At 49.4% G+C, this 143143-nt stretch overlaps 1 protein-coding gene and 1 pseudogene across 3 annotated transcripts; one reads left to right on the forward strand and one right to left on the reverse strand.

Annotated features, from left to right (window-relative positions):
* Positions 1–26892: 26892 nt before the first annotated feature.
* FGF1 (fibroblast growth factor 1) lies at positions 26893–118678 on the reverse strand. Of its 3 annotated transcripts, XM_012748784.3 has the most exons (5): positions 118303–118678; positions 107800–107973; positions 47145–47350; positions 35652–35755; positions 26893–30258 (listed from the first exon to the last, which is right to left on the reverse strand). In XM_012748784.3, exons 3-5 carry the CDS (start codon positions 47311–47313, stop codon positions 30064–30066), a joined length of 468 nt encoding a protein of 155 aa, XP_012604238.1. In that variant the 5' UTR covers positions 47314–47350; positions 107800–107973; positions 118303–118678; the 3' UTR covers positions 26893–30063. The 3 variants fall into 3 exon arrangements, with proteins under 3 accessions (XP_012604238.1, XP_075852280.1, XP_012604244.1); XM_075996165.1 differs by lacking the exons at positions 107800–107973; positions 118303–118678 and adding an exon at positions 98931–100175; XM_012748790.3 differs by lacking the exons at positions 107800–107973; positions 118303–118678 and adding an exon at positions 58446–59731.
* LOC105862502 (cytochrome b-c1 complex subunit 7 pseudogene) lies at positions 68060–68580 on the forward strand (annotated as a pseudogene).
* Positions 118679–143143: the final 24465 nt, after the last annotated feature.

Raw genomic sequence — 143143 nt, forward strand, 5'->3', positions numbered from 1 at the left:
CAAAATGCTGCACAACTGTCAGTCATCGATGTGAATAATTTGTAGAAAAAGTCAGTGCTTGACTAAAGATTTTTCTTTTTCTCAAAGTATTAATAAGTCAACTTCAATGTGAAAAAATTCTAAGAAAGTATCACTCTTGGGCTGTACTAGGGTTACATGGTATTACATATTGCTAGAAGTAAGTGGGCCCTGGTAGGAGTTTGGGATTTTTTTTGTTGTTGTTGCAATTATATTCCTTCCCTACATTGGAATTTGATCTGTCTGGAACCAGAAGTTCCTACCAACAGCTTTGCTAAAAAAATTCATCTATTGTAGATTTTAACTCCCGCTTAAAGTTATTCTTGGGAACAACAGAAAACGTTGCCTAGTTCTCATTTCAGAGGTGAAGGACACAGATTGAGGGTCTTGTGAAGTCATGTAGCCAAGGGGTCCGGAGGATGAGCCATGATTGCTTCTGGAATAAACAGTCTGAGGGCGGGAGTGGTGTGCAGAGGTAGCGCAGGGCCTTGTGTAGAGGTGGGCGGCCTGGAGTCATGGCCTGACGTTGATGTGACCCCCTCACCACCCACGTCCCCCCACCAGGTGCCAGGTGAGCGTGTCAGAGAGTCCCCACCTTTAGCTTCCTTCCCTCTGTACCTCACAGTCTTGCTTTCCTGCAGCTTCCTCACGCCTTTCACCGTGATTCTAACTCCCACCCTAGCAACATACTGTCTCCGAGAGTGGCTGAAAAGGCAGCACCTTTGGAGAATGTGCCAGGGAGGGCGAGGGTGGCCCCACCTCCCGTCCCACTCCTGGTGGCTCCTTTCCCTGAATAAGCCTGTTGAATGAGTCAAGAATATTCCATTCACCAAATGGGTGCAGCCGCCAATAGGAGTGTTCCAAAGAAAATAAATGAAAACTTGTCTACTTTGCACTGTTTTCATGGGCAGCCTCTTTTTAAAGTAGTGGTGCCTGATCTGTCCCTTCTCAGGTTGTAGCTTATTAGAACGAACTTATACAGAGAGGCCTGGAAATGTTTTCCTGCAGTGATAATTCGCAGCTCAAAATCTGCAGTACTTGACTCCCCTCTCCCCAGTGCCTGAGACACTGCTTGGGAAGAAGGGAAACATTTAAGGAGGCACAGGGATGCTTTGGAGCCGTTGGCTCGCCAATCTAAACACTGAATGTGATTACAACAAAGCAACATTATTATTTTAAAATGTGATCCTTTGAGCCAACCTCATGTAAATGCTCTTACATCCCTTTAAGTGACAAGTCCATGTCAAGTGAGTTTGAGAAGTAAAGAAAACTCCAACAACATCAAATGACCAAGGTCGATCTTTTTTTCCACGTAAGCAAATATGGTATATTCTTTTGGGAGAAACTGAGGGCTCAGCAGGACAGAAGTCCGACCTACAGCTGGCTCCTTGGTTCTGGGTCTCACAGACTGAAATCAAGGTGTTGGCAAGGCTGAGTTCCTTTCTGCAGGCTCCGGGGAAGAATCCGCTTCCAAGCTCATTCAGGCTCCTGGCAGAATTCAGTTCCTTGTGGTTGCAGGACTGAGGTCTCCATTTCCTTGCTGGCTGTCACCAGGGAGCCATGCTTAGCTCTTAATGACTTCTTGTGAGAAAGTCTTGCCAAGGGGGAAAAAAAAGGCCATTAGGACTGGAAGAAGAGACCTTAACCCTTATAAGCCTTGAAGCCTGAGCTCTCGGGGACCATCAAGGGACATCAAGCTCATGGGTTTTTGATACAATGTCCTCTGGTTAGTTATGGATATTCAGGGTTCTCATGGTCTGGATTAAATTATTTTATGCTGTTCTTACTATTGTCACCTTCCTCCCAAGATTCCTCTGTGGCCACTTCCTGAGAATCCTTGGTGTCAGATGCAAATTTTCATCTGGGTGATTAGAATTCTTTGGGCCAACTCCACTGACTACTGTGGCCTTTTAAAGATTAGGGCCCCCCCATTAGTCAAGCTTGGTTTCAGATTTTTTTAAAAATCAATTTTGTTGAGCTGTAGTTTACTTGCAATAAATTGTACCCATTTAAAGTTCCATTTTTGGCCGGGCGCGGTGGCTCACGCCTGTAATCCTAGCACTTTGGGAGGCCGAGGCGGGCGGATCGCTCAAGGTCAGGAGTTCGAAACCAGCCTGAGCGAGACCCCATCTCTACCAAAAATAGAAAGAAATTAATTGACCAACTAAAAATATATATACAAAAAAATTAGCCGGGCATGGTGGCGCATGCCTGTAGTCCCAGCTACTCGGGAGGCTGAGGCAGTAGGATCGCTGAGCCCAGGAGTTTGAGGTTGCTGTGAGCTAGGCTGATGCCACGGCACTCACTCTAGCCTGGGCAACAAAGTGAGACTCTGTCTCAAAAAAAAAAAAAAATAAATAAATAAATAAATAAAGTTCCATTTTTGATACATTTTGAAAAAGTTATTTATCTGTGTAACTGCCATCACAATCAAGATATACATTTCCATTGCCGGGCGTGGTGGCTCACGCCTGTAATCCCAGTTCTCTGGGAGGCCCAGGCAGGAGGATCGCTCAATGTCAGGAGTTTGAAACCAGCCTGAGAAAGAGCGAGACCCTGTCTCTACTAAAAATAGAAAGAAATTAATTGGCCAACTAAAAATATATAGAAAAAATTAGCCGGGCATGGTCACACGTGCCTGTAGTCCCAGATACTAGGGAGGCTGAGGCAGCAGGATCACTTGAGCCCAGGAGTTTGAGGTTGCTGTGAGCTAGGCTGATGCCATGGCACTCTAGCCCAGGAAACAGAGCAAGACTCTGTCTCAAAAAAAAAAAAAAAAAAAAGATATACATTTCCATCACCCCAAAAAGGTTTCCCATCCCAGTCAGTCCTCACCCCTCATTCCTTCCCACCTCTCCCCCCGGCAACCTCTGATCTGCTTTCTGTCACTATACATTTGATTTGTTTTGTCTAGAGTTTCACATAAATGGAATCCTATCTATCTATACACACATACTTTTTTTGACTGTTTTTTTTTTTTTTACACAGCGTAATGCTTTTGAATTTCATCCATGTTGCTATGGAGTTCTAAAGTTTGTTCTTCTTTATGGCTGAGTAGTTTTCTATTATGTGCACATGCCACAATTGTTTATTTATTTTCCCTGTATTGCAAGAATAAATTTGCTAGTATTTGGTTAAGGATTTTTGCATTTATGTTCACGAACAGCATTGGTCTGTAGGTTTCTTTTAAGGTCTTTGTCTGGTTTTGCTATCAGAGTGGTACTAGCCACACAAATTGAGCTGGGAAGTATTTTGGGTATTTATTGCTATTTCCAGGTGGTTTTCCTTGGCCACCTGTTGGGCACTACTGCCCCAAGAGGCCCAGAGATGTCCTTCAAAGAGCTTTTTTTTAAAGGTCCAGGGAGGGTGCAGAAGGCCCTGGCACTGCTCTCAACGTTTTGTGGCTTAACAGCTATTCTCCATCCTGTTCGGTGTGTGGCGTGCCAATAGGGCACAGATGTTCAAACACTATACACACAAACTCCAAAACCCTGACCTTCCAACGTGTTCCAGCCACTCTCTTGAGTCTGGCTGCTTCTGCTTCTTTGGCACAAGGCAGCGGCCTCCATCCTTCCCTCTGGGATGATCCAATATAATCCCCCTAAACCAAAAACGCAGTTACTTCTGAGAGTAGGGGTGAGGGAGAGAGGGAGGGGAAGAAGAGTGGGTAGCGAGAGGGGGCAGGTGCTCAGACCTTTAAAAAATAAATTCAGGCCTTGCCTGGGGAAAGGAAACACTTTACTATTCCCTGGTAAGTATGCAGATGCAAAAATTCAAGAAAAATCTTAATGTTTTTACCTTGCACACACTTTGTAAGGCAAGCCAAGGAAATTTTAGATCTATACATAAACTTCTAGAAAAGGAATCTTACCCATCATATAATGTCTCCCTCAACCATTTATTTATCTTTTACAAATGTGGAGACTGTCCACTATCTCCACCCCTCAGAAATAGCCAAAGATGTTGGAAAACCGCTATTTTATAAGGTTTTGGGGGCCTCAGGCAAATAAAATTCCTGCCGATCTAGGCTGATTCCCCAGCTACCCCGAGTCTGCATTCGGATCGGGCTCTCAGAGTTCTGGCTACCAAAGTGAGGACGAAGAAACATGTGATGATGACTTGCAGCCCAGGACGCAGTCTGCCGCATCGTGCTATGCAAGTTGCCATGATGTTCAAGCGCCTTTTTTAAACTGGTGTTTTCTGGTAGATATTACAGCAAAAATAACCATCATCAATACATATGCCCCGATTCTTACCGTGTGAATGCGTGTGTGTATACACACACACATATCAGGTACAGGTGTATGATTTAGGCATTAGTGTATTGGGGGTGTGATAAATGACACTTTGCCAGCCTGCTTCCCTGTGTTGTTTGGGAGACTCACCACAGGCTTCCAAAGGGGCCAGAACCGGGTACTTGAGCCATGGCCACTCGCAGACACTCAAAGACGTCAGTCCCCGGTACCAAATAACTTCATGGTAAACTGGGTGTGTGGCTCAGATAGGGAATCAGAACTCAGCAGAACATTGGCAAGAAAGAAGTGTTTGGTTTGTTGGGAGGACTTGGGGTTTGACCTTGAATACAGCAAAGTATTTGGAGGAAAGGACCAGAGATGGTGCTGGCGGGCCGAGCAGTTGGCAGCCAATGAGGAGTAAAACTTAAGATGCAGGGACGCTCTCAGGGCCTCATTTTTTTTTTTTGAGACAGAGTCTCACTTTTTTGCCCAGGCTAGAGTGAGTGCCGTGGCATCAGCCTAGATCACAGCAACCTCAAACTCCTGGGCTCAAAGCAATCCTTCTGCCTCAGCCTCCCAAGTAGCTGGGACTACAGGCATGCGCCACCATGCTCAGCTAATTTTTTCTATATATATTAGTTGGCCAATTAATTTCTTTCTATTTATAGTAGAGACGGGGTCTCACCCTTGCTCAGGCTGGTTTCGAACTCCTGACCTCGAGCAATCCGCCCGCCTCTGCCTCCCAGAGGGCTAGGATTACAGGCGTGAGCCACCGTGCCCAGCCGGGGCCTCATTTTTAAGAGTGGTAGATTGGGAAACTGAAAAGGATGTAAGATGCGCTGTCAAGTCACCAAGTTCAGGTTCAGCCTCTGCCACAAAATAGTTTTGTGGCCTTGGGCCGTTTATTTACTCTCTCTGGACCCTGGGGTCTTCATTTGTAGGAGGAAAGTTAGGGAGGTTGGTGACTGTCCCTTTCCTGCTGCCTCCGAGTCACACAGAGAGGCAGGCGCAGGTGCATTCAGGTTTTGGCTTCACGGGTAACCCACTGCCATGGCCGAGGAAGACACTGCTGCCGGAAGCGTGACGGACATTAATGCTGCTTTACAAGAGGCGCCGAAGGCTGCCCTCCTCCACGACAGCCTGGCAAAGCCTTAGACCAGCACCAAGTTCGTCTTTGTGAGCTTGCATCCAACTGTGGCGAGCCTGTGTGTGTCATTTGTCGGGACACCCTTTGTGCTCAACACCAAGTCAACCTACTGAAGGTCAGTGACAAGGAACTAGAACGCGTAGGCCTCTGTAAAACTGGCAGAGGGAAAACCCGGTAAAGTGGTTGGTTGCTGCTGTGTATTAGCTAAGGACAGTGGCAAAGAATCTCAGGCCAAGGACGTCATCGAAGACTATTTTAATTGTGCGGAAATGAACAAATAAAAAGTTTGGCTTGCAAGGGAAGGAAAAAAGTTGGTGATTAAGTTATGTCTAGGTTTCAAGTCCTAAAACTGTATTTGAGGAGATAGTTGTTCTTTATTTCCGTTTGCTTATTTGTTTTATAATGTTCTCTATGAAACCGCCAGCTGGTCTGAGACGTCGTAAGTGGAAACAGAGAAAGGGAATTTTGTCTGTGCTTCTACTAGAGGCAGTGGTCAGGCTCGGCTGAGAACCTCAAAGAAGGGAGCAGAAACTCAGGGGGGAAGAATCCAAGACTGCCGAACATTCATGTCTTCTAGGAGAGTGTTCTCTCATTCTCTAGAAGATTTCAAGTTGTATTTAACTACATAGAGACTTTGCGAAAGGAAGCTATAGAACTCCCGAAATCCTGAAGACTTAAGCAAACTCTACATGTGTTTCCTAGCTTTATCTTGTAAACAATGATAGGTCTTATAAACCATCATAGTGAGCGTGAATACTGAACGCTCTTGGAGTCCATGACGAATTGTTTGACCACCCCCCAACTTGCAAAGAAACACTTCCTGTCTTCTGGAAGCAGCTCCCCATCACCCCCAGCCTCCCCTCCCCGCACCTGTCTACCTAGCCTCGGGGGTGAGCAGACACATTTATACACATTGCCATCTTCGACCTCCTTTCTGGAAATCTCTTCATCCTGAGGCTGAGACAGGATCAAAGGAACCATTCTGGAATCATTTTTGCTACAGAGCTCAGGGTTTTCATGAGTACATACGGGAGGAGGGTCAGATTCGGGGCTGAGGGAGGAAAGCAGATGGCTTTCTGCGGCTGATGCACGCGTCCATGCCCAGCGGGTGTGGAACACACGGACCCAGGGCTCCCAAAGGAATCTGCAGGCACGGGCTGGGAGTAACTAGGGAATAGACTCCCCTTGAAGAAATGAGAACAGCTATTGCTACCCAAGGAGAGCAGAGAGGCCCAAAACATACCCTTACATGAAAGAAGAGGAGCAAAAGCCAACCAAAATTATGGCAAAAGATGGTGGGGATCACGAGTCAGGCCGATATTACTGCCCTCCTCTCTGAGAAAATAGCCCTTGCTTTATAGACATGCTCTCTGTTTCGCAAATCACTGGCTTTCAGCATGTTTTTTCTAGGATGTCAATATTTCCAGGATACATTAGAGTTCCTGCTTATCTGGTGGTTTGTCCAGAGGCACCGTCAATTCCTAACCCGGTGAGATAAAATATCTGGCTCTGCTGTGTCTGCCATGTTTAGCGTCTCTTCCATTCTGTTCCAGAAATAACCTGTGAGGACCTTTTGGAAGGGATTTAAGTGACTGGGTAGAAATGTCATAGCCTTAGTAACTTGTTCTAGGCCAAAGAAAATAGGTAAGAGTTAGAATCCATCTTTTGCCTTCTTGATTTCTTATTTTGATTGAAAAAAAAATGGGCTCCGTAGCTGCCTTCTTATAGGAGACCCAGAAAAGAAGGAATTCTGGTTCTATGGGGCAGTGAGAATGTCACAGACTCATATAAAACCCAGGGTTGTGGATCCTGCTGCGTGAAGCCACTTGAGACCATCTCCTGCAAGTCATTTTCACCAGGAGTGAGATTCAGTTAGATTTCTTCTGGCTCTGATATCAGCCCAGTTTCTTCTTCTCATTTTCCTGGTAGCAGAGACAGAGTCAAAAAATAGAAATAACGGCTTTGGTTGGGTGAATATTTTTATGTTTCAGTTCAGCAGTCCTAGAAAATAAGCGGACATGGTTTCAGTTTGAACTGTATCCCTAAGGTTTATTTATGTATTTAAAGCATCAGTTTAGTTTTGTAGTTGAGTAAAAAAAGAAAAGGAATACTTGGGCTGTGTTCAACATGCACAAAAGGTGCAGCTTTTGGTTCACAGTGTGGTTCGGATCCCTAGCTATTTATTCTTCACCGTGCCGTCTTCAGAGAGAAGTTGAGGAAACATCTTCCCCTTTACTAGAAAGGCCTATGAAAAATGGGTTCCTTATTATCCCTCCTCTATATTCCTCTGGGGAAAAGGCTTGAACATTCCTAAATTTAGTAAAGTCTAAGTAGCTCTTCCTCTCCTCGTCGCGTCCTTCCTGTTTTGTTCGTGATCTGGCGTGACTCTCGCGGTCATGCGGGGGGTTATGTTTCAGGCGGGGTGTTGCTGTTTCTTTCTCTGCTTGAGCATGGAGGTAGATCCTTACACAGTAATTCCCGAGCCTTCTGCCCTCCGCAGAGGACCAGCATTGAGGTTAATGAGGTGCGGGAGGACGGCAACCCCAGCTCCAGTGTTACGCTCTCCAGCTTTCTAATTAGGAGCCCTGATGAATGGCGTGCTTGTAAAATGCGCTCCGGCTGGGCGACACCCCGCCCCGCAAGGAGGGGCGAGGAAGCGCATGGTGAGATAAAACAGGGCAATCAACCTCTGCTTTCTCCCAGGTTTGTCCCGCTCACACCCAGGGCCATAAATAACGTCCCAGGGGCTTCCAGAGGCTTCCAAAGGCCAGAGCTGTCGGTGTAGCATGAATTACCACGGAAACATGAGATAGCTGGGAGCTTTCTCTGACCATTTTTCTCCTGCAGACCACTGGGTTGGATCCAGAGTCTTCCACAGTTTTTTTTTTTTGTGTGTGTGTGTGTATGTGTGTTAGTTAGAGGGAGCCTATCTGGGCTCCCATGGGCCTGGCTGCTTCCAGGTGCTCATAGTTGTGAAAACACAAGGTTTTCAGGGGCTATCAAAACGTGCCCTTCAAGAACACACATTTCGCCAAGGTTGTGCCTCAGAAGAAGGACTCTGGGTGCTCCCTTACCGTGTCGTGGTAGACGTGTGCTCGGACATTTCCCAGGAATCCGTGGGCCTTGTCACTGGGGCACAGTCACATTTCTTTTTCCCAAGTGAAAACCGTTTTGTCCAGGAAAGACATCAAGGCTGGAGAGACAAACGGTGTCACTCTCTGGGGATGGATGAGGTGCAGGGAAAAGAAGCCCTTTTAGGAATAGGAATATGAGCCTTCATTATAATTCTGCAAGACGTGTTTTTCAGACTGATCTTTGGACGATTTTAAGAGAGAAACCAATTTTAAGAGAGGGACCTCGGGGGACTTGAGAGAGGAAGCAGTTATCAGAGGTTACAAGAACAGTGATAGCAATTAGTTCTATTTCTCCTTCTATCCAACTTTTAAAAAAAACATTTTGACTTTAAAAATTTTTGGTGAATATTTCTATGAATTTTAACATTTGTATAGATTCATGTAACCACTAGCACGATCAGGGTTCAGAACGTTCCATCGCCCACCCCAAAACCTCCCTTGTGCTGTTTCATTATAGGCACATTTTCCCTCTACCCCCAACCCCCTGGAGACCACTGATCTGTTTCTACCCCTATGGTTTTGTCTTTTAGAGAATGTCGTATAAATGAAATCATATAGTATGTCACCTTTTTGAGACCAGCTTCTTTCACTCACCATAATGTCCTTGCAATTAATCCAAGTTGTGTGCACCAATAGTTTGTTCCATTTTGTTCTAACATACAGATGTACCACAGTTCGAACTGAAACCATGTCCGCTTATTTTCTAGGACTGCTGAACTGAAACATAAAAATATTCTTTTTGGATGGATTTGAGCCTATCATTAAGAAAATAATTGTGGTAAAAAAAAACATATAATGTAAAGCTTGCCCCCTTTATTTTGAAGTGTACAATTCAGCGGTATTAATTACATTCACACTGTTGTGCAACCGTCCCCATCTGTTTCCAAACCTTTTTCATCACCCCAGCCAGAAGCTGTGCAACAGCTCTCCATCCCCTTCGGCCCCCGGCAACCTCTGATCGACTTTCTGTCTCTATGACTTTGCCTGTTCTGGCTATCTCTTATAAATGGCATCGCACAGTATTTGTCCCTCTGTGTCTGGCTTATTTGTCTTCGTGTGATGTTTTCAGGGTTCATCCATGGCGTAGCATGTGTGAGTGCTTCATTCCTTTCCATGGCTACATGGTATTCCGTCATGTGTATACGGCACAAATCTTCATCCGCTCATCTGTTGGTGGACACTTGCGTTGTTTTCACCTTTTGCCTGTTGTGGATAAGCTGCTATGCACATTGGCATGTAAGTATTTGTGTGAGTCCCTGCTTTCAATTCTTTTGAATTGGGGGGAGGGGAAGGCAGATTCCTAGTTCTCAGAATCTGGTGTTTTGTCTGAATCTAGTCATTGTTCTTCCCATTTAGTGTTCTTAAGGGATTTGAGGAATTTAACCAAACTTTTTCTTCATTAGTGTTCTCACTGTCTTGAGAGGAGGAGGAAGGTGGTCGCAGTCTGGTTAGGGGGAAGGTGCACTTGCTCAGGTTGTGGTGTGAAGGTCTGCTTGGGTCTGGAAGTGGTCTTTTTTTTTTGAAACAGAGTCTCACTCTGTTGCCCGGGCTAGAGTGCCGTGGTGTCAGCCTAGCTCACAGCAACCTCAAACTCCTGGGCTCAAGTGATCCTCCTGCCTCAGCCTCCCGAGTGGCTAGGACTACAGGCATGTGCCACCATCCCCGGCTATGGAAGTGGTCTTCGATGAGTATCTCACATGATCCTCTTTATCTGAGGTTTGCTTTATTTCACCGCAGAGTTTGTCAGGCCATTAGGAGAGGGCTTGAGAATGGGGGCAAAAGTCCCAAATGGGAAGTAACTTTCATATTCTTTGGGATCTTCTTTTATTTGTAGGCTATGTCTGAATATACTCAGATGCAGAGCGTTCAGCTAATTCCTTGCCCGTTTAGAATAATTGGCAGTAGGGTCCATTTGAACTATAAAACATTTGGAGAATAGATTATGATTACCTTCAGGATGTACCTTTGTGACCAAGAACTTAATAGATTTTTCTTTAATTAAGCAATAGCTAGAATTTATTCTTAAATAGCTGCACTTGTATACAGTAGGGGCTAAAGTCATTACAAAGTGGTTGTATTTTTAAGTAGTGCAAAGTTTCTCCTCCAAAGTTGCTAGTTGGCCTATTAAATTTCCCTTGACATGCGTCGTAAAGATAGCAGTTCAGCCCAGCCTTTCTTATCATAAATTTCCATCCCATAAAGACTAAAATTGTAAGGTTATTATTCTGCACAGCTAGGCTTGCCCTCTTTGTAGACTAATATATAGTGGGCTTTTAAACAATGTTTGTAAGTATTCTTTTGCCCCTACAGTGTAACAAACCATCCTTTTTACCCACTCCCTGCCATAGGCTTCCACCAAGCCTAAGAGTCTCACCCTGAGTCATTCCTTTGCCTTAAAACCCTTCATTTCTAGGAAGCTGTTAAATCTAAGTGTGGTGTATGTGTGTGTGTGTGTGTGTGTATGTAATACCAGGATTTCTCAAACTAGAGTCCACAGACACACAGAGTTCTGAAGTGTGTGTATTTCTGTTTCAGGGAGGATCTTTCAAAAAGACTGTAAATCTATTCTGAAGCACGTGGGAGATTACCTGGTGACTCAGTCTGGCCATGCTCTCTTGGTTCCCAGGTTTGCGTGGAAATTTATGCTCATGTGGGGACCAGGGGGAGGCCACTGATGTCCTATTGTAGAGTGGACCGAAGAGAAGACGTAGTGTGAGAACTAAGTCCTCACCGGCTCACTCTAACAGGGGCATTCCAAACTCAAAGCCTGGTGGCTGTGGCTTTTTCATTGCAGGTGAAGGTACAAAGCACAGCCAGCTTTGTGGCTTCTAAGTTCATTAGGATTTTTCCTTGAATGGAAATTCTGGGATATTATGTTTTGAGGTGTCTCATTAAATTGACTAGCCTTGCAAAATAATGTAACAGGGCGCTAAAATAGGTTTATCATCAAGAAGGACAGATGACAACAATGATAATAATAACTTGTAAAGTCCCCGGCGTGTGCTGGGCGCGGGGCTAAGTGCTTGCCTTGTGTTGTTGCATTTAATCTCACAGCGGCCCCGTGAGTGGGCTTTCTCATGCTCGCCATTTTGCAGAGCAGCAGGTAGAAACTAAGGAGGTTCAGTCACTGGCCCAAATCACACAGTGGGATTTCAACCCGGGCAGTCTGACTCCAGACCTAGCATTCCGAGCCACTGTGCTAGTCTCCCCAGTAAAACAGGGAACATACAACTACGTGGTATGATTCCAGTTCCTAAGAATCTGGTGTTTTGTCTGTGGGAACAACGCAAGTGTCCATTAGCAGATAAATGGAAAGTGTGTTCTGTCACATTTATGTCAAATATTTTGGATTTTATTGGTACTATAATTTTGTCTTTAATTTATATAATTTATATAAATTATATATGTATAATATATATACATATATTTATACATTTGTCTGGGTTTAATAGTTGTATAAGAACTATAAGCATAAGAGGTTTATACCTAGTGTTATATATTTGTGCATAGTTTAGTAACATTATCGTAAAAATGACTTACGTCAACACTGGCAGGCCACAGCATTATGTCATTAACACCCTGAACACATTAACACTGTTTACTTTAAATGAAAGCCCTTAATAGCCCGAGAGACTGAACATATTTTGAGGGACTGGGAGTGGAGAGGTAATGAGAAGGTTCAAAACAGAAGTTCAGAAACGGCTCCGTGGTTGGTCATGACGGACCGGCAGGGAGTGTTGATGGTTATCTTCTGTCAGCTCTTTGAAGACCAGATTCTGCTCTCCTATGTCCACCACTGTTGTGTTGAAAAGTCTGCTGCCACTGTAAGGGCCACTTCATAGGTAATCACTCTGTCTCCGGTACAGGTCCACGGTGTTAGGGACCGTAACGGGTGGGCGGTGAGGGGGTGAACAGAGCTTCATCTGTATCTACAGCCGCTCCTCATCAGTCGCTGAATCATCACCTGAGCTGCGCCTCTCCCCACCCCCCTTCCATGGAAAAATCATCTTCCGTGAAACTGGTCCCTGGTCCCGGAAAGGTTGGGGACCACTGGTCTGTGGCATTCTTCATCCTCACAACTGTGTGTCTAGATGCGGACGTGGTTTTATTTATACTGCAGAGGACTCTGTGTGATTCCTGAACCTTAGGAATCTTGTCTGTCATCAAAGCTGGGAAATTATCAGGGATAATCTCTTCACGGACCATCTCTCCACATTTCCACTCCTCTCCCACACTGCAATTGCGCCTCTCATTCTATCCTGTGTGCCTCTGCTCCTCTCTTTTTCCTCACCAGGTAACATTCTGGTTAATTTCTGTAGCTCTGTTTTTCTGTTTACCCATATTCTCTTCAGATATGTCCAATATTTAAGCCATACATTAGGGATTTTTTTTAATGGAGGAAACAAGTGTATTTTATCATTTACTTTATTTTTCTATTTTTAATTTTAAAATATTTCTATTTTCTTTCTTTCTTTCTTTCTTTTTTTCAACTCCACTTATTTCCTCTATGGCAGATATCATTTACTTTTTTCAAACAACTTTCTTTTTTTTTGAGACAGAGTCTCGCTTTGTTGCCCAGGCTAGAGTGAGTGCCGTGGCCTCAGCCTAGATCACAGCAACCTCAGACTCCTGGGCTCAAGTAATCCTTCTGTCTCAGCCTCCCGAGTAGCTGAGACTACAGGCATGCGCCACCATGCCCGGCTAATTTTTTCTATATATATTTTAGTTGGCCAATTAATTTCTTTCTTTTTATAGTAGAGATGGGGTCTCGCTCTTGCTCAGGCTGGTTTTGAACTCCTGACCTTGAGCAATCCACCCGCCTCGGCCTCCCAGAGTGCTAGGATTACAGGTGTGAGCTACCGAGCCCGGCCTTAAAACAACTTTCTTAAGATACAATTTATGTTTGGTAAAGCACACCCATTTACATTGTATAATTAGATGAGTTTTGATGAATGTGTTACACCCATGAAATCACCACCACATTCGAAATGCAGAACATTTATATCACCCCTAAGAGTTTCCTTATGCCCCTTTGGGAAATTTTCAGCAATTATTTCATCATATATTTTTTCCTACCTCCTTCTCTCTCTGTCCTCTTCCTCTGGAATTCCCATTATATGTATATTGAACATTTGGATATTGTTCCCCCAGGTCTCTGAAGTTCTCCTTATTTTTCTTCAACCTTTATTCTTTCTGTTGTTTGGATCTGGCATCTCTATTGCTTTATCTTCATGTGTCCTGGTTCTTCTGCCATCCCCAATATTTATTTAAGCCCATCTAGTGAACTTTTAAAATTTCAGTTTTTATACTTCTGAGCTCTAGAATTTCCTTTTCTTGTTGTTTTGCATGTTTTTTAGTTTCCATCTCTCCACTGAGAGTTTCTAGATGTTCATTCAAAATGATACCACATTTTCCTTTAGTTCTTTGAACATATTTATAATAACTGCCTTAAAGATTTCATCTGCTAAATCCAACATCTGGAGCCACTCAGAATCAGTTTCTACTGGCTGCCTCTTCTTCCGAGTATCAAACACATTTTAATGTTTCTTTGCATGCCTAATAATTTCTGGTTGAGAATCGGACCTTACAGATGATGCATTATGGCAACTCCAGGTTCTGTTGTACTCTTCTGAGGACTATCGGGCTTTTGTTCTAGCAGGCAGTTAACTTATCTGGTCTCCACCTGTACACTTTGTCACTCTGTGGTACACAGCGGCCATTATCTCTTTCTGATGGCTTCCCCCTGCTGTTCTTTCCACCTGGACCTTTGGGAGTTTCCCCTGTTTCTGTGTGATTTGGTGGTTAGCCAAGGATTTCAACAGAGATGGAAGTCACTCTCTTTGTGACTGTCATGCTAGTAGGGGCCTCCCTCTCCATCATTGCCACCTATTGGCTGATAGGGGCTCTGCCTCTGACATTTCAAGCCTGCAAGATTCAATTTCCTGCCACCTGACCTGTGCATGCTTGGGAAATTCACTCAGTTAAACAAATAAGGGCAGCAAATTCACATAACCGTTATTCAAGAGTAGATTTCTGCCTACTTTTTCACCAGGTCCCTTAAGGTTTTTTTGTTTTGTTTTGTTTTTACCACACATGCATAGTTTAGCTTTTGGCCAGAGATTTGGGCTGAGTGTGGGCTGAGTATAAAACCCTGAGTTTTATACTCAGAGTTTTATACTCCTTCTGTGGTTTTTCTGCAGCCAGTACTTTTCCTGTAGATTTCTAGCTACTTTTTCAGCCTTGAACTCTGATCTCTGGCACCTTTAGCTCATAAGGCTGTGGTTTTCCGTGGCTATTTTTCACGGCTATAGCTGGGAGGGCTGGGCATCACCCTCAGGCCAGGAAGACATAAACTCAAAATTCTCACCCTTTCCTGTGGCAGTTTTTGAGATGAAACGCTCCTCCCACTACTGTCTGCTTTTGGATATTCTCCAGGGTCTTTAAATAGCTGTTCTTAAAAATAATTTTTTTTCAATCCTGTTTTTTTTTTCATTGTTATCTGTGGGAATATTTCAAAACCACTTCAATCTTCTGCCTTTTCTGGAAGTAGACCATCCATTTGGTTTTAAATTTCAACATTTCTATTTTTTATTTGAAGTTTTATTTGGTTCCTTTCTTGATGAAATCTGCCTAGTGTTTGTAATAGCCTTTTTATTTCTCACATTTTAGGTCCATTTTGAAAAACATATTTGATCATTTTAAAGATACTTATTTTATAGTCTATATGTAGCCAATATCTAATAGTTTAAGTATCTGAAAGTTCCTGGGTGTTCAGAAGTGCCATTCGTTGTGTCTGCTGACTCTCATTCAGTGTTTTGTAAGGAATTCTTGGAGCATGAGCTAGTGATCAGGGGGGCAGTAAACATGGAAAAATCATGCATCTGATTAGGAGGTTTGAAGCTACAGAGAGATTTTGTTTGCTTCTACCTGGTGTCCCAGGAATATTATGGGCCATCTTCTTCTTCTTTTTTTTTTTTTAAGACAGAGTCTCACTCTGTTGCCCAGGCTAGAGTGAGTGCCGTGGCGTCAGCCTAGCTCACAGCAACCTCGAACTCCTGTGCTCAAGTGATCCTGCTGCCTCAGCCTCCCAAGTAGCTGGGACTACAGGCATGTGCCACCATGCCCCGCTAATTTTTTCTATATATATTAGTTGGCTAGTTAATTTCTTTCTATTTATAGTAGAGACAGGGTCTCGCTCTTGCTCAGGCTGGTTTCGAATTCATGACCTCGAGCAATCCACCTGCCTCGGCCTCCCAGAGTGCTAGGATTACAGGCGTGAGCCACCGCGCCCAGCCGGGGCCATCTTCGTATATTAATTTCTAAGGCTAGGGGTTTCTAGACCAGGCCGGTAGTATAGATTTGTGGCCCAGAGACCTTTCTTCCTCATGATCAAGGGCCGAGGACAGACATATCCCTAGGCCAGTGAGTGGACTATTTTTCTTGTCCATGTCTTCACGGACTCCAGCAGAGCTCTCTGAAACTCCTGGGTAGCTGATGTCTCGCTTACAGTCCCGCCTACCTCCTGCTCAGGACCTACTCCTGCTGCCTCCCTCCCTCCCTTCCCAGGGGGTTTAAAAGCCTCATCTACTTGATTAATGAAACTCCAACACTGCCAGTTCCTACTTACTGCTCAGATTTTACATTTTCTTCTTTGATTTGACTTTCTACTTCGGGAATTTTTAAACAGAAAAGCAAAAAGAGTAGTATAATAAACACCCATACACCCACTGCCTAAAAAATTGTATTAGGCTACTCCAGAGAACCAGAACAAGTGTGTGTGTGTGTGTGTGAGAGAGAGAGAGAGAGAGAGAGAGAGTTTAATATTTATTTTAAGAAATTGACTCACATAATTTTGGAGGCTGGCAAGTCCAAAATGTGTAGGGTACAATGGCAGGCTGAAAACTCAAGGAAGAGTGGATAGTGTAGTTTGAGTCTGAAGGATGTCTGTTGGTGTCATTCTCTATCGCTCAGGGGAGATGAGTCTTTTTTCTATTAAGGCCTTCAACTGGTTGGGTGAGGCCTACACATATTATGGAGGATAATCTGCTTTACTCAAAGCCTGATGATTTAAGTATTCATTTCCTCTAGAAAATAACCTCACAGAAACATCTAGAATAATGTTTGACCAAATGTCTGGGAACTGTGGCCTAGCCAAGTTGCCACATAAAATTAACCATCACACAAGTTAACAATAATTCCCTAATATCATCCCTAATAAATCCATAATAATTCCCTAATATCACCTAATACCCAGTTTATATTCAGATTTCTCCAATTTTTTTCAAAACTCTATTTAATGGTTGTTTTTTTCTAAGCTAGGTTCCAAAGACTAAGCATTTCATTTAATTATTATGTCTTTTAATTCTTCCTTAATCTTCAACAAATTGAAGAAATCTTCTAGAGAATAGGACAAAAAGACCAAATGATGGAAAATAGGAGAGAAAAAAATAAAAACATTAAAGGGTGAAATCAGGAAGTCATGCTTCTACTAATCACATATCCAGGAAAAAGAAAAGAACTGAGTGGAAAGGAGAAAATTATCCAAACAATTTTGCCAGAAAATTCTCTAGAAGCGAAGGACATACATTTCTAGATTGAAAGGATCCACCACAAACCTAACACAATGACTAAAAAGATCCACACTGGGCACATTATTAAAACCTTTCAAGCACTGGAAGCAAAAAAGACACTGAAAATTTCCAGAGAGGAAAAAAAGAGGTACCGTGCCACTGATTAGGAATCAGAATGGCATCACACTTCTTCACATCAATTATTGTAATCTTAAGGGACAAAAGAGCAATGTTACCATGTTTTCGAGGGAGAATAATTTCCAGTCAAAAATTTCATACCCAGCTAGACTGTCATCCAAGTAAGAGGTTAGCATGAAGACATTTTTCAAGCACAAAGGCCTTTCCAAAAGGGACTTTCCATGTACCATTTACTAAAAAGCTAATGAAGGATATTGTAAAAGGTAGGTGGATGGGTGGGGACTAAAGAAAGAGGATTCCATGGGATCCTAGAACAGCAGGTCTAAAACAGGAGAGAAGCCACAGGAGGCCCGGGAGCAGCCTCATGAACTGGAGAAAGAGACTGGACACCTCCAGGAGGGTTACTGCCATGCAAAGTTGATAAACAATGTGCTTGACTGTGCTGAGAGGCTTTTTAGAATTGTGTCAGAAAGTTTGGGGCTGCATTAGTGATAAGTTGAACATGGAGGATACGAAAACCAGACATTTACATAAGAAAAAAGATGCAATGTGGCTAAAGAAAGAACTGTTTCAGTGCCATTAAGAATTCTGCATCAGATTTAGATGTAAGCCTTACCAACAGTTACAGAGACATTAAACACTGACATGTGTTACCTTTTTAGCTATTTTTAAAAGTCTTCTGTTTTAACTTTTGATAAATAAGCTTACGAAATTGTGATTGAGCCATAAAAATAAAAAGATGCAATCATCCACCTGTCTTTTATGTACCTGTTAGTTACAGTAAATATTAAATGTTGATCTAACCAATGATGTCACTGCATGGGGAGGATGAAAGTGGCACTGGGACGGGGTGTGGAGTCTGTGTATATATCGGGCTGGTAGAGAAGGCAAAAAGCTAGATTCTTATCTTCCATAGAGTTAAACCCATAGACACTTTTCAATAGTGAAGAAAAGTTAAGAAATGCAATATCAACATGATGTCTAGAAATACAAAGTTATCAGAAGTGTCTACAGGAAATGAAAGTGCTTGCCTCTGGAGAGCAGGAATTAGGGGCGCAGTGGGTAGAAGGACTGCTGGTTTTTGTTATAAACCTACATGACCTTTAAACTATCCACATTAGTTTGATAAATTTATAAAATACAAAAATTAAAATTCATTAATTTCAGATTTTTCAATACTCTCGGTAACTAGCTAACTGTGGCGCATGGCACAGTGAATTACAACATCGTCATGTTGGTAAAGTTCTAAGGCATCTTTCCCCTCTTCGGGGGAGGATATCCCACCTCCTGCATTTGCACCATCCAGGATGGCAGCCATGCATTGCCTTTTACATTAAAATTAAATAAAATTCAAACTTCCATTCTTCAGTCACAGTAGTCACATCCCTAAGTGCTCACTAGCCACCTGTGGCTAATGGCCACCATACTCGACAGCACCGATGTTTCTATCGTCACAGAAAATCCTTTTGGGCAGGACTGTCCTAAATCATTCTCAGATTCATCCCTTCCTGCAAGGTTGCTGCCGTTCTCTCTGAGCAGCGGTGCAAGGTCTGGCCTCTGGAGTCAGCACGCACGAACCCAGGGACGGGCGTCTTCACTTTCTAGCTGTTCGACTGGGCGTCTCACGCAACCTCTTGGTGCTTCGATTTCCCCATTTATAAAATCGCCTTCCAGGGGTTGTAAGGGTGGACTGTGATCATGCATTTCCTCAAAGTGCTTAGCACCATGCCCGGCCCATGGTAGGCATTCAGTAAAGGTTGCCTGCTGCAGTTATGTCATCATCCTCCTCCTCCTCATTTTCATCATCACTGTCATCCTCTGCCCTTATACCTTCAGCCACTTCTGAGCTCCCCTGCAGGCCTGATGGGCAGTTCCCTTGGGTGCTACAGGAGCTTGCTCATGCCAGAGGCAAAGCAGCCCAGAAGTGCTGGGATTCAGACCTCTGATAGAAACCCTCACGCGGAGAAGGACAGAAGTCAGTGGATAAAGGACCCCAGCTTCCCTTGTTGGGCAGTTCTGAGGTGTCTCCTCCACTGAAAACCAGAAATTTATGTATTCCTCACAGTTCTGGAGGCTGGGAAGTCCAAGGTCAAGGCACTAGCAGATTCGATATCTGGTGAGGGTCCAGTTTCTGGCACACGCATGGCACCTTCCATCCGTGTCCTCACATCGTAGAAGGGGCAAGGCAGCTCTCTGGGCCTGTGTTACAAGACCGCTAATCCCACTGACCCAACACCTCCCAAAGGCCCCATCTCCCAACACCGTAACACCTAGCGATCCAGCTTTAACACATGGATTCAAATCACAGCACCCGTTCACCTCTTCTGACACAGACGTTGCTCTTATCGGAAGCTTTCCCTAACTCTCCTGGGAAGAATTCTCCCTCCCACCTGTGTTCCTGTAACATCCTGTCCACTTTTCCTGTGGCATTCTCTTATGTTGCTTTCTAACGATCTGCTTATATGCCACATTCTCCAGCTAAACTGTGGACCCCTCAGGAGCATCCTGTTGTTTAGTTTTGTTTTTCCTCTTGATTCTCTGGTGTCTATTACAGTCTGTCCTCCAGAGCAGAGATTCGGGAACTGTCTTCTTTGGTTGTCAGGAAGGCAGATCTCCATGTCTTTTACAAAAAAGGGATGAGATCAACTCAGAGTGTTTCTTACAGAATCTGGAGTACCCGAAATATTCCATCTCTCTTCACTTCTGTCTCTTTGCCTTCTTTGTTCTCTCCGTGAGGTCACTATTTGACTGTAGGACATTAAGGAGCTAGTCTCTGAATGGTAATGTGGGCTGTTGGCGGTTCCTCTTTAGAGCCACAGAAACATGTTTATGTTATCTATCTTCATACCCAGATCCAGACACCTGCTCCAGCTAGCAGATTCCTCCCCAGACCCTGAAATTGGCACCATCTCTGAAGAGCTGCCAAGTTGTCTTCTGTTTTTTGATCTTGTGAAGAATGTAGTTTTGGGTTGTATGATTCCTGTTAAGTTGCTTCATTTGTTTTTGGACTGACTAATAGCATAGCTACCCAAACTTGGAAGGAAACACGGACTTCAGAATCTCTGGGAGCACAGCAGTCAGAAGCTGTTCACTTCATGTTTTCAGTATGAATGCGGCTCAAATCCGGGACATAATCGCGCTTCCCTGTTCTAACCCTCTCCCTTGGCTGTGCTAGCAAACCTTGCTTTTTTCCTTTTGGGTACAAGGGAATTTGGTGGGAACCAAAAAGCATTTGGCTGTACTCCACCTGCTGGATGGAATGAATAAATGCAGCAGTGAAAGATCTAAATATTTAGCAAATAGGACTTCGGCTTCCAGAGTTTCCAGTCTGGAATACATTTCGCAGAGCCTCAGATATGAACCCAGGCCAGAAACACGCATGCCGATACTGATGATTTGTGTCCTTTGGCAGAGGGTCTAGAGGAGTGTTAGAATTCATCGGAGTGGGAAGAGGGAATGATGATGTGTATACAGCCTCCACTTGTGTATCTGCAGATGCTGGGGAATGGAGTCCAGCCGCCTTCCCTCTTCTACCACTGGCCTCTGCCTCCCTGGCTGGCCTCCGCCTCCCTGGCTGGCCTCCCTTCACACCATGCCCTGCTACCCCTTGCTTTTCACACTTGGGCCTCCCTGGCATTGTGCTCCCTCCTGCCACAGGGCCTTGGCACATGTGGCTGCCTCTATCTGGAATGTTCTTTGCAAACCTTGCCACATCCCTTCACCCAGCCAACGCTTACTGTTCCTTTAGATACCAGCTCACTTCTTCAGGGAAGCTCTTGCTTAAGTTAAAGCCCCTGCTGTGGTCTGAGAACACCGGATACTTCTTTGTAAGCAGCCGTTACAGTTGCAATTTAACATTTCTCTGTGTGAGCCTTTGTGGTATCTCCTTTTAGATCTTGTCTCAACAAATCTAGTTTCTCTAGCTTTTCTTTTCATATGGTTTTCTGGCCTTCTGCTATTCATCTGTTATCCTCCACATAACTTTTTTTTTTTTTAATTTGTAAAACTTTATTTAATATGCAGCATCTAGAATGAGATGCCATAGCCCCGGTGTGAAGTGACCAGTTGAAACCACAATAGGGAAATAACCATAATCAGGGCCTTATTAAGTCGAGTCAGCTAAGATTCTCATCTTTTCCATAGGGATGGCTGTGCAGCGAGATGTCTCCAAATATGGATTCATGAAAATGATCCCTGGGAACCTAAATGGAGAATCTAAAAGATCATTTTTAGTCATATCTTATTATATACTATGTATAATTATATTTCTTATAAAAATAATAGCAAAGGTTTATTTAATCCTTCTGCAAGAAATTATGTTCAAAACACACGCCTCCCTCTCATTTAATCTTCCCAACTGCTCCGTGAGGCTGATACTGTTTGTATCCTTATTTTGCAGCGAAGGAAATGGAGGCACAGACAGATGAAGTAATTTGCCCAAGCTTACAGAGTCAGGATATGGAGGAGCCAGGATTCCAGCTCTTAACAGTCTGGCCTCAAAGTGATCTTCTTCTGTGTATATTTTAATATATTACCTTGATGTGGGTTGTTTTAAATTGAGGACTGATTTAACAGTATGGGAAGACAGTACCTGGCACATACATGCTCTTCTGAGATGCACAGAGGGCTTGGAAAGATAGTAGCATATTTTTTAAAGGGAATAAAGCCAGAAAAATGTAACACTTTCATCTAGGAACTTTCTCCTCTACTATAATAATCTTTTTAAGAGAAAGGACGACAAAAGTTCTAGTCTTTGAAATTTATTGTCTTTCTGCCCCAAATCCACTCTTTGCTTTGTTTTATGATGCTGGAGCTGGACCCTGAAAATTTGTCTTCTATCTCAGCTGGTGTAAAGTCAGGTTTGTCAGTAGAGGGTGCTGGAGGAAGGGGCTTTTCTTTTGGGTTCTTGTGCCTTTTCCTTCTTGCTCCTATAGCCCGGGGGCCACTGGGCAGCTTCCTGTGGGAGACCTGGTGGTGCACAGCCCCTGGCGAGTTTTGCTAGCACCCCAGCCAGCTGCTTCCAGAGAGTCCCACCAGCATTCCAGTGGAACACCCCAGTGAAATTCTTCACCATCCAGTGAGCCACGGCACGTCTGCTCCAGTGCAGTCTGAATCTCAGCCTTGAGAAGACATCCTCTTGCAGATTTGTTCCTTCCTTGAGTACGCTTCTCAGCCTTAAAGATAGTGGCTGCTCCCTGTATCTGTTATTCCAATATTCTTCAGAGATCTCTCTACCTTTCTTAGCAGTTGATCTCTTTTGCCAGTTGACATTCCTTTCCATCAAAATTTTCCTCTAGAAATTATTGCTGGTTGCTCTCTCCTGGCTGGACCCTGCCTAACATGATGGTAGGCAATACATGATTAATGAATGGGTGAGTTAGGGAGTTGAGGAAAGATGCTTTGTTTTCAACTTATTGCTGCTAATTTATTCTTTTTTTTTTTTTTTTGAGACAGAGTCTCACTCTGTTGCCTGGGCCAGAGTGCGTGGCGTCAGCCTAGCTCACAGCAACCTCAAACTCCTGTGCTCAAGCGATCCTCCTGCCTCGGCTTCCCAAGTAGCTGGGACTACAGGCATACGCCACTATGCCCGGCTAATTTTTTCTATATATTTTTAGTTGGCCAATTAATTTCTTTCTATTTTTAGTAGAGACGGGGTCTCGCTCTTGCTCAGGCTGGTTTTGAACTCCTGACCTTGAGCAATCCGCCTGCCTTGGCCTCCCAGAGTGCTAGGATTGCAGGTGTGAGCCACCGCGCACAACCTAATTTATTCTAGATGACTGGACTGGACTGTGTAGCCCTCTTCGCTATCTGACTCTTGTCAGATGTTCAGATTTCTTAGGAGTTACACATTTGCAAGTATTCTAGCAAACCCATCTTTCTTCTTCAAATCAGTTAACTATATGACAGATTCTAGTCGCACCAAGGATATAGAAACCAGTTTCCCTCTCATTTGCTCCATCTGCACAACCATCCTGGATTTTCAATTCTTATTTTATTTTATTTTATTTTGTTTTTGGAGACAGAGTCTTGCTTGGTTACCCTGGGTAGAGTACAGTGGTATCATCATAACTCATGGCAACCTCAAACTCCTGGGCTCAAGCCATCCTCCTGCCTCAGCCTCCTGAGCAGCTGGGAGTACAGATGTGTGCCAAAGGGCCAACCAATTTTTCTATTTTTAGTAGAGATGGAGTCTCACTCTTGCTCAGGCTGGTCTCGAACTCCTGAGCTCAAGCAATTCTCCCGCCTCGGCCTCCCAGAGTGCTAGGGTTACAGGCATGAGCCCCACCGCGCCCAGCCTCTGGATTTGCAATCTGTCCTGTTATTATCAGAAACGATGTGGCCAGTTCTAAACCCTGCACCATTTCCCAGGTCACCAGCACTGTTCCTGATGCAGGTGTTCTATTTTGAGAGTGCCATAGATTTTACTATTCATTTCCACAGGAAATTACTAAACCCTTAATACAGTTGATATTCCCAGGCTCTGAACAGTGCTGTTTTTTCAATCCACAGAAAGCAAGTTAGTATATAATACATTCCTATAATTTATTTTGGATCATAAATCATGTCAGTAAAATAATCCAACATCTTGTTCTTATGTATCTCTGGGTCAGACTGAGAGAATTTTTCTCCTAAGACAGGAAGACGTGAAATGTGAAGATCACAGTGAAGTGTGTTTCTGTGACAGTTTGTACAAATTGCCTGTTTACATCCACCCCAAACACTCTGGCTGAGTGAACCAAATCCTTAAATTGAACACAGTTCCAAGCGGGGAGTGCCCAGCCCTCCATTAAGGCTGATAGAAAAGCACATCAAGGACATGGTGCGGTTTTTCTTGTTTATGTCGTGGAACAGACACCGATGCTTAACTGCTGACTGTGTAAATTTAGCCTGTGCGACAGTGGGGGCTCAGAGGGAAGGGACCAATTTGGGAAATAACCTCCTGCCCACATCACGACATTCGGAGACCCAACAGAAGACCCCAAAGCTCCGGTCCCACAATATGTGCATTTTATAAAGCACACCCGCCCTTTGGCTTCAGGCTGTGTATGACCTGGATTCTTTTTATAATTTTATAACTGGGTTGGAAAGCTAACAGTGTAGTATGTCATGGTCAGTATGTCAACCGCGAAGTGGGTTCAACGTTGCAGAAAGATCCCAGTAGTCCTTTAGTGCATTTCCCTTGTAACTTGCGTCAGTGGGATCTGCTGAGCCGGGTCTCAGATCCCCACGCCTGAAGCTCTGAGTTCTCCGAGTGGGTTTCAGGGTAAATTGTATGCACAATAGCAAAGGGAGTTTCTTTCTGGGGTGGAGGGCAGGTTTAGGGAGTAGAGTAGGAAGGGGAGAGGGTGCCACTTTTTACTAGCCATTATCTCAATTTTAACAGTTGTCCAACAAAGCATCTCTAGTCATTTTCAAATGGACAACCTACAAGCCCCACTGCTCAGTTGGGCTTAAATATTCCCACATTGGCCAGGCGCGGTGGCTCACGCCTGTAATCCTAGCACTCTGGGAGGCCTAGGCGGGTGGATCACTCAAGGTCAGGAGTTCAAAACCAGCCTGAGCAAGAGCGAGACCCCGTCTCTACTAAAAATAGAAAGAAATTAATTGACCAACTAAAAATACATAGAAAAAATTAGCCGGGCATGGTGGCGCAGGCCTGTAGTCCCAGCTACTTGGGAGGCTAAAGCAGGAGGATTGCTTGAGCCCAGGAGTTTGAGGTTGCTGTGAGCTAGGCTGACGCCACGGCACTCTGGCCGAGGCAACAGAGGGAGACTCTGCCTCAAAAAAAAAAAAAAAAAAAAAATTTCCTACATTGTCACTACTGCTCCTGAAAATAATTTTTGTTAGTTTGTGAAAGTACAGTTGAAGGCACATTTTTGTTTGATATGCCACTATCACCAGCCAATGCAACAGCAACCCCAAAGTGCTTAGGATGTGAGATTCCTCTTCTATTCCCACTCCATGACAAACAGAACATCCCTCAGATAAACATGAAAAGTGATGACTTTATTTATGTTTTTCTCTTTGCAGTCAAGTTCACCCACAAGAAGCCCATTCTCCACCACCCAAACCCTGTCAAATATTTAGGGCATAGAATTACTGTTTTGTTTTTTAGTTGGCCCAGCAAAGACGAGAATTTTTAGATCTCTGTAAAAGCTGCATTCCAGTAGCAATGGTGTTTATCTTATGACTGAGTCATGAATTGCAAACTTTTTTTTTTAAGGTAGATAAGAGATGAAAGAGGATAATTTCCAGAAAGTGATGGGCATTGGGAAGAATGCTCAGAGGCCCTAGGTTTATAGCCCTTTCCTCGTTCAGTCTACTTTTTATGTCATTCTTAGAAGTGGTTAAGAAATAGGAATTTGGGGGGCAAGAGGGAGGAATGAAGACTGTGGGCGTTAGGGAGGGAATGACCTCAAGACCCAAAGTGAGGAGAATTCCAAAGGAGGGGGTGGGCGTGAACATCTCCAGGGTTTCCAAGAGCAAAAAAATCTGCTAAGACCAGCTCTGGAGGCAGCGGCAGGAGCCTGCAGAATCCGCCTCAGTACATTCATTTTGCATGATGAGTAGCAAACCAGGCTAAAAGAATTAACTGAACCTTTAGAACAGATGGTTCCTGGGTAACAGGATGTCCCCTTGTCTTGTTTATTCCAGAACAAACCATGTCTTTGAAAACATTAAAGTCATAACACAGTATCCTAATTGGGTCTCACCCATCTTTGGGAAGAACAGTTGCTTTTGAGTCAGTGTTTTTCAAACTGTGCTTGTGTCCCATTTGTATTGTAACTTAATTTAAGTGATGTCTGACCAGTATGTTTTAGTCGAATGTATTACTAATACAAAAATCAAAGTGCATCTCCTATAGTTTTGTGAAATGTTTTGTTTCAGTCGTGCGTACATATAAGGGTATGTATGTGCCTGGTTGTAATGGAAAATGTAGTTCTTACTGTGGATTAAGATGCAAAAAGTAGAAAAATACTGCCTTGGGCAAGCTTAGAAGGCAAAGAAGGAATTGATTGTGGTATGTAATTAGCAAAGGGAGCACACACTGCCCAACTCTTCTTATAGGTGGTGCGTGCGGGAGTGAGCGAGTGAAAGTGTGCGGGCCGTGGCGGGCTAGGCCTTGGCATACTTTCTCCTGAGAATCAGAAGTCATCACAGGCAGAGATTTATTTATGGAAATGTCACTTAGTGTGACAACTCAGAATACCTGATGTGCAAAGCTACAGCTTCATATCAGGGCTCTCGAGATGAAGAGATGTCCCTCTTGCTATTGACTTTAAATTATGATGAGTTCTTAAATATATATATTTTTTCAGGTCTCAGTATCTTTGCCCAGCTATAGTAGCATAATTTCACATGGTTTCTGTTATGAAGAAAAAGTTTCAACTGACTTATTTACAGTGCCTGGCTCCTCAGGCAGCAGATTTCCTGAATACACGTATTTCCTTCACAGAAATCTTAGAAAACCACCCAAACAGACTGAAAAATAGGTCTACTTTGGTGTTTCCGGTCAGCCTTTCAAGTCTCTCCTATGTGGTAAGGAGATTAGTGTAGACAGCTAAGCAGACACCCCGTAGGGATGCCAGAGCGAGCTCTTCAGTAGAAGGATGAGGCACCATGATGCTCAGAAACTGAGAGACACCATCACCGATTAGTGGAGCATTTATTAATATTTGTAAGGCGCAGACTGTGACACACACACACACAAGAAGACAGTGATGTAAAATGGCAGGCGTCTTCCCCAGAAGTCTGCTCGCAGCCGGTGAGCTTGGTTGCAGGCAGTACACTCTATGTGGCAGAGGACTTGGGCTCCATTGCCTCTGACACAATGCAAGGACCTTGTTCTTCAGCAGTAGCTGATGCTCCAAGCAGCTTTCTCTGCACACACACGGTCGGCCATATAGCGTTCAGTATCATCACGCCGGCTGAGGAAACAGGTAACCACCTCCTCCACCACGGCATTGCAAACAGCCAAAAGCACACTTGCTGCCCAGGCTTTGTACAGAGCTGGCCTGAAAATGAGTCCACATCACAGGCAGGTGACAGGCAGATGGCTACAAGACTTACTTAAGGTGGAGGAGAGCAATGGGAATGTTCCCATGTTTCATGAACTAGAGCGTGTTCCAAACCAAGCAGGGAACTACCCACTGCTCTCTTCTTAGGAGATCTGGCAGGTTCTTTTCCTCATTTGAGGCCAGTGCCCCTAACCAGGTTCTAAAGTTGACAATGTCACGTTTCCCTTGCCATGTCCCCTGATGCTTAGATAGGGGTTTATCTTAGGCTGGGGGTTGCTAATTCTTACAAAACCTGGATTTCTGGGACGTACTGTTTTTTTCTTAGCGAGAACCTACAAAGTCTGTGTTTATACTTGACTGAAAGAAATGAACCCACAGCCTCTTTCGTCATAAATATAATGCCCTGGGAGAGGATACAGCAGCAAACCAGACAGACAAGGTCCCCAGGGGTCCCAGTACCCAGTGCAGTGCCTGGCAGGCGGTAGGCACTTAACATTCATCGAAGAGACACGCGAATGATGGCTGGGCTGAGACCGTTGATGTCACAATGGTGTTTCCACTACAGTGCTTCACATCTGTGAAACCACACACTTCCATCTCATTGTTAGCAATGGTATTTGCTTTTACTTGTCCAGTGTTATGTTGGAATTCGATTTATACAAATGGACCATTACAGATAAATACCTTAGATTTCCTCTCTGGGTACCTTTTTTCTGGCCAAATCTTCATACTGAAGAGACATGAAGCCACACTGCATTATCCCCAATTTGCCTGCAAAGGTTTACTAAAATGATATAGATTCATCTTAGTTACAAAAACAAAGAATTATGAAATCATTTTGCTGTACAATTGTAGAATGCTATTATTGACCATAATGTTAGCTTACTTAGTTCAGTTGTCCTATTGCTTTGAACTTTCACAGATTGTCAATTTTTCTTTCATTCTAAATATGACAGTTCAATTACTAAGGAATTAGTTTTCAATTAATAATTACTTCAATTCCTTATAAAACTTGAGCAAACACTCTTACTGGTTTTTTTCTACAGTTATCATAACACTACTTAAGAGTCCCCATTTTCCAAAGAAGATTTGTAATAGCACAGTGGAAAACAAAGGAAAATCTCATTTTATAGGCGAATGTAGTATTAGATAATTAGATAAAAGTATTAGATAATTGAGTAACTTATACATTGTATCCTATTATTCTCAGTGGCTGATGCTAATCAGTTTAACTGCTTTTGAGCTATATATTTCCAAATATGATTAAAACACACAGTCTCACAGTAAATTTAAATGGCTTATTAAAGGCATTTACATGGATGGCATCAGTATCTCATGTCAGAGATGAACGGTGTTTCTAATTTGCCAGCCACTTGGGTCAAGTTTCCTTTAAGCAGGAAGCGCATTTATACAAGTAATGGTAACACAAATGGTCTCTTGGGAAAAGCGGTTTGTGAGGGCTTGACATTTTTGAAGTATGCTTTTGTATATCTTGTAAGTGGGCATCTTATAGGCATTGGGCCAAAGCGCCTTCAAGCCATGCTCCTTAACACAGGTGTGACCGTGGTCCATGCTGCGGGAAGGCTGGGACAGACTCCCGGGTGTGCGTTTGCAAGGGCGAGGCTGAGTGAGCCAGGGCCGGGGATTTGAGCTGCCTTCACTTGTATAACTTGCTTCAGGACCTGCACCGTGCTCCTTAGAGTATGGTTGGGAAAGGCAGCAGCATCTTCCGCACCTGGGAGCCTGTTGGAAACGCAGCAACTCCACCCCAGACCCACTGACTCAGAACCTGCATTCAAAGCCGACGCCTGGACCATTTGCAAGCACATCAGAGTTGGGGAAGCACCTTGCTAGGACCCCAAAGCCTCTGCTTATGGGTGGCCGCGCTCAACTCACGGCGTCACTTTCTCTCTCCATCTCGCTTCCAAAATCACCCTCTGTAGAGGACAACATCCCTCAGCCATTGCTCCCCTTTCCTCCCCATCACTCCCATCCCCAGTCTCCAGACCCAGATGAATTTCCCGACGCCCGATGTCCTCGCCTTTATCAAGAAACCACTTCTCGTGCTCTCCACCTGACGTCATGGGGGGGCTTCCTGCTGCTGCATAACCTTAGGAAGGTCAGGCATGGGAATGACTGCTCCCAGGGCTGCGGAGTTATCCTGCTTTTCTGTGGCTGAGCCTCCCCTCCTTCATGGATTCTGCATTGGGATCCTACCCTCCTTAGTTGTCCGCCAGAATCCAGTCTCCCCTTTCTGCCCTAAATCCCCTCTGTTCTTGAGGAGGAATTTTTTGGCCCGGTTTCTGCTAGTGGGATGCTGCCTTCCTCTAACCTAGCTGTAGTCTGCTTTGCTAGGACTTGTTGGGTACTGAAAGGGCAAAAGGGAGTCATGCCAGATGTTTGGGGGAATTGCAGACGGGGTCTACTCAGTGGAAGGGAATGGCGTGCAGTTGCTAATGACCCACTGGGCAGTCCCCTTAACACGCTGCCTTTGGCCCCACCTTTGCACCGAGGGGCTCAGCCTGTACCTGGTGCCCAGAGGCAACTGGACATCCAAACCCAGACCCAGACTGCCCAGCCAATTGGCCCCTAGAAGCAATTTGGTCCCTCTGTTCCAAACTGTGCTGGGGTAAAGGGCTGTGCAAAAAGGAGGACTGGGCATTTAGAAGCGCGTTGCTTACAAGTTCAGGCTCTGTGGGCTGGGGGTTAGTGCAGCCAATGGTCAAGGGAACATTTTTGGGTCAGCCAGGTGAGGACCTCTTGAGGCTCCTCTGGAGCAATCAGCACCCAGAAGAGACTTTTTTAATCAGAGGAGACTGGCAGGGGCAGAAACAAGATTGCTTTCTGGCCATAGTGAGTCCGGGGGCCGCGTTTGCAACTTCCATTCTTCTTGAGGCCAACAAACCAATTCTTCTCTGCGTGCTTCTTGGATACGTAGGTGTTGTAATGGTTTTCCTCCAGCCTTTCCAGGAACAAACATTCCTCATTTGGTGTTTGCTAAAAAGATAAGAGAGTAGAACTATTAGTGAATGAGTTTAAATGGGGTTTCCCTATTTACTAGCTGTGTGATCTTGGGCAAATTACTAAAGTTCTCTGTCTCTTAAGGTAAATCGGGTCAGTGATGGAAGCTATCTCAGATGGTAGACATGAGGACTTAGAACAGTGTCCAGCACATAATGACCCTTTAGTCTGCATTTGCTGTTATGCTAAGCTGCCCTCCTTTTGCAGTCCTCAGGACTCTAGACTCTCCCACTGGAGAGATCCTGCCAGACCATAAGCATTTTGAGGGCAGGGCCGGATCTTTTGTCTCTATAGTGATCAGGTACATAGGCATGACCATGTAAATACATGCAAAACAGGTAAAAACCAGACTATGATGTAGTGGGTTTTTTTTTTTAAGTTTGGACTTGAAGAATAAATGGAAAGTTACTAAAATTCCTTTTCATTCTGGTGATTTTCACTAACAATACCAGTATTTTACCTTAGTATTGTTATGAACAAAATGCTTGTGCAAAATTCACCCTAAGCATAAAATACATCCTGGAATTTAAATAAGTTTAAAAAAAATGAAAATAACTTATTTTTTGCTGCTTATAAAAATGTACTTCAGGCTGAGGGCAGTGGCTCACGCCTGTAATCCTAGCACTCTGGGAGACTAAGGTGGGAGGTCACTCAAGGTCAGGAGTTAGAGACCAGCCTGAGCAAGATCGAGACCCCGTCTCCACTAAAAATAGAAACAAATTAATTGGCCAACTAAAAATATATAGAAAAAATTAGCTGGGCATGCTGGGGTGCATGCCTATAGTTCCAGCTACTTGGGAGGCTGAGGCAGCAGGATTGCTTGAGCCCAGGAGTTTGAGGTTGCTATGAGCTAGGCTGATGCCATGGCACTGTAGCCCGGGCAGCAGAGTGAGACTCTGTCATGAATGAATAAATGAACTTTTAAAAAGTCATCACTTTAAAGAAGTAAAACTACTCCAAATCCCACCACTCAAATAGAGGCAACTGTTAACAGTTGATGAACGTCCTTCCCTACATCTTTTTATGGACAGACATAATAGATAAGGCTATATGGATATAGATTTGTGATAGTACCAAAATGGCATTTTGTATCGCTGTTTTAAAAAATGGGCAATAAACCTATGAAAACATATTAAATATCTCTAGCAAGAAAAATGCAAATTAAAATATTTCTCATATGTTAACTATACTGTGTACAAAGATCAAAAACATATACAAGTCTTTGTCATGGTGAAAGTATGAGACATAAGCATTTTCATGTACTGTTGGTGAGATAAATTGGTGGAAACTTCCTGAGGGCAGTTTGGCAACATATATCAAAATTTTAAACACGCATTACCTTTGACTCGGCAATTTCACTTCTAGGAATTTACTCTTAGCGGGTAGTTAAGCAAGTGTAAAACCATATTTTTGAAGATAGTCCTTGAAGCACTGCATATAAGGGCAACAAATTAGAAGCAACCTATATGTCCATGCAAAGGTGATTGGCTAAGTAGATAAAAGTACTGTCTAGTGGAATTTAGGACAGCTGTAAGTTTATTATGCTGAAAGGTATCTCAACAGGTTAAGTAGTGAAATTACTTGAAAAAATATCTACCAGCCATTATTCTGTTTACTTGTAGTTCATCTGTTAGAGAGTGGGGGGCAAGTCAGGTTTTGAATTTTTCTCTTTGTCAGGATTTTAGAGCACGTCGTTTATTTTAATTTGGATTTAGGTCTATTAGAACGCTCAGGCTGTATGTTCAGGGCACGGACACATCTCACTGTCCTCCTTGTCCAAGTCGTGTCACCTATACATTCTCCCTTTGCCCACCGTGGTCAGTGATTTCCTTTCTGGTGGTTTCCAATCATATTGTTCATTGCTCTCTACCTGTGGGCATGTCAGTCTCATCTGATTATAAGCCCTCTTGAGGAAAGAGATGGGATCTTGTCGGCCTTGTGTCCGTCCTCCAGACACAGAGCCTTGCAACGATAGGTGCTCACCAGCCAGGTCATGAATTTTAACTTGATTCTCGAGTTAAGAGAAAAGCAGTCAATGAAGTGAGCTTTTATTAGCGAGCAGTGATGTAACAGGAAGTATCCTGCCTCTTATTTGTGTACAGTCTAGTGAAATGACAACTGGGTGAGACACTTTAGATCATTTTAGAACAAGAAGAGAGGTAAATATAATATGTAATTGGATGACTCCGCTGCCCCTAGAGGAACTGAGTCCAGACACTAGTGTTCGATGCGCGTCGTCAGGGGTGGGAGGAAGTGTAGGCGGTTTTGGATCTGCCTGTGGGTTGCCCACTCTCCCGTGGAGAGGACTCACTCCCCGATGCCCCTCAGTGGGCGTCAGGCCAGGGTGCTGTGACGAAGATGAGGATGGCCACGTTCCCCACCTGAGGTCTCTCTCTTACGCTGGAGCAGTTGACACACAAAATAGCTGAGTCACAGGCTGAGTCAGCAGGCCGACTCGGGGTGCTCTGTCTCTCTGCTGGGATTTGTCAGCCCTTGTCATGCACTGGGTACAGTGCTAAGGGCATACGGATTATCTACTGATTCATGCCTATTATTTTAATCATTTCTTTATATATATATATATATATATATATATATATTTAGCATGTTTTTGTTTTTTTCCAATTACATAGGCGACCTATACTCACTGTAAAAAATTTGGAAAACATGGGAAGGCATTCACATGCTATAAAATCACCCCTTTACTATCCCCAGAGATAAATATATTACTATTTTGCTATATAGCCTTTCAAACTTACTTCTTCTAAAACAAATATGTTCTTTCCCCACCTGCGCAAATCTGAATCAGGATGGATTAGTACCTAAAGTTTATTAGGAGCATGAGGTAGAGATTTGAGATATTTTAGAACTTCCCTATATCAAGGGGGAAACTTTAAACAATCTTAGGGATCATGTACTATGGTCATGTTACAGGTGAATTACAGTGACAACCAGGGCTATGGCAGGAGGAGGGAGTGCCTGGGGCCTGGAGGAAATTGGATTCAGGGAGTTCCCTCTCAATATTTTCTTTTTCTTTTCTTTCTTTCTTTTTTTTTTTTTTTTTTTTTTTTGAGGCAGTCTCACTCTGTTGCCCCAGCTAGAGTGCCGTGGCATCAGCCTAGCTTACAGCAACCTCAAACTCCTGGGCTCAGGCAATCCTCCTGCCTCAGCCTCCTGAGTAGCTAGGACTACAGGCATGCGCCACCATGCCCAGCTAATTTTTTCAATATATTTTTTAGTTGGCCAATTAGTTTCTTTCTATTTTGAGTAGAGACAGGGTCTCACTCTTGCTCAGGCTGGTCTTGAACTCATGAGGTCAAACGATCCTCCCTCCTCGGCCTCCCAGAGTGCTAGGATTATAGGCGTGAGCCACCGCGCCCGGCCTCAATATTTTTATGTAAGTGTAAAAGCAGGTTATAACAAACATCAAAATTGATTTAAAGGGGAAGGAGCCATAAAACTGCAACATATAACATAAGGCACAGGCGGGGTGAGGGACTCATGAGCAGGTAATCTGTCTTAGAGCCACCACTGATGGAGTGCCTCTGTCGCACCTGCTGCCCTGAGGGTGTGTTCTGGGTGCTGTCTCACTGAGCCCTCGTACGCCCTGTGTGATGCAGTGACTCCGTCACTAGCCCCCGTTCAGACAAGGCTCAGAGTGGTGAGGTAAGTTGACCAAGCGGTAGAGGCATGAGCTTCAACTATGAGTCTGAGATTGAGTGATGGGTGGGTTGATTTTAGTACCAATCGGAAAATCTACCTTAAAAAAAAAATCTCTCTATGTAGTAGTCACTGCTTGTGCTCCAAAGCCTTTAAAGCTGTCCCAGCTGATCCGTATTTTAGATGCTATTAATACCGTGTTTCCCTGAAAATAAGACAGGGTCTTATATTTATTTTTCCTTAAGAAGACACCCTAGTGCTTATTTTCAGGGGATGTGTTTTTTCCCCTCAAAGCCTCAGCTTGCAGCATGCACAGGATGGCCGGGACCTGACAGGGGGGGCCGACCTTGTTGGTGGGGCTGCCCACACCTTTGCGGTCACCTCTGGGATAGCAGCTGTCACGATGGGGCAGATGAGAAGGGCTGCTCGTCTTCTTTACCGCTCCGCATACGAAATGCACAGGTTGTGCAGACGCGCTGCATAGCCACGCCCATCACTAGGTCTTATTTTCGGGGTAGGGCTTCTATTGCGCACATGCTCAGAGATCCTGCTAGGGCTTATTTTATGGGTAGGTCTTATTTTCGGGGAAACACGATAATGCCTGTCACTCTGATGATTCTAACGTCTGACCCCCAGCGGGCGGGGAGAGAAAAAGGAACCGTGTTCACATCTGGAAGCTTGGCTGGGATGGCAGATGACAGCTTCCAGGGAGGGAGTCCCGTGCCCACTGTCACTTCGCCATTTGACATAAGTGAAAGAAAGCCCCGGACGAGAATCCCGCCTCTTGGCTGCCTTTTTGTAGACATCTTCATAAAAGGCAAGAAAAGGGTCTGGGTTGGGTATGAATTACAGCCACACCTTAATTATCAGATGTTAGGATACAGAAAGTGGATCATTAGAATCTAGAGATAATTTCACAACTTATAGTTGTGAGTTTCAGTTAAATTCTTCATTCTCCAGTTAAAACTTTTAGCAGAGATACGGTAGGAGCAAAAGCAGATTGGCTCTATTTCTATTTTTTTCTCACAAAGACCGACATAGACTGGGTCAAACTCGTGTAAAGGCATCAACTGTGAGAGGGGGAAAAAGCAGGCCATGTGGGGGATTTTAGCTACTGAATAAATAATTTGACTCTATCTCTCAACGTGGCTCATTCACCACTACACCCCTCTTTCAGTACCTAACATGGTACTTAGACACAGGAAGCATTTGATAAGTGTTGAATTAAGTTATTAAACTTGTCATCCTTTTCAGAGATCCTTCCAGCACAAAAGGGGCTATTTTCAAAGTTTTATGCATGACACATAAACCATTGCAGCCCAGGTCCTGCAGTTTCTGTAAAAAGCCTTAGGAGACACACCTATAGCACGTAGTAGGCACTCAAGAAACACTTCTGGAATGAATGAATGAATGAATGAATGAAGTGGGATTAGGTCTTCTAAAATGAGTGACCGAGGAGTTACGAAAACATCAACCAATGTTTCCTCTGTGTTTATATGATAACACGTGTGAGTATTTTGAGAGAATACCGCAAGAAACTCTTTTATGTTTGTGCCGAAAATAGGGCAGGGTGAGGGTAGGAATCCTCCTGGAAAAAATAACAAACACAGACTAATTGTTGCTTTGGAGTTTGCATCACTGCATGTAACAAGGTTTCTGGAAGCCTCAACCCTTGGCGGCGTCTGGAAGCGTGTCAGCCTCATACTTACTGAGCCGTATAAAAGCCCGTCGGCGTCCATGGCCAAGTACCGGCCAGTCTGGGTGCTCTTTATATACACCTCCCCCGCGCTTTCCGCACTGAGCTGCAGCTGAACTGGAATAAAAACAACACGAGCAAAAGTAAATAAACACCACGCTTCTGCCGATAGGGCCCGGCGGCCAGGACAGTTGGCCATGGAAAGTTCTGTTTCGTTCACTGCACACAGCCCTCAACGATGAGCCTCAAATTAATCAAAACATAGAAATAAGGTTCCTTTTCCTTTGCCCTCCAAAGGAAGCTGTCCGCTGGGGATTATATTCTTAAGAGAGGGAGGAGGGACGATGGCCGGATCGCCGACCTGTCCACCCCGTTGGACACGACGCTTTGGCGTGCACCGTCACAGTGCCTTGCACCTCTCCTCCCTCTCTCTGTCTCTCTCTGTCTCTTTCTGTCTCTCTCTGTCTCTGCCACCTGGAGGAAAAGATACAATGAAGGTTCAGTCGGCCCGCCGGCCTCAGCGGCTACCCGAACTGGAGTGCAGGCAGAGGGGAAGCCCCCAGCTTCTGCCTGGGAGGAGGAAGCAGCTACCTGGCAATGCAGGGGTGAGAACAGTGGTTCTCAGCTGGGGGTGATTTGGTTCCAGAGGGGACGTTTGACAGTGCCCGGAGACGGTGTTGGTTGTCGTCACGGGAGGTGGTGTGCTACCGGCATCTACGTGGTAGAGGCCAGGGATGCAGCTAAACGTCCCCCAGAGCACAGGACAGCTGTCACGGCAAAGAACTATTCAGCCCAAAGAGTCCATAGTGCCCAGGCTGAGAGACCTTGGAGGTGGAGGGATGGAGGGCAGGCACTGTGAGTCACACTGAGTCACGATCTCCCCGTTTACACCCATCCATACCCCCTAAGACGCTTTGCCCAGTGCTGGGTATGTAATGGGAGTCCAACATCTATTTGACGGTTATTAATTTGTTCATGCACCCCAGGGTGCCTCTCGAGGAAGGTGCTTTGATGGTTTACATTTGGCAGTTGGAATTAACTCTGGACTCTTGTGGACAATTCCTTTGTTGACCAGGCTGTTACAACCATCATGATGATTAGGAATGACATCTAGACCCAGTAGCTCTCCAAGAGGAGGAGGGGACATCCCCAAGGGTCAGCTTGTCAGAGGCCAAGGGGCAGGAGCGGCCGGAACACCGGGCTTTGGTTGGCAGATCTAAACCCCTCATTGCCTTTTCTTTGTTTTCATTTAATTTCTTCGAATAGGAAATATACTTACATGCTTCAAACTTGAAAACAATATCAGAGAAGACAGTGAAAAGTCTTCCCTTCCCACCTTTCCTGTCTCCCACTATGAAGGGGGCAGATAAGATCCTTGCCCTTGCGCCAGAGCGTACCTGGGGGTAAGGGGGGTGGGGACACAAAACAAGGAAAGCCCTCCTGGATACTGTACCTGGAGAGACTGTGTGCATACATTGCCAAACACATATTATCTTTCCAACATGTTCCACACGAATGGTAACATAGTATACACACAGCTCTGCACCTTGCTTTTTTTGCTTAACAACTAATTGGAGATCTTTCTACATCCCTAGTACTGAGAGAGTTAACCTCATTCTTTCAGCCGGTTGAATTGTGTTCCGTTATGTGGCTATACCACAATCGTTTAACCGCTTCCCTATTAACGTGCCTGTATTTTCTCAATCTCTCCTTGCTTTCCTTCTCTCCTGATTCATCATAGGGGTGATCCATCGTTACGTCACCCTTACTGAAGATGCAGTTCCCTTGTCCCCAGAAGTCTTTGCTAGACTCAGGACTTCTCTGGCTTCCTGTGGTAAATGGAGTTTCATTCCCAGGAAGGAAACTGGAAGCCACAGATCCACTTTCCCACAGGTCCTGCTGTTTTTGGTTAGCTCTGGGAGTGCAGGCACGAAAGAACAGGCTAAAGGGGCCTCCAGCCTGACCTGGGCCCTGCCTTCTCTAGCCTGAAGTCGCAACGCTTGCTCACTTAGTGGCTCTGCCCTCCCTGTTGAACTCCTTCAGGACGCCACGCGCTCTCCCACCCCAGGATATTTGCACGTGCTGTGCCCTCAGTCTGGCACCTTTTCCCTCCGGGTATTTGCAAGGTTGACCCTCCTCCTCCCCCAGACCTCAGCCACGATGTCCCACCTCACAGAGACACCCCCCTAATGCCCTGGGACACGCTGTGCATGGTCGTTTCACCCTCACCCCACTGTCCCTGCCAGTGCCACCCAGTCCCCACATCATTCTCTTTTTCTGCCCCTTGTTTCTTTCGTGGCACTTAACATACAATTATTTTATCATTTAGGGGTTTACTCGTTTATTCCTGCCTCCCAGAGAGAATGCACACTCTGAGCGGAAAGGCAGGGATCTTGTCTGTCCCCCTTGGGTCCCAGCACCTCACACCGTGCCCTCCACACAGGGGACAGTCGATATGTATTTGTCGGATGAATGATGTTAGGCTGCTATTGGCAGAGGTGATTCTGCTGGCCAGTAATCAATGAGCTGCGCGCTCGGAACTGTGTTTCCAGTACTGCTCTGTGAGTGCCGCGAGACGGGGCCGAGGGGAGAGGGTAGGGCTCAAGGCTGGGCTCCGCCACCAGCCAGCTGGCTGACCCTGGCCCGGCTGCTGGACCTCTCTGGGCCACGGTCTCCTCATCAGTGCAACGGGGGATGTTTGGGTTCAGTCTCTATAAAGCGCTTTCCAGGTCTACCAGGCTATGAAGCACGTAGATGCCTTTAATGACAAGGCTGCACACACTAGAACATTATTTGGCAATAAAAGGGAACAAAGTGCTGCTGATGGGTGCCACGACACGGACGAATCTTGAACACACAGTGCTAAGTGCAAAAATAGCAGCGGCACAAAAGACCACCTGTTTTTATGATTCCATTTAAATGAAATGTCTAGAACAGGCAAATCCGTAAAGGCAGCAGGTAGATTAGTGGTCGCCAGGGCCTGGGTGGGGCGGGGATGGGGGCGTTACGGCTGAAGCGTGCAGGGTTTCTCTTTGAAAATGTTCTAACATCGCCTGGGAAGGAGGTTGCACAACTCTGTTAAGAAAAGTTGTCAGAAAAACCACTGCATTGTGCACTTTAAATAGGTGCATTGTATGGTACGTTACTTAAATCTCAATAACGTTTTTTTTTTTTTTAAATGTGCTATATCTTCACTGGGCTTTATGGTTTTCAGAGAACTTTCACATACGTTTTTCTATCAGTGCATAGAAAAACACCATTGTGTATATTTAAGAGAGACTAAAGGAAGCGGGTACACTTTTCTTGATCACCCACCGTGTGCTAGGTATCATGCCAGTTTCCATGCTGGTATAAGTTGTGTAAAACAGAAGCAGGGTGGGCTCCAGAATGAGACGGCATGAATTCCAACTCTGCGTGGCTGCGTGTTAGCTGTGTGATCACTGGGCAAATTATCTACGTCTGTGTCCTTGTCTGTAACGACAGTTGTCGTGAGGTCTAATGCAAGGAAGGTGGCCAGTGCTGCTATCATCAATTTCCTCTGCTTTTCTGACCTCATCTGCTCCCTGGAGGCAGGCGGCACCTGCCCCATCCCATAGATGCGGCGCCGGAGCTTGGCGAGAGCATGTTTCACGCAAGGTTGTGCTTGTCAGACAGGGCAGACCATGGCCAGGACCCAGGCTTGAGTATCCCATGTATCCTGCTTTTCCCTATTTGTCACGCAACCTCCGGGCCCCAAGTATGAGATAGCTTGGTCCCACTCCAGCCACACTCCCCTGCTGGGACCCCCTTGTGTTCAGATCAGACACGCGCAGCATGGCAGGGGTCGTCCAGGGTCCCATGGGGAGCCATGCAATGGGGTGAGGTTCGTTGCCTGGGACTTTCTCCACCGACCACCTGTACAGATAGGTATTTAGTCAAGCACATCATAGGCGCTGCAGAAATCCCAAAGGGCAGGTCTTTTAGGGCATCAAAAGCTTTTTTTTTTTTAAACAAAAGAGCCTTTCATTTCCTGATTGTTTCTGTTCTGCTGCCTTAGCCTAGTACCCACTCGCCTTGCCAGGGGGGTAGGTCGAGTTGATTTTGCATCTGCGGAGTCCCAACAGGGCCAGGCGGCCCCGCGGAGGGGGCCGGGGCCGGTGGCCCACCTAGCGCTGACTCCAGCCCTCAAACACCAGCCCAGCACCGGGGCTGCCGCGCTGGGGAGAGCTCGTCTCGAGAGTTTCCTCTGTAAATATTATTTCTCCAGGATGTCCAAGTTTCATAGCTCATTTTCACTGGATTTCTTTCTGGCTACGTTTCCTAAACCTATATCCTCTGCAAGCGGGGCTGGCAGGAAGGAGCAACACCCAGCCGGGGCCGCTCGCATAGTGGACTGGGTGTGCGGCTCTCGAGTGTGACTTCACCCCAGCGTTGCAGACCTGCACCCTCCTGCGGCTGCCGCCCGGGACGGGCGAGGAAGGAGGGGGCGTGGGAGAGGGGCCGCAGAAAGGGGCTGGCCACGCAGCAGCAGCAGCAGCGCCTTCCTCTTGTGGCAGCGCAGGGAGGGGCGGGGGGGGGGCTATTCATCGCCACCTGTTCGTCTGCCGGGTCTGGGAACTGTGCTCAGTGACACACCGGTCCCTGCATTCAGTGCTTCCCCAGTGATGAGGGACACGGACAAATGAGCCTATGAATGAGCACACAGCACGGTAACAACAGCTCCGCTTGATTCTGAGCTAAAAGCAAACAGAAGTGCAAAAACTACAACAAAAATCCTCCCTCCCCCATATAGATGTGGAAAAACAAATTGTGGCAGAATATAGTAAATTCTTGATGGAAGTTTTGGGGGAAAAAACCACACGCACAACCAACCATGTGCATAGCTCATGAATATAGATGTGATAAAAAATACATACAACTGTGCACTAAATACAGACCAAATTCACACAAGTAAGGGCTCTGGGGAGCAGAAAAGGAGTAAGACTGGGGAGAGCAAATGCTTCCTTCATCCTAACACTTTATTTCTTTAAAAACAATTCTCGGGCAAGAACGGCCGGCTGGTAGCACTGGCCCACCCTGCGATGGAGTTGCTGCTGTCTGCTGGCGTTCCGCCTGTGTCTAGCGCACAATTTTACATTTTACTACATACATATTCATGAGCTGTGCACATTGTGCTTTTTACAAAACTTTTATCAAAGATTTACTATATTCTCCCCCAATTCTCCTTCCTACCTTTCGGGGATGGTAGTTAGAGTATTGTAAAACTCCATTCTCAGTCAACAGGCAAACATTCAGAACTGGCCAAGACTTGCTTTTTGTTCCTGGTGACCCCCGAGATGTGGCGTCACCCCACGTTGCGTCTAGACCTGAGCGCAGGTACCCACAAAGGGTGGGTCTTCGTGGGGGGCAGACAGGGACCCCGGAGAACTGGAGAGACGGGACGGGGGAGGGGCCACTAGAGCTGCAACTCCCGCATCCATCCCACTCTCCGCACTCTCCCCCAGGCTAGCACCCACGCAAAGGAGGGTCTCCTCCTCCTTGTCTCATGCAGGGACTTCAGGACTTGCTATGGAGGAACAGGAAGGTCAGTGGCTCTAAAGTAGGGGCCCTCAAACTACCACCGGCGGGCCACATGCGGAGGACATTTATCTGGCCTGCAGGGTGTTTTTGCCGCCGCTGCCTGTCCTGCTTAGCAGCCGACTCTTCGGGGCCCACAGTGCGCACGTGTGGGATGTGCCCACACTCTCCCCCGGCCCTCCAACGGTCCAAGGGACAGTGAACTGGCCCTCTGTTTAAAAGGTTTGAGGGCCCCTGCAAGGCATCCCAAGGCTGAAGGGGCAAGTACGTTTTTGAAAAAGTGAGAAAAGTCCACAGTCTGTAGGGTCCTTCTTTTCCCCCAGTTCTGCAACTGGGACAGCAGCCATCCACTTAGCTGACGCAATGGAAAGCAGCTTTGTAACAGGTCCTCCAGTGACAGACACACAATTCTTAGAGAAATTCAAGCTGGTGAAGCACTGTAAAGGTGTACTGGAAAAGGGTTGGAAGTATTTGCTCGGAGGATTTGTGACCATAACTATCCCTGGTAGAATCTAGAGTCCTGCTCCTTTGTTAGGAAATGCATTAGGAAGTGTTGGTTTGGGAATGGCCTGTTTATCAAAAATAAATGTCAATCTGAAATTTTAATATGAAAAAGCCACTTTTGTGGATCGTTCCCCCATCTGGTCCCATGCTCATTGTTTAGACCCTTTCGTGGCTCTCTGCATACTTAGGGAAACTAACGGGGAAGCCAGGGCTTTTGAGCAGATACACCAGCCCCCAGCGAGGCAGCCTCGCCTTCCGAGGAATTGTGAGTCTGCACCCCTGGCCTTCTCCTTAGCCGTAGTTTGAGGGAAAGGAGTTTCGAGCCTGCCGATGCAAGTGAAGTGAGGTTTGGGCTGCTGCACCCCATTTCCGAGCAGCAAGCCATCCCGTCCTGCCAGAGGAATTTTTAAAGATAAGATGACAGCTGGTGCATTCGGCAGGAAAATGCCTGGACAGGGAGGTTCTGCTTCCCTGGCGTGTCCGCCCGTGGTCTCTCAGCCGCTCTCCGCCCCTGCTCCCCGAAGAGAGGCCGGGAGAGATGACGTGCCTGGTTTATTCTGGGCTAGAGACTTCCCGTCCTTTGCTGTGTTTACCCAAAGTGAGGTCAGCCTCATTCAGAACTTGGTGAGGTTGTTTTATGTCAGGGGCGTTTATAATTAAAACGTAGCCACAAGCTGGCCTCTGTAAAACACTAGAGAAAGAGAAGGGGGAAAAATCAGTTTTGGGAAAAAAGTTCCAGTGCTTTGGAATATATATATGTACACACACATAAAAAAAAGAGACTTTTTTCTTAAAACTTACAAAGGTATCTGCTCCTTTAGGGTCTGAAAAGGGTACCTAGAAAATTTTGGTATAGTACAGAGACAGTGATATATACATATATATGTGTGTGTGTGTGTGTGTTTTAAGTTTATCTAGAAAGATCCCTGTGTCTAATCAGGCAAGGGGTGCCGGGGAGGAGGGGCAGAGTCCTTTCCATCCCACACGACCAAGGCTGGAGCACCCTGTCAGGGAGCACACCCTGGCCTGGACACCCTCCCCTGGCCCCGCCCGTCGCGGCCACTGGAAATCGGCTTTGACCTTGGGTCCGGGCCGCCGCCCGTGCTGATCACATCAACCGGAGGACAGAAACCTGGACTCCCCCAAAACAGCAGGGCCAGAGGGCTTTCACTGAAGAGCAGCCTGCCCTTCATAAAAGACTGCCAAGTAGGGTTCTCTTGACTAGCGAGCTCCGCGAGTGCCCGTAGGATGTGGCTTGGTGTATGCATATTGGATTGGCGCACACGTTGCTCAGGAACATCTCCATCTGCGCGGCGAGTGATGCCGGTGATCCTGCTCCCCGCGTAGCCTCTTACGTGCTCGGGGGCAGGGAGGGGAGGCCGAGGGCTGCAGGTTTGGGATGCGCATGTGCATGTTATTCTCCCAGTTCTTTTTTTTTTTTTTTTTTTTTAAGACAGAGTCTCACTTTGTTGCCCAGGTGACAGCGAGTGCCCTGGCATCAGCCTAGCTCACAGCAACCTCAAACTCCTGGGCTCAAGCGATCCTCTTGCCTCAGCCTCCCGAGTAGCTGGGACTACAGGCATGCACCACTATGCCCGGCTAATTTTTTTCTATATATATTAGTTGGCCAGTTAATTTCTTTCTATTTATAGTAGAGATAGGGTCTTGCTCTTGCTCAGGCTGGTCTCGAACTCCTGACCTCGAGCAATCTGCCCACCTCGGCCTCCCACAGAGTGCTAGGATTACAGGCGTGAGCCACCATGCCTGGCCTGGACTATATTGTTGTATTTGAATTTATCTGCCACCAATACAATTCAGTCACTCGCCAAATTAATGTTTCCGGGGTATTATGCCAAGTGTCAGGCAATGTGTTAGACACAGGAATTGTAGTATCGAGCAGTAAGAGACAAAGTCCTTGTCCTCAGGGAGTCCACTGGGAGAGAAAGGCATTAAATAATCGCACACGTAAATGTAGAAATTATAACCCCAAGGAGAGCTGCGTGAGGTGCGAGACTCTCTCCAAAAGTTCTGTGTCCAAAATGGAACTGGGCCGTCTTCCCCTGCACCTGTTCCTCTTCCAGGACCCTCCCTCTGTGGTGACAGCCTTTTCCCGTCTCCCAGAGCTGAAGTTCCAGGAGTCAACACGAGCCTTCTCACAAACTGTGCCCATTGTCCCCGGAATCTGCAGCTCTCCCTGGCTGGTTCTGCCTGGCAGTGTTCCACATGCTCACAGCCTGTGCGGGCGGTTGCCTAGAGCTGGGATCTGAGGCATGGCCAGGGCACAAACCAAAACCATCTTCCCTGCAGGCCAGAAATCCCCACCAGTGGTGACTTTGTACTCAGGTTTATATGAGAATGGCCTGCAGGCAAGCACTCGTTGCAGGTTTGTACCACCATAAGAAAGGTTAGGTACTTGGAAACTTATTCTCCTAGAGGAAGGCAAATTTTGAAAATTTGCCCACAGCAAATTTGGGGAAAAAGAAAAGCTGTGAAATGGAGTTAATTTTGCCTCGTGGAGCTCAAAGGCAATGACACAGTTCCAGGTTGTGTGACTTATTTAAATATTTGGCGTGTAGAAGTGCTCTTCCTGAAGGAGGTCTTAAAGTGTGACTCTACCTGTCTGCACAGTCTCTAGTCATGCCCAAAGTAATGATCAAGAAATGAAACCAGCCCCTCGCCCAGCTGTGCTGAGCACTTTATCCAGGGAGCCCTGGAAATTCAGAAGGGCGCTGGTAGTACCACCACTGAGCAGAAGAGGGCGACAGAACCGCATTCAGAGAGCGCAGCCGCTGCCAGGACTCACCTGCAGGATGTCAGTAAACAGAGCGGCCAGCCCTGTGTGCAGCACACACTGCAGTGTTACCACTCCCAGTCCACAGGTGAGGAAACTGAGTCTCAGTGGCATTAAAAGATTTTACCCAAAATCGGACAGCTGAGAACACTGGAGACATTTACATTTCTAGACCAGAGAGGATGATCGGAAGAGTCACAGGGCTGGGGGCTGGGAGCTGCTTTTGCAGAGTGCGTCATGCACGATGGAGAGAAAGTCAGTCGCCCAGCGCTGCTCGAGTTGGAACGTGGCGGGGCAGGGATGTGGACCCAAACCCTCTGACTCCGAATCTAGGCCCCTGCGGAGGGTCTGTGGGTTATCCAGTGCCCCTGGCATTGGCAGGGATAGACCTCTGCCCACCCCCCACCTCGGTTACTCTGATTCCTGTCCTCTTGGTCGTTTGTTCTTAGTTCCAGAATAAGCAAATAATAGGCCAATGCAACAACTCAGTGTTGGCGAAGATGCCGGAATCCCAGCCCGAATCTAGACACCTGGCCGGGCTGGGAGGTGACATTATAGAACAGAGACTGGAAGGTGCTTCCTGATGCTGGGTGGAATATGCGGGCAGCTTGGTGACAACAGCAGTATTAACCAGAACATGCTGTGCTGTTGCTCTGGGCCAGGCACTGTGCCAGGAACCCTCACTGTATTATCTCATTTAATCCTCCCAAGAAAACTGTGAGGTTTCTTACTTTATACGTGAGAAAACTGAGGATGGGAAGGTTGAGTAACTTGCCCAGGCTCACTTGGCAAATAACCTGGCATTACTTGGGTGCAGACGTACACACACACACACACACACACACACACACACACACACACACGCCTACAGCCACAGTGCGCTGCGTTCCAAGGTTTCGTGACATCTTAGGGCAGGCCGCCAAATCCACAGCAGCCTCCAGAAGTTGTCCCAGGGTCACATGCCAAGAGTGCAGCCTATATTGTTAATGATGGAATGACAGCAATGCAGTCACATGCTGTTGGTGCAGAAATTCCAGTATTGCAGCCTCTTGGTACTCCAGAATTCAAGCTTGCCTGGAAGAGCCGGCTGAACCCCGAGGAACACCTCACGAGGTTGTCTTTCCTGTGGGGTTCTGAGCACCAGAGAGCATTCCCCACTGATTCACAAAACTGGCTAAGACGTATCAGACACATTTAAAACCCAGAGAAATTAAAGCTTGTCCCCTTGTGTCGTGTGGGGCAGATCACACAAATTGTATGTCGTGCCTGACACCAGGCGCTACAATCTAAGTCCATTTATCTGCAGTAAACATTGCTCATGCATGTTTTTCTAATAAACAGAGTCTTTTTTGCCTTATTCTAGTGCTCGTGTTTCACTGAGCGTGAGGCATGCGGCAGGCTCATTTGCGGACGAGCCATGGAGACAAAGCCTCAGACCCTCACCCCACAGCTGCAGGCCCCAGCCTCAGTCCTCCTGCTCCTCATGTCAAGGGGCTGGGTGGTGGGTAGGAAGGAAGGGACAGTGTCACCTGGTCTGGGAATGCCAGCATCCCTCGCCATGGCCTTGCACCCGAGGGTAGAGAGTGAGCACGTTGACGTGGCCGTGTGTGCTTACAGCCTGCAGCCTGCGGTCAGAGTCCGTGAATCATTGAGACCACCTGACACACAGGCCATAACGTCAAAGCCACAGTTTTGCATTCCATTTCAAAGCCAGTCCTGCAGGACCTTCCTTCCTGCCTGTCCTACCCTCGTCTCCCGATCCCACCCACACCTTCCTTCCCCTGACGTGCGGCACGTTTGGCTCTCGCGATGGCTGACCCTCTAAGCGGGGGCCGGACCTGCCTTTCGGCTGCTCCATAACATCTGACCCAGGGCATCTCCAGTGACATCCCCGCCGGGCCCCGACGTCCGACACCAAACACACACACCAGCACCCGCAGCACCGAGGCAGAAGGAAGAGATGTTCGCACTTGGATAGCCAAGAAGGTTCTTCCCTCCAAAGCCAGCCCTTCATTTGTCACCACCCCCCGAGAGCAGGGCTGCCAGGGAGGCCTGGGCGAGACACTCGGCATTTGTCTGGAGTCGCTCCCGCGCTCCGCCTTCCACGAGGTCTGGAGAACGGCTTCACCCCTCCCCGTTACCACAGCCGCATCTGCGTGACCGCACGGGGAAAGCCGCGCGATTTACGACGTGCAGGACCACGACTGGGAACTAGGGTTTCACGAATCCAGGCCCGTGCGAACCTCACCTGGAGAGTCAGCCAGCCTGAAACCGAGCGCGGGCTCGCCGCCACGCCCACCTGCCTCGTCCCAGCGTGGGGCAGGCAGCCCCCACCCGCCACGGGGCCAGATCTTTCACCGCTGCAGGGACATGGGAAAGCTACAGCGATGGGGCCCTGGCAGCCAGCTGCATTAGGTCAGCAGAGAGCCCTTTGAAAAAACTTGCCACGGGAAGTGGGGGCCCCCACGACTCCCTATTTCACAAACCCCGACCTTGGTGCGCGCATGCATGCATGTCACCCCTGCCTCTGGATGCGCCACGCCCGAGCGGGACCTTGGAGAAGTGGGTTCCAGTTCCTAGGTGTCCTCCTTCCTCCCCTCCCTGACCCAGGGAGACAGCAGAGAGGCGAGGGGGGACCACGGGAAAGGTGCTTACTGTGCTGGTCGCTCCTGTCTCTCGTGCCATCCACGGTGCCGTCGGGAAGGATGCGCAGGAAGTGGCCGCCGTTGCTGCAGTAGAGGAGCTTGGGCTTCTTGTAGTTCCCCGGAGGCAGGTTAAACTTCTCGGTGAGGGCCGTGAAGGTTGTGATCTCCCCTTCGGCCATGGCTCAGCGGCGGCTGCCTGCCGCGGCGCTTTCAGGACTGCAGGAAACGAAACAGACCTGTAGGACGCCCTTGCAGCAGAGGCAGGACGCGCGCGGTGAAGCAGGGAAAGCCAGCTCCAGGGCTGGGGCTGGTGGCCACCGGTCAGCAGCCGGGTGATGCCGCGCGGACGGGGCTGCCAGGCGGCCGGAGGTTCAGGACGGCTGGTCCCCGGCCTGGGAAGGATTTTCAAGGCATTTCTCTCTTTCCCAATTGGACGGAGCTTTGAACCAAGCTGTGCGTTTTATAGAACTTCAAATTTAATCATTTGACCAGCGGAAAAAAAAATCATGTTTTGGTCCCTCCTTCTGGTCCACACATCCTCAAATTAAACCCTGAAGTTGCACTAAAATAACACCCTGGGTCTGGCCGAAACCCACACGAGCCGGGAGGCCGGGACTGAGGTTCTGTCCTCCACCCTCGCGCTGTCCCGACTCGGTGCTGCAAGCAGCACGCGGTACAGGTGGCCCGGACACCTGGGGGCCGGTGAGCAAGGGCGTGGGAGGCCTTTCGGGGGCATACTAGGGACAGGATAGGGTTAACAGGTAAAGGAAACGGCCTGGGTTTGCTGGGAGGAACAGAACTAGAACCAGGGGATAAGGCCCAGAGTGGGAGTAAGTGAGGTTTTTAAAGCACAAACACTGTAGCAAAAGAAATTTTAAGAGACAGACCATCAGGGAGGCCCCGCCTGGTTCCCGCTCATTCCGCAGCTTTGATATTTTGCCGTGTCGCACACGGAAGGTGGGTCTGCCCTGTACACAGGCCCTCTGCGTCCTAATTGTTTTCTAATATGACACGTACTTATAACACAGAGACCACCCTGTCATATGTTATAATCCTCTAACGTGGTGGATAGCCACAACATACGGATTTATATTATTAGCGGAAAGACGCATTAATCACACCTAAGGATTAAAAAACAAACCAGTGAGCATTAGAATTTTAAAAGCACATGCTTGCCTCACCATTTAAGAGATGGAAGGTGCTGGTGACTACAGAAACTATAAAAAGAAAAAGGCCAAAAAGGAGACCAGGAAACTAACGTGGGAACTGCAGCTGGTAAGGCTGAGGGTAAGTGCCATACCAGCTCACCGAGTAGCAGGTGGTCTTAGGCACATGATAGCAATCAGCAGCATTAACACATGCTGGGCCACAAGTTAACTCCTTTAACCTCAGCACAACCGTTGTTAGTGGACACAAGTATTACCCCCATGTTTTATAAAATAAAACTAAAGCTTAGAGATGTTCAGTGGCCTGCCCACGGTCAACGGCTGGCGAGTGCTGGAGCTGAACCTCACAAGGACTCTGAATGCAAAGTCCCCATTTTGCCCCCAATCCCCTTGGAAAGGCTAAGTGACCTCACTCAGACGGCAGCATTTTTACCAGAAGTGGGGTTTTTACTCATTCCCTGGCTTGTGTATCTGCCCCTGTAAGCTTGTCATTCTTTAGGCTATTCGTTTGTGACCCAAACGTTGGCCATCTCCACCAGTAACTTCCACTTGCGCCCCCATGCCAACCCTGAAGTGGGCCCCCACGCGTGCCCTCGCTCCCCGGGAGAAACCCGACCCACCGGCACCGGGACCGCGTCCCGCACGGCCGGCCTCAGAAAGGCAGCTGCTCCCGGGGAAAGCAGCTCCGTCGTAAATCAGGGCACCAGTTGCAATAATTGTCCTCGTGACTTTGAAATTAGGGTTCGTGTTGGAAGCTTCCATTTGTCTGCTCTGCTCCTGGCATTCGAATGTTCCTGGTGCGTCTCGCCCAGTCTGCAGCCACACACATTGTCCCCAGGTCCAGCCACTGCTGCAGGTGCCTCCAAGGACCCCCAAAGAGAATTCCGCACGCACCGTAAAAACTATATTCAAAGTCAGACCATCCCACACATCCCCTGCCCACGTGGAGACACTCTGACCAGTTTTTTTTCCACATAATACAATAACAGACGGAAAATTAATTTCATTCACGTCAATTTCACGGGGAGAAAGTGCAGCATTGACCTTGCACACCACATTGCATCTCCCTCCCAAACCCCTCTCCTTCATCCACAAGCCACGGAGTCTCTGTGCCCGCCTCTGTCGCTGCCTCTCGCTGCCATTCCTCGCTCCACTCCCGTCCGGGCCCCTCCTCACGTAAAGCAATGGAGCTCTCCCACACGCGGCTCTCTGCACCCCTCGCCTCTCCATTCGCACACAGCCGTCACCAGAGTCCCCTTCCTTCAAATACAACTAAGAGACCATAAATTTTTGCATTAATTTTTTTCCCAAGCACTTCCTAAGTTATGCACCTAATTTAGTACAGGGAGACAATAATTATGGACCAGTGGTTGCCATTTAACTGTAGAAACAGCCACTTGTATGGTCCATCTTAGGTGGGCAGAATTTTGTTTCTCAGTGGCTCTGGCTTTCCTGCAATGGAGGTCCCCCTTTGTCCCTGTTATGTGGCAATTGCGTGTTAAGGGTGGCCTTCCTCCTAGATCCAGCCCCAGCGAGGCGTCTTACATTGCTTTCTAAGTGTTGGTCATGGATTTGGCTCTGTCTTTTGGCATCCTTGCCTCCATCCCATTGGGATGAGGGGGGACAGATGTCCCGAAAGGCTGGCTGAGGTTGGAGGCGCCAGTTCTGGCTGAGGACCGTACAGGCACGCTCATGTGCGTGTATACGCCGTGCAGCCTGGACTTCATCACCGTGCGGCTCTCGCTGGCTAAATGGCCTCAGCCGGAGCCCAGCAGATCCTCAGGGGTCCCCTCCCTGAGACCACGGTGCAACCTGCAGTTCTACAAGGCCACAACTCTGCTGTCTCCCTGCTCCCCGCGGTGAGAGGGACAGTCGTGGGGATGGCTGCGCTGACAGCAGGTGGCTCCCAGGACCCTTCAGTTCAGATCCATACCTGGAAACACTGGCGAGACATGTTGCCTCCTGAAAATAGGCCTGGAGTCTACACGAAGCCTACAGGCCGTGGCAGTGGGGATTAGGAATCAGCTTGAACACACAAAAAAATGAAATCCCTTTTTGTTTCCGGAGGAAACCCCAGGGGCATGAAAAGCCGCCTTTTTTTTTTTTTAACTTTATTTACAATTTGCCTGTATTTTGATCAGTGGTTGGTCCCAAGTTCCTTCCCAATCCACTATTTGTCGAAGGACAGGAATACAGGAAGTAAACGAAGTGATAAAACCATAAGGCAGCAACCTTAGCAGGCCCTGGGGCATTTGCACAAATTGCTCTAATAAATGAATCCATTAACTGAGTGAAATCGGGCATTAAGTGTAATGGAAATTTATCAGCTCTGCTTCTCGTTACTATTTTCTTTTTATTGGCTGTCAGGGGAGGGGATTATCTGTGTTGTGCTAGGAAACGGAGAAGATCAAGTGCGATGAGCTCCCTGTCGTCACTGCGCGCTGAGCCCAGCCCTTTGAGATTGCAGGCGGCCCTGCTGAGATTTTAGGAAAGCCAGATGACTTCTTTTTGGACTTATCAGCGACACCAAAGTGAGAGGAACGCCAAGCCTGCTGGAACATCCGTGTTAAGGCTGACATACTTAGTGAGCTGCGGCCCCTGGGAGGGAACCTGAACCCTGACACGTGGGCAGGATGTGAAGCACACGCTCTTGCCCGGGAATGCGACAGGCAGTCTCCGATTTGGGGTGGTGAGCGACCACCGCACAGCCACGGCTGTGCGCACATTCGCTCTGGGAGCCTGCGTGCGTCACGTATTCCTTCCGAAACGTTTTCTCACGTAATCTCCACCCTGCCCATCGCCAAGAGTGGTCTGAAAGATTGAACGGGCACAACAGTCACAGTAGCACTTGAAAAGCATTAAAATGTGACCTGACCTGTAGGAGCTAACGAGTAACTGGTTAGTTATATGGAACTAGTTGAAGCCTGGTGTGGTCGAAGTCAGCTGTGATTAAATGCTTAATTTAAAATAATTGTTCAATTTGGCTTGAAAAGTAGAGTTTTTCATTCCCTCTCATATTGGACAGATATGAGCTAAGCCCTCCTGCCCCCACCCCCATTATTTAAGTCACAAACATAGCAGGGGAGATGAAGGAGACCAAGGTAAGCCACAGTTATGGAGCATTGCAGGCTCAGTTTACCAATGGGTATTACAAGGACATTTGTGAAGCCCGTTATTGCTAGAAGACATCTGTGCTCAGCTTGGCCCTGGTGACTGAGCTAGAAGGAAGGACTTATGGTTCTAAGAATCTAAGATAAATGTTGACATGCATTTTCTCGTTTTGTTTTTAACTCCATCACTGTTTAAGCAATGCAGAATACCCATGAAAGAAGACACACTTTTGCAAAGTGTATAAAGCCACTGGAAGTAGATGGAGAGGCATCTGCTGAGATAATTGGATGCATACTCAAACCCAGCACCTACAAAATAGAATTCGGTTTTGGTTCCAAATAGGCTCTAAGTCCTCACTCCCTGTCTCTATGAATGACATCATCCAAAAGCCTTAACTCTTCCTTAGAGATACGAAGTTTAGATTTTGTTAAGTCCCATATGCATTTTAAATATTAAGGGTAACTACTAAAAGAAAAGAAGCAGAATGTATTAACTCCAACTAGCAACTGTTAAGGGTAAGGGGGATGAGGTGGAATAAATAAAACTGTACTTATCCAAAATAATCTAGAAAAAGAATAGAAAATTTAAAAAATCATTCAAAATTAGATGGCAGAAATATATCTAAATATATTTATCATCACAATAAATGTAAATGGGCTAAATTTACTAGCTGTTGGATTTCTTTAAAAATCCATCTACACTCATTATAAGAGACGCACTTAAAGCCTAAGGACACAGAAAGGTTAAAAAGGATAAAAAGGATAAAAAATAGGTACCAGACAAATGTCAACAGAAACTAAAAGTTGCTGTGGCTATATTAATACAAGATAAAATAGGTCCAAGGCAAAAACAATGATTAAGGATAAAAGGAATCACCGCATAATGATAAATGGAATAATTCAACAGAAAGATATGAAAATTTCAAAGAGCCTCAAAATACATAAAAGAAATAAAAGTAGACAAATATATGAAGAGAAATGGACAAATGCACAATGATGGTGGGAGACTTCAGCACATTTCTGTCATAAATAATAGAGCCAATACACAATATTAATAAGAATGTAGAAAATGAAAATACATAATTTCCAAGCTTTGTCGAATGAATATATATAAGAGAACGCTATACCCAACAACGAAGGGAACACCATTCTTGATTCTTATCAAGGACACATGGAACACTTACAAAAGGCGACCATGTACCAGGTCACAAGACAAGACTCAACGCAAATGGGAGAATTCGTTTCATTCAGACTGTTCTTTGGGTAGAATAGAAATCTCTCCCATCCATCCAGTTGGTGACAATGCCCTTTCAATTTTACCTTTTTTACTGCCTCCTAAAACCACCCTCTCTTCTCCGTCCTCACTGCTGCTGGCAGAGTGTAGACCCAACACCTTCCCTCACCTGCTGGGCTGCTGTGGCCCGCAGCGCCGGTCTCTCTCCTCCAGCACTGCCAGTCCCCTTGCAGTCTCGCCGAGAGTGACTGTGCCAGCTCATGAACCCGATCCCCGTTGGAGATCTTTGACTGGGTCACGGCTTCCCCGCTGCCTTCAGGATAAGCCCAGACTGCTGCCGGGACCTATGAGGCTTTCATCATTGGGTCCCTGCCTAACCCCATTACCTTTCCTCTTATTGGCCTCTTCTCGGAGTCCCCCACAGCCTCACGCTGGGCCAGGCCTTAACCCAAACACCCTGCTGTTGCCAACAGCGCTCGCTCTCCCTCCTTTCCCCCACCCGGCCTGGCTAAGTCGCACTCACCCTTCAAAAATTTAGCTCAACTATCTCCTCCTCCAGAAAGCCGGACTTGGACACACCCCCCGCGCCTAGCCTCCCTGCTCTTCCTCCACTCCCCACACATGGGTTTGGATTAGTGGATCCCCCTGTGCTCCCAGAGCAGAACCTCCTACACTTCATTCGCAGCACATGGTGTGACCGTCGTCTATACTGCCCTGCTCACACCTGCCATGGTTTCCCCTCTGGGACAGAGACCACAGCCTTGGCACGGCCTACAGGACTCTTGGGGGGTCCAGCCCGGCCTTCCTCCTCCACTGCCCCTCCCACCGTGCTCTCTCTAAATTGGCCTCCCTCCTTCCCTCCCTCCCTCCCAACCACCCACCCACCCCAGGACCTTTGCCCATGCCATAGGTGGGCTCTGTTTGCAGCACCATCCTCTCCTCCTCCTCTCTGTCCCACTCACCTGCTTAACTCCTAATTTTTCTGCAAATCTTAATTCAATTGTCAATTCCCAAAGAAAGCCTTACCCTGGCTTTCCTTAACTGGGCCAGGCTCCTCCAGGTCTCACGGGACCATTTAAAATTCCTTCAGCGCTCTTTCTTCAGTTGTTAATTACACGTGTGTTCTCGTGATGATTTATTGATGTCTCTTGTCACTACTCTTTCTTGTTCACTGGGGTACCCCACGGCCTGGTAAGATGCCTGGCACCGGATGGGCACTTGACAAGCATCTGTTGAATGGGCAAACGAACGTAATTTAACTATGTTTACCAGACTGTCTCCTTCGTTAGTCTCTGAAGCCCTGGGACAGACACTCCGCCATTCCTTTCTATATCTAGCACTTAGCAAACACCTACAGGTAATTGGTGTTTTGTGCATTCTTCTTGATCGAAGGGTTGGTCCCTTCTCAGGAGCCTCTCATGGAAACATCTTATCAGCAGACCTAATTAGCAGGTGGTGTCCTACAGGTATTGACCAAGAAGCTAAGCCAAGAGCCTAAGTGTATTTTAATTGGGTTCAAATTAAACTGGAATACCCTACCCTTGGTTAAGAGCAGGTCTAAACCCTGTTCCCATCTTGCAGCAAATACTTTTTTAGTTCTTCTGGGGAAATATTAATGTGATGGAAATTAAAGAGCTCAGCAAAGGAAGAGGTCAAATACTTTGGTCTCAAGTCTGACCTCCTTATCTGACAAAAAAAAAAAAAAATCATTTGTAAGGCCTGGAAAAGAAAATTGCAAGTTTTGTGATTTCTGCCAGGGCATGTCGGGCTAGCAGGGCCCCACCTCACACACCCTGGCAGGGAAAGTTTGCCTGAAGAAAGAGGAGCAGTGTGCACTGTCCTCTGTCTGTACCCCTGCCCCACCTTCGAGGATCTGTACCGGGTCTGAGGAGCAGAGTGGCCAGCACTGACCGGCCTGGCTAGCAAAGGCATGCTCCCCCCAGCCAGTTCTGTTCCCTGAGCTGACCGCTCATCTCCCAAAGTTGACAGTGAACTGTGGACCCGACTATGGGATGGACTTGCCAATGGTGAGTAGGAGGGAGCTCCCACAGGGTCGTGAAAGGCAATTATTAAATAAATAGGAATTTTGCTAGTTGATTGTTAAACCATGAGCAGTTTGACATCAGCCCTGGTGAGAATAGTTATACCACAGACATGGGCAAATGCTATAAATCAAGGCTTTTAAAATTCTTTCTTTTCTTCTCCCTCTGATAGCTGGCTTACTGGCATCCGACTAGCTTGCGTTTGAATGGAGACTGGACACTTGCGAGCACATGACTCTGTCTCACAGAGCCTCCGTGTCCCCTCTGCAGGTGGGACTCCGTGACAATAGCCACTGCACACAGTCACTATGGGTATTAAGTGATAAAGCCTATAGAGTGCTAAGCCCAGCTTTCGATAGATATTAGTTGATTGCCGCCATCTGTTTACCCTGTTGTTACTTTTGCAATCATCTGTGCTGTGGATTTAGGAACAAATTTGATTTTTCCCATTTAGCAATATGTCAGTAATACCTGGAAAATACCATTTTCTAAGTGATAGGTTAGAATTTTTCATTGTCACTTATGTGCAGTGACACTATCATTTGTTTAGATGCTGATATGATAGGCTAGTGACGAGTTCTCAGTGTATTTCCTGGGTTTGCACTTCTTACTACCATCCACAATGGTACCATCCCATGGGTTTAACAGTCTTTCTCTCTTGGCTTTTAGTTTAAGATCCTTCTAATCCTACAGAATCCCCAAGTCACTAAGAATAAACTGTCCTCTGGCTTCAGGATCAAATATCATTGGAGGGAAATCAGAATGTCTCATTCTAGATGTCAGCAACTTCTCCTCGGCGCCTGCCATGGGCAGAACGCTGTAGCTGTCCTGGGAAATTTAAAAGAGAAAAGAAAAACCTGAAATCCCTAATTCACAGCTCTGAAATCCACAAAGCTCTGAAAACTAGAAGTTTCTTCATAACTTAGATTGTGGCAAAACCTGGCCCCAACTATCCTAAAACGTAAAGTCTTCATTTATCCCACTTTGTGTTAACATTTATACGATCTGGTACAGAGTTACTATCGTGTTTGATTCTAGGGGACTGTCCCAGGCCCCACTGGAATGGTTCCATAGTATATGATATGTTTGTGCCATACTGTCTTTCTAAAATCTCCCAAATTCTGGATCAGGAAACATATCCAGACCAAGGCTTTTCAAGTAAGGGATTAAGGTCTGGTAGTAGAAATCAGGTTGTGCCTTGAAGGAGTTTACGGTCTAGCCAGACGCATGGAGCTATGCTTCAGATGGGGGGGCGTGGGTGCTTGGCCCCAGGTGGCAGGAAGCGGGGGCTGTTCATCTGGCCCAGCTCACGCCCGGCCTGGGCTCACAGGCTGCTTAGCGAAGCGTCGGGAAGGGTAAGAGACACAGGCACGCACCCCCGAGCATCCCCTCCAGCCTTCTTGATTTCTTCCCTTGATTCTGGATCATTTTTTCCCCTGCGGTCTGGTTTATCCACCCACAAAACTCTTCCCTGCCGTAGGGCATCGTTCACTCGGAGGTTAGGAATTTTTCTAAGTGCTTAGAGAAAACAGCCTCCGCTCCAGGAGGAAAAACGGAGTGCTCCCGGTGCATCAGAGTGCTCGCTGGCCCCGCTCCTGCCTGAGCTTTAATGGCACGTCCCGGTCCCCAGCGGGCGTCCTGCAGGCTCTGGGCCACGCTGATGACCTGAGCGCGTCTCAAACGGGAACATCCTTCCTGCAGGCTGACGCACTAAAGCCCCGGGGCTTCCAGCCAAACGCAAAGTGATTCTGCAGGGGCTCTGGCAGCCCTCCGCCCCTTCCCTCAACCTTCTCTTACTGATGTGTCTCCAAAAATCTTTTGAATCTCTTGTGCAAGTTACAGTTTCCAGAACCAGCCCAGCGAGGACATTCCTTTCTCAAAGTCAGCCAAGCTTCCAACTCACAGGAAGGTGGTCTGTTTGCTGGGCTTTTTTTTTTTTTTCCCTTCCTGACCTAGAAAATTGAGCTTCTCCGAACTCAGCCTTTTGAAGTATGTGCTTGTTATCTGTTTGGAGTCGCCGAGGGCTTGCCCTGCCATAGGTTACCCAATAGCCTGCTCTTGGCGTGCTCATAAATAATAAAACTTATCCATAAATAATGATACGTACTTACACTCCTAAGCACATTGCATGTATTAATCCTCAAAGAAATTCTGTTAGCAAGGCATTTTGGGGGGAGGCAATTGAGTAATAGAGTAACACTTTCTATGCGATCACCTACCCTAGCCTGTGTGGACGTCCCAAAGTTCCAAAGCTTCATTAACAGAGAAGGGACGCTGCCCGGCACTGCACTCAAGGCATTGCTTTTTTATCCCCTGCTGTGGAGCTGAGGGCACTGAGGCTCAGAGAGTTTCAGTAATTTGTCTTAAGGTCATGTAGCTAAATATATGTTAGAGCTGAGATCCGAACGTAGGGTTTTCTGACTCCAGAGTCGACGATTTTTTTTTTTTTTTTTTGAGACACAGTCTCACTCTGTTGCCTGGGCTAGAGTGCCTTGGTGTCAACCTAGCTCACCGCAACCTCAAACTCCTGGGCTTAAGCAATCCTCCTGCCTCAGCCTCCCAAGTAGCTGGGACTACAGCGTGCGCCACCATGCCCGGGTAATTTCTATATATATGTATAACTTTAGTTGTCCAGCCAATTTCTTTCTATTTTTTTGGTAGAGATGGGGTCTCACTCTTGCTCAGGCTGGTCTCGAACTCCTGAGCTCAAATGATCCTCCCTCCTTGGCCTCCCAGAGTGCTAGGATTATAGGCATAAGCCACTGTGCCCCGCCTGAGAGTCCACGATTTTAAATGCTGAAGAAGCAAGGATAAGGGAATAAGATGCCCCTCGCACCAAGTGACTGGAGCTGCTCTGTTCTGTTTACCCCCCAGGCTCTACGATATGCGTGGGCCATTCCCCCGTGTTCCAAAGGAAACACTAGTTTGCAGTGAATGGCACCTTTGCATGTTCCTCCCCTGACAGCCTGTCCTCTCCCACAGCGGTTCCGTGGCCTGCCATCCCTGCTTTCCTGATTGTCACCCCTGTGCCCCTGCAAGGTGACCCAGCAGCACGTGAAGCCACCTTGGCCCTTGTCAGGGCAGCCACGTGGCTTTGCGGATACAGGGCTGGGGCGAGGCCCAAGACCTCTTCAGGCTGGGTTGCAAACGCCAAGAAAGAGGGAAGTTCTCAAAACCCGAGAGTCGTACGCCTGGACTCTGGCTTCTGCTGTGTTAGTAGCTACTTGAAAACCGAGCGGGTAACCTGACCTTCCTGGTCCCGGTGGCTCATCCGTCAAATGAAGCTGTTAAGAGTGCCGGTCTCGTCACGTCTCGGGGCCAGGAGGAAGGAAGGGGACCTTGCCTAGAGTGAGTGCTGGGAAACGCCAGCTGTCATCATCATTGCTACTAAGAGCCTGTGTTGAGTGGGTTGATTATCTGAATTTTTATAGCACTTGGGGTTGCACAGAGCTTTTTATGTGCGTGAACGAGCTTCTCTGGGGGGCTGTTGTTGTAGACACCGCGCCAGGCACTGTACAATCATTTTGCATTTGCTGCTCCTCCGTCAAACGGGCTGTGTGGACGCCTCCCCTTCTTCTCCAGCCAGAAGCGTGACGCAGGGAGGGGGAACGGCTTAGCGAAGCAAAGCCGCGGCTCAGCCAAGAACAAAACCCCCGGTGCCACTCGTCAGTCTGTGATGTCGCCCCTTGTTGGCCGGCCTCATCTCCAGGGGGCCCAGGCTCCCTCCAAACGTTAAAAAATAGAAAGGACAAAACTCACATTTCTGCCAGACAGATGATATCCCGGCGTTTCTGGAGGAACGGTTAGCAATCCCCGCACGCGGTTTTGTGTATACGAAGGTACTTGGCTGCGAGAGAGGAATGCAAACCCCATGGAGCTCGCCGCGTAGGTCAGAGTCTATTCTAGATCTCGAAAGGGGGCCGTGGAGGCCCCAGCGGTGCCCCGAGCGCCACGTTCCCGCAGAGGCATCCTGCCCCGAGCAGGGAGCGGGCAGGGAGCAGCAGGGCCCACGGTTTGCAAAGGGACCCGGTGGGTGTCACAGCCAAGGGCAGGAAGAAAATACTCATCTGCCCCAGCGCCAGCCTTCCGGGGCCCAGTGTTGGTAGAGCCTACGTTAGGACAACATAACACTTGCTTCCTTTTGCATTTTTTCTTTTTAAGGACTTGGGCTATTTTTAGAGGTTCTTTGCAGTTGCCAACTCTCTCTGGTCCCACGCAAATAGTCCTAGAGGGACCATTCTCGCATCTGCACCGTTCGCCCTGTCTCGGCCCCTCTGCGGGCTCTCGCAGCCCTGTGGCCACGTCACTGCTGTCCCACACGTCGGTCCACACGCAGCCCCCCTGTTGGCAGGGACCAGGTGGGTTTTTTATGGGAGGGAGACGGAGCAAGAGAACATCACCAAAGGCCGTGGGAAGTGGCTCGTGTCTGATAAAGGATGAAAGGGCTTGGAAGTGAGTTGGAATCTCGCATCCAAAAAGCTAAACTAAGAGATAAAGTGGCCCTGGTATCTCGCATCTCCAAGAAGGTGCACATTGCGATCAAGATGCCATTTATCAGAGCAATCGCGCGGCGAGGTAGGAGCCGGGAACCGCGACGGTGCACCCATCAGTCACACAGGGCCTGGCTCGGGAGTTTCCTTTGATTTTGGCAGGTAGCTCAAAGCGGGGTTTGCTTTCATCCCTTCCACTCTCGCGGTCCTTGTTTGTTTCTTTTTCCTAACTGACCTTTCAAAGCCATTTATATCCTTCAATGTCCACTTCTCCCTCTCATGTTTCGGAGATCACAGAACCGCTGTGCTGGGTGGGGTTGTTTGAAAAGTGGGGAATTTTTCAGCCTTTGCAAGCAGACTAGGCAACGAGAAGTAAGGAGAAAGCCATGCCAGTGGTTTCGCCTTACTTCTCTGTGCCACCACCTTTCTGCACGTTTCTGTAGTTCCCCTTGACATTCAGAGCGGCCTTCCTCAGCGCCCCCTGGGCATGGCCGGGTCCAGGGGGCTCTTCTGGAATCTGCCAAATCCAGACTTTTAGACAGGCCCCCCGGGGTGGGGCAGGCAGAAGGCAGAACATTGCCCAATGTTTTCCTGGTCATGGACTCTTCACCCCTCAGCAGTGAGAACAACTCTTCTGCAGATCTGTGCTTGCAGAAAATAAACAAATGAACAAATGGGCGTCCCTTTTCAAGAGTGTTCTTCGTAGGAGTAAGTCATCAGGCTGTGAGATTCCCCAGCGTGTGGGGAGTTTGGTGGATTTGATTTGCAAGAACCCTTATTCACACACGGCACGTCCAGGCAGGGCATCTTCCTCCTTGCGTCCAGTCACGTTGGGCCCCCCTCATCTAAGGAAGCCCCTGTCACTTCCCTGTCCCCTGCCTCAGACCTAAATGTGTTTCTCTCATGGCATCTATGACAATTTATGATTTTATTTACTTGTTTACTCGTGATTGTCTCACTCCGTGTCACTGTATACACTCGCCAGTGCAGGCCTCGTTAGGGCTCATTTCGGGTTTGTTTCACTCACGTTATGTTGTCACCACTGTCGGTTTTGGTGTGGTGTTCATCGTGCTGGTTTTGTTGTGGTGGTTCATCATGGGTATTTCTGTATTAAGTTGGATTTTTGAAAAATACCGCATTAAAATATGATTTACTTTGAGCGCCGAGTACAGTTTTTGCCTGAAAAAAATGCCTTTCCCTGTCTTACCCTAATCCTAGCCCTGCTAGCTGGTTGACTTCTCTGAGGTCTATGGATCAAGCCCTTAAACTCTAGTGAACGGTTATCAAATTCATATGCTTTATTACTCACTGTCAACGCCTGGCCCACCCCACCATCACCTCCGGTCTCACCTTCTGCAATAGCCCCCTCTTTTGTTCCTAGCCCTGTCCTGTCATTTTTATACATTGGACCCAGAGAGATCTTTGAAACCCTATATCAGATTGGCCACTTCCTGGCTTAAATTCCTCCCTGGCTTTCCATGCTCATAAAATAAAACCCAGACCCTTACCGTGGCCTGCGAGACCCTGCATGGTCTGGCCACTCCTCTTGCCGTCCCCTCCCCTTGTCCCTCACGTTCTGGCCACCCCATCCACCCTTGGATCCTTGCACTCACTGTGGTCTTCTCCACGGGACAGCCCTCCTATAAATTGTTCCCTTTGCAGCGATGCCCTTCCCCAACAGTGCCCACTGGGTGGCTCCTACTCACCTTTCAGGTGGCAGCTGAAGTGCCGCCTCCCCAGAGGTCTTCCCTAGCCTCCCATCTAAGTTCAATTCCCCTGGAGCCCCACAATTGCCGATTGCCGTTTGCAGACTCCTGTTCTTTCCCTGCCCAGCGCTTACTGTCACGTGTAATTGTCCACCCACCCGTGCGTTTCCTTGTCTGATGTCTTTCTCCCCCACTAGACTGTAAGCTCCCAGAGGACAGAAACCATGTTTATTCGCCATCCTCTCCCCAGCCTATGGCCACACAGAGGAATTGCTCAAATATTTGTTGAGTGACCGAGGGAGGGAGGGAATAGATGGACAGATAAATTTTCAGCCTGCAAAGTCTTGACCTAAGGACTCGCCACACACCAAGGGACTTTCATGCTGCATTCCACTCTCGATTATAATGAACTTTGCTCTTCTAAAGCAAGTGTTTTTCCCTTAGATTATTTTTGTAGAAAAAAGCAAAGCAAATATAGAGATAATTATTGATTCTCACTCATCAAATCCCTCTTCCTATCACCAACATCCTCCTGAGAGCCTGGGGCAGAATTCCTGGGAACCACAGGAAATAAGTCCACTAACCACTTGCAATACTCTTATAAAAATAGACTGGACTCGACCTTCTTCCTGTGGAAGGGCCTCTGTCCTCAAGGCAAACATTGCAAAGAAATTGTATCTGCTCTTCGGAGCTTCTCTCTTCAATCATTGTCCCAGCAGGATTTATCTGGACGGACTGTTTCAGAATCCTGTTCTGAAATTATCCCCCGACTGGCTGGGTCAGCACTTGAGCAAGTTGCTCATTGATTATTTCCATGCTATTGTTTTTATATTAAAATGATATGCTAGACAGACAGCAATTGAGGCCCGGGAGAGCTATTGAGTGTTCTAGTCCACACTGATACTCCAGTTTTATCCTCACTAGAGGTTAACACCCCTTTCCTCAGACTTCAATACAGGTGTGCTGCCTTTGTCATTTTGATCATCACCCTCTTACCAAATTCCTTACTGTAAAATTGTTTAAGAGTTACTGACAAACAGTTTTATCTAATTTTCTTAATTAAAGGAATCTTGGTCTTTCTAGTATTTTGCAAACATTTCCTAGAAATGCAGAATGTAGAAGGCAGTCGCAACGTTAAGTACAATGAAAGGACAACAATGCCATCGACTTAATGCTCTTTCGGTTATAAAGAGAGAAGGGCACTTCCTCTAGAGCAGTTGAAAACATACTCGGCCCAAGACAAAGTTTTCTCCTTGAATAAGCAAAATGATTGAAGGAGATTTAAAAAGGGGACTCCCTTTCCTTCTGCAGTGTTATTGAAAGATGTGTCTCAGTGCCACTCAGAACTCTTGTCTCAACAGAGACAGATGCCTCATACTTTGGGAATCAAAGGGTTAATATTTAGAGCCTGTTGCTTTACGACTGTATCAATTCAACAACAAAAAAGCAGGGGATTCCAGTCCACTTAGAAACCCTTAAATATAAGCAAGTGATAGAAAGATTAGAAAATACAGATAAACAGGAATACAAACTTAAAAAGATTGTCTATGATCATATACACAGAGATAGCTTCCGTTAACTTTTCTATCCATAGAGATCTAACCACATTACAAAGTGGAATCATATAGATAGATTGATTGATAGTTGTTTTATAATCTGCTCTTTTATGATCTGACTTTACTCAGTGTATTAGGAATTGTTTTCTCATTAGTTAAACATAAATCTGCATCTCCATTCGGAATAGCGCCTTAGGATTTCATCGCATAGCATGCAAAACCGTGTTAACTAAACCTTTATTGTTAGAGAGTTAGGTTGTTTATGGTTTGTCTCTATTGTAACAAAGCCACTATAGTCCTCTTGGCACACTCTTCCCATTACTTCCTCAGGGAGCATTTATGGGATGGAATTACTGGGGGAGAGCGCATGCATTTTAAGGTTGTTGCTCAAACATTTCAGAAAGTTATGGGCAGAAGTTCCATTTTTTCTCCTTGACTTATCTGTACTTCTCTTCTGATTTATATGCCTGCTCTTCAAGGTAGGGGAGAGATTCATTTGCAAGTGTCAGATTTGCTGGCTTTGGTTTCCAAATTCCCTCCTACAACAGGAGCCTTGGTCCCTTTGGCTACGCTTGCTCCGAGGACGTGTGGCACCTACCGTTCCTGGAATTGCACAGCACCCACCTCTGTGCCTGTGGCCCAGCCTGGGGGATGCTCTCCCAGCGGTGCGGGCCTGGGACCCTGGCCCAAGTGCAGCGTGCCCCTGGCCAACGGAAGCAGCCTGCCTGACGCAGCCCTGGCTGAGAGCGCCTTGGAGGGGGCTCGTGCCTCTGGCTCTCCCGGGGCCGCTTTACCCCTTTGCACCACCCTCATCCCTCAGCTCCGACCTCCGGTCAAAGCTCATGCCCTGACTTCTGACCTCGCCTCCTCTCCTGACCCCTGTTCAAACCTCACCTCCTCCGGGCATCTGCAGGCAGTGACGGCCCTATTCAATCCAGACCTCTTGTACGGTCCCCTGTGAGGGTTTTATGTGTGTCCCTTTTACCCACTGCAAATCTGTGAACTTCTTGAGAAAGGTCTCACTTCTCCCCCTCATCAAATGTGGGGCTCTTGTGCCTGGCACGGGGCAGGATGTACATCGAAGGCAGGCAGTACGTACTTGCTGAAATAAGATGCAGTTAGAATCCCAGATTGTGGAGGGAGGCTTGGCACAGCCCAGTGAAAAACGGCAGACAGTTGAGAATTCTTGCGCACTTAGCATTCCAAATGGTGTCTGTCGTCGTACTGCAAGTAAGAGACAGGCCGCTACTGGGAAAGAACTCTGGCTGGATTCGGATCCCTCCCCACTGAATAGATTTGTGGCCACGGGCCAGTTGCCTAGCCTCTCTGTTTCCTCATCTGAATAGCACCTACTCTTGGAGCTGCACAGATCAACTTCAATAACAACACGTAAAGGGAATCTCGCAGTACCCAGCTTGTGCTAAGCTCACCACAAATAATATTACTAGTGTCTTTCACACTTTGGAAATCAACAAAATAGTCAAGCCTCTCTCCTGGGTTTGGACTGTGGAGCCTCCGGCTCCTGTACTCCTCCACGTGGACTGGATAATGGGACTGCTTGGCTTTCTCTAAAAATGTGCTGACTCCACCCTTCCACGGAGGGAGGAAAATAGTCGTTTTGGTTCCAGCCAGCTTTTTCACAACTCTTTATAACAAAGAGTACACCGGGTGATTATCCAGAACAGGAGAAGACTCGCGGCATTCCCAGGTTGATTGGGCGTTGTTGTATAATGCTAGATAATTTGCACTAATTTTTTGATTTTCTTGTGCCTTTTCCATTTAATTGCAAGCATCAGAAAGGCGGGAGCTGAGTATCTTGAGGCTTATGCTGTAATGGTTTGGACCAGGCTTCAGAGTCAGGGAGACCTCGGCTCCAATGTGGCTCTGCACTAACTTGCTGAGTGACTCTGGGCATGTAACTTCACTTCCCAGTGCCTCAGTTTTATCACCTATGAAATGGGGATGATCATAGTACCCTGTAAGGTGTTTGGGAGGAGTAAATGAGATAACACATGTCAAACACCTAGCACATCCTAAGGTCTCAGTAAATGTGAGTCACCGTCATCATCGTGTTGCTCAAATCCATTGACTTCATCACTTTTCTTTTGTACCTTAGATGGGTCCTTGCCTATGAGGGCAGCTCAGTCATTGTCAACATAAGTGAATAAAATGAACAGAACATGCCACCCCCCCCACCACCACCACTTCCACCAGAAGGAGAAATCAACAATCTTCATTTTTCTGCAAATCCTCAGTCTGTTTGTGGTATTTTAGTTTGAACAACGTTTTCAGCACCTGACTTTGGAGCTCCCGGGAGCAGACCTGAGCTGGGTAAAGCTTCCTACCAAAGTGGGGCCCACCTGCATGGGAACCAGGTGAAGGTCCCTCCCCAGGGGTTGGGGCCGGCACCTGCATGCTCAGCACGACTCCCCAGGGCATTCCAGCGACGCACAGCAGGGTGCGAGAACCCCTGGTCTGGGGTGACCTTTCTCCTATTAGTACGTCAAGATCAGAGGAAAGCAATTCCGCCTAGGAGGGGAGGGGTGAGCCTGATTATTTTTCTCCTTTTAGCAAAGGCACTGAAATGTCTCCAAATCTACTCTCTTGTTTTCTTTAAAAGCAGTGGCCCTGGGGACACTACCCGTTTTGATATGTTTATTTTTTTCTCTTTCCATTACTCACATTTCCTTTACAGAATTATTGTTTGTTGCTGCTGGGGCGGGGGAGAGAGAAAATAAAACAGAGGGTGAGGCGAGGGAGTAAAGAGTCCCCGGCCTTCTGGCCTGGTTTGCCGTGCGAGCCTGAGGCAGGGAGGCTTCCCTCCCCTACGGCAAGACACACCGGCCACCAGCAGGCCGCCAGCAGGTACCCCAACGCAGCTGGACTTTATTTGCCTTGTCCCCAGGCTCTGCTTTGCCGATCCTGGTGCTGCCTGGTGGAAAGGCCCAGATTGTTCTGAACTGAGCCAGCAACTGGTTCTTAAGAATGAACTGGGGCCTGATCTCAACACATAAGCCCATAATAAGACGAAATCAGGCCTTCGAGGCGAAGAAGACTGGGGGGCTCAGGATCACAATGAGGTCCTGCTACGGTTCTCTTTCTCTCTGCCTCTGACTGTATTTGGTAAAGTCGTTCCCAGCTGGTCAACAATCTGAGTACTCACTCACACGTGATCGAGGACCCGTTATGTGCCATGTCCTGGCCAACAAGTCAGATGCAGGGAGGCCCTCTTGAAGTTCAGATTCTAGTGGGGAAGATCGCCCACACACATGGTATCTTGAACGAACAAGTGTCACAACAGCCAAGCTCAGGGCAGCGAGGGGGCAGATAATAAGTGACCTGCAGAGCTGGGGGGGGCGGGGAGGGAAGACTTCCTGGAGGAAGGGGCATGTACATTACCAGTGAGCAGGGAGAGGAGGAAGGTAGCAGGTAAAAGTCTGCACAGAGGTCCTGAGTCCAGAAAGAGTGTATTTCGCTTGGGGACTTAAAAGCAGTCAGATCTGGATGAGGCGAGAGGGCCATGGCTAGGGAAGCTGGCGGGGCCAGTGGCACCGCTGCCCGCAGGTGTCCGTCCGCAGGACCGTGCAAGACCGCTGAGCCGAGCAGGCTGGGGAGTGCCGCCATCAGGTGTGTGTGGTAGGGACGGCACTCTGGCTGCTGAGCGGCGTGTTGGAGGAAGGAGGGGAGCAGGGAAGCCAGGTGCAGCAGCCTCCGCAGGAGGTGGCGGGGCCTGGGCGCAGAGGTGTGGGTGGGCGTAGGCCAAGCACGGCGTCCGCCCTTCACGGCTCCCAGCCGGGATGCCTTGGACATGTTGGCCCAGCAGCCTTTTCTGAGAGAGACAGCGGCATTCAGCCCGCGCACGGTACTGGGAGATGAGCAAAACTTAAATTTCAACTTCTCACCGTCAAAGGTAGCGGGAAATAAAATGTCCAGAGGAGATGGCGCTGCTGTGGGCACGTGTGGCTCACCGGTCTCCAACAGCAGATCTGGAACCGAAGCACCGTGGTGTCTTAATAGTGGCAGAGGAGCACTAGGGGAGCCAGAGTGCCCTCACCACCTCCTGGGCATCCAGGACTGTCGTCCCTGCTCTTCCGCATTCTGCCCTGGACTCGCCGGGTGACTGGACACACTGTCCCTCCCTCGGCAGCACAAGTATGGCCTCAGGAACCGAGCTTCCAAGTCAGAACGCTATCATTTATAAAATCCGCAAAACAGTGTACAGGACAGACGGCTTGCGGGGGAGAGGGTGGACCGGCCGGCTCTCAGGGCGCCTCCCTCCCCGTGTTGTGACTCTGTGCGGCTTGGTGACGCCAGAGGAGAAGGCTGCGCCCCTCTGCATGGGCCACGTGGATTCGCTCAGCGCGTGGCCATTAGGAACCCACTCTGTTCTGGCCCCGTTCTCAGATGGTGACCAAAGCAAAGTCATTCTAGTCACTTCCTGAGCGTGGCTAGTGACTCGCTCTGCCTCCAAGTTCTCCTGGTCTTTGTGTTGAGTAAGACAGGTAGGCCTAAGAGTCCCGGCTTCGGATCCATCAATGGCCTCAATCAAGAGTGAATGACTTCCAGGTCTCTGGTGTGCCAAGAGCACGCTCACCCCAGGCTCTGCGACTTGCTTTTTCCTTGGCTGGGACCTCGCTTTGCAACATTGCCACCGCCCACCCCAGAGCAGGCCTCACGCTAGTTACTTGGCTATCTTATCTTCCCCACTGACTTCGCTCTGTCAGAGCACAGCCCCTGTCCGTCCCGCTCAGCTTTTGTCCTCAGCGTCTAGCACGTGCCCGGCACATGGTATGTGCTTAATAAATATGTGTTGACTCACGCAAAATACAAAGACCAACTCAAAATGCATTAACGTCTTATATGTAAGACCTAAATCTGTAAAACTGCTAGAAGAAAACAAAGGAGAAAATCTTCTTGATGTTGGTCTGGGCAATGATTTTTTTGGATATGATCCCAAAAAGCACAGGCAGCAAAAGCAAAAAGAGTCAGATGGGATTACAACCAGATAAAAAGCTACCGCATAACAGAGTAAACAACCAACAGAGTGGAGATAAAACCTGTGCAATGAGAGAAAACATTTGCAAACTGTGTATCTGATAAGGAACTCAACTCAATAGTAAGAAAACAAATAGCCTGAGTAAAAATGGGCAAAAGGTCTGAGCAGACAGTTCTCCAAAGGAGACATACCACGGTCAACAGGTACATGAAAGAATGGTCAACGTCACTAACCATTCGGGAAATGCAAATTAAACCACAACAATATACCACCTCACACATGTTAGCATAGCTATTATCAAAAAGAAAAAAGTAAGTGTTGGGGAAGATGTGGAGAAAAAGGAACACTGTACACTATTGGTGGAAATATAAACGGGCCCAGCCATTATGGAAAAGAGTATGGAGGTTCCTCAAAAAATTAAACATAGAACTACTGTGATCCAGTAATTCCACTACCAGGTAGACATCCAAAGGAATTGAAATCAGTATCTGAAATTGATATCCACACTCCCATGTTCACTACAGCACTGTTCACAATAGCCAAGATAAGGAATCAACCTAAGTGTCCACCCATGGATTAATGAAGAAAGAAAAGGTGGTATTTGTGCACAGTGGAATAATATTTAGCCATAAAAAATAAGGAGATCCAACTCTCGGGTCAAAATGGCTGGCAGGCAGGCTGTTTCAGCATCAGGCAAGTGGCTGGATGGTATTCAAAAATGGTATTACAATGCGGCAGGATTCAATAAACTGGGGTTAATGCAAGATGATACAATACATGAGGATGAAGACGTAAAAGAAGCCATAAGAAGGCTTCCTGAGAACCTTTATAATGACAGGATGTTTCGCATTAAGAGAGCATTGGACCTGTCCATGAGGCAGCAGATCCTGCCCAAAGACCAGTGGACAAAATATGAAGAGGATAAATTCTACCTTGAACCATATCTGAAAGAGGTTATTCGTGAAAGAAAAGAGAGAGAAGAGTGGGCAAAGAAGTAATGGTATAGATGAAATCTCTGGATGCAACTGTCCTCAAAAGTATTTTTATGAAGATGGTTAGACCTTAAACATAAAATTTAATAATTATTTCATCTGCAGATGTATTACTTTAAATAAATGTCTATTGTAAGCATTAAAAAAAAAATAAGGAGATCCTGTCATTTGTGCCAACACGGATGAAGCTAAAGGACATTATGCTAAGTGAAATAAGCTAGGCACAGACAGATGAGTGATGCATGATCACTTATACATGGAATCTCGAAAAAGTTGAGCTTCTAGAAGCAGAGAGTAGAATGGTGGCTGCCAGGGGCTAGGGATGGGGTAGTGGAAATGGGGAGATGTTAGTTAAGGGGACCAAAATTTCAGTTAGATAAGATGAGTAAGTTCTAGAGATCTATTCTGCAGCCTGGTGACTAGAGTTAATAATAGCATATTGTATACATGAAGATTGCCAAGAGAGTAGATGTTCTTTTTTTCTTTTTTTTTTTTTTTTTGAGACAGAGTCTCGCTTGTTGCCCAGGCTACAGTGAGTGCCATGGCATCAGCCTAGCTCACAGCAACCTCAAACTCCTGTGCTCAAGTGATCCTTCTGTCTCAGCCTCCTGAGTAGCTGGGACTACAGGCATGTGCCACCATGCCCGGCTAACTTTTATATATATATATTAGTTGGCCAATTAATTTCTTTCTATTTATAGTAGAGACGGGGTCTCGCTCTTGCTCAGGCTGGTTTCAAACTCCTGACCTCGAGCAATCCGTCCGCCTTGGCCTCCCAGAGTGCTAGGATTACAGGCGTGAGCCACTGCGCCCGGCCTGAGAGTAGATGTTCTTAAATGTTCTAACCACAAACATGTGCAAAATGATAATTATGTGAGGCAGGTGATGGATATGTTAATTAGCTTGATCGCAGTAATCATTCCACAATTACACACATGTCAAAATATCACATTATACACGGTAAACATATACAGTTTCTATTTGTCAATTATACCTTGATAAACTAGAAAAAAATGTTTTGTTTTTTTAAAATGCTGGTCAAGTGGAGCAGTGGGAGAAAAACATGTTTGTCGAAAGAAAGGAGGATGGGAGGGAGAAATGCCCTGTCCCATTCTGTGTAGCTCATCAGTTTTGCTAAAAAGACCCGGGCCGTCCCAGTTCTCCTCGTGAACCAAAGCCTGACAAACTATGCGAATTTTCCAACTGTCACACTGAACCCAAAAACAAGTTTGATTGATTAATTAAATCAGTCTGAAATTAATGCAATAGATTTTCTAAAACCACTGGCCCCTTCCCGCAAAGACAAACCAACCAACCAGAGAGATACAGAGGCTGGGGAAGAGATGGGATTTGAATTAGACTATTAATACCCATCAATTTAATCAACAGATATTCATTAAACACTATGACTCGTCAGGCTCTGGGAACATGGGGGCCAGCAAGAAAAACTAAGTTGCTGCTTCCATTGTCTGTTTTTATTCTTATGGCGGTGGGGGCGGGGCGGGTATTAAAATTTAAAAAAGTGAAGAGGTGAATAAGAAAATCCCAAATGTGCCAATTCCCAAGTCCCTTAGCTGACACGAGACAGAGAGGCTGGAGGGGAGAGTAGTCGGCGGGTCTCTCTGAGCAAGTGACATTTGAGCTGAGACCTTGGCCAGGCAGGGCCGGGCATGTGTGCAGAGCCACATGCATCCAAGTCTGTCTCACCAGCTAGAGGAGGCTTCGTGAGCCTTTCGAGCAAGGAGCCGGCATGTTCAGAGAAAAGACAACAGGATGCCAGACCTCCGCGTTGTTGGCCAAGAATGGGCGAGGGACTCAAAACACCCCACCCACGGGGGAAAGGCGCACAAGAGGTCATGTAATCTTTTTAAAGGACAGATGTTTCTCAGGGGAGCAGTGCTGCCTCTGTCCTGAACCTGCCCTGATCCCTACCAAGCCCAAAGTCACCGTTTCCTCCTGTGGCATCCTGTGCATGTTGGCTGCAGCTGTTTGTGGCAGTGACTGTATCCTACCCTGCAATTATAGTTATTTGCATCCTCTGACCTCCTTCTTGAATCTTCTCCTCCTCAAGGGCAGGGATCGGGTCTTGTGTACCCCGTTGTCCCACAGACATGCACTCCTGCCGTATGCTGTAATAGATGCCCAGTGAATATTCCTTGATGTTGGCTAAATTGAATAACTAGGATTTCTGGACAACACTCTGGAGTCATACCTGTTACAACAAGAGAAGAGGGAAGGGAAAGATAATTTTGGAGCATAGAGACCCCACACTTAAGTGGTCCTTCTAATGGAGAAAGTCTCATGCTTCAAGAATTTCCAGTGGGGATTGGCCAGGATAAGGAAAGAAGCTGTGGTGGGCACAGAAAGGGGAAGGGGCAGTGAGGACTGCCTTCTGTCTTGCTATCTTGGGCTCGGTGCTGGTAAGAAGCCATTGCAGATTGTCTCGCATCCTCCCTCCAATTCTGTACCGCACACGTTCACGTTCATGCTGAGATTTCTGCTGTCTGGTTGGTTGTGGTTCATTCGGGGTTTGGTTGGGGTTTCTTATCTTCTTGTGTTTCCTTTGTCATTTCTTTTCTTTTTTTTTTTTTCGAGGGGGTTTATTTTCTATATATTCAGAATGCTCTGTCCTGAGTAATCTAGATATACATAGCTAGAGAGTATTTTTGTTGTTAGTATTTTTGAAGTTCAATCAGGCTTTAAATTGAAATTCATTTTGAGTGGAAACTTGGCATCACTACTGAAAAGGTAAAACCAGCATCAATTGCCACAGATGGTGGTTGTAAAGGTATGGTAGAAAAGTAAAACATCATAACTAATTGAATCTCGTTTATTCATAGTATATTATTAAGTACTTTATATACGTTATCTCATGATTTATCGTAACATGCATCACAGCGTAAATAGTGTTATTCCCATTTTTACAGCTGAGAAAACTGAGGTGTTGAGAAATCAAGTAACTCCTAGGGCTAGGAGGTATTTTAAACAGCTGTGCTCTTACTCAATTTTTGTTTGCAAACAGAGTACATAGAGAGAATCTCATGGAGCTAAAAAGTAGAAGCGAAAGCTGCATTGGGGATGAGCAACCTTCCCAGTAGATGCATGTATTGTTTAACTGTTTACTTTTATAAGTGAAAAGAAAATCTAATGGAGCATGAGACAAAGTAAAAAAGCAAGAGTTAAAAGGAGTCTTTTTCTAGGAGGAGCAAGTCAGGGCATCACTGTTGTCGTTGTGGGAGGGACCAGCTGGTCCCTGGCTTCCCAGGTCACCGAATGGATGATGCCCTTGACCGTGACCTCCCCTGCCTTCAGGGCAAGGAATGGCCCAGGAAGAAAAGGGTTACACGGAGACAGGAAAGGAAGAGAAGAACCAGGTGCTTCGGTTCTTTCTTGGCTGTAACCGATCCCCTAAACTCAAGTCCATTTTCCTCGCCCCCTTGGGCTGGAGGTAAAGTCCCGACCAAGGCCTGGGGAGGGGAGGATGGTTCTGTGAGGCCTTTGCGGGGTCAGAAAACTCACATGCAAGCAACTTTGTTTGCATCAGCAAATCCAGCTGCATCATGCAAGCCCTTGGCGGCCACCGACTCCCAACACAAAACAGATGTCTGGGCTACAGAGAAGGAACACACAGGGCTGCCGAACTGGAAGGATTTTGTCTGAATGATTTGGGGAAAGGACGGGAGACGGGTGGCACATGGTATGCCCAGAGTTGACAACCGCGGCCACCAAACAGGACCTGGCTTTGTGCTGGCTTGAGCCACAGGGGGCTCTGAGAGGAGATGCTGGGAGGACGGCACCGGCCCGCAAGCCGGAGAGCTGTGTGTGTCGGGCTGTGGCGGTGCGAGCTGCCTTTGGCCGGGGTGCGGGAAGCAGGGAGGTCCCCGCAGCCAGTGAAGGGAAGGGGGATCAGAACACGGATTCCACGTGGGGCTGAGGCCCAGCAACTGCTCTTCTGCTTTTTGTCTATACGACGTTACTGAATGTCATGCATATGGTAGATTGTGGAATGCATCTCTCCTAACAAACGGTCACCTGATTAGGTTGATCACTATGCTAAACATTTTTTTAGGCAATGCTTACCAGCTATAGAAATATGAAATATAAACAATGAAAAGCCAAGTTTTTCTTAAAGGACTAGGCACTTTCACATACACGATATAGCCTGTACCCCAGGGAGCACCCATGGCTTCCGCCCACTCCTTTGAACAAACCAGCTTGTGTTCCGTATCAACAGATTTGCAAAACTGAACATTGTGATACAATTCTCCCTGGAAGAAAAGGGCTAAATAGTGGCAATAACAGTTATTTACAATATTAAGAACTGTGATTTAAAAAGACAATATCAGTGTGTATGCATTGGAAAAACAGACTACAAATTATACACACATGCACACCCCCAAAATACAAACTCATACACCCTAAGATATGACAACAGCCATCATTGGGTGGTCAGATTATAAGTGATTTCTATTTTCTTCTTTGTTTTCCCATATGTCCTGATTTTTTTATAAGGAGCATGTCTTATTTGTATAGTTCAGAGAAATTTTTATTTTAAAAATCAATTTAAAATGTGATCTATATACCTCTTGCTGCAATCTAGGGGCCAATGCCATGACCTACTGCTAACAGTTCCTCACTCACGGCTCCCTCTAGGAAAACAGGGCTTTTTCCCCCTCGGATAAAATTTGAAAATTTCTCAGTAGGCAGCAAGAGCTTGACCTTAAGCTTCAAAATGGAACCCATGAGAGAGGTGATGGCACAGGGATTAGACTTCCAATCCCTTATGCAATTAGCATAGGAAAAAGTGTTTTCTCCTTCTAAGATAGCCACTTTTCTTTATCTGAACCTCATTTTTTCATTCCTTCTGTCAACATACTCTTAGTTACAGCAAAGCATTTGCATCCCAGCTCCACAATTTGCTAACCATGGGATCTTAGCCAAGTCATTTAAAAATCTCTGAGCCTCAGTCTGTTCATCTATGTGCTGATAGGCTTCTTATGAGGATGAAATGAGAGAATGCAAGACCGTGTGTAAGCTCACACCAGCACGGGCAGTAGCGGCTGGCTGCCAGCTTTAACCTGTTGACTGGTCTTACACACCTTTTCCGGTTAGCACGTGGAGAACTTTTTCCTGATTTAGTTGGGCTCTGTAATCTAAAGACGTACAGTGAAATTGTCCCTTTCCTGAATGTTTCCTGGAGCACTAAAAAAACAAAATAAAAAGGAAAGACTTAAAACACAGTTCCTCCTTACCTGCTGGCACATCCCGGCTCCCCTGCGAGGTGGCGAAGGCTTCCCCAGCGGTGAGCGGCTCGCTGAGGAATGCCCAGAGCCTCCTGCCCGGCCGCGGGGCCTGCTTGCCTCGATGAGTCGGTGCTCGCTTTAAGCTGTTCCTTTTGGTGTCTCTGACTCAGAGTATCTTAGGTCATCCTGAGACAGCCTTCTCCTCCCCACCTTTCACAGTTCTACCTGCTGTCCTGGAAATTTGTCATCCTCTTTGAGTGCCCGGCGTCTGACTCCCCGGCCCATGTATTTGAGAGTTACCACCCACCCCTGTCTGCCCACCACACACACACACACACACACACACACACACACACACACACACACAGACATGTGAGCGTGGCTTCATCTGGCTGGGCCATTTCTGCAGTGTGGTTTGGGGCCACCATACCTTCCCAGCAACTCTGTAAGCAACCCTGTGTGCTCCCAGTTCTCCAGTTTCTAGAGTCGCTTTTGGTCGCTTACAATGAAGAAAGCTAGCCAACTCCTCCTTGTCCTCCCTAACTGCCTTGGCGAAAACCCTCTGGCTCTCGGTCCCCCAAACTCCCTGAGCGGCCATGCCGTGTCACGCAGCATGCTCTGTTCGCTGTCTGCCCATCAGCCCCCGCCCCAGAGGGTTAAGTCCTTGTTCAGCTCATGACAGCATCTCCATCGTACAGCGGGGAGCCTGGCACGGCAGTAGGCCCTCAGCAAATGACCAGTGAATGAATGAATGAGCAAAAAACTTCGGCCAAGGGACCAGAGACAGACACAGTTGTTTCACTTGGAGAAGCCAGTCCGCTCGCCAGCTTGCCGATAGCCTGGCACCACGCCTAGGCCGGGTCCAGGGGAAACCAGATTTCCTTTGGGCTTTGGCAAGGAAGGAGGTCTTCCAGCAGCGTCCTGAGTGGGAGGCTGTGCCGTTGGCCGCGTCTTGAAGTGGGTGAGTAATCCCCAGGCAGCTCTTAGCTTTAAACCCCGGCTTGTAACGCGGCCATCTCCCGAAGCTCCCAGCTTAAAATGGAAAGTGGCATTACTCATGGTGAAGGGCAGACAATAAAAAAACATTTAGGTGGGGCCCGGCACGGTGCAGTGAGTATTCCCTGGCGGCCGGTGAGCGCATCTCCACTCCGAATGCTCACAGCCCCGCAGACGGCTCAGTCACAGCAGGGCCTGTGAGCTGACCTCTGAGTTAGCTCCCCACCCGGCCCCTCGCTATTTGGGGTGCAGGAGACGTGGCATCCCTCAGCCTACAGCAGGCGTGGTGGGAGGAAGTGCCCCTGAGTCAGTAACAGAAGGTGCTAGAAGCAGTGGTTAAGAGTGGGGGCTCTGGCATCCAGCTGACCCGGGCTTCAGTACCACCAGCTCTCCCAGGAGCCAGTTCTTTGACCCCAAGCAAGTTACTTAACCTCTCTGATCCTCAAGAGGACAACAATAGTACCTGCTGCAGTGTCATCGGGATAAGTAAATGAGACGATCTGTAGGAAACCCTTGTCACCGTGCCTGGCATGTCATCGGCACTCAGTAGGTGACAGCTGATTGTTGCTTTCATGGGCAATGTTGTTCTTTTACCGTCTTCTTCCACCAGCTTCCTTGGTGTTTGCTTTGCTACTCGCGCTCCGCCTGCCCGCCCTTCCTTCCTCCAGGAGTCAGCCCTCCCGAGCTCGGGCCCAGCCCAGCCTCCCTGTGGTCGCTGCTCTCCACTGCTGTCCTGCCTTCCTCTCACTTGCCAGGTGTCTGTCCGCTTGTGGACAGAGGCCCCACAACCCGATAGCTGACCCGGGTATCACTCCTTCCCCACTTGAGAGTCCGAGACCCGGCACGCCATGAAGCCGAGTGTGCTCGAATAGATCCATCTGATTTGAACGAAGCCTCGCGGACAGACGGGGCGTAAGGTCACAAAACAAGCAGGGCTCAGCCCCGGTTCCCAGCACCGAGCACAAGGCACTCGCAGCCCCTGAAAGCCAAGTGGAGCAAAGTCCCGTTTTGTGAAAGTTGTACGTGGGTGGCAGTGGTGATAATGGTTCAATTACTTTCTTCTTAGGAAAGAACATACCACTTTTCCAATAGGCTTCTTTAGTGAGCTCAAAAATTAGATTCAGATTTTTTTTTAAAGGAACATACCCTTTGCCTAAAGCAGGTTGCATGCATAGAGATAATCGTCGTGTGTGTCTGAGACCCTGCGTCGCAGAGGTAGTCCTGTGCCAAAGGACAGAGACACAGCCATCCTCAGCTCCTTTAGGGCTAAGAAAGTCACCCACCTTTGACCAGCGATGACTAAATCAATCTCAGACAATCATTTTAGGACTATTCTAATCATTCATTTGTTTAGCACATTTAACGAGTAGCCTTCTGTGTGCTGAGCTCACTTCTGGATAGCATGGAAGATGATGTAAAAGAAAAGAAAAGAAAATAAAAAGGATGCAAGCCCTGCCCTCCAGGAACGTATGGCCTAGCATAGCAGGGAACTATGTATAAATAGCTATCCTTTAAACAAAAGCAATGGTTGTCACAAATAAGGCATCTAGTTTTAATGGGAGCTCCTGTAAGGCACAACTCACTTATGACAGAGATTTGAAACGAGGGGTTGCTTGGGATAGTTTGTGTGCGTGATTAGAGTCTCCAAAGCCAGCACTGGCAGGCACCCTGGGCAGAGGATACAGCTGGGGCTAGGAACAGAGCTGGGAAAAGGCAGGGTGAGAGGAGGAGAGAGTCCACTCTGAATTAAGGGTGGCCACACATAATGAGTTCATGGGGGAGGAGGGTAAGGGGAGATTGTTCGTAGCCAGATCTCGCACCGAATCTCCCCGCCCACTCAACATGTTCACTGGCACGCCCAATAATCATCTTAAACTTAACATGGTCCAGACAGAACTGTTGGTGCCCCTGCCCAACTCCCCAACTCCTCTTTTCCAAATATTCCATCTTAGTAAATGTCCTTAGCGTCTCAGCCCAAAAGTGAAGTCAGTTTCTCTCCCCCCTCTCCTTCACCTTGCTGCAATTCATCAGCAAGTTCCGTTAGCTCTATCTCCAAAATATGTCATCAGTGTGACCACTTCTACCTTCTCCGTCACCACCACCATGTTCCAATGCACTCTTCTTTTGTTAAGATTCCATACCTACGCCCACATTCCCACCGCCCCTTTGGGGTACTGAGCGTTGAGCACTCCTGTGTACATGCACAATGCGCATGTTAACAAGCTTCTGTTTTTCTCTTGTAATTTGTCTTTTGTCAGTCTAATACACAGGGCCCCACCAATGAACCTAAGGTGAGAGAGGAAAAGAAAATATTATCCACCTCCCAAGTGTACACCCAAGTGTACACATAGAATTCATTTATGTTTCATATACACCTTATACAAATAGCCTGGAGGTGATTTTATACCATGTTTTTAATATTTTTGTGCATGAAACAAAGTTGCGACTGTTTCAACTGCAACCCATCACACGAGGCCAGGTGTGGACTTTCCCACCTGTGGCATCATGTTGGTGCTCAGATATGTCGGGTTTTGGAGCATTTTGGATTTCTGATTTCCACATCAGGGATGCTCAACCTGTACTGTGGTCACATCAAAAGAAAAAACTGTCACGAGAGAGTAGAAATGGAAAGGAACTGTTCTCAGATGAGAGACTCGAGACTACTTGTCACTAGAGAAGAAACCTACAGGGAAAGGGACTGAAGAGATTGAAGAAGGGAAGAGCATTTAATCGATAAGATGAAATCCTCCAGGACCTGGAGGGGAAGGGAGAGAGTCAGATGACAAACCTAGGTGAGCTCTCCCTGCTTGTTAATGCCCAGGCAGCCCCCAGTGGGCGCAAGGAAAGAAGAGCATGCCTTTAAAATTCCTCCGTGGCTTTTCGTGGCTTGATAGTTTGGTTTTTTGAGGTTTTTTTTAAGTGCTGAATAATATTCCGTCACGTGGACACTCACTCTGTCTTCAGCCTCAGTTTCCAGGCTGTACTACAGGGGTAACGCAAGCTGAGAGAATTAGTGACGAGCACAGATGTTTGTTAAGCGCTTGGGACCAGGCACGCTGCCACGGGGCTCTCTCTGCACTTGCTCCCGCGGCCCTTCCTGAACCCCGTGCTGCAGGTGTTACTGACACCCCCAAACTACAGATGCGGGAGCCAGCGCCAGCCCCAGGAGCGGGCGGGGCTGCTCAAGGCCACATATCCAGGAAGGGGTGGGTCTGGGATTTGCACCCAGACATTCTGACTCCAGGTCTTCGCACCTGGGCTACAGCCTCCCAGGAAGGTTGTTAAAAGTAACAGTAAAGCATTATCTTACTTAACGTTATTAATATTAACATATTATTTTACTTAATAGTAAAAACACGTCACCAAATGTTGCCTCTTCTTATGGTGAATGTTTTTGAGGGAGAGTCACTTCAATTGCAAGGTCGTGACGCTTCTCTAAGGAGAAGCACAGGCATCGAGAGGCTCGGGAGTCGCCTAGAGCTCCGCCACAGGGGGCTGCAGAACTAGAACCCAAAGTCTTGGGTGACAGGCTCCAAGCTGCCCGGGAGAGAGCGCTGAGTTGTCAGGTACTAGGCACGCACTGGGTGGGTTACCCCATTCAAGGCGACAATGATTCTCCCAGGTAGTGACCCTGAAGGCCCCCTGTTTTAGAAAACAGAAGTACCCTTGGGTGTACTCTGCCTCCGACCCCAGGTCCTCCCGGCCCTGGCGGGACCTGCCGCAGCCCCCTCGTCCTCCGCGTCAGCCTGTGGCCGCACGTGCAGCCGGGCACGCAGCACCGCGCCGCGCTGGGGTGGCCCTGGGAGTGCCGGGTCTGGCTGGGTCTGGCTGGGTCTGGCTGGGTCTGGTTGAGTCTGGCTGGGTCTGGTTGGGTCTGGCCCAGGTGTGGGAGCCGCGGCAGCCACCGCAGCCCCCCCCTTGTCACCTCGTCACGGCACACACGCCAGCGTCCACGCCAGTCCCGGCAGGCAGGCTCGGCCTGGGCACACCTGCTCGCTCACTCCCTGTCCCCTCCACTTCCTTCTGCCCTGGATTTCCAGACAGAGTCCAAAACGGGTTCATGTCAAATAAGATTTGTTTTCTTTCGGTGTCATTTTCCATTTATAGACAGCCTTCTCTCAGGAGGCTCCGGCCTTCTTCCTCTGTCTCGTTTTTTTTCTGGGTATTTGGGGATAAACTCTCGGAGGTTGTTTTTGAGCCCTGTGGTCAGCTGCCCAGCCTGTCATTCACTCAGGACGTCTCCAGAAAGCCAGAGGTTGCCTTTACGGGCGTTCAGGCTAAGTTCTGGGGCCTCTGACAGCTGTGGCACTGCGCCCACACACGCAGCGGGGATCGTTAAGAAGAAACGTCCATGCTGGGCCGGCCGAGTCCTCATCCACAAGCTCAGCCTGTGAGAGCCACCAGGACGGTAATGACAGCAGTCATAGCAGCCGACGCCCACAGCACTCTCCCTCCCACGAGGCAGGTGCTGTTCTGATCTTTGTACAGAGGGACGTGAGCACACAGAAGGGAAGACCGTGGGCAACCCAGACTGGACGTGGGGTCCAGGCCTGCTGATCGCTCCACCCCAGGCCACCCACCCAGCCCGTCCTGCCCTGTGCTCTAGCCAACCAGCCCTGGTGTGGTCCCTGGGGCACACCCTGTGTCCTCCTGCCGCAGTGCCTTTGCACGCACTCTCGTCCCTGCCTGGACCGACCCGCTCTTCCCGCCACTCTGCAACTAACTCGCCCTGACCCACCGTTCATATCCCAACTTTTACCTCTTCAAGGTGCCTTCCTGGCCCCCCAGCCAGACGCCCCGTGAACGCTCTCACCGTGCTGCCTGCCTCTCCTCCACAGCACTGGTCAAAGTTTAAACTCTGCTTTTAGTTGTGCCACTTTCCAATTCGGTCTGATTCTCCCTCCAGACAGACCATAGCTCCATGCGGGCAGAGGCCTGAGCGGCCGCCGGTGTATCATTCTATCGTTACACTCGCTGCGCTGGACTGCAACGATTCGTTTACTCATCTGTCTCATCTTTTGGTCTGTGAGTTTCCTGAGGGCAGCGTCCAGGTCTTTCTCTAACGTAGCGCTCAGCTCAATAAATATTTGGTGAGTTGAACCGAATGGACTGGATTTAATTGAACAGTGTAATTTGGGGGGAAAGGCACCCGCAATTTTGGAACTTCTGATGGAGCCAGCTCACAAAATACAGCCCTTCAGTACCATCTTCTTGGAAAATCAGAAATGATTTTAGAGAGAACGTTAGCATTTTGTCTTTTTTAATGCTAAGTTCATTTATCACGTGAACTAGTAGATAGTTCATTGAACTTTGCATAGTAAAACAGAAGGATCCGTGACCCTCCCAAAGGAAGCATCACGCTGTAGGTGTAAGTCCAAGAGACGCGGGGAAGAAAGGATGCCTGCCCTCCCACAAGTTCCACCTAGAGGTTAACAGAAGTCAAGGCGTAAATAACGAGTGGAATCTCGCTGGACGATGCCCTGGGGCTTACACAAGGACACTGCACAGCCTGGGCCGTGCGTCGTTTCCTTATCTGTCTCGGATGACGTTGCCTGTCGCGTCTACCTGTGCTGCCATCTGCTGAATGTGGTGGCCAGGTTGGTAGAAAACACTCTGGGGTCGGCCCTTTCCGGACCTATCTCCCTCTGTCTGGCAAGCGGGTCCCAGCAGGGCTTTCACGCCACGGAGCGAGCAAGGGAGGGAGAGGGGAAGGGGGCTTCTCTTCGGAGGAGGAGGAGCAGGGCGCGGGGCAGGGCGAGGGTTAGCGGCTCACCCTGGCAGCGTTTGTGAAGACAGCGCCAGGCAACCGCAGGCGCCCACATCCAAACGGGGCCCGGCCGCGGCGCTGCCCACCCCGGCTCCAAAGAAAACAGGCAGTTATTTGGAGAAATTGTTTTCTTTTCATCTGCCTCCTCCTTCCTATCATAACAGATTATGAGCTTGCTCCTTGGAGGATTGAATAGCCCCTTTGAAGAAGCTAGAAAGAAGCCATTTCTGAGCTGAGAGGATTAACCTGGTTAAATTTTGGAGCAACGGCACAGGGTAGATTAACAGGTCATTTGAAATAACATGATTGAGGCTCCAGGAACCAATTATGACGCTCTTAGATTCCCAAGCGTTTTGCAATATAAACACTGCCTGGTTAACACAAGCGATGGCTACAGTGGCACTGTGCTCCTGTCGTCCACCCTTCGGACCTGCTAGCACGTTCCCTGGCACGCAGTTGGTACTCAGCAAATAGCAGTTAATTGGGTACAGGATAGATGAGGCTAACTTGAGGTTCTGACAATTTTCCAGAGTGAATAGGAAACCCAATCTCAGCCAGACTTTGCTCAAATGTGTTGAGTAATGGCACATATAATTGTTTGCTGTTTTCCCTTGGCATCTAGATCTAATTCCCACTTATCCAAAGTTATGAATTTTATCCCTGTTTATAAACATAAGTGGAATCCCAATGTCTTAACTTGGATCTAAGAAGAGTATTTTTTTTAAAAACGAGTCACCAAGGAATCATTCTTACAGAGGAGGAAGAGCCCTGCGTAACTTGAAAATATTGCACAAATATTGAAAAAGAACATCTTTGGGTTTCAGTGGTTACAGCAGAAGAAGCTCAAAGATTTGTTGATGTTGGAATTAGGGAGCTGGAGCAGCTTTTCCAAACACCGAAAATCAGACTCTGACTGCCCTTGGGTGGGCGGGACCCAGGCTGGCGCAGGGGAGCCTGCGGCCAGGAGAGGGCGCTCTGAGCTAAGCGTGCCGGCCATCAGCCGGCCCCTGCGAAGAGGCTGTTCACACTGCATCTTTGTTTTTCCGGCATGTTTTTGTGTTTCTCTGCAGGAATGAGAGTGGGTTTTCCCCATTACGTGCCAAAGAATGATCTGAAAATATAATTAAACTGATGATGTCACAGATTAAATGCCACGTTCTGGGACTATAAGCATGTTTTTAAAAAAATGTTTCATCGACTTCGGTCTTTGGGCTCCCTGAAATCCGTGGACAAATTTCCCCCATCGCGACTCTTTGAACAATGTCTAAATGTGGCCTCGGGAATCAGTGTCTTCTTCAAATATCGACTCTAAACCTAGAAGATGGCTGGTCCAACCAGAAGGGTAGATTGTTACAGTTAATTCATCTCTTTGAGAGTTCTTTACAGTGGGGGCATATCTATCAGGTTAATAAGAGTTACTTGTGCATAAATTCAGTCACCACAACATCTTGACTAAAAAGAAGGCTGTAGTCATCAAGTTGGGATGCCTTAAAGCCTTACTTCTGATTTATAAGCTTCCTTGGAAATACGACTTCACCCTTGCTTTTTTCATTCCCAGTCCCTGAGGGAAGAGCAAATTCAAGAAGACCTTCAGGGAAACAGTACATGTATGGGCAGACCCCATGACCTGTAAGTCCAGCATTAAGAATTTGTCCTACAGAAGGACCCACACAAGGGACCAAAGATCACCATATGAGATTCACTGAAGTGCTGTTTGCAACAGCAAAAACTTGGAAACACTGTGGTATCAAAAATGGAATGATAGGCCGGGCGCTGTGGCTCACGCCTGTAATCCTAGCTCTTGGGAGGCCGAGGCGGGCGGATTGCTCAAGGTCAGGAGTTCAAAACCAGCCTGAGCAAGAGCGAGACCCCGTCTCTACTATAAAAAATAGAAAGAAATTAATTGGCCAACTGATATATATATATAAAAAAATTAGCCGGGCATGGTGGCGCATGCCTGTAGTCCCAGCTACTCGGGAGGCTGAGGCAGAAGGATCACTCGAGCCCAGGAGTTTGAGGTTGCTGTGAGCTAGGCTGACGCCACGGCACTCACTCTAGCCTGGGCAACAAAGCGAGACTCTGTCTCAAAAAAAAAAAAAAAAAAAAATGGAATGATAAAATAAGCTGTATGCCCAGGCGAACAAAATAAGTTACGAATAAGCGAATGAAATAAGTTATGACTAAAATAAGTTACAAAGAAAAGAGCTACATGTACATATATGAGTGGGTAAAACAGAAAGACCTAAAACAATTTGTATGGAATTACCCCATAACTTATTTTAAAAGTCACATATGTATGTGTAAATACATAGGAACCTGAAAAAATGATTCCCTTTGGGGAGTGGGATGGGGTGGGTGAGGAGGAACTCACATTTTATTTTGTTATTGCAGGTATTTTTTCTAATTTGAAGGGGAAAAAATGATAACACTTTTGAAACCCTGTGAAAAGAGGGCAAGAATGCCGTCCACTGACTCTTTCCCTTCAGCCCCCAAACTTCCTAAACCCCCCTCCATCTGTGAGGCCCCCGGGGGCCTCACCCCTGGCACCTCTCCAGCCCCCCGGCCCCCCGAGTCTCCCTTCAGCCCACCCATATCTCCCCACACCTGGGCTGTAACGGCCGGAGGCTGCGCAGGCAGTTGTGGATGCCGTTCTTAATCCACTTGACTTTCACCAATTCGGAGATTTCACCTCAAAGTCCCACCGTCTGGCTTTCCTTTAGCCACCAGAAGACCTGGCCCGCTGCGCTTGCCACCCTGCCGGCTGGAGCTGAGGGTCTTGCGAGGCTGGGTCTCCACCGCTGTATCTGGCGCTGCTCCTCTTCCCCGGGGGTGGGGCATGGGGGGGACAGAACTTCCCACCCACGCCAGACAGCCGTCCCTCTCTGGTTGCAATGACAGCACTGGCTTCCAGCCGTCTTTCTCTTTAACCACTCTCTTGCTCAGCCTCACACCCGGCTCCTCTGCCTTCAGCCACCCTTTGAACGGTGGGGTCCCCCAGGGGGCTGCCCTGCTTAGGTCATTCTCTCTTAGTAAAAAAATGTGCTCTCCGGGAGTCCTCGTCTGCCTCGGAGTCTACCCAGGTCTCCCAAATCCTGTCCTGTATCTCTACCCTGCTCTTCAGATTCAGAGTTCCAAGAAACCTTCCTAGACATCCTGTAGACACATCCCAAGGTGTCCCTCTGCTTTGTTAGGGACAGTCCCCCGTGGTTACAGAGTAACCCGGGCTACTTAATGTACCTTAGTCATATTCCCTTTTCCTCGCTACCCATGAGCATCTCCTAATGATTCTACCTAAATCTTTCTTAAATTTTCTTTGCTTTCTTTCCTTTGCATTAATGTCTTAAGTTAGGCCAGCAAACTCTGAACGCTTTTCCATGGCAATTGCTTCTCAGTTTTCTCTCTGTAGCCTATTGCACTTAACCTCACCCACGACCTCTTCCGCCTTGTCCTGGGAAACCAAACCGCAAACCTGATCACGTGTAGCCCTTGATCAAATTCCCTCGGTTGTTTCTCACTGCCTACAGGCCTACGTCCAAACTTCTTAGCTTGGCATGCAAGGCTCTTTATGATCTGCTTGCAGCCTTTGCTCATTCAGGCAACATGCTAAAGGGCGTGTCGGGCCTTCGGAATACTCTTGTGAATATGATCGTTATGGTTTCTGCCTTTATGTGACTACATTGCCGTGGGGCTTCACACACGCACACACACTCTCACACACACACACACACACACGAATTAAAGGACAAAGAAAAATCGCAAGTTGTTCTTTGGAGGATGTTGCCTTCAGTGTCAAGAAACAAAGAGAATAAAGAATAAGACCCACAGGTGAGACTCCTTGAGGAGGTGACATTGAGGCTGAGAAATGAAGGGAGAGACGATGCAGGGTGCAGAGAGCCACCCTCCTCCCCCTGTGTACCTGCGCTCTGGGTGCTTCTGCCCTGACGGTGAGCTCCTCAGAGGGAGGAACTTCCTGGTCACTTGGGTCCCCAGTGCCTGCACACAGTAGGCTCGATACGGCGAGATGAACAACGGGATGGGTGAGCAGGGGAGGGATGGATGGAGGCACACGCTCTGAGCTGAGCGGGGTGTCACGTCTTTGGGGGACAATTATATAACCAACAACGCCGGAGCCTCAGGTTTGCTGACGTTGGCTTGTGTTGGGGCCAGAGTGGCTGAGCCAAGTTCTCACTCAGGTTCTCCACCGTTCTAGTGACATGTCGGTTTTCTATTTAACAGTCCTTATTATTGCGAAATGGGCACGTAGTTTTTACAAATAAAAAACAGCAACATTTTTGTTTTTATCTTCGATAAACTGCTCTTACCCCTATCTTCCCTCACTTCGAGGGGGAACCTTTAAGCGGAATACGGGGGCAGCGTCTCTGCGCCCGGCCCTGCAGTCAGATCCCTGCGCTCGAATAGCAGCCCGGCCGCCTGCCCACGGCAGACCTTGGGAAACCTCACTGAGCCCTCGGTTTCCTTGTCTGTGAAATTCGAGTGACAACACCTGCCTTCAGAGGGTGGCTGGCTGGGAGGATTCAGTGGCACCGCAAAGAGTTAGCGTGGCGCCTGGGGCAAAGTGGAGGCTCAAAGTCCAGGAGGCGCCATCGTTAGAGGGGTGACATTCCTTTAGCCTGGCCCATCCAAATGCCTCCAAGTGCTTCTGAAAGAATCACAGCCAAAGATGACAAAGGACGTGCCCTTTGGACTGTTTTTCTGGCCGAAAGGGAGAAACTCTCTTGCCCAGAAGCTCTTTGACTCCAGAGCAGGCGCTCGGAGAGCAGCCACAGACACAGCGACAGTGATGGGGCCGTGTCCCTGGTGTCATTAGCCCTGGGTCGGGGAGTTTCCTGCTGGGCTGACCAGCCATAAACAGGCCCACGTCACATGTTTTCTCATACAACACGACAGAGTTTCTCTCTGTCTGCAATGCGGGCTTCCTCCCCAGGCCTCACCTGGGAGGTAGCTGAAAACATCTTCGTCCTCTCCCAGCGGGAGAAGGCGAACAGCCCCGCGGGGCAATGCTCTGCCCTCAGTTCCCCCTTCTGTGGCCACCCTCCCTGGCTGCGGGAGGAGTGGGGGGGCCACTGGGAGGGAAGCATGGACCCCCTCCCTGCACAGCGTCCTCCGGGGCTCAAGATCCCCGGCGGGGGCCCTCTGCCTGGTTTCCATGACTCAAGCAGGGGCCGCTGGCTTCCCTTGGCTGGGTCAGGGCCCAGGGCGGCTCCTTGGCTGACCGGCTCTCACTGGCCACGGGTTTCTGCCTCCCTGCCCAGGAGGTCTGCCCCAACCCCGCGGCAGGGTCACCCCGCGATGGCCTCTGGCTCGCATCTCAGTCCCTGCATCATGCCGCAACAGCAGAAATCCGGAGGGCCAGGCGCACCCGCCCGCCATCCCGTCACGCCCGTCCAGCCCCCGCGCTCTCGGGGCCCCCCACGTCAAATCATAGCGGCGCTGCCCACCTTCAGCGCTCCCCTCGGCTCAGGGGGTGTTTCTAGAGCCAGGGCCGCCCCTTCCCCCACCCACACACATCACATCTTCTTTTCCAGCCCCGTCTTCGGGAATAAGCCCCAGGGGCAGACGGGCGCCCCCTCCGCAGTGGCAGGAGAGATTGGAACCTTCCTCCATTGCCAGTGGGAATGTACAATGGTGCGGCCACTTTGGAAAACCCGTTGGCAGTTCCTCAAGCGCCTGAGCATGGGGTTACCATGTGACCGAACAATCCCACACCTGTGTGTTTGGCTGAGAGACATGAAGACGTACGTTCCTACAAAAATGAATGCATTTATGTTCATAGGGGAATGACTCACAAAGCCACAAAGTGGAAGCAATAAATGAGGAATGGATAAACAAAATGTGCTATGTCCGTACAATGGAAAATTACTCAGCCGTGAAAAGGAATGAAGCGTGATGCATGCTGCAGCATGGATAAACTGTGAAGATATTCTGCTAAGTGAAAGAAGCCAGACACACGACACCACATATTGTGTGATTCTATTTATAGGAAATGTCCGCAACAGACAAATGTATAGAGACGGAGAGTAGATTAGTGGTGCCAGGGGCTGGCGGAGGAGGAATGGGAGTGACTGCTGATTTGTGTGTGTGTCTTGAAATTAAACAGCAGCAACGGTTGCACAACTGTGAATGTACTATTAATAAAAGCTATCGAGTTGTTTACTGTAAATGAGTGAGTTGTGTGGCATGTGACTTATAGCTCCATAAAGCAGTTAAACATGTTCTCCTCTCATTCTCTAATTCTCTCTCTCCCTCCCGACTTTTTAGCTCTCCCAGAACAAATGTGTATTCAGATTTTCTGTCATTTCAAGACTTTCCTCCAACACGCTTTATTAGAGTTCAGTAATAGGTGGACACCAATTGAATGATTTTTGAATGGTCGTTTTCCATTAGAAGGTAAGCTCCAAGAGGGCAGGGATTTCGTTTATTTTGTTCACTATTATATCCACTATGCTTAACACACGGCCTGGCACATAGTGATGTCTCAATAGATAATTGTTGGATGAATGGATGGAGCTTCCTTGTAAATGGACGCAAAAGCCCAGCAATGTCCACCAGTCATTCGTTTACTCAGCACGTATTTTCTGTAGCCTCCTCCACGTACGGAGTGTGGGGAGGAAGCAGACATTTCTTTGCTTTGGGAGAAGCGAGAACAAAGGAAACCTTTACCAAGCAGGTTTCACACTCTGATCAAACCCTGAAAACAAATAAAATCTAACATCCCATAAAGGCTTAGCCCAGACTTTACCACTAGACAATATACGTGTGTAACAGGATTCAACTTGTACCCCCTGAACCTATTAAAAAAAACAGGCGGGAAGGTTTGCAGCTATGGACGTCGCAAGATGTTTTAAAGCTCCTCTTAGCAGAGCTTTGTGGGGAGTTAAGCTGAGTTGAGGGTCAGACGAAGGAAAAGAAGGGAAGGACGGAGGATGAGTGAGAAGAAGGTTAATGGTGGGGGGAGAGGGAGAAAAGGGGCATTTCCAGTAGAATTATTTTACCCGTCGGGAAGTATTTCATCCAAGTTGTGATATTAATTTCTTGCTGAAGTGGGAGTAAAAGGGGAGAGGAGGGGAAAGTGCCGTGCCCCATCCTTCATCTCCAGTGACAGGGACGTGTCTGAGAAGAGCTGTGATGGGAAACAGTGACTCAGTGGCTGGGAGGGGAGAGGGCAAGGCTGTTTTGCAGAGATGGGGAAGATCTAACGAAAGCACAACCGCCTCCTTCGCTGTGGAAACTTGTGGGAAAGATAGCCAAGAGGCCAAGGCAGAGGGCAGGAGGATGACACGGGTCGGAAAGCCAAGAGATGCGCAGCCCACACTGGACGGTGGAGGTCGTGGGGTCAGGAATTGAAGCAAGGAAACTTGGCCAGTTGGGTTTTTTTCCACACATACAACCTCTTTGTTCCACCTCTCTCTTGCCCCATATTTTCATCTTAACGTGCCGGGGTTCTAGAAAACCGTTTGCGATGAGGCGATGTGAGCAGGGCTGGGAAGTGATTAAGACATGAATAAGGCGTGTGAACAAGGCAGGGCTAAGGCACTGGCAGAGGTGGGAGGGGAGGCAAGGAAGATGTGGGAAGAATAAAGTTCAAGGTCAAGGATGATGCCAACAAAATCTGGCGCCAAGCACAAGTGGAGCTTGGGAAGAGGGAGAGATGGGTCAGAGGAGGACCCTGGAGCACGGAGGCTTACGAACTAGGGGCTGCTAGGGTCCTCCTGAGGGGTCACCTGGCCTCACCAGCAGCAGACACACCCCCGAGTCCGGGGGGAGCTTGGGACTGCAAGTGGGCAGGCACAGACGAGCCCCGAAGTCAGGGGCCCCCACTGTGCGTTTTGCTTGCCAGGCCAGCCGCCCACCAGAAGGAACAGATGACAGAGACGGCCCATGTCCTTCAGAGGCAGTGTGGCCTGTGGCACCGGCACGGTGTGGCTAAGGGCAGGGATTCTGGCACAGGAAGTTGCCCGGGACAGTTCCAGCCTCCTCGGTGCCCTCGCTCCAGGTCACCAACCTTGGGCACAGACTCCGCTGGGCTAAGCCCCGTGTCCCTCTCTGAATCGCCAGGGTCGACGAGAAAAGGCTGCTGTTGGGGTGCAATGAGACAGCGGAGGCGAAGCCCCCAGCACAGTGCGGCACTTAAAACATCTCGTCAGGCCTCAGATGCATGTGTTCTTAATATTTTAACATGTCTAAAATCTGGCCGGGTAGCAGTTTTTTCCTTAGTGGTACACGAAATGCTGGTGTGCCTTCCAATTTCTGGTATCTTAGGTTTGATGGAGTATGGACGGAGACATCCAGGAAGTGGCAGATGGGGTGTTGTGTGGCGGTTCTACCTGGGTTTGACTCAGCGGTTTCCTTCTTCTCTCTAGGCTGGTTGGGTCTTTTCCCTGGCCGGTGGAAGCCCAGCTCTGGAGTCAGCCCAGCTGAGGGTAAGTCCTGACTCCACTACCACTCCCCGTGAGACCTGAGCTAGGTAATGTCTCCTCTCTGAGCCTCAGTTTCCTCTTCTCCACAATGGGTAGAACCACATTACCTAAACTCACGGGCTTATTTTGAGGATAAAATGATATAAAGTTTTATGTAAAGTACTCAGCACAGTGCTGCATTGTATAGATGTTACTGATGATGACACAAATTGTTAAATAATAATATTACCTAATATAATAATACCATTACATTTTATAAAAAGTGTTGTTATTATTCCTGAGATACCTTGGGAGCCCCACCTCAAAACCCAGACACCCCATCTCGCCTCACACCCCTCCCCGCTGCCCCCTCCTGCATTTCTATCCTCCCTCTGGGCCAGGCTTTCCGTCTGCCCCGCGCTCCCCTGCCCAGGACTTTGGCGCCTTCTAGACACTTTGCTTCGGGAACTGTTTACCTTGGAAAGAGGGCCAGCTCCCTCCTCCTCGGAAAAGGCCACCGCAAGTCCTGGCTGGGGTTTTCTCAAGCAATTAATGACCCAAGACCTCCCCCCAACAAGGGTCCTCTGTCTCCCCATCTTCCTGTCTCCTCTTGTGCCCTCGCTGTCTTCATCCAGCTCGTGGCCTCTGTCCCGGCCGGAATTCTCTGAACACTCGGTGCCCTAAATAGAGGCGGCGTGTTCCCCTCAAAGTCGCTCACCTCTACTCAGTGTGCCTCGTTTGTCCATACCAGTGAAGCTTTGTGTTCGCAACGTCACTAACTCGCGCGCTCAGAGCCTCCCGGTATCTTCCGATCTCCAGGGGTCTTTCCCGCCCAGAGCGACCCAGTGGTCCTGGCTTCATCTCCAAGCACGACAAACAAGCACCTCCTTGTGGAAGCCCATCTACCTGCAGGTAGACGAGCACGGCCTGCTCTTTTCTTGATCCCTCACCTTCCTCATCCTGCCGTGAGCACTGAAGGTGAAGCTAATGGCCTCCCCCCAGGTTGGCTCTCTGGCAACCCTTCCCTTTGGAGGTGAGACCCCTCCTCCAACCTGCCTTCCATCACTGGCCTGCCTCGCAGCATCAATCCCGGGGCAGGAAGGCCCAGACTAGTCTGCAATTTCCACTGCCGGTAAAACTCCGCTGTCGCACCAGCCACGCTAGTATGGCATTTGATAGATGTCTCAGAGTTTGTTGAATGAAACTTACACTCAAGCTCAACTCTAAGATCTTTTTATCCTAGGGTTGGATCCGTAGCAAGATCTTGGGCCCCGCAGATATTCCCAGGGGAAGCTGTGAAATAGGGCTTTTCGCTGGTTTTGTAACACAATAGAATGACTCTAGTGATTTAAGGAACATACTTAAAAAAAAAAAATCCCAGTTTCTCAAAACTCATTTCTGCTCCTTTAAAGACATGCTCTTTAATGTCCTGGAGTGGATGAGATTCACGAAATCCAGGAGCAGCGTGGCATCATTGAATCGGAGGGTGTAGAAAGCGCAATGTGTTGGACAAGACTCTCAGTTGTCAACATTTACTTGTGCGTTGATCTGTCTGCATATCTTCTGACATGTCCCCCCCCCCCAAAAAAAAAACAAAAAAAAAAACATGTGGCATTTCCGCTAGGATATGGCGGACAAAGTGGCATATAAAGACGTCACTCTAAACTATAGCAAGATAAGCCAAACTCAAGCCAAGTAAAGAAACAAACCTAGGAAAGGCAACGGACCTCCTAGTCCCTCCTGGGATAATGGAGAGAGGAAGAGGGAAGACAGGAGTGGGCTGTCCTCAGACCATAGATGTTGGGTGTTTTGGGGGCTCGGAGAGGTTGAAATCTGGGCTCCATTCCTCCAGGGTGTCTGAGGCCAACTCACACACTCCCTGTTCATGCCCCAGGAAGGCATGGACGGGGCATCCTGGCCGGGCTGTTGGTGGCTGGTCTGCGTACAGCTCTTCCCTCTCCCAACCTTCCCAACCCAACTGTCCCCTCTGGCCCTGCTCCCACTGCCTTGGGAAGCCACAGAGGTCCTGAGCAGACCGAGAGCCACCGCCTGCCTGTGCTCACAAAGGCAGGTCTGTCCGCAGCTGGGCAGGCCCGCTGGGGAGGCCGGGCTCCGCTCACACCCCTTCCTTACGGAAACAGACAGGTCCAGCCCGGGGCGGGAGGGAGAGGGTGTTCCCCTTGTTAAACATCTCCCCTCGGGTTCAGCAGAGGCGGTGGAGGCTGTGCCGAAACAAAGTTCTTTGCCTCGGGTGCCTGGTCCCACAGGGCTGCGTGATGATGGGACACGTCACCGCCAGAGCCCAGCCAGATTCAATCACTCTGGATGCCGCAAACTGCCATCGGATCCTGCGCCACCCGGTCCGCCCAAAATACTAGTTTTCCTTTGAAAGGCTCCATTTCCTAGTAAATAGGTCTAGAGAAGAAGTGGTCACTAAAGAAAGCTCCTGCATTTGTCATGACTCGGGGACCAGGGCTTGTCGCGTGACTCTGGGGAGGCTGCTCTTGGCCTCGCTGTCCCCGTTCCCTTAGCTGAGCCACCCCCCAAGAAGCACTCGCTGTCCCCGTTCTCTTAGCTGAGCCACCCCCAAAGAAGCACTTGCTGTCCCCATTCTCTTAGCTGAGCCACCCCCCAAGAAGCACTCGCTGTCCCCGTTCTCTTAGCTGAGCCACCCCCCAAAGAAGCACTTGCTGTCCCCATTCTCTTAGCTGAGCCACCCCCCAAGATGCACTCGTCATGTGCAAGGAATAAAGGCGGGTCGTGGTTAAGGGCATATGGGCTTTGAGGTGAAGCTCCCTAGATTGAGATCCAGAAAGTGAACTCCCCTCCCTGGTCTTCGCTGACTCCCTCTGTACAAGAGGCCAGGGGGAGCACCTCGCCCGCGTGCCCGTCACAAGGAGGGGACAGGAGAGTGTGATGGAGCAGAGCGCTCGGCACGGGCACAGAGATAAAACACGCGCTGGAGCATCTCCTAAGTGTGGCTGTTGTCTCGCCGTGCTTATTCGGGATGACTAAGGTAGGCAGAGGGCGGGAAGGGGAGTCGCGCCTACCACGCAGGCTGTGGCGGATGTGGCGGGGGAGAAGCAGGCGGCAGGAGGACTTCCTGGAAGATGCGGCGTCTCGGCCAGAGCGCAGACAGGCGCGCGCGTGTGGCCACGGAACCGAGGGGTGGCTTGAGCCGAGGCCCGGGGGTGGCGAGGAGGGATGTCTCCTCCCCGCGTGGGTGGCTGGCGGTGGCGGGTGGGGGTTAGCAAAGCTAGTTTGGAGGCAGATCGGGGAGGACCTCGGAGGATGCCATTCCAGAAAGGTTAGACTTGTGACTGCAAGCGAATGACAGTGGAGCCAGTGGACATTTTCTGAGAAGAGAATCTGGAAAATCATTCCGTAAACACTTCTTAGGAAAATTCTGGCTACGGGTAGGAGTCTGGGCAGAGGCCGTGGGGCACAGTGGCCTGTATTTCCACCTCTGAAAAGCTCGCCGGCCCCCACGTCCTTGCTTACTGCCCGTGGTCTCTGCTAGACGGCTGGCGGGTCTGGGACGGGGCCCTGCTTCCCTCTCGCTGTCGGGTCCCCAGCGCAGGCCCTGGAGCTTGGTAACTACCTGTTGACTTGAAATACACGAGAGATCCTCAACTTGAGCAATGAGAGGAAGGGAGAGGACGGCTCTGCGGTCACTTGAGGAGGAGAATGAAGAGCATTCGGCAGAGGCTTAATCAGAGGAAACTCGGGGTGTCGAGGGGGATGGAGGCTATTTACGGAGAGAATTGGGGACGTGACCGGGAGCAGGGCAGAGGCTGAGCTTTGGGGGGCAGGGGCAATATGCTGCATCTTCAGCGGGCAGGAGCCCCCCATCTGCTGACCGTCTGGTGGGTGGGAGAGAATCGGACCGCGAGGCTGGTGCGGAGAGTGAAAGCAGAGGGGGAAGATGGGATCTTCAAGGAGGGACAACCTGGAACCTGAAGAGCGGCCAACGCAGGCAGCCACCCTGGAGGGCGCTCCACATTCCCGGGGATCCCAGTGCAGCCGTTATCTCCGAGAGGAGGCCCCGGGAGGCTGTGGGGAAGAGGCAGGATCGGGGGGTGGAGCCACAAGTTTCCAGATCACAGCATTCGAGGGGGCAGTCTGGGCTGGCCACCCTGCCCAACACTACAAAGAGGTCAACCGAAATGGAAATGGATGCAGAACCTCAGCAGGTTTGCCTGCCTCCGCTTTGCTGTCGAGATCACTTTTGCACACTGCCTCTGAGGCCGTTCTCCTAAAGGAGGATCCGCCCGCGCCAACCCTTGGCTCGGAAACCTTCCCTTGTTTGTCACTTCCCAATAGTAAGGCCCAAAGTCCTTGGCCAGGCATTGAAATGACTGCACATCTGCTCTGAAAACCTCGCCTCCCATGTACCCTTCCCCATCCCAGCTATCTGAGCCACTTCCTCTTTCCCATTGCGCACCAAGGACCTCCGTGCCTTCATGTGTTGGGTCATGCTGTTCCCCCAGCCTGGAAAGCCCTTTTGTCCCCCCCATTTTCTGCTCATTAAAACTCTTCCCATCCTGCAAGGTCTACATCAAATGCTACCCCCACTGCAAAGCCTTCCCTGGTCTCTCCAGTAAGAAGGGTCCTCCCTTCAGGGACCCACAGTGTGGTGCTTTGTCTAGCAATTATTTCATTCCTTGGACAATTGTGTTGTTGGCCTGTCTGTCCCCTCCACTAGCTTATGACAGTAGGAGGGCAGAGAACACGTTTTATCTTTGAACCTCCCATGGTATGTCTCCTACATACAGAAGGCATTCGGCCAACACCAGCAGAGTAGGTGAAGAATTTAAGGAAAAATACCTAAGAGCTGTAGATGCTAGCAGCCCTACCCCTTCCAACCATTTAGTTCACAGTTATTTGACTTGAGGGGTTTGCCCTGCAATTAATATGTTGGCCCAATGTTGGGTTGCCTCACAATCACATGTGTTATCTGTGATCTCTAGGGCCATTTTGATATTGAGAACACACTATGCGTTACATATACATGAAGACTTTTATGAACATTTCCTATAGACAAAAGTGGAAAAACTTGGCCCAGCTGCCAGAAGTGCTCTATCACATTTGCTACCTAAGACAATGGTTTAGAGAAATGTCTACAGAATTCCACCAGGATCATAAACATATTTCAGGAGCCATGAATGAAGAGGGAAAAGTCTCTCAACATTCAGCCTCCAAACTAAAAAAGCATCTGTTCATTTCATCATCTATCATCTTCTGACTCTCTGAATAGGCTCTGACAGTGTTTAGATTCAATGAATATACTGTTTCAGGCCTCAACGGCTTGCTGGTTGTAAGGAAAACATATATTCAAGACACGTGTTCGACACCGTTCAGTGAGTACCTACTACGTGTCAGTAGCGTGTCTGTGCTAACAGACATCGTATATAGTATATGAGTCAGGTTAGTTCTTTATGTGGCCTGTGTTTTAGGGCTTAGACATTTTCTATATTGTTATGTAACACAATATAGAAAGCAATATAGGATGGAATTGGACAGTCCCGCTTCCCCCCGTTCATATTTAAGATAGACGGTTGTAAAACACAGCTACTAAATGGAGAAGAAGAACCCATTCCTCATGCAGCTGTGAACAGCAGAATTATTTAAATATATCTCTGATCGAATAATCCTGGTTCTTGGCAAGGAAGGAAAAAAGAGCTAATTGTTTTTAACACTTTAGACTTTGACATCTACCTCCCCCAAAACTGGGGGAAAGGGTAAAATGCAGTCAGAGGCTATTCTGAGCGACTTTTAAATTCATTCCTGGAATCCTACATAGTAGGATGGTGGGGGGAGGTTTTTCAAGGCTCCAAACTTGTGAGGACGTGCTTCCTGCAGCTTCACAGTGATAGCAGTGCACATTTTCTGAGCCTCTGTTCCACGCTGAGCAGAGCGCTCAGGATAGGTTACCTGTTTGACCTTGTTACATCCTCTCAGGTACGTGCCATTTATACCTGGGGAAACTGAGGCTCAGAAAAATGACCTTGCCTTTGGTCACACAACTTGTAAGGGGGGATAGGGTTGGAATTGAAACCCAGTTGTTTAACTTCAGGACCCACATTTTAGCTACCACTGGGGTTTTTCCTAACCTGCCCCCCACGGTGGCAGAATTGCATGAGAAATGTACATGAGAGGGGAGTAATGTCATCATTAGAAACTCTATTTTAGAAGACTGTTAAATGGAATGGGGAGTGCTCATGGTATATTGTTTAGTGAAAAAAATGCTAAAAGTCTGTAAATATACCATTTTTGTTATATGCACATATATACACATGCATAGGTAGGTAAAGACAGACAAACACAGAAATAGATACGAAAAACCTTGGAAATATATAAATCAATATTATCAGTATTTTAACTATGATTACCTCTGAATGGGTAAATTTTTATTTTCTTAAAATTTCTTATATTTTATTTTACATTTTTCATAATGAAATCTATTACTTTAATTACCGCAAAGTAATTTTTAAGTAACATATACGCATTAACTCAACAATTTCCATTAAACAAATAGATTTTGAGTATCCATTATATATCAGGCACTGTGTATTCAAAACAATCAAAAACTGGCCAGGCGTGGTGGCTCATGCCTGTAATCCTAGCACTCTGGGAGGCCAAGGTGGGCAGACCTTTGAGCTCAGGAGTTCGAGACCAGCCTGAGCAAGAGTGAGACACCGTCTCTACCAAAAATAGAAAAAAATTAGCTGGGCACAGTGGCGCATGCCTATTGTCCCAGCTACTTGGAAGGCTGAGGCAGGAGGATCACCTGAGCCCAGGAGTTTGAGGTTGCAGTGAGCTATGATGATGCCACTGCACTCTAGTGGGGCCAACAGAGTGAGACTCTGTCTCCAAAAAGAAAAAACAAAAAAGCAAACAAAAACAATCAAAAACTAAAAATCCCAACGGGGACAATAGCAAGACCCTGTCTCTACAAAAAATTGAAATATCAGTCAGGCATGGTGATGTGCACCTGTAGTCCCAGCTACTCAGGAGGCTGAGGCGGGAGAATCACTTGAGCCCAGGAGTCAGAAGTTGCCATGAGCTATGATCATGCCACTGCACCCTAGCCAGGCAACAGAGTGAGACCCTGTCTCCAAAAGAGCAAAGCACACACACAAAAATGAAAAAGACAACAAAGTACTCATATGCCTACTCTGCATTAGGATGATCTCCTTCAGGTCTTTTTCTATGCAATTTTTAAAGTACTAGTGGCCAAACCTGATAGCGGCCAAGCCCTGGCATGTAGTTAGGAGTAGGACCAGCCCCCAGACCTCGACTCTCCACTTGTACCACATAGCGTCACACCCCTTCTTGCTAAGCCTCAGCTCCTTCACCAGTAACGAGGGTTGAGAGTGGTGCATACCTTATCGGTCTTTGGGGAGATTAAATGAGTTAATGCACATAAAGTGCCTTGGCGTACAAAACCAACAATAGCTATTATTATTATTACTCTGAGCAGAATCTCTGCATCGCGGTTTCATTTTCTGCCTCTCCTCCTCTGAGGAGCACAGCAGTGTTTCTTTCGGAGGGCAGGGAGCTCCGCCCAGGCTGTGCAGGCACATAAAGTCGCCTTTGGGTTTTGCAGGTCACTGGGATCACTCAGTCAACGCAGGTTCTATCAAAGTTGAGCATTTGGGCCTTTTCTCATCTTCTGTTCCTGGTGGATCCAAAAATTTCTCAAGAATGGCGGATTTGGCTCATTCGGCCTCATATCCCAGCCCAAGCTACAAGGGACCGGGAGAGCTACCGCGGCGTACAGGCAGAGGAGTGTCTGCGCCCTGTTCAGGAAGTCAAAGGGGGCAGACGCTGGACAGAGATCTTACTTAGTTGTGCCTGGAGGCCTAGTGAATATGGCCACTCACAGGCGATAGGGTGCCCACACTCTATCGCTCACACAGGCCAGCGCTGTGGCTTTGGGCCTTATGGCTGTGGGAAATGGGTCTGTGGGCTCTGTGGAAGGAAACAGTCAATAGCAAGCTTGTTCTAGAAAAGCTAGAGCTGTTTCTGCAGTGGTCCTGCCCAGCTCCAGCCTCAGCCACCATCCCCCCCCTCCCCCCCCCCAAGTCACCGTGACTCCGTTGCCTCCTCACTCCCAGCCCTGCCTTCCCTCCCGCCCCTCTCGGAGTCAGTGCTCCACCCCGGAGCCAAGTGAGCACCTCCAGGTGTCAATCAGAGCCTGTCCCCTCCTGCTTCTGGCCCAGCCAGCAGCTTTCCACTGGGCTCAGAGTCACGCAGAGCCCCCGCCTGTGTGCGTGACTCTAGTCCCCTGCAGGACCTGGGCTTAGCACACCTCACCAAGTCACCCTCAGCCCACTGTCCCCCACCCTTCGGGCTTTCGGGGTCCTGGCCCTCTGTTGTCTTCCAGCGCACAGTAAGCTCTTGCCCACCTCGGGCCTTGCCACACACCCCTCCCTCCCTGAGCGATAGTCAGTCCTTGCCCTGCTGCTTGCAGGCATGGTGACCCCTCATTCCGCTGGTGTCAGCATCTGTGTCACCCCCTCAGAGAGCCTTCCCCTATCCACCCCATGTCTGACAACCTCCCCCATTCCGGAACCTTCCTTGTTGTCTTTCTAGAAGAGATGCTATCACCATCTCCATTGATTTCATTTGTTTTGTTGCTGGCGTCCCTTTGTGTGCGTGATGCTGTGGCCACCGCCCACTCCTCCGTCCCATCAGAATGTCAGCTCCTCAAGAGCATATCTGCCCTTGCATCCCCTGGGGAGTAGGTGCCCAATAAATAAAGGGAGGCAGGGAGGCAGGAAGAGAGGGAGAGAGTCCCCGGAAAGGGGACACCTTTCCAAGGCGGCCCGGTTTCCTGGGACGTGGGCAGAATGCCCTGCTCAGCCCTAGCATTACTGTGCGAGTTAAAAATAAAAGCCCTGGGTGGAGTGAGACGCCTTTAAAGACGGTGGGGGAGAGACAATGAGAAGCATGCGCCACCGCCCAGGTCCAGCAGGGTGTGGGACCCGCCAGGGAGAAAGAGGGACCCTCACTCCGGGGAAACACGGACGCCGGGGCTGCAGCAGTCTGCCCGACACGCGACTCCCGTCAGTCACCAGTGTCCCTCTCTTGACCTGCGTGCGTGAAAGGACCCAGCGTAGCCAAGTCAGGACCTGCCTCCACCCCAGAGGAGGACATGCTCGAGGTTTCTAAAGAGATGTTCTTTACAGTTCCTAGAACAGAGGCCTCCACGCCCCTCATCTGCCTGCCACGCGGTCAGGGAGGAGGGAGAGGCCTGGGGGTGACAGGAGGCCAGAGGCCGGCCTTGGCTCACCCTGCCCCGACCTCCCCCAGGGCCCACCCTGCGTGGGATCCGAACCTCCCACCGCAGAGCAGGGCTCCGGCCGGACGCCCCGAGGTGAAGCTGCACTCCGAAGGCTTGGCCGGGGTCTGGGCCAGCACAAGGCCGGGGCGCGAGGCGGGGAGGGCCAGGGGGCGGTTAGGGGGGCCAGAAACAACTCGGACGTCGCCTTGGAAACGCTCTCCCCCTGCACCGCACGCATCGGATCCACCCCGAACCAGCTGTGTGTAAACCTCCGGCCTGGGTGGGAGGTGGGGGTGCCTTAGGGAGGGTCAGAGTGGGACGGGAAGGGTCCACCAGCTTTGTCCGTGGGGGGATGTCCATCTTCAGGCCGCAGCGAGAGCTCTGAAGACCCAGGGGCGCAGCAGGCTCAAAATCCCTCTTCCGGGCCTGGCCCCCGTGGCGAAAGGGTGGGGGCTGCCAGCAGCCCTCCTCCACACCGCGCCGGGGCCCCTTCCCGGAATCCCTCTCTCTGTGCCGCTCCGCGAGCCAAGCGATGTGCTCATGGTCACCTGGTGCGAGAGGATGTTCTCAACCCCCTGCAACAACTGCTCTCCACTGGGTTTTTCCACATCCGCAGCCGTGAGACTGTCGGGAGGGCCACGAAGGAAGGGGAAGGGAACCGGCAAGTACCGAGAGAGACAGCTACACCGTGATCTTTCCGTGCCGCCCCTAGTCTAACCTCCACCGCCATCCTCCAAGAGAGGAGCCGGCACAGAGAAGGAAACTGCAACGTAAAGGGGACCCGTTCCTTACCCCGGGTCGCTGGGCGAGGGAGGGCGGAGCGTGGTGCGGAACGGCTATGGGGTTGACACCTGCAACAGGCTGTCACTTTGAGTCCTTGCAGTCAACATGCAAACGGCCCGAACTCAAAGGCCAGCACCAGTGGACACTGAGCAGAATTTTCAAAAGTGCAAGAACCAAGGAATACCCGCCCCCAGCCCGGTGGGAATCTGAAGCTTCCTTTGTGCATTGAGCAAAAAGAAGTCTGCTGGAGTGGACTGTTCTGTAGTCGTTTGCCAGGAGCACCTACGGCTTAAAGCTGCGGAGCAGGTCGCCTGCGTCTGCTCCGGCCTCAAACTCTTTAAGGGGGCTGCTGCTTTCTCGGATTAGTTGTGGGTTCCCAACGTGAGGATTTTTAAGTGCTGAGAAAGAGCAAGATAATCATCCTCCCCTAGAACAGAAAAGACTGACAGGGAGCAGCAGGGTAGCAGGTGCCCTTCATAGCCTAGGACCATGTTTTGAGTTCAAGTATGTTCTCATGAAGACTTCCAAAAAATCTCAGCCAGACTGCAAATTTGACCGTGGCAATGATAACGCACATTTTAGGGAGCAAATACCATGTGCTATGTATGCATTGTGCACTGAAACATTTTGGGCACTTTACATGGGTTATCTCACTAGATTCTTACACCTGTGAGACAGGAGCAGCTCACACTGCTATGGCACGGACACGTGCTGTAGACTTCATCCCTGTGAACTCACGTGTTCCTGTCAACAGCCCCAGGAGAAGTTATGTTATCTCTCTGTCACAGAATCAGAGAGGTTATGTAACGCGGCCAGGGTCAGGCAGCTACTGAATGTCAGACCCAGAGTTCAAACCCAGACAGTCCGACCCCGGCGTTCATGCCGTGGACCCACACGCCCCCCTGCCCGTGCGCGGATCTGGGATGGGGAGAGGCTGATCAGAGAGTGGGTCCGAAGTGAAGCTGTTGGAAGGATTCTGGGTCTCTTTTATCCGCTCCCTCTCCAAGAAGCTCAGGGCTCTGCTCCCCAGGCCCTCGGCAACTACATCCCAGGACCAGCCTGGGAGAACGGCAGTGAGTTTTATGTGGCCAACCAAATGGAGATTGAGTTCATCCTTGGAAAGAAACCATGGCGAAGCCCACCTGCATCTCTGCCGTTTAGAAACACCCCCATTGTCACTTCAAGCACGAACACCCAATCCCGGCTAAGGAGGCATGTTTTGCTCCTATAACTGGATCCCCACCTGTCATTCAAGGTGACGCGGCCACCTCCAGGAAGCTGGGCCCACCCACCCTGCCGGGCCTCTGCTCTTCCCAGGGCTGCGAACTTGCCCTGCGTAGACGCCAGGGAGCGCTGCTGTCGCGTGCGTTCCCTGCTCTCCTCCAGGGGCCATTCTGGATTCTGGCAGATACTCTGAGGACGGCTGAGAAGAGTCTCATTTTCTAGAAGCTCTTTACGTCCTCGAAACTACCGGTGCAGCACTTAGCGGCACACTAATCAATCAATGCGCACTGCTGCTACTAGCCCTGTCGGAAGGGGGGGAAGGCAGAGGCGAGCTTCCCCGCCTGCCTCCCTGGGTGCGCGGGCTGGAACATGCCGGATCAATGTCTCCCTTCTGGGTGCCTGACATCACTTGTTGTGCATCTCTAAGCATGAACAGTACCCCTAGGGTGGATGTTTCCAGGCTTCCAAAGTGAGTTTTGTGCTGGGATGAGACTAAGCCAGAGCAGCTGACACACAGCATGGGGTCCTGGCCACGGTGTGGGGCCCGCCCACCTGAGCTAGGGCCAGGGGCTCTGGATGCAAACTCCTCAGATGTGCCCGGCCCCTTTCTGGAGCTGTAAGGGACAACAAACGGGTAGAGGGCCCATTGCCGTCCTGGTCTTGCTTTAACACTACCAAGATTTAATGATGCGCTCAGTCACACATTGGACGGACATGTATCGAGCACCTGCTGTGTGGCTAGACTCTGTCCTGGGCACTGGGGGTGTAGCAAGGAACAACACCTTGTCCGTCAAGTGCCTGCCCTCGTGAGGTGTACATCCTAGCAAACAGGCAATAGCAAGTCTATTAAAACGTGGCAAGATACCCATAGACTGGGATAAGCACCACGAAGGAAGAGAGGCAAGCAAGTGAGTAGTAACGCAGGACCCTCTCGGAGGAGGTGACAGGAGAGGTGAGGCCTGCTCTGTGAAGCACTGGGGGAAAGGCATGCCAGGCAGATGGAACAGCAGCTGCAAAGTCTGGGAGGGAGGATGGGGCACAGGGACAGCGGAGAATCAGAAGGGAGGCAGGGGTGGGTTGGGTGGGGAGATGAGAGGTGGGTGGGAGTCGGGGCGATCTTACCCTCCAAGAGGGCTCCTGTCTGCTTTCTCACCTTCCTGAACTTCACCTTCTCCTCCAAAGTGTGCTCCAAGAACTCATCCTTGCTTAGCCAAATGCGCTCCCTCTGCTCGAATCGAAAGGAAGGGGATTCTTTTAGTGGCAAGCTGGGCGTGGGGTAAGGCATGGCATTTGGGGTTTTATCAGGCCTTTCTGCCACATGTGGACTGTGCCAGCAACATTGGTATTGAAGAGAAGCTTCCCAGTGACGGGAGCGATGTGGATGTGTGTGTCTGGCGGCCACGACATTCGGGCAGCTGGGAGGGCTGCAGACGCCAAGCTGGAAGCCCAGCCCAGGCCCCTGCTTCCTCTGGGAGCCTCCCGTCAGCACCCCTGCCCCTTCCAGACCCATCTCTGCCCCCCCACTCCACCCTCGGGAGTGGGGGGCACCCGGGCTTCCTGCCCCCTGCCCCGGCCCCTCCCAGCTTGACTCTCTGCCTTTCTCCGCTGCCCCTTCCCTCCTCTGAACAATCAGCCTCCCAAAGGCGCCTGCTCCTGCAGCTTCAGGCGCAGAAGCAGCGGGCCAAGGAGACGCTGAATTCACAAGACCTTTCTGTGTCTTTCAAAGGGCGCCAAGGAAGGGGCTGCCTAGTCAGCCGCAGCAGGAGCCTGGCCTGCCTGCCAGGCTCACTAATGAGCCTCCTGACGGGAGAGAGCTGTCCCTGTTCACACTCTTCCCAGCAGAGCGTTCCAAATGCCCAGAACGGCTCTGCTGGGGGGGGGGGGGCTGTGGCTAGAACACCACCTGGGGAGCAAGCTGGATTTCCGCTCCCCAGTGGCCAGGCAGCCCTCCCTGGGGCCGTGAGCTCAAGAAGCCTGACATTGCGATGTTCCCTTTGTTGACTGAGAGTCTGCCCTACATAGGACCACTCCTCCGGTGGGCCTCCATGGCTCACAGCTGAAGGACCTAAATCCTCCACACCCCCACGTGGTCCGAGGCTGCCTGCCCCTCGGGCTCCGGCTTGCCCCTTCCTCACTGGCCTACCTTCCTCCCCTCCCTGGGGGCACCACATGACCTTCACACATGCTCTTTTCCCCCTGCCCAAAACACTCTGCCCTCACCGGCTCATGCCTGCCAATCCTCCAGATCTCAGCCCAAGCGTCACCACCTCCTGGAAGCTCTCCCAGATTCCTGATGGGGGCAGGCGGCTCTGTCGTGTGCTTTTGCAGGACCGCTCAGGAGAGTCACTGCTTGGTTGACATCTGTACCCCCATGTTGCCTCTAACTTTCACGAAGGTGGGGCCTGTCAGTCCCGGGCTCTGTCGCAACCCCATGTTAACACGCTCCCTGGCACCCAGCAGGCGTCCCGGGAGAGCTGAACCAACCTGACATGGTCACGGTGGCCCTCAGTATGCCCCGTCCCAGTCCCCCTCCCTCTCCCCTTTTCCTCCTGCCTGCCTTCCCTCCCCACTCTCTTCACTTCCCCTTCCTCCCTCCTCACTCTGTCTGTTCATCCCTTCTTCCCTCCTGCGCTTTGGGCCTACTTGCTGCTCCTAAGAGCACTGGTTAAGCCAACAGAAAGGTACAAAGAGTTAAAAAGTTGCCATAACTTGACATAACATGCTGGCCTTCAACGAGATCACCCCAAAGTCAGGGCCGAGAGGGGGAATCCGGGAACCTGGCTTCCCACAGTGTTGGTTTGCTAGGGCTGCCTCCGCCAGGACCCCGCGCTCCGTGTCTGAAAAGCAGAAACCGTCTCAGGGCTCAGGGGGCTAGAAGTCCAAGGTCAAGGTGCTGGCAGGGCTGGCTCCTTGGCTGGCAGGCGGCCTCTTCTTCCTGAGTCTCCTTCCTTTGTCTTCTCTCTACACGTGTCGGTCTGTGCGTAAACCCCCCCATTTTTATAAGGACACCGGTCAGACTGGACAAGGGTCCACCCTAATGACCTCATTTGAACTTGACGACCTCTGTGAAGAGCCTGTCTCCAAATAGGGTCACATTCTCGGCTACTGGGGAATAGGGGGTGGTTTTCGTCATGTGAATTCGGGTGGACACAATTCCACCCCAGCACCTCCTTCCCTGTGCCCAGCGCCCCTACCCTCTTTGACTCAGAGAGATAAAAATAGGGAGCTCAGGGACACATCGTGTACTGAGGAAATTGTAGGGGAGTCTGGGAATGGGGTGGACAGGCAGGAATGCGCACTAGAGAAAGGCACCCCCCCCCCGCCCCGAGAAAGAGAGAGGAGGGTTGAACGGACAGAAGCTAAAACCGTCCTTCCTCGTGGAATAGCCCAGTGGTTTCACATCCCGGCTCCTGTAACCTGCTGGCTCTGGGTTCACATCCTAGCTCAGCCACTTGCCAGCAGTGGGGCCCTTTCCCTCCCTTGTAAAATGCGGACAGTAATGGAACCTAAGTGACAGGATTGTCCTGAAGATGCAACGAGAGAACAGCGCAAGCGCCCGGCACGGAATCGCTGGACGTGCAGTGAGTGTGCTGTGGGTGGCGTCGTGACAGGTGGTGTTTCCTCGGGTAACTGGGGACGCAGTGATGCCAAAGAAGAGGGTAGCTGCCGCTGACTCAGGCCGCACCACTCTGTGTTCCCTTTCGTGGTGACAAGGAGAAGGGAAGTGGAATAGCAGCCAGACCTGCGTGTCCCCGGTTGCGGTGTGTGGACCCAAGGCGTCAGAATCCCCCGGGCTCTGCTCAGGACACCCGCAAAGTGCAGGCTCCACACCGCGGGGGGGACCCAGGAACCCTGATTTTTACATTAGCTGCCCTGACTCTTCCGCACATTACCGCTCGAAACCCCCCCGGAGCAGACCGCGGGTCCTAGGGCAGCAGAGGTGAGCCCCGCCCATGAGGACCGGCCTCCCTCCCCACACCTGGACACAGCCCTGGGGCAGGGCAGGCACGCCCCACACCTGCCTTCGTCACCGCCACTCCTCGGATGAGGTCAGAGAGGGAGTCGTGAGCAATTATGTGTGAAACGAATCTGGAAGTCACCTTTTAAATGTACTGTTTAGAGCGATCGCATTGCAAATCAGGTTTTTTATGTTACTGTAAACCTCACTGTGTTCAGACGCCTAGTTTTTGGATTGTCCATTCCTCCTCTCCCCACAACTGGGGTCATCTGGACCTCAGGCTTAGCTAAGGATGCCCTCTGACCTTAGGCTGGAGCGGGATAAGGAGCCCTGGCCCGCACACCTGCTGTGCCTGTGCTGCCGTTGGCAGGCACGGCTTCCTCTGTGCTTGGTAACTGTCCGCTGCCACGCGCTGCCCGGTCGCTGCCTGAGGCATGCCGTGTCCCCGGTGAATTCACGTCTCGCTCCCAAAGGCCCAGGTCCTCAAGGCTGAGATTCTGCTCATGGCCCAAGCTGGGGTCCTGCCATCCCTTAGCAGAGCTTCCAAATCCTGGCCTGCTTTCATCTGTGGCTGAATTCCTGTCACCAAGCTCCACCTGCCTCTCAGGACACCCCCCACAATCCCCCAAAACATACACAGCCTGCCAGTTCAGAGCTCAGGATCACCGGGCAGCCTGGGCGTGCAACCTGGTGATAGCTGTGTGACCTTGGGCCAGCGGCCCACCCACCCGGCCTCGATTCCTGAATCTACGATGGCCCCCACTGGCGTCATACGGGGTTGTTATAAGAATTCAGGGAGGTGATCCGCTTAAAGCCAGGCACGGCGTCTGCATATAGGAAAGGGCTGGAGAAATGCTGGCCACCAGGACAGAAGCCCTGCTATTTCCAAATGCTCACAGATGCAAACAAGGTTCCATAACAAAGCAATAGTGGCTTCATGCTGCCCAAAAGGTGACACTAGTGGTCCCTCATCATGTCACTTTGGACTTTGGAACAAATGCATTGTGAGCAGTCTTTTCAGAACTCACCTTTTAATAATAGTAATCATCATCATAGCAAAAACTCACATAATGCTCAGTATGAGCCAGGCACATACATACTCATCTGATCCTTTCAATAGCAAGGTTGGCATTTTATTACCCCACTTCACAGATAAGGAAACTGAGGCATAAGATCATAGGACTAATAAGTGGCAGAGTCAGAATGCGGATCCCAGGCAGCCTGGCTGCAGAATCTATGCACTTAGCCACTACGTCATGCAGCCTCTCTTAATGTGGTGTAATCTCATTATAGGAGAGGAAAGACACAAAGGAGAAAGTTAAGGCAGAGAAATGTTCTAAGCAGATAGCCCTGGAGCCAGCATTCCTGTAAACCAGTCCCAAGAAGCCCACCTCTGGCTGGGTTGAAACCATGGTGTATTTAACAGCAAAAGCAATTGCTGTTCCCTTCGCCTTTCTCTCCCTGTGGGCCACTGGCCCAGATGCTTGTCCACGTTCCTCCACCTTGGGCTCCTGCACTTACCTTCCAGCTGTGACATCCCATCAGCTCAGGCCCATCCTCTGTCACCTCCCCACCCAATAGGCCCCCTCTCTTCTCTATGTTCGGTTGGGCTGGGTCCAGTCACACCTTGCGATGTGACAGCTTGTCGGTGCTTGAACATTTGCTGATTAGTGAATCCTTTCTTAAGGAAAAGTATTTATTCACCCACAATTTATATGCCATGTATAGAGGTTAGATCCACCAAGAGCACGGGTATGCCTGTGGCACAAATGACTACAGATTATTTTTCCAGCAGCCTAAATCAAAAGACTCTGCATCAGCCAAGCAATGCCTATCTAATGAGATGGAAGTGGGCGCACCTTCCTCTCTGCACAATGCCCTGGCAGCTAGCGTGCAGGGCTGGCAGCTCCAAGATCGTTAATAGTTTATTCATAGGTGAATAGTTTATTCACCTAAGCAGGCAGCCACACTCTCCCGGCATGAGTCATCCCTTTGCCGGTGTAGATGGAGCATGTGGATGTCTGTCCACCATCTCCACTGAAAATAGTCCCATCAGGGTTGGTGCTACTTGCCTGCAAAGTCAAACCAGTTGGCCAAACACTGCTTCCTTAAGTCCTTTTTTGAAACTAGGCAAGCTATAGGTAAACGCCAGATTTGGGAGAAAGTTTATAAAGAAACTCATTATATTTTTCTCTTAATGTTTTGTGTGTTAACTTTGCTTTTGATGAAGTATTTCATTTGCAAATCCATTTATTCATACCACCTACCTAAGGCAGGGGCAACTGAAGAAAGTCTCCCCGAGTCCTTCTGCCCACTGCCCCCCTGCAGCAAATTGGCGCTCTTGCCTGCAGAGCTGCAATCCCAGGAGGGGACTTTCCTCGGAAGCCCTCAGTCACCAACACAAAGAAAACAAAGGAAAAGGGAATCCGTGCCTGTGAATCAGAGTGGCCACCTAAATCCCCAGTCACTCACGCTGACAGCCCCCGTAAACAGCGGCCAGCCCTTTGCTAGACACCACTCGCTTCCCAAAGCGAGTCCCATCCCTTTGGCCACTGGTGGGCGGGCGGCTGATCCTCCTGCAAAGCCAGCAGAGCTGGCAGAGGGTAGCCCCACTGGCCTGCGGCAGGATGCTCCCGTCCTCCCTCCGGGGTTGGGGAGCTAAAGCACAAACAACCACATCCCCGTAGAGAATGAAAGGAAAAGTGCTGGTCACCGGAGCAGAAGGGAAGGAGGCAGGGGCGGTGGGTGCAGAACAGCCTGAGAAAGCACGGGCTGTTTGAACTCCGCTGGGACATAGAGTGGGCACTTGGGTCTCCGAAAAATGTGGGTGCTTGATTCAATGCCTGGCACGCCCATGCCCGCACCTGGAGGTCTGAGTTTCTCAAGTGCCCTTCAGCAGGAGCCCTGCATACCTCTGGCACGCACCAGCGACGTGGGCGTGGCGGGCGTGTGTGCGTGCCAGAGAATGTGCCCAGCGTTCCCACTCAGGCTCCTTCCCCACTGGCGCCCACCGCAGGGGGTACTGGCATGAGGATGGGATGTTCCAGGAAGGTCAGAAGGGGAGGGAGGAAGTAACGTGGGTGACCTGTGGAGCCAGCAGGACACCATCCTGCTGAGACCCTGAGCTGACACCCTCCGTTAATCCTAAATTTCAGCCTGACTTTTATACCCAAAGGTTGATCAAATCTAAGCTGCGGACGGGTTTTCTGAGGCAGCTGCGTTGCCCAGCTCCCCAAGAGGGCCAGAGTGACACAGCAGGATGCTGCCTGCCACACTCCCCACGGCTGGCCGCAGCGTCTGACTTTGGCAGAACTGCAAGGGCTGCACCCAGCACTTCAGTAGATGAGAAATTGCTGCCCCTGCCGGCCCTGGTGACACTGGCACTGGGGAATGAAGATAACACTGTGGTCTCTAAACTATAAGTGTTTTCACACGTACGCGCCATCAGCAAGCCCTTCCCCCAGCAGTCTGCCCACGGCTCCACCCAGCCGGCTTGGGATTCACCTGCAGGAGTGCTGGTTCCGGAGCTGTCTGCTTAAATCCTTCCTCTGCCTTAACTTTCCCCTTTTTTCTCTCTTCTCCAAGGCATTTGCACACATGCACACACACACACACACACACACACACGCACACACACCCTCAGCTCTGCTATAATCCGCTCCCCCCCCCCCCAGGAACAGACGCCCTGGTTCTTACCTGGAGAGCTCGCAGTCTGAGGGCTGTGCCTTTCTCCACGCTCGCTCAGTGCCGTCCCAGGGGAGGCGGAATCCACTTGGAGTCGTCCGCTCTGTGTTTGTCACTGTCACTGTGCTGCAGCCGCCTCCCCGGCAGCCCCGCGCCGGCTCTCTGAACCTCTGGGCCGCCGCAGCTCTGTGTGGGGAGAGGGACGGCCGTGGCATGCACATCGGGTTGCTGGCCCGCCTCCAGACACCATGCCACAGAGCGGCTACCAGTCCCCGAGGGCCGTGTGGGAAACGGGCGGGCGCGGGTGGAGGGGGGCAGGCTTGCAGAGCCTAGAACGTCAGCCTCCAGGGCTGTCGCTGGCCCTTGTTTATCAGCAGAGGGGACCTGCCTTTAGACAGCTCCCCACGCCCACCCCACCCGCAGCGACGCACACAGAGCTCCAAGTGCCCCCAACTCTGGACAGCCTGCAGCAGGCCCAGGAATGCGGAGCTGTTGGCAGGGCGGGGAGGGAGGCGAAGACGGCCAGGGGTGGCAGCAAGTACCCTGGGTGTTATTTTAACGTGGTTTGTCTTGGGGCAAATGCCTGAGCTGAATGGACTACTGGCCCGTCTGAGCAGAATCCTGTTTATTTTGAGGCCTGAGTCGCCAGGGAAACAGCAGCAGGCCGTGGCTCCCAGACTCTCCCTGGAATCGGGAGCCTGCTGGATGAAAGGGAGCCCTTTTCTGTGCTGTCGTCTGGCACCCTGCGCAGGGTGTAGGTGTCTGTGCGTGGCAGAGTGTGCGCGTGTCCGTCTGTCTGTCTGTGCCGTTCCCAGAACCAAGCCCTGCAGATGGCATTTTGCAAAGCCACTCAAGGCAGTGGCCATCCGGGTTGGGGCAGGAAGGAACTGCAGAGAGAATATTTCTGTCGTTCCTCACCACTGTTGGAAGCCCCTCCCCGTTGGACTAGGGTCAGCGGTAGGGATCCCTCAATGGGCCACGAGCATGGCCTTTTATACCACCCGCCAGGTTTGGGTCAGGAAGGGAGGGAGCTGTCTTTGCAAATCACTCTTTGACTAGAAGGTGGGGAACGAAGGTGGACTGAAACGTTATGGATCAAGCAGTGTCTTTGAAGAGACCCAATGGAAACATGATTAATAGTTTCCTATGACTGGTGAGCAGTCCCTCCTCCTCGTGCAGGCGTTTGGGCTGGGAGGCGCACGTGCATGCGTGTGATGTGTGTGTGCGTGTGCATGCAGGCCTGCCCACCCTATGATTCCGATAGAGAGGTGCACACCGACCTGTCAGAACCGGAAATGTGCTCTCTCCCTCTCCCCCTCCTCTGGGCAGTTGCTCAGGTGCAGGGGAGGTGGGGGGAGGGGAGCCGGTTCTCCACGCCCCTCACAGAGCACCGGGGAAGCATTTATGTGCCTTCTGAAGGCATCAGCTTTGGAGAAGCTCATCTCCTGTTAACAAGTAACTGGAGGCTCAGGCGCCACACAGCTCCAGTCACACATGAGTGCAGCTCCCAGAAGGGACTTCACAGTGTGGAAAAAGCGAATTTCTCCAGACCCTATTGGCTGGATCCTTCCTGAACTGCCACTTCCACACATTCAAAGGATACTGATAATTCACTTTAAAAACAAATACTCTTCCTGAGTATCTGCAAGATCCTCAAGGGGCTTCTGAATCATAAAAATATTTCAGACAGTGGTCTTCTAAATATTGGATTATTATTATGCTATCTGTAGTATGCGTGTTAACTCTTTTTTTTTTTTTTTTTTTTTTTTTTTTGGAGACAGGGTCTCACTCTGTTGCCCAGGCTAGAGTGAGTGCCGTGGCGTCAGCCTAGCTCACAGCAACCTCGAACTCCTGGGCTCAAGCAGTCCTTCTGCCTCAGCCTCCTGAGTAGCTGGGACTGCAGGCATGCGCCACCATGCCCGGCTAATTTTTTTCCATATATTTGTAGTTGGCCAATTAATTTCTATTTTTGGTAGAGACAGGATCTCACTCTTGCTCAGGCTGGTTTTGAACTCCTGAGCTCAAACGATCCTCCCCCGTCAGCCTCCCAGAGTGCTAGGATTACAGGCGTGAGCCACCGCGCCCAGCGGTTGTTAACTCTTTTTAACTACATGGAACGATAGACTTGAAAGTTAGAAAATATCTTTAAAATCCTGAGGACAGAGATGCAGACTCAGAGTGTCACCCTGGTGGCACCCCTGGGTAGAGTCCTCACTGTGACTAAAACCAGCTCTCCCTATGTCAGGTTGACACCCTTTAACCTGCTCCCACTGTGTTTTTGGCTGTTCCTGGGCAACTCAGCTCTTTGGGGCTCCAGATTCCTTCCTAAAGGAAATGAATAAGACTTTCCCACTCATATCTTCCGGGCAAACACACAGGATTATCGTGGCAATCAAATGGATGCAAATGTGTTTGAGTACCTTGAACACTGAGAATTCAAATGCAAGTCAATGTTTTATTTCTTCATTATATTCCGTTGTGAAACACCATTTAAGCGCGCTCGTGCACACACACACACACACACACACACACCTTTTAGGCAAATACAATCCCTGCTACTGACATACATTCTCTACTACCAATTGGGTGTTCGGCAATGCTACTATCCAAACACTGGGAAACAACGAATCCTCAGTTCTTTAGGATATTTACTGTACTCATTCCTCCCAGTGTTGAAAATTTTTTAAAACTTCATTTTAACATCCCTTCATGTCTATATTTATTTCCCCTTCTGTGTTGAGTATCTGTATTTATCTTTTAAATATACATTGAGATTTTTTTTTTTGGAGTCCTAAGACACGATCACGTGACTGCGTTTCGGCCCCACTGTTACTTAGCGTGGGAGGGGACTTTGAGATGACCTAGTCCAAAAGTCTGGCTCAGAATAGCCCTGCAGCTCTGTGCCAGGAAATAGTCAGTGGAAATAATAGCTGTCGAAGCTGCTTATTAAACATCCACAGCATGCTAGATCCTATGCAGAGTATGTAGCAGAAATCCCATCTCCCCTCTAAGCACTTACAGCACTTTAAAAGCCATTTCTGCTGTGATAAACCTTCTGGGAGAGCCTGCTAGCGCTGCAGAGGGGTGCTCTGAGAAAGGAAGGAAATGACAGCTTTGGAGGACCCACAAAAATCCTAGCAGGTTTATCCATCCACAGAGATGCGGGCTTGCCCGGAGCCATCTGCATCTCAAGTGCTGTGGCCCGTGCTGGAGGTGAGATTTTTTTTCCTTCCACATCCTGAGAAATGGACTCAACACAGAGCACTTAGGCAGCTGCTGCTGCAGAAATTGGCTCTAAACCTCTTAGAAGAGCTTCAGAAGGGCAATAAAGGTGGAATGCGGCGTTTCTGTGGCTTTCCTTGTTCTGTGCTCGGTGCCTCTGGAAATCAGACGTAAAACTACCGCTTTTTTACTGCACCAGCACGATTGAATCAACAGGGTTCAGAATGCCCCCAGTAAATACATTCTCTTCCTCTCCAGGCAGAACATGAGCCCTGGCGTCTTGTCCTTGAATCTTGAACCTGACATTCAGTATTTGCTTTAAAATTTCCCCTTTATTCCTCCTGTTTACCTAGACGCTAGAGTTATGCGAGACGCACGCCAGACACACACTGCATTTTCTTTCTAATCTCATTTGACCTTGTTCAGGCACAGCAAATCCTAATCAGCTGACAGGAGAAATGAGATGCTGCGTGCCAGTCTCTCCCTGCAACAAAGCATTTCCTTCTGTTTATGCCCAATCAGGCAGTTAAATAAAGGGCATGCTGGCCTCATGGTGATCTAGCTGCCAAGATGACGGCGGGCATTGGGAAACGCGGCGGACGCTCACAGGAAATTTGTATTAGTTGCTCCAGGGGACCCGCCAGCCCCAAATATCACCAGAGCTGCAGGACAGAAACCGGGTCCAATGTCTCACCTTGGTCCCCCTGCAGCCCAAGAGCATGAGCTCACCCCAGGTTGTCACCTAGCTCCCCAGCAACTTCGGGAGAAGATGCTTGGGTAGGGACATACCCGGGAGAGATGGGTCTCCCCTCCTCTGATATTGGTCACCCATCCCCTGCTGCATTTTATATTTTCCTCCATCCCAGCTTTTAAATTTTTATTTTAAAATGTCTTCTTTAAGTAAAAAGAAGACTTCATGCACATGATAAAACGGCACAATGTACAGAAAGGTATAAAGTGACCCTCACTCACCCTCTTCTCCCCAAAGATAACCCCCATTAACTTTGCATGTGTGGATTCTTTCAGGGGAAAAATGTCTTTGTACCCCTGAATGTGTGCGTGCTTAGAAACAGCTGACTAGGCACGGTGTTTTGCATCATTGTCTTTCCCTCAATAATGGACCTTGGCACATTGGTCTAGTGCACATGAGCACCAGTATTTCTTGCCTGTATTATTGTGATGTCCTCCCAGCTGGCCTCCCTACCTCTACCCTTACCCTCTACAGTTCATTTTGGAAGGATCCTGCTAAAAGGTAAATCAGATCATGTCCCTGTGTGTTGAAAACTGTCCAGCACCTTTCTCTTGCACTAAGAGCAAAAGCCAAGCTTGCTACCACCACCTGCCCCTCCCAGTTGGCCCCCTACACGCTCCTTGCTCACTGTGCTCCACTCATCTGCTCCTCCTATGAGCCAAGCTTGGTCCTACCTCAGGGCCTTTGCACTTGCTCTTCCCTCTGCCCAGAATCTATGCATTTATTTTCTGCCCGTAGATTCTTTGCATGGCTGGCTCTTTCCTGTGATTCCCATCTCAGCTCCGACCACCTCCTCCCTGACCACCTGTTCTAAATCAGTCCCTACTCAACTGTCCTTTACATCCCTCAGAGAACTTACTACTGTCGAAAATGACCGTGTCCATAAAATGTTTACGTGTTGGTTTTCTGTCTCCCCACATCACGTGTGCTGGAATGTTCCAGCAGGGGCTCTGGTGCCTTCCCGCCATTGTACACTCAGTGCCTACACCAGCGGCTCTCCACCGCGGGTGTGCCTCCCCATCACCTGGGGGCGGGAGGGCTGTTAAGACACAGATTGCTGGGCCCCACACTCCGAGTTTCTGCTTCAGTGGGTCTGGGGAGGGCCCACTAAATTCCAATTTGTGTTTCTAACGAGTTCGCAGCTGACGCCGTAGCTGCTGGCCCAGGAACTGCACCAGCAGGCTGGACAACGCCTGGAACACCCACCTGGGGGTGCAGAGAGATTTACGACGTGAACGCAGGAGTCCGCACAGAAGGCTCCTCCGCCGCCTTTGTCCTGGCAGCTTTATGTTCCATTTATCATGTATTTATGTTCATGGGACTAGACCGTGCGCCTCCTCAACGTCCTTGTGGCAGGTTGGCCCCAAGTTTTGTCAGCTAAAATGAGTTCTCTCCATCGACTTGCCAGTGGATGATTAAAAACCTAAAGCTTTATAGGGTTAGGGGGAACGGTGAGGGCCACTCCTCATTTTCTGCCTCAGCAGAACATCAAACCCAAAAGTGGTGCAACTGCCACTGGGCATGTGACAGAGAACTCCCCCCCCCCCAGGAGTGACCACCCTCCCGGGCTCCCCTGTAATGGTTTAACAGCCTTTCCTGTCCGTTCATACTCAGCCTCGGTGCATCAACGTGTTCACAACTGGTCTACCTGGGCCCCAGGCAGGTTCTTCTGAGTCACAAAACCTCTTGAAAATCTGACAAAATCTAGAACCCTATTCCCCAGAAGGATACACGTGCATGCACACACACACACACACACACACACACACACACACTGACACACTTTTTTACATTGAATTTCAGGAAGTGACAAGATGCCCCAAGCCCATTTTAACCCAGGGCTAAGAACTCCGGGTCTAGCAATTGGCTGGCTATTGGGTAAAAGAAACAAACAAACAAAAAAGCCCACTGCTGATCCCCAGTTTATTATTTAATTTCCTGATGAATCAGAGGTTTAAATGTCAGAAGACAAATCTTAGAGGAAAGCATTAAGGAAAACATTAGTAAGATTTATAATCTTAGAATGGGGAAGACTTTTTGAAGCATGATTTGAAACCCAGAAGTGAAAAATCAAACAGGGGAATTGATTCCATAAAACATAAAATGATCTGTACAGGAAAGAGGAAAAAAGGTTTTCACGGTCCAGACTCTGGGGAGAAATCTATGAATTCTGTCTTTCCCATCCACCTTCTTCCCTCTGGAATTGTGCACGTGGCTCCCGGGCAAGCCCTATGGGACAGGACTCAGCCTTATCAGAGCAGACGGGGCAAGACCACATCCTTCTGCAAAGCCCCGTCGCCGGGCTCACTATTTCACTCCCAGTGGCTTGGGTTTTGAAACAATGTTATTGAGATATAATTCACATACCATAGAGTTCACCCGCTTAAAGTGTACAATTAAGTGGTTTTGGTATATTCACAACGTTGTGTGGCTATCTCCACTATAATTTTAGAATATTTTTGTCACCCCCAAAAGAAACCCCGTACCCCTTAGCCATCATCTCCCCATTCTCCCCTCCTGCCAAGCCCAGGCCACCACTCATCTGCATAGGCCACCACTCTTCAACTGCATAGGCCACCACTCATCTGCATAGGCCACCACTCATCTGCATAGGCCACCACTCATCTGCATAGGCCACCACTCATCTGCATAGGCCACCACTCATCTGCATAGGCCACCACTCTTCATCTGCATAGGCCACCACTCATCTGCATAGGCCACCACTCATCTGCATAGGCCACCACTCATCTGCATAGGCCACCACTCATCTGCATAGGCCACCACTCATCTGCTTTCTGTCTCTATAGGTTTTTCTGCTCTGGCCATTTCTTATAAGTGGAATCGTACAAGCTGAGCCCTTTTCCCTTAGGATGACATCTTCAAGGTTTATCCGTGTTGTGGTGCATATCCACATTTCTCTCCTTTTTGTTGCCTAATAATATTTCATTGTATGGAAATGCCACATTTTACTTGTCCGTTCACCAGCTGACACTTGGGTGGTTTCCTGTGTTTGACTATTATGAATGATGCTGCTATGAATGTCCTTGTGCACGTCTTCACGTGAACATAGGTTTTCATTTCTCTTGGGTCTAGGAGTGTCCTTTTCTCTCTCAAAGATTTACTGAAAGAATTTATATTTACTTACATGTCCCTCCGACCCCCATCATAACGTCATGGAGGCGTGAGCAGGCTTGGCTCCTAAAGACCTCAGAGCTCTTACCTCCCTCCTCAGGGACCTTCTGTGTAATCCTGGGACTCAACTCACTGTCACTGTGCCTCAGTTGCGCCATCAATAGCAGGAAGCTGGGAACACCAGCTCTTCGATCCTCTCATAGGATATCGCGAAGATAAATGACATGATAGGGTCTGCTCTTCTTAAGATACTAACGCATATGATGGGCTATTGTGCATCAAAGAAGCAAGGCACACCTGGACCAAGGGTTGTGCCAGCACACAGATGCCTGCATTAGCCCAGAGGCCAGGGGCTGGATGTGGGGGCACAGACGGGATAGAAATTATAATCATCATTTTCTCAAGATTTTGGCACCCTTTGAGGCCAGAATTTGTTTGCCTTCCAAACCCTGCCAGCTACCCTCTGGGGGAGGGCCCCGCGCCCGGGCTCCCTGGCCAGGGGCAGGAGAGAGGGCAGGGCCGCGTGTAGCGGCTGGCGGCCAGAGGGGCAAGCTTAAACTCTAAAGCTCACCGTCCAGCTGACCTTTCCCCCAAGACCACCGTACCTCATCTCATTAAAATGCGCCCCACTCTCTACAGACCCCACAAGCTCCTTTTGCGAAGTCCCTGACCCCCGACCTTCTCGTTGGCTCCCTCACCCCTGGGTAGAATCTAATAAAGACACCCCCCCCATAGAGGTACTGGAGCCCGGGTGGCAGAAGAGGGGTCTAAAATATCTGCACGTCCTCATGCTCTCTGACCAATCACCTGTGCCCCTTGCTCTCTAAAATCAAGCAGCAAGAAATTCCACTCATAGGCACATGAATGATGAATGGAATAGGAAACGAGATGGCAGGCATCCTGGGTTATACTCCCAACATCATCACTTACCAGCTATATGATCTAGGACAAGTGATTCTTTGAGACTCAGTTTGCCCATCTGTTAAATGGGATCATAGTAGTTCTTGTCTCCTAGGGTCATTGTGAGCATTACCTGAGATGACGCCTACGGGGGCTCCAGCATACGTTCCGAGCTCAGTGTTTGCTATAGTTATCATACTACTTTTTTTTTTCTGAGACAGATTCTCACTCTGTCACCCTGGCTAGAGTGCAGTGGTATCATCATAGCTCATTGCAACCTCAAACTTCTGGGCTCAAGCGATCCTCCTGCCTCAGCCTCCTGAGTAGCTGGGACTACAGGTGCATGCCACCACACCCAGGTAATTTTTCTATTTTTTGTAGAGATCGGGTCTTGCTCTTGCTCAGGCCGGTCTTGAACTCCTGAGCTCAAGCAATCCTCCTACCTCGGCCTCCCAGAGTGCTGGGATTACATGCATGAGCCACTGCACCTGGCCTGTATTACTTTAAAAGTCAGAATTAAGGACCCAAGCAATCTATCCACTCTCCCTAAGCTATTTCGGGAGGCTGGTTTTCTTTTGGTCAATTAAGTGGACTCAGTTAGGCACCTACTATGTGTCTGATACCACAGAGAGGGCTGGGGATGAAACTTAATTCTCCCCCAGGAATGTAAAATTCGTGCTGTGAGAGAAACTAAGATACATGAAATTCTTAGAGACTGTATAAACAGTAAACGTCAATCCTGACAGTCAATGCCGTCTAGGCTTGGAGAGGGGAGACTGAAGAATCTAGAAGGGCCAGACAAGACCTCAGAGGGGAGGCAGGCCCTTGTAGGGGCAAGATGAGTTCACATCAGCAGCAGAGAGGCAGACAGAACTGGGGGTGGGGGTGAAGTGTCATCCGGGGAAGAGAGACCCACGTGGGCACAGGCAGGTCCGGGCATGGTGGGTGTGCTGGGCACTGGGCCTCAGACAAGCTTCCTGGGATCTTTCCTACTATCAGGATCTCTAGGAATGACACGCCATAGGGTCTCTTATTCACCTGTGCCACTAATTAGCATCCTTCCCGGGAGACCGTCTGTCACTAATAAATTTTAGTGGCATGTAAGAGGGAGGAAGGAGGAGGAGATAAGTGGGAGGAGCTTTGACTCCTAATCTAGACCGTTGCAAAAAGAGCGACGCAGGGTGGCAACCATGGACCTCGGCCGCCCTGCATCTAGCCCCCGTTCTCCTGGCCGAGCACCTCGATTATGTTTGGGGAGCCACCCCTTTGTTGCTCTCATTCCACACGGCGTCTGGATGGGTGGGCATGACTCCACGCCCACGGCCGGGATGGGCACCATACCTGCACCGGTGCTGTGCCACGTGACCCTGAGGCTCCAGCTACTGGGACAGGCAAGCACCTGCTCTGTGTAGGGTGGCCGCGCCCTCGCTAGGGTGTCAGCCAGAGCTGCAGGCAGTGTCTCGGCACCACAACGGGCAAATCTTCCTGGGAACAGAATGACACGGCGGATGCAAAGCCAAGACTTGGAGAGAGATTGCAGATGCCGTCATCTGGGCACCTGGATCCCGTCATCGCAGAAGAACCCTGGCTTTTTCAAGTTCCATGGGCAAAAAACTTTCCTCTTTGTGCCTAAGTCTCTTCAAACTGGGTTTTAGCCTGTGCTCACTGAAAGCATCCTGACTTACTCAAGTAACCCCCTTGTCCCTACCCTAGGAGGGCTCTGTTGAGTTCTCATTAGCATGGACATCTGTAGTCCGCAGCCCAGGGGTGGCCTGTCCAGGCTAACAGGCTGCATGTGCAAGTGCTGGTGGCATCTGTATGTGTCCCTAAATAGACACAGGTACATGTGACAGCCTGCACCTCTAGCTGTAACAGAGACGCTGGGGGTGGGGGAGAAAAAGACTGCAAAATTTGCTGCTCCTCTTTGTCTGCTTACAGAGCAATTCTCCCCACAGCCCTGGTTTTATTCCTCTCGTTCTCAACCGAAGAGGAATATTTTGCGGGTCTCTGAGGGGTCAGGGGAAGGGAGGCTTTGGGGGAAAGGAGGCTCTGCAGATCCCATTTTTGTTTTTTTCCTTTTTGCCCAATAACAATAACAAAGACTCAGCTGGCATCCTTTTATTTTCTATGTCATGCAGGCCTTTTGAAAACAAACCATTAACTCTACCGCAAAGGGATTTGCCTAATGATTTCCTGGTAGATGTCTCTTTGGATCTCAGCAAAGATAATTCACTTGGTAGGAAACGCTTCCTGCTCCCCCGCCCTAAGAACCAGACCTACCCAGTTCTTTCTGGGAGCAAAGAACTGGCCTTTGAATGAGAGAAGGGAGCACAGGAATGTTTCACTCTAGCATTCATCACAAAGACTCGAGCCTGCCACACACCCAGATGGGGAGGAAGAAAAAGAAGGCAGCAGCGGGGGTGGGGAGCAGGTTCGTGCTGAGCGCAGGCACCAAGCCAGGCGGGAGGTCCCTAGCAATGGGAGCCCCTGGCACAAACAGACCCACTCACCTCTTTGGCGGGGCTCTGGGGCGCTTTCTCTCGGGGAGGTGACAGCTTTGGCTTTGCAGTGTCCACACGGTACAACCCGGGCCGCCGCAGGCAGGCTGCCGCAGGAGGAAGGGAGTTCCCATTCACCACCAGAAGGAGTGTCCTCCGAGGAAAGGAGGCGATGCCCTTGCCCCGCTGGAGTGGGTGGAGGCTGTCGGAGCCACTTGCCCTCTGTCCCCCGCTCCCTCTCTGGTGTGAACTGGAGCTCAGCAGAGCCCCAAGAGAAGGGCCGAATGAAGCCACGCGCCACACCCACCCTGACAGCAGGCTGGCCTCCCAGCCTTGGGGACCGTGGGGAGGGAGGCCACCCTCCTGGGCCCCTGCAAGTGCGGCCGGACCTGCTGTGCCCACGGGAAGCCCAAGGACAAGCCCTTGCGTATTTATTTCTCCCCTTCTCATGTGATCTTGTTTTTGGACTGGACGCGAAAGCTATTTGGGGTCTGGACAGCTGCCAGGTAAAAGGACAATTATCTCATCCAAGTCGTCTCCATGCCTCTCCGAACACCGGTCCCCGTTACCTTTCCCTGAGTGAGGCAGAAGGGCAGGGCTGGGTCTCGCTCGGAGCCTTACTTCCAGCACATCCAAGCAGTTTGGCCAACTAACCTTTTTTTTTTTTTTTCCCAATTAGTTGATCACCACCCTTTAAGATTTCACAGAGGATAAATGTGATGAAAAAAGTCATTACTTTTATGCCTTTTTTTAAGGCAGGTGTCTCTGAGGCTGGTGGTGTCATGTCGCACAGTCGTCATGTCATACACATTATTTTAGACACAGAGACCCTCCGATCAGCCCCCACCCTGGAAGGCGTGTGTGGGCTCCAACAAAATGCATCAATTCAATTCTGCCTTCCTCCCGGGCTGTTTCTGCTTCTCACTCTGTGGCTTGTAAAACTTAACACATTGAAACATTTGGTTTTTTTGTTTTGTTTTGTTTTGTTTTGTTTTTACCTGCGATTCTTCCTCTTCAGACCCGAATGGCAAGTTTTGAAACAGTCATGCTTGACAAAAATGCCAGCTCAATACCATCATCTTCATCATCAGCACTGTTATTTACTGAGCTCTTGCTAAATGCTGTTCACGTGCTGAACACTTTTCCCACGTTGTCTCATTTAATCTCACAACAGCCCTACCAGGAGTGTAATATCGCTCCGGTCTGACAGCCGGGGAAGCTGAGGTCTGGAAAGGTTCCTGCCCTGACCTTCAGAAAGGTCAGGTGAGCTGCGAGCTCCTGTCTGACCCCAGAGTTAGATCTCTTGGCCACTGTGCCCTGCTGTCTCCTGGAGATATGAACTGTTGAGAGTTCACTGTTGTTTTCATTTTAGAAGAGGAAAGACAAACCTTATGCTTGATTCAGACCCATGGCTTCAATCCTTGATTTATTTCCCAAATTCAGTTTTTGGAAGGAAGAGAGAATAAGGTTTTTGTCTGTTGACAGTCCCAGGCCCTGATTCTTCTAGGTGTAGGATGGAGAATCTCCGGCCTCCATTCTCATTGGAGCCATTTTCCCAGGAGCAATTCACTGTGCAGACTCAAGCAGGGAAGACAGGGCCGGCCCTGCCCAGGCAGGACTCGCGCTGGGGTTGGGCCGCCCTTCCCGCCGCCCTGAGCGAGCCAGTGAGCCAGCCCGACAGCTTGTCCAACACTGCCCTCTGCAGGTGGCTGGCCTGCATTGCCCCAGGATGTGTGTCTTCAAGGCTTTCTAAAGAGCACTCCCAGGATTATTTTTAGGGAGTCAATTTCCGGGTTCTCGGTTTCTTTAGGTACGATTTCCTAAAACTGGTTTGCCTGAGCACGCACCTGTGTTCCCCTGCTGTATGACATGAAAGCGCACTTGTCACTCTTCGCAAATCTCACTAAGGTGCCATTGCCCCAACTGTAAAAATCTCTAGGTCCTCAACCTGGCAGCTTCTTTTAATGATTTCATTCATCTTCCTTTTTTAAATTTTTTTTATTTTGTTAATATTTTATTTTTATCATCTTCTTGTTTTCTTTTCCAGCATGGAACATCATGGAACTGAATCATTCATCTTCCTTTAACAATTATTTAGACTTTTTAAAAAATTTAACAACATTGTCTCTTCCATCCCTTGGTATTGAGGGACAGAACTGTGGAAGCAAATCAAAATGCATATTAGAAATAATAACAACAGATTCATAGGTACACTTAAAGAATGTCACAGTTTAATCTTTAAATTCCAATATTTACAATATGCTAGAAGTTATAATCTTGAAACTATATATATTTAATCATGAAAATTAACATATTCATTTTATAATGTGGGCATAGGTAACATTGTTTTTTAAAATTGTTGTAGAGGACACACGAGCAAAAAAAAATCTATGAAGCCCGCTGCACCTTGGGCTGGCTGTTGATGACTGATGACAGGTTGTCAACTGCCCATCCCTCAAACACCCATCGAGTCCCTCCCATGTCAGGCTTTGTTTGGGCCACTAAAGATTAATATAAAAACAGTGGCAAAAACTGACATGTTCCATGCCAAATTCTTAGTCATGGCTACCTCTAGGGAGTTGAGGGAGGGAAACAGATTAATTTAAGAGATACTCAAATAAATGTGAGAATTCAGCTTTGAGAAGCACTACCAAGGAGGGGGTGCTTGGTGATTAGAGAATGGATAATGGGGGCTGACCTAACTCATGGGGGAATTACCAGGGAGGTGGCCCTGGGGAAAGAGAACCTAAACCAAAAGTAAAGCATCCGGGAATCTCTATGAAAGGGCTGTGAAAACCCAGGAAAAAAGGTCGCCATAAGATGGGAGGATCAGGGAAGAGCATTTAATAGGATCCACCTTTTTTAGAGTTGGTTGTTTTTAGAAAGGGGCCTTTGCCCTTATACGAATCCAATCCGTATAATAAATCAGTGGTTGTCAACAAGGAGTGATTTTTCCCCCAGAGCACATTTGAACATTTCTAGAGACAGTTTTAGTGTTTGCAAGTGGGGTTGTGCTAGTGGCATCTGGCGAGTAGAGGCCAAGAACGCTGCTGAACATTCTGCAAGGCCCAGGACACCCCCTCCCCGCCCCCCACCCCTCCCCGCCGCCACAACAGGCAATTGGCCCAGAAAGTCAATAGTGCCGATGTTGAGAAATCCTGTTATATATGAGGGCAGGGCAGGCCCGACAAGTGTCTACAGCAGATGTGGATTCATTCATTTGTTCATTCATTCCCTTATTCAACAAACACTGAGTGCCTACCATGTTGGAGACACCATTCTGCGCATAACGGAGACATTCCAGGCACCCCCCTAGCCAAAATCATCACCTCAAACAGCCTGCCCAGTTGTGCTCCTCTGTTACCCAGTCTAAAATTGTTATTGCTAGAATGGTGGAATAGTAGCAAAACTGGTCTTGTAGTCTGCAGAAGGAAGATGTTATAATGTGTGGATATCATTCACAAGGATGGTCACTAAAGCATTGTTTGCCATAGAGGAAATAGCCAACGTATCAACAAGGGAATGGCTGCATGATTATGGTATGATGGTATGATGGCATGCTCACCTGCTAATAAGAAAGAAAGAAGCAGGCTATCTTTGAGATAACATGGAAAATAACCATGAAGATATTATTAACTAGAAAAAAAAATTTTTTCAGAATAACAGGTAGAGCATGGCTGATACGATTTGCGCTTTTATAAATAAAAATCGGTTCATGTGTGTGCTTGCATGTGCAGGTAGTTGCTGGAGAAATTCTCACCAAATTCTTAACAATGGCTGAAAGCTAGGCCTCTTGCACCAAAGTGTTAGCCAAGTTGTGAAAGCAAAAGAAAGATTCTTGGAATAAATGAAAAGTGTTACTCTAACGCACACATGAACGATAAGAAAGCAAAATGGCCTTATTACTGACTCGGAGAAAGTTTGAGCGGTCTGGATAGAAGATCAAACAAGCTTCCACATTCCCTTAAGCCAAAGCCTAGTCCAGAGGAAGGTCCTAACCCTCTTCAATTCTGTGAAGGCTGAGAGAAGTGAGGAAGGTGCAGAAGAAAAGTTTGAGGCTAGCAGAGGGGTTGGCTCATGAGGTTTAAGGTAAGAAGCCACCTCTATAACATAAAAGTGCAAGGTGAAGTAGCACTGTGGGGGTGTTAGCAGAAGCTATAGCAAACTATCTAAAATATCTAGCTAAGATCATCGATGAAGGTGGCTGTACTAAACAACAGATTTTCAATGGAGACAAAACAGCCTTATATTAGAGGATTTCCTGTAGGACTTCCATAGCTAGAGAGAAGAAGTCAGTGCCTGGCTTCAAAGCCTCAAAGGACAGGCTGACTCTCTTGTTAGGGACTTTCAGCTGAAGCCAGTGCTGCTCATTTGCCATTCTGAAAATCCTAGGGCCCTAGAATTATGTTAAATCTATTCTGCTTGTGCTCTATAAATGAAATAACAAAACCTGGATGACAGCACATCTGTTAACAGCATGCTTTACTGAGTATTTAAAACCCACTGTTGAGACCTTCTGCTTAGAAAATAAGATTTGTTTCAAAGTATTACTGCTTATTGACAGTGCACCTGGTCACCCAAGAGCTCTGATGGAGACATACAAGGAGATTAATGTTGTTTTGATGCCTGTTAACACAACATCCATCTGCAGCCCATGGATCAAGGAGTAATTGCAACTTCCAAGTCTTATTATTTAAGAACTGTATTTCAGTAAGGCCATCACTGCCGTTGAAAGCGATTCCTCTGATGGATCTGGGCAAAGCAAATTGAAAAACTTCTGGAAAGGATTCCTCATTCTAGATGCCATTCAGAACATTCGTGATTCCTAGGAGGAGGGAAAAATATCAACATTCACAGGAGTTGGAGAAAAAGTTGATTCCAAGCCTCCTGGATGCCTTCAAGGGGTTCAAGACTCCAGCGGAGGAAGTCACTGCAGATGGGGTGGAAATAGCAAGAGAAGTGGGATTAGAAGTGGAGCCTGAAGACGGGGCTGAATTGCTGTGATCTCATGAGAAAACCTGAATGGATGAGGAGTTGCTTCTTACAGATGAGCAAAGAAAGTGGTTTCTTGAGATGAAATCTACTCCTGGTGAAGATGCTGTGAACGTTGTTGAGATGACAACAAAGGATTTAGGGTATTACATAGACTCAGTTGATAAATCAGTGGCAGGGTTTGAGATTATATATATATATATATATATATATATATATATATATATATATATATATTATGTATATATATATATAATTTTTTTTGAGACCGAGTCTCACTCTGTTGCCCAGGCTAGAGTGAGTGCCATGGCGTCAGCCTAGCTCACAGCAACCTCAAACTTCTGGGCTCAAGCAATCCTTCTGCCTCAGCCTCCCGAGTAGCTGGGACTACAGGCACGCGCCACCATGCCCGGCTCATTTTTTCTATATATATATCAGTTGGCCAATTAATTTATTTCTATTTATAGTAGAGACGGGGTCTCACTCTTGCTCAGGCTGGTTTCGAACTCCTGACCTTGAGCAATCCACCCACCTCGGCCTCCCAGAGTGCTAGGATTACAGGCGTGAGCCATCGCGCTCGGCCCCAGGTTTGAGATTTTGGAAGAAGTTCTGTGGGTAAAATGCTATCAAACAGCACCACATGCTACAGAGAAATATTTTGTGAAAGCAAGAGGCAATTGATGTGGCACACTCCATTCTCGTCTTATTTTAAGAGATTGCCACGCCACCCCAGCCTTCAGCAGCCGCCACCCTGATCAGCCAGCGGCCATCAGCATCGAGGCAAGACCCTCCACCACCAAAGATTACTACTCACTGATGGCTCACATGAATATTAGCATTTTTTAGAAGTATTTTAAAATTAAGGTATACACACATTTTTAGACATAATGCTATTGCACACTTAATAGACTACAGAATATTATAAACATAACTTTTATGTGCACAGGGAAACCAAAAACTTGTGTGACTTGCTTTCTTGTGATGTTTGCTTCATTGCCGTGCTCTGGAACCGATCCTGCAAGCTCTCTGAGGGATGCCTGCCAACGCAGGGGGCGGGCCGGGGTCCGTGCGTGTGCACGCCCATGTGAGCGGTGGGCACGGAGTTCACTAGGAAGCATGAGCCTTGCAGGAATAAAGGCCTCGTACTGCCAGATTTTTCCAAGAGAAGTGGGAAAGGAAATGCAGGCTTTTAAAATGTGAAATCCCAATTTTCAATGTCAGTTCAGAAAAAAAAAAAAAAGAAATTAACTCTCAACTAGCCGAACAAAATACATCTGGGGTCCATACCCGGCCCACAGGACACCGGTTTAAAATATCTGGACTATAGTCTGTGTTGCTGGGAGAAGTGGGGGTAAGGGGGGGCTCTTTTTGCCATTGAACTCTAGCCTCCCACTAGTCCAGGCTGCCTTGAACTACCACCAGCCCCTCATACAGAACACAGTTTTAACACCAGTGTGTGTCTTTACTGAAATCTCTTAAAAATGTCAAAGAGCGGGGGTGAGTTCCATTCATTACACCAGATACACTTCCGAAAACTCCTCTCATCTCTCCTCCAAATCGTCTTCCTGACAGCTACGCCAACCCCTCCTTAATTCATCTGTTGAATTCCCCCCAAACTCAGCCCATCCCTCGCTCTTGTTTCTCTCACCCTCCCTCTCACCTTCTGATCTGCCCTGCTTTCCTCGGCAGGTAACTCCCTGCCTTTGCTTAGGTGGAGCCCCCAAGCCGGCCCAGGCCCGTGGGACCGCACAGCTCTGCCTCCTCGCCCGCATTTCCCGTATCTGCACCAGAAATACTCCAGGACTCAGCCGGCCGAGACCGAACCCTCCTCCACGGGAAGTGGGGTCCTGGGGGAACGACGCCATAAATACTCCAAAACAGGTAAATTTTTCTTGTCCCATCAGCTGTGCCAGCCGGGATGGGGGGAAGCCTGGACTCGATGTCATTTCGAAGGACATTTTGGGGGTGTCTGGCGGCAAGGTGAGTTTTCAGATGCCTGCCGTTTCCCAGTCACTTACCCTCCACGGACGGGGACGGGCCGGGGTCTCCGCCCAGACCCCCGCCGTCCTGCAGAATTGGGAGGGAGAGGCAGAAAGGAGCGACATCAAACTCAGACTTCTCCTGGTTTGTCTGATACTGGAAAGCTGGCAAGGCATGCCCCAGCGGAGAAAGTATCTGATAAACACAGCATCTGTTCCGCTCAGGACTCGAGCCAGACATGAAGGAAATGTAACGTGTCCCATCGCCAGTGTTTTCCCAAACTAGCGGGACAATTCTGTCTCTCTGGTTAATGGGAGGAGTTTAGAACGACGCTTTCTGCCACCAAAGTGGCCTTCTGTCCCCGGCCTGATGGGGGAGGAAGCGCCAGCCGACTGGAGGGGGGCAAGGGGCCGAGGGGCCGCGGTGGCAGGTGGCGGCTGCGCCGTCCTCACACCCACTCTCCACACCGAGGGCCGGTATGGGGGGACCCCCACACCAGCCTGTGAGAGGGGAGACCTGGGAGGAGGTTTCCCGAGTGGGTGGTGGCCTCGCTGACTCACTGGGGCCTCACAGCAGCCGCCTCGCGTGTCCCCGCTCCCCGCGGCCTCGGGGAGAGGCGGAGTAGACGGAGACTTCCTCACCTCTCAGGCAGCTGCCCAGGGCGCCCGGGTTTTCACGGCCTCCTCCGGCCACCCAAGGACCCTGCAGGTGTCGCCTGGAGCCAGGAACCCAAGATCCGGCCTTTCCCAGAGCACCTCCCAGAACCCAGTGGACCCCTCCTCTCCTGACTGTCCTCTCTCCACCTCCGGCTCTTCCCCATCCCGGTGGCGCCTCAACGCCCTGCTCTCGCCGGCCGGCGGCCCCCACTGGAAAGCGAAGCCGGGCCAGACCAGCAACAGTGGGAGACAAGCGATCAAGGGACCCCGTAAGTGACCTGGTGTTTCGTTTGTTTAATTGCAGCAAAACACACATAACATAAAACCTGCCGTCTCGACCATGTTTAGATGTACAGTTCTTCGGCAGGAAGTACCTTCACGCTGTTGTGCAGCCGTCACCACCTTTCACCTGCAAAGCTCTGTTCACCCTCCCAAGCTGCGACTCTGGACCGTTGAACGCAGCTCCCCCTGCCCCTCCCTCCGGCCCCGGGCAGCCATAATCCTGATTTCTGTCGCTATGAATTTGACTTGCCCTAGGGACCCCCTATAAGTGGAATCATATAGGTATCTGTCCTTCGGTGACTGGTTTATTTCACTTAGCATAAAGTCTTCAAGGTCCACCCGAGTTGTATGTAGCATGTGTGGGATTTCCTTCCTGTTTAGCGCTGAGTAACGTTCCGTCGTGCATCCCTACCGCACTTTACTCGTCCAGTCACCCACTGACGGACACGTGGGTTGCCTCCACCTTTTGGCCATTGTGAATAATGCTGCAGTGAACATGGGTGTTTTTTTTTTTCAATACTGATTTGACCCGTTAGCATTTCAACAGGACCCGTTTAGGAAGGTCACCCAGATGCAATAGTTCCAGGACCAGAGACAAGCTGGTGGGAGCTATTTTAAGAGGAGGCACGCTTAATGTCCCTTGCATCAAACCATGTCACCTGCCTGTGGGGCTGTTCTGGGACACACATTCTGACATGATGTGTCTTGCATTTCCTCGCTAGAGAGGGTAAGAAGTTATGCCCAGTGGAGGGAGAATGTTCCTGACTGAGAACAACTCCCAAGCCACTTGGCTCCGGGTACCTCTGATTGCTGTCGCTTCTCGGGCAGTGCCGGGGGGAGGCCAGAGGGCGATGCAGGACGGGCAGGATTTGGCGTCAGACCCGGTACACACGGCCCCCAACATGGGCTTCAGGAAGCTTCCCGAGATGACTCCTGGGAGTCCTCACCGATTCAGCACCTACCCCCTCCCCTGCCTTCCTGTGTCGTCAGCTCTTAACTTTTCCACCATCAACACTGCAACCTGCTCAAGTAGTTCACAAGGACAAAGCGAAAGCAGAGCCCCTCCCCGAGCCCGTCTCCCTTCACCTCCCACCTGCCCGCCCTCTCTCCTCCCCCCAGGCCTGTCTTCTTGAAGGAATCATCTTCACTCGCCGGTCCACGCCCCCACGCCCACTCGCTCCCAGACCCGGTGCTGCTGTCCCAGCACCAGTGCTGAGGCTTCTGATACGGCCTCGCGGCCGGGCTCCGGATGGGAGCTCAGCCCCCTGTCCCCGTCAAGAGCCCTGCACATCCTCAGACGCCCTGGCTACGAAAGAGGCGGTTTGTAGACTACCAAGAAAATACGTATTTATTTCTTCCCCATCAAGAGAAGTCCTTTGGTATCTTGGGGACGGTGTATAATCTATGGAACCACACACTCTTAAAAACTCAGAAACAAGAACGACATTTGCAAATCATCGTGCCTGACAATGGAGCGCAGAGGTTAGGAGACCAACTTCAGCATCTAACAGACCCTGATATGGCGCCCAGCCCTGCCCAGCCGGGTGAACTGGGGCGTGTCACCGTCACGTAAGCTCTCGGTGCCTCCTTACCTGGCCTCTAGCATGGCAATCAGCACAGCGCCTCCCTCCAGGCCTGTTAGGAGGAAGATTAGCTAGTGCACACCAAGCGCTGAGCCCGGCACGTGGCTCGTGGAGGCATTCCATGGGGCTGGCTCTCACCGCTGCGTTTTGTCGGTGCACGTTGACCTTGATATTTAAGTCCGTCTTGATTTTCACGGCTGTAAAATTTGAATTAACAAATGTGGTGAGACTAAAGGGTTTATTGCAACATTTTCCTGGAGAATAATTGGTTCCCTAAATGATCAGAAACGTTTACTAAGGGTAACACAAGAACCCACAGAGAGAAACATCTTATAGGAGCTAATGAAAAGGTAGAATTGCCGAAGGGGGTGGAACACCCTAGATGCTGTGAGATAAACCGAAAAGCACGAGTGTGTGCGTGTGCGTGTGCGTGTGCGCGTCAGCATCGGGCAAGACGGAAGATTCGGTTGTGCACAAGCACACACAGCCTGTGTTGGAAAACAGCCTCTGGAAAAGCTATTGGAACAAAAATATGATAGTAGTCAACACAGTCTGGCCACCAGATGAGGTATTCTACTGCTTGATAAATTTTTTTTAAAAAACTGTAGACTTCATTGCAACATCAGTAGAACTGTTCCAAGGACAGATTGCAGAGTGCATGAATAGGTATGTGAGTCTGATGAAACAGCCGGAATGCGGGGAGACACTGAAGGACAGTGAAGTGAAATCGGCACGTGTCGTTGCACATAGAGAGGCCAGCGCAGCCGGGCTCCGAGTCCAGACCGGCTTACGCTGCCCAGCGTGGCAGCCAGTGGCATGTGTGGCCGGGAGTGTTTGCACCGTGGCTCGTGCACAGTAAGATCTGGTGTAAGGGTAAGACACGCACCTAAGTACGGAAACAAAAATGGAAAATGTATCAACAATTGTTAAAACAGTGATTTCATTTTAAAAAGCGTTATCGGAATAACTCGCACAAAGTAGGTACTTAAGAAATGTAAGCGATTTTCTTCTGTTATTTAAACCCAAAGAGCTGAGAGCTTCGTGTCAGTGTCACCTGTCAGGCAACACTCGAGAACACCTTCACTGTCTACACCACGGGAGTGGAAAACCCACCTGTCAGAGCGGTGGTTCTCCAGGGAGGGCAATTTCGCCTCCCAGGGCCATTTGGTGATGTCTGGGACACGTTTTTTTTTGTTTTTTGAGACAGAGTCTCACTGTGTTGCCCAGGCTAGAGTGAGTGCTGTGGTGTCAGCCTAGCTCACAGCAACCTCAAACTCCTGGGTTCAAGTGATCCTCCTGCCTCAGCCTCCCAGGTAGCTGGGGCTACAGGCATGCGCCACCATGCCCGGCTAGTTTTTTCTATATATTTTTAGTTGGCCAATTAATTTCTTTCCATTTTTAGTAGAGACGGGGTCTCGCTCTTGCTCAGGCTGGTTTCGAACTCCTGCCCTTGAACGATCCTCCCGCCTTAGCCTCCCAGAGTGCTAGGATTACAGGCGTGAGCCACCGCGCCTGGGCCATGTTTGATTACCGAAACCTGTGGGAAGAGGCTACTACCGGCATCTAGTAGGTAGAAGGCCAGGGGTGCTGTTCAGCACCCTACAGGGTATAGGCCAGGCTCCCCCACAACAGGGAATCACCAGTCAAAATATCCATAGTGCCCGGGCTGAGACTTCCTGAATCAGAGGCTCTTGCTGACTTAGATTTTGACTGATTAATAGTCAAGATCCATAAATGGGTGGAAGAAGGAAAATTACAGGTGTTATCCAAAGGGGCACCCCCAGCAGCATCAGCATGAGATAGGAAGTTATCAGAAGAGCAAACTCTCAGCCCCCCACCCCTAGTCCTGCTGAATTGGAATCTCTGGGGGTGGAGGCCAGAGATCTCCGTTTCACAAGCCTTCCCGGTGATTCCAGCGCTGAAGTCTGAGACGTGCCACTTAGCTGAACTGACCCTGTTTCCTAGTTGCCAACTCCTGCCCCTTCCAGGCCGGGGCGGTTGGTGGCAGCGAATCCTGTAATGGTAGCATCACAGCTGCTAAAAACCGAGAAGTTCCCTGCTTGCGCCAAATCAAGCGGTGACAATGGCAGCGAAGAATTTTTGCAATAGGCGGCAGTTTGTGACCCCAGCTTTCTAATAGCAGAAAAAAACAAACATGGCTCAAAGTCATTTTATGGTCTCTCCTTAATCGCAATGTGTTTCAAGGGCTTTGTCACTGTTTGCTTCGGACTTAAGTTACAAAGGCACATTCTCCAAGAGAGCATTGAGTGGCTATCTGGTTTGGACTATTCTTCCAAGACACCTTCTCACTCTATGACATCTCCAAACCGTGAGAACAACTCATTTCTGCCATCCTTGGTCACCTTTGGACCAAGCAGTTGACCCATCGCACACTGAGTGGACCCCTGGCTCCTCCTCTACACGGAGACCATATCTGGTGAATGATGGCCGTCCCAAGGTTCCCTGGGTCTTTCGTCCAGCAGGTGAAATGAGAAGTTTGGCAAACCTTGAGAGCAAGAGCAAGGGTGCTGCGGTTCGGGTAATTGTCCATTTGGGCCACCAGGGGGCGCCCTCCACTCAGCCATGGGCGCCCAGGGCCCAAGCGAAGCCTCTGCAGGTGGGAGGTAAATGACAAGCTAGACAGTGCAGGGAGCTGGGAGGGGACTGTCACCTCTGCACCTCGGTGGAGTGATGCGGCTTTGGGGTTGAACCTCAGCCCTGAACGCTAGAGCCGGTTTCTCAAGGTGTGGCTCCCAACCAGCGGCGTGAGTGTCACCTGGGAGTTGTTTAGAGAAGCGAGTTCCGGGCCCTCCGCAAACCTGCTGCAGCTGGGGGGCCGGGGGCGGGGCAGCGGTCTGCAGTTTAGCAGCCCCCTCCCCTCCCAGGTGCCACGGTGCGGGCTCCAGCGCAGGAACCCCGGCTCTCCAGTCTAGGGCGAATTCCCCGCTGTTCACCGGGACACACCACCGAGCTGGAATCTGATCTCCTCACACTTCTGCCAGCAGGTGAAACTGAGCAGCCCACGTTCCCGATGCTCCACGTCGTGCTCGGGTCATTCGCCTGGGAAACGCTGGGGACACTGAGGTCAGCCGCTGCGCATGCGCCTGCGCGGTCCCTGGGCCCAGCCCTGCGCCAGCTCGGAGGGACACAGGGAACTACGCACGTGCGGTCTCGGCCCTCCTGGGGCCTGCAGCCCACCGCGGAAGGCAGGGTTGCCGCAGAGAAAATGGGGCGCAGATGGCGTAGGCAGAGGGATCCTGGGGGCCAGGCTACACCCGGGAAGCCCCTGCCCGCCAGCCTCTGTGCAGGCCCCTTGCCCTGCACGCTCCTTCGCCCCCCCCCCAGGTTTGCCCTGGTTTTCTCGCCCTCTCCTCTTACCTCCCACATGTCCTATTCCCACCTGTCCCCCGTCCTCATTCTGATGTTGTTTCAAATCATAAAAGTCCAAGACTAGGCCTGGCCAGGACAGGGACCCCAGAGGGCAGGGGACAAGGAGAGAAACGAACTGGATAAGACAGGGTGGAGACCACGAGCACCAGCCGCACTTTAATCATGGTCGCCCCTGTCCCTGTCCCAAGTGCAGGGGTCCCTGCCCCTGTCCCAAGTGCAGTGCAGGCCCGGAGAAGGGAGACCAGCCCCTGGGCTAGAGAGCGCGGGGCTCGCTTGGTCACGAGGGCAACTGGACACGAGGTGCTCATGGGCGAGGGGCACTCGGGAGGGAGGGGGCAGGGGGAGCTGGGGCAGGAGGGGCAGGAGGGGCAGTGGGCAGCGGGCCTGCTGGGGCTCAGGGCTGGGCGGGAAGTCCTGGGCAGTGAGGAGTGGGCGGGTCCCCACATGGGGGTGGGAGCAGTTCAAGTTTAAAGTCTGAGTTGGACGATGGAGGCACTGGGGAGATGTGATAGGATCTTGAGCAGAGGGTACCTGTGCCTAAGAGCAAATGTTATTGCAATGGAGAAAGCTGCATCTGCGGCCAAGGTCACCGACTCAAAGACCTGCGGCTGGGAGCAGGCCAGGTGAGAAGCAGGAGCGCTTGGGGGGCTGAGGCACCCTGGGGAGCACGTGTCCCCTCTGACGTGGGCAGTGACCACACACGTCCAGACAGTGACCGCCAGGGGCACACGGACGCCCAAGGCTGCCAAGTCATCCGGGTTTTCCGCAGAAGTCAGAACTCTGGATTTCTTTGTTGTAACATAACATCTCTTCGTTTTAAATACGACAGCTAATCTAAAAATTTTAAAAATCTGTGGGCCTCTATGGTCGATCACTTCTTACCCTCGTTTTTTAATCCGACCTGGGGGTTCACACTGTACCTTAAAAATATTATGACTACTTAGTTTTTCTCCCTCCCCCTTTTCTATTAAATCCATTTTTTTGTGTGTGTGAACACAACATACGAGAACCTTCACCACGCATTGACAATGTGCTGTTTTGAATATTGCACGTGGATTATCCCATCTAACCCTCACACACCCATTCTACAGATGGGAGAACTGGGTGCAGAAGGATGAAACAACGGGCTCCAGGTCACCCAGGCAGTCGGTGTGGGAGCCAAGACCACGTCCGGGTGCTCAGACCCCAGGGTGGGGCTGGCGACCTGGTGGCATGTTCGTCCCTGCACACTTCGGTGCCACGTACCAGTTGCTTTCCCCTCGTCCAAGTATGAGTGACTTTCACCGGGATGTATTTGTCCTCCTGTGTTAAAATATTAGGTTCGCTTTCTCTGTTGCCTGCGCCTTGGGTGCACCAGGCGTGTGCGCCTGTTCTGGGCAGTGTGACAAACACATACCGAGGACCCGCCGTGCGCTGTGCAGGTGCCAGTCGTCCAACTTCACGGAACTCCATTTTAGTGGAGAATGTTGACAGTGAGAAACCAAAGCTTTCAGCCTGCGATGGGCTGTCATGTTGAGGGCGTCTTCAGTGTGCGCCGAGACCACACAGGGGTGTCCCCAGTGAGGGACTTCCTGGGGGAAGCTCGGGGGCTGCGTCTGGAGGAGCTCTGGGGAACCCCGGTGCAGGAGGCCAGCATCGGGAGAGTCAGGGGGTGCGGGGGAGGTCGGGAGGCTGGTGACAAGGCAGGAAGAAGGAGCCGGGGACGGTAGGGCTGAGCCCACCTGCGATGGGTAATAGGAGGAAAAGGGGACGGTGCCAGAGGGCGCTGGAGCGTGAGGGCGTGGCGCTTGCCCGCGTTGGCAGGCCGAGGGGAAGGCGCTACAGAGACAGCGCGGTCTGCTGTTGGTGGAGCGATGGGTGGGAGGGAAAGGGCCCGGCCTCGGCTCAGCCTGGCACACAGCCCGCCTGTCCTCGGTGGTGGGACGCCATGCAGGCGGCTTTGCCTCTTGGATCCCCGGTGTCCCCATCTGTAAAACAGACTCTGTCACTTACACACGTTGCTGAACATTGAATGAGAAGATGCGGATGGCAAGTCTAGCACAGTGCCTGACCCGGAGCCATCAGTCAGACCGTGCTAGTTGTCCGTGTCATTTCTGGCCCTTGGTGCCTGTTTGCTGAAAGAATGAAAGGGAGCAATGGCTTCAGCAACCGCAGGGGTGCCCAGTGGAGGTGGGAGGCCAGGTCGGTGGCTAAGCTTACGCCTGGCCCACAATTTCCACTTGGCTTTTGAGGACTGGGAAATCAGGATTATGCTCGTTTGAATGAGACCCCAGCTTTGCCGTAAACTCGAGGTGCAGGCTTCTGGTCGCCCCAAGAAATAGCCTGCCCCGCAGGCCAGGCCGACCACGGACGGACGCTGCGGCTGAGTCAGCCGTCACCCAGTGCTGAGTCCCCTGCGGGTTGCATCATGCCGGCCAGGTGCGGACAGCCCCGCCAGCGAAAACTCCTGGGCAGCTGCAGCAACCTGGCACCTGGCTCGGAGGGGCCCATCTGGTGGTGACACGTAGCCGCTCAGGAGTCCTGTGTGAGTGGCAGGCACAGCTGCCGCTGCCTGGCCTGCTCCCAAATAACGGGGGGGGGGGGGGGCAGGACAACCTCCCAGCCAGGGGGGGCAGCTCCAGGTGGCCACTTTTACCCTGGGGATTCCTGCCACACCCAGGAAAAGCGAGAAAAGCTCTGTAAAATTAATACAGCCACGCTTTCCATGTCTGCAGGCCTTTCTGTGCGAGCATCTCCGCTGCTGGGGCACATGCCAGCTTTCCTTCCAGGTTTCTGTGCCAGCAACCGTGTGCCTAGGTTTTCAGACAGTGATGAGAGCCCTTGGAGAAGGGGACCCCAGACACGTAGGTCTGGCTCATTCTTTCGGAATGAAGTCACCTCTGCAGCAGCGGGTCCCCAGCTCAGCTATGTGCTGGATGCCCCTGTGTGCTATGACACGGTGGCAGGGCTGCCGCTTGTGAATCAGCAGGTGTGTGGCCACACCCAGGCACCAGCTCTGCTAACTGTGAGACAGGTTTCTCACAGGGTGGTCTGCAGAGCCCTGGCCCCAGTTACCCGGGGACATTTTGTTAGAAATTCAGGTTCCTCAGCCCCACCCCAGCCCCGCTGCATAGACAGCTCTAGGGTGTGGACGGCTTTGTTTTTAACAAGTGACTTTAGCCCACAGGTCCCTCAGCAACTGTTGAACACATTCAAGTTTGAGGACTGCCACATGCATGGTTCCAACATACCATGATACAGGACCACCGCTCTGGAACAATGAGACCTGAATTTCTGTCTTGTAGACCCTAGATTTTTTTTTTCCCTGAGTCAGCTAGACTTCCCTCAGCCGCCGAGGAAAGTGTTGGCCAACATAACACAAAGAAGCAAAGAAAGCAGGAAAGTGATGTCATCTGAGGCCAAGTAGAGGCTGAGGCCAAGAACCTGTGATGGAAAAACACCAGGGCTCCTCACCTGGGCTGTGGCCCCGCCCCGGGACTCGGATGGGGTGTGTGAAAAGCCCCCTGCATGGTGCTTCGGCGAAGGGGCTGGTTGCAGTTAGCAACCTCCTCCTAGAAGCTTCTGCTGCCGCTTCTAGGTTTGCTGGGCTTTTGTGCACTTCCTGGCAGTCTTGGGGCAGAGCCTGTGTGAGCAGAGAGATGGGAAATTTGGACCCCAAAGGTCAGGCACCTTGGCCGTGGCCTCAGGGTCTGGCCTCCGAGACAGCAGAGCCGCCCAGTCTGCCGGATCTGTGCAGGGTGTCCAGGCGGGCTTCGCTGCCAGCCCGGGGAGCCGTCCCTCCCTGCAGAGAGCCGCGCAGAGGCCTTCTCCAGGAAGGCAGCCAGCCGGACAATGGACACTCTGTTCCTGTCTTCGCTGCACCCCGGCAGTTAACCCAGAAACCGCCCCTGTGCCCTTTAGGGCAGGCGAGTTTTAAAGCTGTCCTTTCAACTTTGGCCCAGTACCTTCTAGGCTAAGACGATGCACTTTCCTCTCCCAAAGCACTGTTTTTCCATCTTCTTCGACCATGAGGTCTTTGAGAAGGGTAGCTTTTCTTCTTCCTCTGCAGCTGATGTTCCCCAGGAGAATTCCTAGATCTTCAGAAAGAATTTCCCCGGGAAACCTGTGTCCCCTCGGCACTATGGGCTGGGAACGCATAAAGTGTCTTTCTCCACCCTCACGGCAGCCAGAGATCAAACGGCCGTCCCAAAAGGCCAGAAACTGGAGACATTTAAAAAATTTGCTTTTTGAGTTTATTTTATCATAATCCGCATCATTTCAAACATTAAGACAGCTTAAAAATGCATATGGTGCATTTCAGTAAGAGGAATAGAAGCAAAGGGAAAATAAAGGAAGGAGAACCAGCTAAACCAGGTGGAGTTTCATACATGAATCCCTGGAGACACTCGCTAAAGACAGCACACAGATTTGGCTCTGAACTTTTTTAGCAAGGAAAGACGTGATCAGCCTTAAAGGTTAACCAAATAGCCTCAATTCCTTTACCCTTTCCTTTATTAAAAAATAAAAAAAAAAACCTGTCGTTTATTGAGCTTCTGCTATATGTCAGGCGCTGTCCTAGATGAGGGTAGAGCCATGGACAAAATTAAGTCCCCGTCTTCATGGAGCTGACTTTACAGTTGGGGGAAGTAAACGACATACCAGCAAACGATGACATCTGTGATGCTCCTATGTCAGGTGATTGGTGATAAATGAAAAGTGAAACAGCCCTCTCTGGAGGTAGAAAGTGAGCAGGGGAGAGGTGTGGCCGTCTTAGACAAAGCCATTAGGGAAGTCCTAGGAGTGACGTTTGAGCTGCAGCCTGCAGAGCGAGGAAGGGCCACCGGTGTGTGGGAGGGGAGGGTGTCATGCAAGGAGGACAGTGTGTGCAAAGGCCACAGAGCATGAGGGATCGGTGCCTGAGGAGCTTCTTAAAGGTCAGCACAGCTTGGGCACAGGGAAGAGGACAGGTGGGGAGGTGTGGGGGGTTCGTGGCGTCCCTGGGAGCTGGCGCCATGGCAGCCCTGGGAGGAGCTGAGGTCAGAGGAGCATGGGACCTTACAGGCCATGGCTGTCTATGATTTCAAGAGATCACCCGGCTGCTGTGTGGGATGTAGACTGTAGTGGGGGGGTGTTAGTTAGGCTGCCACAATAAAAGACCTCAGCCTGGGCGGCTTCAACAGCAGGACGTTGTTTTCTCACCGTTCTGGAGGCCAGAAGTCCAAGCGAGATCAAGATATTGGCAGGGGACTGAAGCTTCGACACACGAATTTGAGGGAACGCAGTTCGCCCCATAACAGGGCAGGGGTAGAAGCAGAGGGACCAGTCAGGAGGGGAAAGTCATAATCCAGGCCAGAGGTGATGGTGGCTTGGAGGGACCAGAGTGATGATGTGAAAGTGTGAGCAGTGGTCGGATTCTGCAAATATCTTATAGGTAAGATCGGATTCGCTGACGGAGTAGATATAGGATGTGAAGAAAGAGGGGGGTCAAGGATGGCTCTAAATATTTTTTGGCCTGGCCGACTGGAAGCATGGAGTTGACGCTTATCAGGATGGGAAGAACCATGGGAGGAACCCACGTGGGGGTATGCTGAGACCAAGGAGTTTAGTTTGGGGCATACGAAGTTTGAGATGCCCATTAGGCATCTAAGTGGAAAGTAGCCAGTAGAATATACCAGTCTGGAGTAAATTAATTTACCCTTCTAAAGTGTGTACGATTTGGTAGGTTTCAGTATATTCACAATATGGTGCAACAATCACCACTTTCTAATTTCAGAACATGTTCATCACCCCAAAAAGGAATCCCATACCTGTTAGTCTCTCCCCAGTCCTCTCTGTCCTCAAGCCTCTGATAACTATTAATCTACTTTACTCTCTTCCTGTAAATTTGTCTACAATAGGCATTTCATAAAAAATGGAATTATACAATATGTTGGTTTTTGTTTCTGGTTTCTTTCACTGAGCATAATATTTTCAAGGTAATGCCCATAAGTATCAGTACTTCACTCCGTTTTATGGCTGAATAATATTCCATGGTATGGCTGTGCCATATTTTGTTTATTCATCAGTCGGTGGACATTTGGGTTGTTTCCACTTGGGCTATTATAAATAATGCTGTGAACATTGATGTACAAGTTTTCATGTGAATGTATGTTTTCAATTCTCCTGGGCATACTTAGGAGTGGAATGCTGAGTCATAGGAACATTTTCAGGAACTGCCAAACTATTTTCTAAGACAGCTGTACTATTTTACATTCTCACTGGTGATGTCTGAAGGTTCCAATTTTTCCAGGTATTCAACAACCCTTGTCGTCTGTCTTTTTTTATTATAGCCATCCTAGTGGACATGAAGTGGTATCTCACAGTGATTTTTATTTGCATTTCCCTGATGACAAATGATGTTGAACATTTTTCATGTGCTTATTGGCCACTTGCATATCTACTTGGGGCAAATATTCAGATTCTTTACCTATTTTTTAGTTGGGTTATTTGTCTTTTTCTTGTTGAGTTGTAAGAGTTCTTTATATACTCTGTATATAAGTCCCTATCTTATATACGAGTTACAAATATTGTGTCCTATCGAGTGGATTGTCTTTTCCCTCTGTTAATGATGTCTTTTGAAGCACAAGAGTTTTTAATTTTGATGACCTGACATATAAATTTGAGAGTCATCAGCAGATAGATGTTATTTTAATCCAGTGTGGGGGCTACACCAACTACTCAGTTTTTTGATCCCAATCTTACACTCAGGGACTGGGGAAATGGTCACTGGGTAGTTTTACAGATCCAGTGGATCATCCACGGATAAGACTTTAGCCACGATTCTATTCATAGCCTGATCCTTACAAGCCCCCACTTTAACAGGGGCACTGTAATCATGCTTTGGGTCTCTGGGCATCAGTGTCACCCCATATCTATCCAATAGTGCTTTAAACACCTGGGTATTCCCCCTCTCTTAGTGTACAATAACCTGAGTGGGTATTCTAGTATACAGTTGCCATAGCGTTTCCAGGTCCTTTCCCTTAAGGACCAGTCTACCTCTTTGGTCAACAGGTTCTGGATCTGAGAAGTGACTCTGGTCCGGGACATGAGCAAGGGACCCTGACCAGGACCTGAGCAAGGGACCTTGACTTCCTACTGGGACAATTGCCCTTAGTCTCCGCTCCTTCACTTATGCCATTTTGGGAGAGGGCAGTCATAGATGTTAAGCATCACCTTGTGGGCTGCCCATCTATTTTGCTCCTAGGAGTACCATGGTTTTTCAACCATCTCCACAACTCCCTGAAGGTCAAGTTCTCTTAGCTGCCCCTTCAAACTTGCCAGTCATTATGGTAAAAGCCGCCAAAGCTGGCTTATGATGGTTAATGTAACTGTTCTCTGTGATGTGAGAATGGGGCGTCACCCCCATGGATATTAACAAGCCCAGCCCTGTGACTGCCTCTCTGGCCTGCAGAGGAGAGCCAGCACTGAGCTTCTCAGTGGTGCTGGGACCCTCCATGGCTAATTGTGTGTCCTCTAGACCTTCTCATGGAACATGATCCTCTGACCTCACATGATGTATCCATTTCGGCATTCTCAATTCCTTCAACTGATTTATTTCTTCCTCTACTATTTTCCAGGGCCAATCAGCTATTTCCACTTTGTTCAGCATGGACCAGCACTATCTCTGGGCTTCTAAGAGAGATTTGTTGTTGTTGTTGTTGTTGTTGTTGTTGTCAAGTGCTAAGGAATAAATTCCCTAGAATCTAATGGCTTAAAACAACAAACATACATTATCAGTTTCCGCAGGTCAGGTTGGGAGTGGTTTAGTGGGGTGGCTCTAGCTCATGAGGTTGCAGTCAAGGTGTCAGCCAACGCTTGACTGGGGCTGGAGGGTCCACTTCCAGGGAGGCTCACTAGTGCGGCCAGTAGTTGGTGCTGGCTGTCCGCTGGGATGCCGTGGCTCTCCTCCACGTGGTCTCTCAGCCTCCAGGACCTCTCTTCTCCACGTGGCTTCTCCAGCAAGACAGCCTGGACTTCATTACCTGGAGACTGGGCTGAGAGGGAGAAAGAGCACGCCTAAGACTTAAACCAATCTAATCAGGGAAGTGACATCCCATCACTTCTGCAGTTTTCTAGTTATTAAAAGTGAGTCCAGGCTGGGCGCGGTGGCTCACGCCTGTAATCCTAGCACTCTGGGAGGCCGAGGCAGGCAGATTGCTCAAGGTCAGGAGTTCGAAACCAGCCTGAGCAAGAGCAAGACCCCGTCTCTACTATAAATAGAAAGAAATTAATTGGCCAACTAATATATATATATATATATAAATTAGCTGGGCATGGTAGCACATGCCTGTAGTCCCAGCTACTCGGGAGGCTGAGGCAGAAGGATTACTTGAGCCCAGGAGTTTGAGGTTGCTGTGAGCTAGGCTGACGCCACGGCACTCACTATAGCCTGGGCAACAAGCGAGACTCTGTCTCAAAAAAAAAAAAAAAAAAAAAAGTGAGTCCGTAAGTCCAGCCTACACTCAGTGGGAAGAGATTAAACGAAGGCATGGATATTAGGAGGCAGGCAACATTGGGGGCCATCTTGGAGGCTGCCTACCATAGCTACCCTGGCAGCAAGCTTGCCCCCACCTCCTGGGGTTCTTGACAGGCTGTTAAATCCCCATGTCCCAAGAAAGTACTCCCAAAACAATGCATTCTTGCTTATTCAGTCCTATGTTCTTGTCCCTTGATCAAGAACGCTCTTATCTAACCCCTGAGGTCCTTCCTTGATTCTTCTTGATACATGCCGGCTAAATCTAACAAATCTATTGCACAGTTTTCTCCCTTCTCAGGCCCAGCTCATCCTGCAACTCAGCTCTAGCCATTGGAAAGTGAAGGCAGCTCCTAGAGGCCAGGGGACCTGCTGCTTTGTGGCTGAGGGTCCCTCCAGCCGCATCCAGCATGGGGAAGTGCTAACTCTTACTAGGAAGAAGTGGTCTACCTCTGCAAACTCCGAGGTGCAGAGCCCCCTCATGGAGGTTGAGGGGGGGTTGTCCCCTTAGATATTAACAAACCCAGAGCATCCTTCCAGACATCCCCATTCCACATTGCAGGGCCCAGGTTTTCCAACCAGGATCTTGACCTTAGTATAGTATAACAGCCGGTCTAGGTTGAGCATTCCAGTGTGTTTGCAACTCCATGGCTCTAACAAGCAAGTCCTGCAGCTGCTCCTCAGCTCTGCTAACTGCTCCACCCCAGGAAATAAGGGCCTCTTGGCAAACTACCAAATAAGCCCTCTGGTTCTCACACTTACCCTTTAGCTGTTTGTTTAACTGTTTGTTCAAGAACCTCAGTTCCTCTTCCCTCTGGAGGGCTTTGAGGCAATTTAGCAAAAGCCAGCTAACTCCTCTGTCCTTGTAGACTCTGCCTCCCCTCCTATTATCTTTCAAACGCCCGATTTTCCCACCTGGGAGCCTGTTCCCTTCCGCCAGGATGCTTCCCAAGGCCACAGCCTTGCAACTTCAGTAATTAGGCTGCCACAAGGTGCCAGGGACTCTCTGTGTCCCACAGTCTACTCAGGATGGTGTGTCCTCTTTGCCTCCCTGGCGGTGAGTGAGGCAATCCCCCAGCCCCGTCTTTCTGCCAGTTTTTTCCAACCATTCCTGTGCTAGTTTGGGTTTTCTGAGAAGCAGAAGCCAGGACGTGATGAAGCGCAGGAGACTTATTTGCTGGAAAGGAAGGGAGCAGGCTTAGACAGGGAGAGTCTTCAGTCTGCTCTGCAGAACTGCCCCCTGTTTAAGGGACGGAGGAGAAGGGGATTGGTTCGGAAGAGTAGAGTCTCAGACTGCGGTGCAGTCCTAAGGAAGTTTCAGCAGGGCCAACAGAGAGTCCTGAAGCCCTGGTTAGAGGAGTTTTGCACTAGGACCCCAGAGTGCTTGGGTGTTGGCTGGGAGCAACTCTAGAAAGCTAGGCCTGTGCACAAACACAAACGACAGGGAGCAGTCCAGAGGGGCTGTCAGGCAACTACACTCTCCACCCCTCCCCAGGTGGGTGGAGGAGGAGACCCGAGCAGCCTTTTCATGGTCTCTCCCATCCCCCAGCCGCCACCTTGTCTGCAAGTTCCCTGATGACTAAGAACTCAACTTCCCTGCTGACCCGAATCACCACCTCTCTGAGGATGAGGTGAGGCCCCTGTGTCCTGGAAGCTCAGCCAAATGCCCCTCCTGGGCCAGCCCTGGGTGTGGGCCTGGTCTCGGGAATGAAAGCTGGTCGGGCAAGGGATTACGGGGAGGCGGCAGAGAGAGGCAGGGCATCCGTGGCATCTTTAGAGAGTCCCGTCTAGGATTTACAGGTCAGGCTTGAAAAACCTGGGACATTGACTCTCCCCGCAGCCAGACGGGCTCCTCCGGATTAAGTCCCCAGCTGGAGACTGCACCATGATTTGAGGGGACGCGCTGTGTTCCTGCCCTGCCTCTGTGTCTGCCGCCTGAACCTCCACCCCTAGACCGCGCCTGTAACTAGACTCAGTCTTCCCCAGCCTTTTCTTTTTAAATGATGTTTCTCACCCCACCCCCAACTCCTGCCCTCCCTTCCCAAGAAGGAAATGATTGAATTGCAAATATCCCCAAATGACCTCATTTTCCTGGTCCTTTCCCCAGTACCAGGAACAAACCTGGATAGCAGGACTGCACTGGGGTGGGGAGTGTGGGGGGGTGCAGGAGAGGGGCAGAGAGATGGGGAGACCCTGAAGGCGGACCATCTTTTGCAACATAGATTGCTGTTCCCTACCAGGAGAGAGCAATCGATTACAATTTTTTTTTTCCCGTGTGCTATTTGGCCCCTTTACCTGCCTGTAACTATTCTAGGAAGACCTCTTTGTGTCTTCAAGGCAAGAAAACAACGCTTAACGTCCTGCAATGGGCAGGCCAAGAAAGGGATAGAATCAGGCAGCGTCTCTGTCCCCTTGGTGCCTCCAGCAGGTGCTGGGAGGAGGGAGAACATCAGAGTCGGCTTACTCTCCCTAAGCGCTTTCGTGATGTAACCTCTTCGGGGTGAAAACTATCCCAGCCCCAAATCGTGGAGGAAAGCAATATCCCCTCCGCTCGCCCTTCCTTCTGCTTTGCAGGACAGAACACCGCGTTCCCCCAGGCTGGGGGCGGGGAGGGCAGACCTCAGCGATTGTTCCCTTCCCAGGCGGGCAGGCAGCCCTCGCTTGTTTCAGCCGCAGGACAAAGCTGTTGCAGAGAGAGCTGGTCTCGGGGACTGGCCTCCAGAGTGGAGCCTGCTGGCGCTGGGGGGAGTGTGCGACCCCCTCACCATGGCTTGTCAGCCTGGACAGACCTGCAATCTCAAGCTCCTGGGCTCAAGTGATCCTCCTGCCTCAGTTTCCTGAGTAGCTAGGACTGCAGGCATGCACCGCCGTCCCCGGCTAATTTTAAATTTTTTGTAGAGATGGGATCTTGCTGTGTTGCCCAGGCTGGTCTCAAACTCCTGGCCTCAAGTGGCCCTCCTGCTTCAGCCTCCCAAAGAACTAGGATTACATGTGAGCCAGCGTACCTGCCTGGTGGTATTATTTTGATATTCATGCTACTAGATTAGCAGCAAAAGCAGTATGGCTCCTTGTCTCCCTTCTAGAAGGCATTTTAATTCTATTCTTTCTTATTTCCTTTTTTTATTTAGGTACGAACATATGCAGTTTCCTACTAAGCTATTTTTAAATTTTATACTCCATCACTTGTATTTAATTTGTGTTTATGAGTAGAAGTATATTCTTATGATGAGTTCTCTATCTTTTCCCATCTTCCATTCCTATTTGGTATTTCAGAACCATACTGGTTAGATGGCTTATTCTTCCTTCTAATGATGGTTAATCTTATGGGTCAACTTGCCTGGGCTACAAGATGCCCAGAGAGCTGGAGAAACATTATTTTGGGGTGTGCCTGCGAAGGCGTTTGTGGAAGAGATAAGCATCTGAATCAGTAGACTGAGCAGAGCAGATTGCCCTCCCCAGCGTGGGGGGGGGGGCATCAT

This window comes from Microcebus murinus, chromosome 21, assembly GCF_040939455.1.
Source record: "Microcebus murinus isolate Inina chromosome 21, M.murinus_Inina_mat1.0, whole genome shotgun sequence".
Taxonomy (NCBI): Eukaryota; Metazoa; Chordata; class Mammalia; order Primates; family Cheirogaleidae; genus Microcebus; species Microcebus murinus.

What these genes read in the sequence shown, in the direction of transcription:
- FGF1 (XM_012748784.3), bottom strand. Translation starts at nt 47,313, where the DNA reads ATGGCCGAAGGGGAGATCACAACCTTCACGGCCCTCACCGAGAAGTTT. An exon ending in AGACAGGAGCGACCAGCACA is followed by an intron (nt 35,756 to 47,144) that starts GTAAGCACCTTT and finishes TTTTTATTCCAG; the next exon opens with TTCAGCTGCAGCTCAGTGCG. An exon ending in ACGGGCTTTTATACGGCTCA is followed by an intron (nt 30,259 to 35,651) that starts GTAAGTATGAGG and finishes TTATCTTTTTAG; the next exon opens with CAAACACCAAATGAGGAATG.